The 144,179-nt window shown below is 40.8% G+C and overlaps 3 protein-coding genes across 5 annotated transcripts; 2 read left to right on the forward strand and 1 right to left on the reverse strand.

Moving 5' to 3' along the window:
- The first annotated feature begins 1,447 nt into the window (after positions 1–1,447).
- On the forward strand, positions 1,448–12,594 carry LOC127651375 (uncharacterized). The gene is made up of 5 exons (XM_052137155.1): positions 1,448–1,533; positions 3,764–4,071; positions 7,231–7,497; positions 8,080–8,232; positions 11,936–12,594. Exons 2-5 carry the CDS (start codon positions 3,783–3,785, stop codon positions 12,103–12,105), a joined length of 879 nt encoding a protein of 292 aa, XP_051993115.1. The 5' UTR covers positions 1,448–1,533; positions 3,764–3,782; the 3' UTR covers positions 12,106–12,594.
- An 842-nt stretch (positions 12,595–13,436) lies between these two features.
- Positions 13,437–54,465, forward strand: gart (phosphoribosylglycinamide formyltransferase). 2 transcript variants are annotated; one of them, XM_052137147.1, is made up of 22 exons: positions 13,437–13,545; positions 15,092–15,262; positions 19,064–19,159; positions 20,980–21,154; positions 22,651–22,762; positions 22,942–23,010; positions 27,474–27,599; positions 34,048–34,135; positions 36,618–36,703; positions 37,846–38,014; positions 41,342–41,576; positions 42,018–42,112; positions 44,046–44,155; positions 46,528–46,726; positions 47,351–47,602; positions 47,788–47,940; positions 49,037–49,240; positions 50,047–50,199; positions 50,301–50,431; positions 50,604–50,745; positions 52,805–52,920; positions 54,260–54,465. In XM_052137147.1, exons 2-22 carry the CDS (start codon positions 15,118–15,120, stop codon positions 54,455–54,457), a joined length of 3,054 nt encoding a protein of 1,017 aa, XP_051993107.1. In that variant the 5' UTR covers positions 13,437–13,545; positions 15,092–15,117; the 3' UTR covers positions 54,458–54,465. The 2 variants fall into 2 exon arrangements, with proteins under 2 accessions (XP_051993107.1, XP_051993108.1); XM_052137148.1 differs by lacking the exons at positions 13,437–13,545; positions 15,092–15,262; positions 19,064–19,159; positions 20,980–21,154 and adding an exon at positions 22,345–22,434.
- Positions 54,466–54,522: 57 nt separating this feature from the next.
- On the reverse strand, positions 54,523–68,603 carry n6amt1 (N-6 adenine-specific DNA methyltransferase 1). Of its 2 annotated transcripts, none has more exons than XM_052137161.1 (7): positions 68,552–68,603; positions 63,693–63,838; positions 63,530–63,598; positions 63,250–63,340; positions 63,019–63,102; positions 55,537–55,678; positions 54,523–55,357 (listed from the first exon to the last, which is right to left on the reverse strand). In XM_052137161.1, exons 2-7 carry the CDS (start codon positions 63,818–63,820, stop codon positions 55,251–55,253), a joined length of 621 nt encoding a protein of 206 aa, XP_051993121.1. In that variant the 5' UTR covers positions 63,821–63,838; positions 68,552–68,603; the 3' UTR covers positions 54,523–55,250. The 2 variants fall into 2 exon arrangements, with proteins under 2 accessions (XP_051993121.1, XP_051993120.1); XM_052137160.1 differs by having other exon boundaries at positions 54,529–55,357; positions 63,512–63,598.
- Between the last annotated feature and the right edge of the window lie 75,576 nt (positions 68,604–144,179).

Here is a 144,179-nt window from a genome sequence, read left to right on the forward strand (position 1 = left end):
ACCTGTTTGGGCAATAGCTGTGTGAAGTTGTGTCAGAGTACCATGGTGGAGCACTATGGGATTAACCTGTAGCTCGATAGAGGGCAGAGCCTGTACAAAACAGAGTCCCTGTTTTTGTTTAACTCACAACAGAGGCCCCTGATCATCTGAAACATACACAGGATGAGATTGTGAGTGGTATTTGTGCCAAAATACAGAGCGATTGTTTGGGTAGACAGTCAAGGGGTCCACAGACAGCTATTTACAATAGTTCATCAATGATATGATATGTGTTGATCTAAGAGTGCCTGAAGAATATTTCATTTGTAAAAACGTGATAGCAAAAGTTCAGCTCACCATTGTTGTGCCAATCAAAATAACCCTGAAACCATGCATATTTTTCTTCTATAGCAGATTATGACAAAGCCAGGCAGAAAGCGAAAAAGGCTGAGACTTCTTCTTTTCTCCTTTCCGAAAGTGACAGCATGCTGGGGAAGTATCATCGAAAAAGGCAGTGAGTTTCTTTGTTTTAGCATTGATTATTTAAACTATAATGGTAGAAGAAGTACATGTTAGAGGTAGAGGTAGAGTAAAATGAAATACTCAAGTAAAGTATCTCATTCTCTTTCTGTCTAAAACTAATTAACATTGTGTTTACATACTCTTTTACAATCACTAACATGCATAATTAAGATATTTCATTATTGTGAAATTTTGTTTGTAACATTTTATTTATTTTTATTTACACCAGACCAAACTGACAGTATTCAGAGTTCCAGTCTTCTGAAGAAGACATTATCATCCCTCGGAAGTGCTCAGTACCGATCCCACCATCTCCACCATTCCCATCATCTCCACCAGTTCCACAAACTCCACCAGCCTCTTCTACACTCGACTCATCAATCTTGTATTACTGTAAACATTTGTATATTTTTGCATTATTTCCACAAGTTAAAGTAAACAAATTCAGCATAGATGAAACATAAATTACATCCTAATATGAAAACGGGATGCCTACATTAGTGAATGCAACAGAACAACTTCTGGCGGAAGTTCAGCCCACATCCGTTTCCCCAGTAAGACCTCCAGGAATAAGGTGGACATATTCAAAATTTTCCATTTATTTTTTATAATTTCAGTTTATTCAGTAAAATTTGTTCTATTTTCTGAGGTTCCAAAATTATTTTATATGTATCCAAATTATATTATTTTTATTATTATTTTATCTATTATCACTATTATTATATTTTTGTCTTAAAAAAATTACATTCGTGTACATTTAAAACACCCCCAACAAATAATAATGAAATTTGTCATATCAAGATGGCAACTTAGCAGAACTTGTGCCCAATCAGATTAAATACGCAAACCCCCTGTCATATTTGATTGACCAATCACAGTACAGTAGCGACGTTCTGCAAGCCAATCAGAACATTATGGCAGAGTCATGTGAGCCAATCACGGAATAAAAACAAACCGGAGACGTCGCAAAGAAGAGCGAGAGGAACTGATGTGAGGGATTTTCTCTCCTGTCGAGTTTCCCTTAGAAAAGTGGTGTGTATCGAGTCGATATCTTCATTTTATTGATATTTTTCAATTGTGCCTGTAGGTTTAATCATCATCCAACAACCAGAAAGAGTGAATTTTTTATTCAACCAGTAATACCTGGTCAACAACTGAGGCATCGGGAAGCGACGCGACACAATTATTGTAGAGCGCTCCGGTGACTCGGTTTACGCGCTTTTACAGCTTCGTTGAGAACGCAGATGACAGTTTGCATGTTATATATATATATATATATATATATATATATATATATATATATATATATATATATATATATATATATATCATCGCTGTCAGTGCTTGCCATGGCTAGAAATGAACGAGGACTGAAATTGACATGTTTTCAAAATCCTGGAAATATCAGGGAATTCTAAAATTATGATTTCAGTGCCTGGAAAAAACATGGAAATCAATAAAATCAAATGATTACTGTATACCACATAATATTACCATCTGATACATCAAGCTGTACCGTGGTTCCACCAAAGTACCGTACTTTTTTCATAGGTCTGTGTCAGGATTCAAAGGAATTAAACTTTAATATTATATTGATAATTATCTATTTGTGCTGTACAAGTGTTTTGTTTGTTACAGTACAATATTTTGACACCTGGTTTCAGTTGAAGTATGTACATTTGTTTGCCATCATTAAATTCATATTCACATTTATTTATTTTACAGAATCTTCATTATCCAAAGCAACATAAAAAGGAATGCTTCTACAAGCATTTATTATAATAAAATTGAATTATATTTAATTATTCATTGCAACAATCATGTACAGAGCATCACGACTAGCCCAACACAGCAACATTGGCTTAATACAAGTTAAGCTCAATCTACAGCATTTATATATAAATTTTTTTCTTTGGATAGTGATTTATAAAAAAAAAAAAACAATTGGGTTACAGTTAGGCACTTACAATGAAAGTGAATGGGGCCAACCTTGAAGGGTAAGTTCACCCAAAAATTTTAATTCTCTCATCATTTACTCACCCTCATGCCATTCGAGATGTTTATGACTTTCTTTCATCTGCTGAACTCAAATTAAGATTTTTAGAAGAATATCTCAGCCCTGTTGGCCCATACAATGCAAGTGAATGGGTGCCAAAATTCTTATACTCCATAATCCACATAACGGCAACATAAAAGTAATTCAGACGACTCTGAAGCAAAATGATAAGTGTGGTTGCGAAACAGATCTTTAATATTTTACAATATTTATGTAATTTTTCCTTCACTTTCACATTCTCTTTCTGTTTTTGGGGATTCACATTATTCTTGCATATCGCCCCCTACTGAGCAGGGAGGAGAATTTATGACCAAATAATAATTAAATACTGACCTGTTTATCACCCACACCTATCATATCATATCGTGTCTGAACACGTGGTTTTAACCACTGGAGTCATATGGATTACTTTTATGCTTCAAATGCACCAATTCACTTGCTACAGAGCTGAAATATTCTTCTAAAAATCTTCATTTGTGTTCTGCAGAAGAAAAAGAGTTATACACATATGGGATGGAATGAGGGTTATATCCAATTTTACAACTTTGATGATGTAATCGCATAAACCCTAAAACGACCATAAAAATAATGATTTAAGCAACTTTACAGCTCAAATAATATGCCAGTTTTAACAGAATAAATAATTTAAGTGCTTTTACAAAATTATAAGCTTAAAAAAATGGCAAAATGAAGAGACGAGTCAGAATAAATGTTTGTGTTAATCGACATAATGCCACAAAAATATTCGATTTAGAGTTTACATTTGAAGTTGTAATGAACACAGAATAGTCCTTATACTGGGGTGTGAGTTTAAAGCGAAACCCTTTTGTTGACCAATGGAGGATGGGGTATATTTTTGGGAAAAATGTTTGAAAGCAGTTAAAATTTTCCAATTTTATCCTAATTTGATCATAAACATGCACAGGACAGCCCAGTGGCTATAGTAGAATTCTATGAAAATCTTTGGAGCTTTCTGCTAAGGTCCTCAGCTGCAAATTCCATGTGGCCTGGCCCCAACATAAAAACAATTATAGTAATCTGCTAAAAAAAACTCAATCAGTGCATTCCAATTCACAATATAACAGCCATAATGCTACACATCAAAACTTGCATACCCCTTAAGAACCTTCAAGACAAGCACAACAGTATATAATGTTTTTCATTTTCAATGAAAACTCTACATGTGAACATGTTTATCAAATTCAGATCAAAGCTTCCAAAACAAATGGACGCGGTCCAGCCTGAAGCAGAGAATGGACCTGTTTCCAGTAGTTCTACTAGGGAAGTTGATGAGGACGAGACCCACACCGCCATGCTGTGGTCCATCCAGGAAGCCGTTCAGAGGCAGACACTGCAGATCGGGGTCTCAGCCTGTGGGGCGACTGCCGTCGTTGATGTTCTGCAGGCGCTGGGCATCGAAGTAACAACAGAGATGGTAAACCTTTGTGTGCGGACAAGTCTTAGGAGGAATAAAGCGCTGCTGCCAGATTATCTCCACTCGCGCAGCAAAGCTGGTACATCACTATCTAAAAAACACTACATCCATTCACTCATGAATGTGTTATTTACATTTGAAGTTTATTAACATGGAGGCATCCAGTGTTGCCCTTTAAGACAACAAGAAACGGTACCACAACCCATTTTACCTTCATAATGTGACAAGTGAAACGCAGTAAAAAATTAGGGCTGGACTTAGTTTTATAAATCATAAATTAATTGGATAGTGAAAAGTGTCACTATATGACAGATTCTTTTTATTTGAAAAGATGGATTTCATGAGTATCTAGAGCTCATGCTGGACACTGCCTGAGTGATGCTCACAAAGACAGATGCAGTAAAAGAAAGTAAATGAATAAAAACTGCTGATAATAATATTAAATGGAAAAATGTAAGAAGCTTTTTGAACTCAAAACAAGATTTTGTGCTCTGTCTGTAATTATAATCGAGAAATATAACTTTGTCTTCATGTGGGCTTATAAGGAATAGTGCCTTCGAAAAGCTTGTTAACAGCTTAAAAGCAGAATCATTATTTTATTTGTTTAAAAACAATAACTAACATAGTCTACATTGTAAAATAAAGTGTTTTTTAATTCATGAAAAAAGGTATGTGTTTACCTTGACTCTACAGTACTTCAACTAATTTAAGTTTATTTTCCACTGATCCCTGTTGTTCCTAATAAGTCCACTGAGCAAATAACCCATTGAACCTCATATTAAACTGAATTAATTGTCAACTCTACATACTGAATCTGTTTTCATTACAGGGAGAAAATGAATAGGTAAAGAAACAATTCTAAGGAATTTCAGATTCAGCAATTACATATTTCGTTTACTGGTTATGATGCGTGAGGTCTAAATCTAAATATCTAAATCAAAATGGAGTTGTTTATTTAGGAAAATGTGAAACATTTACATTTTTAAAAGCATAGTGGGCTTATTAAGAACATATGTAGGCTTAAATGGTACACATGTTCCGTAAAAGCTTTAGTTAACTTAGTTATCATGTTGTATGCTTTGTATAATTGTTTCTTAACTGTTTAAATTGTTATTTTTCTACATGTAAAGCACTTTGTGATTTTTATCTGTGAAAGGTGCTATATAAATATAGTTTACTTACTTACTTATAAGTCCAGACTTTTCACGTTTGCAGTTAAATAAAATAACTTAATTTTGTCAGTTTATGAGAAAACATAACATGAGTGTTTAGATGATAGATTCATCTTTGATATAATACTCACTTCATTCAAAGTTTGTTAACATTTCTATAAGAAAACATGTAAATTTAGATTTGGGTGGGCTTAATTGGTCACTTCTCCTACACCAAATTTGCATTAAGAATGGAAGCGATGGCTCTATGGCTCCTATGTCTTTGCTCATGCTGCACACATTTCCAATAAAAAAAAAATTATTCCGAAATTTATGACTGACTCAATTTGAGAATGATGAAATCTCATTGTTCGGATAGTTAAACTTAAAATTACTTGTTAGGGAACTTCCTATGGAAATGCAAATAGACGTAAATACTGTATGAGCATAATTCATGTTTTGAATACATTCTGCAATATCTACAGTCAATATCTGCTAAAAATACACATTGCAGACCGAATAGTGTTCCACTTAAAATTTCCAATTACTTCTCTAAATTTGTAATCAGATTTTTTTTACCAATTACCTCATTGAAAAGTAATCAGAATAATAATTACTTTACATTTAAAGGGATGGTTCACCCAAAAATCTCTTTAAAAATTATTTTACTCATCTTCATCCCATCCCAGGTGTGTATGACTTTATTTCTTTGGCAGAACACAAATTAAGATTTTAAGAAAAATGTCTCAGATCTGTAAGTTCATACAATAGAAGTGAATGGGTGCCAAAGTTTTGAATCCCCAAAAATCACATAAATTATCTTAAAAGTAATCTATAAAACTCCAGTGGTTTAATCCATATTTTCAGAGGTGAAATGATAGGTGAGGGTAAGAAGCAGATCAATATTTAAATCCTTTTTTCCCACCTTTGACCAACCCCAACCAGCAGGTGGCTGAATGTGAAAGTGAAAGTCACTTCCTACCAGAATGTGAAAGTGTAGATTTACAGTACAAAAGTACTTAAATATTGATCGGTTTCTCACTCTCACCTATCATATAATTTCAGAAGACAAGTATTAAACACTGGAGTCTTGTGGATTACTTTTATACTGCCTTTATGTCCTTTTTGGACCTTCTGATTTCTGGTCACCATTCACTTGCATTGTATGGACCTACAGAGCTGCGATATTCTTCTAAAAAGTTTTGTTTGTGTTCTGCAGAAGAAAGAAAGTCAAACACGTCTGGAATGGCATACGGGTGAGTTTGGCCACTTCTATTAAAATAAATGGGAGAAATTGTAATGCCCAACGGCAGCCAATGGTCAACGATGTAGAAAGGAATTCCGCCTTACAGGTAAAAGAGCCAATCACCTTTTAGATAGAGATATCGCCTGTCAATCAACTCGTCAACGCACATGCTCATTGGCTATTCAAGCTGAGAAAATAGTGTTTTTAGCGTAATCTGAGGTAAAGAAGCACAATGTATGAGATAAGTGTTGTCAGATTTTACTGCTGATTTGAAATATGTCATTTGATTGTAATCTTGACCAACCGTTTAGGAGATTTCGGTCTTTTCCCATTCAAGTACATAGGAGCTGCACTGGCATGACTGGAAATAGTCTCCCAAGAGCACTCCAAAGATGGCAGACAGTGGATTGAATTGCTAGAAAGACTTTGGTAAAACATGAGAGAATTTAAATTTTGGGGGGAACTATGCCTTTAAGTTACTATCTATAAAATAATATCGTAAATGTCCTCCTTGTTCAATGTCGCGCTCAATCACACTCTACGCACCACACGTTTGTCACTTAAAATTACTTGTTAGGGAACTTCCTATGGAAATGCAAATAGACGTAAATACTGTATGAGCATAATTCATGTTTTGAATACATTCTGCATAATATTATTTAAAAATATGTGTAACCGAAGTAATGTAACTTAACTGAATGTCAGTAACTTTAATCTTATTACAAGAATTGAAACTACAAAAACGAAATGGATTTGAGCTGGAACAAATGGTATGCTATTAAATGTCCAAATACAGAGGAGCAAAGATATATTATGTTACTATATATATTACTTCCTTCAGGTGCAACACACCTGCAGCTGATAGATGGGGCAGATGAGGCCAGCGGGGGTCTTGTGGTTGGTCGATTCTTCAGTCTCTATCCACAGCGGCGGGTGAAGCTGGTGCCGTGGTTGGCACGCTGGATTCTACGCGGAGCTGTTCCTGTTGCCACCATGAACATGCAGCGTGCAGTTCCTGCAGGAGAGGAGATTCCTGATGCCTGGCATCACCAGCTGATCTTCGGTGTGGCACCCAGTGCTGTGTTCATGACCAATCCTCTGGATGTGGGTGCGTCCAAAATTACGCATATCACGTAACGTTTGTGTAACTGCATGTTTACTAAAGGAACAGTAAAGGTTTTCAAAGGCTGTACATTTATTTAGAAACCAGGGTTTTTTTCCTTTATCAAAAATGATCAAATTTCACAACATTGTTTCCATGACGACATAACACCAGAACAATTGTAATCTCGAAAATATGACAATTTAAAAAATGTACTGCTTAAATAATACACAGGTTAACAGAAGTGTTAATATTAGTGTTTTTTTTTTAAATAAGCTTCACATCTCTTCCAGAATATTCCTTTAATGTGTTCATCCGTCTGACAGGTGAAAAATGCTTGAGTTCAGAATGAGTCCTGGTTTAGAGTTCAGTTTTTATAAATGATTATTTTGGAGTAGGATTGTATTTTTTTGTTCTGAAAATTACAGCATGTTTGTAGTATTAACATCAAGCTCTTTGTTTTTCAGAATATTGTATCAAGGAATTTTTTATTTCTCATGATATGGCCCCTTTAAGATCTAATGTATTTTCTGCATGTGTTTCTGTCTAAACTATGTCCGAATATTGAAGAGTTGCTGTCTTTTACAGTGGTTGAAGAGGAAGTTCATGAGCGTTTGTGCAGTGAATCTGTGCTGCTCATTCGCCGTGAGGACGTTCTGAAGAGACTCACACCAGATGTTCAACTGTCACAGATCTCCGACCAGAATCCAGACCCGCGCTGGAAAGCATTGCATGTCGAGGGTACGACAGAGAGGGTCATTTTGCATTTCAAATCAAATCAAAATCAAATCACTTTATTGTCACACGACCATGTGCACAAGTGCAACAGTGGGTGAAAGTCTTGTGTGAAGTTCAGAGCAACATAGCAGTCATGACAGTGACAAGACATATACCAATTTACAATAAACAACATATTTACACAACACAATTTACATATCTAATGTACACATAATTACACAACACAATAATAATATACAATGTACAGTAAACAATACACACAGTATAGAATACATATATACATAATATAGAATACACATAAAAAAGAATATTAAAAGTATATAAAGTGTATAAAAAAATATATACAGTAGGTTGTATTGTAAAGAGAATATAATTTATGACAGTCCAGTGTGAGATAATAAGATTAATAAAGTGCAGTGCTGATGTATATTGATCGTGAGAGATCAAGTGTTCAAAAGTCTGATTGCTTGGGGGAAGAAGCTGTCATGTAGTTGGCTGGTGCGGGTCCTGATGCTGCGATACCGCCTGCCTGATGGTAGCAGTGAGAGGAGCCCGTGGCTTGGGTGGCTGGAGTCTCTGATGATCCTCTGAGCTTTTTTCATACACCATCTGGTGTATATAGGTCCTGGAGGGAGGGATGCTCATCTCCGATGATGTGTACCACCCTTTGCAGGGCTTTGCGGTTGTGGGTCGGTGCTATTGCATACCAGGCAGTGATGCAGCCAGTCAGGATGCTCTCTACAGTGCTGGTGTAGAACTGTATGAGGATGTGGTGGTTCATTCCAAACTTCCTCAGCCATCTCAGGAAGAAGAGACATTGGTGAGCCTTCTTCACAGCGGCCTCAGTGTGGACGGACCATTTGAGTTTCCCAGTGATGTGGACACCGAGGAACTTAAAGCTGCTGACTCACTCAACTGGTGCTCCATTGATGGTGATGGGGTTGTACTCTCTGTCTTTCCTCCTGAAGTCCACTACAAGGTCCTTGGTCTTAGTGATGTTGAGGGAGAGGTTGTGCTCCTGACACCAGCGTGTCAGAGTGTGCACCTCCTCTCTGTAGGCTGTTTCATCATTGTCAGTGATCAGACCTACCACCGTCGTATCGTCAGAAAACTTAATGATGGCATTGGAGCTATGTGTTGCCACACAGTCATGTGTGTACAGGGAATACAGGAGTGGGCTGAGAACACAGCCCTGCGGGGCTCCAGTGTAGAGGGTCAGTGATGAGGAGACGTTGCTGCCCATTCTAACCACCTGACGTCAAAACCCACTTTCCACAAGCTGAGTTTTCTGTGATGACGCGGTCCAGTCAGAGAGAGAAAGGTAAACAATGGAAAAAAGTATCGGTATAGGCGACATTGCATTTTAATTTAAGTGAAAAAGAGACGAGGAGAAAGAGGAATTTGGCGAGGGGGATTCGCAAGGTTCAAATAACGAAGTCTCTTCACAAGGTTTACTGGAGATGGCTAACGTTAGGGATGCTGAGAGCAAAGCTACCGTGACCACAGCTGTCACTTCAACGTCCACTGTAGCTGGTGAAGAGAGAACATAGATTAAATGCAAATTGGCTCAAAATGTTCCCATGGCTAGAGTTCGAAAACAACTTCATGTTCTGCAAATATTGTAGAGGGCATAAACAGGTGGGCAACTCGTCCTTCGTGTCAGGAAACCCACATCTGAAATAGTGATGGTCATTTGCGAACGAATCGGCTCTTGTAGGTGAACGTTGGGAGCCAGCTCGCATATCAGAATCTATTTATAAAAATATTTTAAAACAAATTAAGATACGAATGATCAAAAGATTTAGAAATAACGAAATAATAATAAATGAAATAATATAGGCCTAAATGCTCAAGCGCACACATTAGTTCTGACTGTCCGCTCAGACTAAAAGCCTCACCTGTTGTTCCTGTCGATCAGACACGCAGTGTCAACCAAAGATGCGTGAGGGAGGTCGGAGCCAACTTATGCTGTTCAGATTGTATTTGAATTGTTACATTTATATGCACTTTGTTACGTACATTGAAAAGTTATACTTTAAATGCACACGTGAAATAACATCCTTCTTTTTTACATTTATTTCAATTTGTGGGATGCTGCAGTTTTGCAAATTATTTATTTTTCTTTGATATGGTGCATTATTCTATTATCAGTACCGCCGCTAACTACATGCATACTACGCAGTTTCTTAGGGCATCAACTCCCTAGGGGGGCACCATCTTACCCTAGGATGGCACCAGAAAGTCCACCGGCTGCCCTTACTCGTTTGCTATACGTTATTCAAGGACCCGAAAGCAGTTGCGGAATACAGACGATCGCTTCACGCTCATATCACGTGTAGGGCATCAATTTGGCAAGCGGTGGCCCTGTCTATTATGCTGTTCAGATTGTATTTGTTTTGATTGGTTAGATTTATATGCACTTTGTTTATATACAATAAGTTATACTTTAAATGCAAATGTTTAATACTATTAATTTTCTTAACAAATCAATGCATTTTTAAATAAATTGTGGTTAAGGTAGAGTATAATTTCATTTAATAATTTAATTAGAATTGTTTTAACACCAATTATGAAAAGATCCGGAATACCCATCGCTAATCTGAAAAGAGATTTTAACGAAACATAACATCTCATGGCGGCATATCCAGTGCTCTGGATGAGACCGGAGAAACCATCAGGCTCTGTGTAAGCAGCCTTGAGGAGGCAAGTGCTGCAGTCTGAGGAGGAGAAGTGGAAGCAGCTGAAAATAAAGATTAACATTGCATACTTCATTGTGAAAGAAGAAGAAACTTTCATCAAATTTGGGCCGCTTATCAGACTCCACCACAAAAACTGAGTTTACATGAATCCCACATACGACAATGTGCGGAGACGATCGGTCAAATTGCTGACGTAATGAGAGATCGCTGGCTGACCTCTTAAGTATGCCAGACGGTCAACATACAAAAGCAGCTGGACAACTGATATCCTTTGATTTTAGTAGGCATGGGTTCAATGTGTGATTTGGGAGGTATGTTCTGTTCCACAGATGTGTGTCCCTTAGTACACGCACACACACTCATACACGCAGTATAAATATGTATGTAATAAATTGTTTGTTAATAAACTCTGTATTTAATTTTCACTGTACTCCTAAATTTCTTTGTGTGCTCCTAAATTTTTTCATTTAGGAGCACATGTACTCCTTGGGAAAAAAGTTAGCGTAGAGCCCTGAGCGATCTGTTTAAGCCCAGATCCCGGAGTTTCACATCAAGCTTGGAGGATACTATGGTGTTGAATGCTGGGCTGTAGTCTACAAACAGCATTCTCACATATATGTTCCTTTTTTCCAGGTGGGAGAGAGCAGTTTGTAGTGTAGATGCAATGGCATCATCAGTGGAGCGGTTGTTGCGGTAGGCAAACTGCAATGGGTCCAGTGAGGCGGTCAGCACAGAGCAGATGTAATCTCTGATTAGCCTCTCAAAGCATTTGCTGATGATGGGGGTCAGAGCAACTGGACACCAGTCACATTTGAATCTAATTTTGTGTAAAAATGTCTTAACTTCTGTCAGTCTGATCAAATAATGAGTCAAAATAGAGATGTTAAATTACAGCTAACATTATTTCGGTTCATTCAACACACTGTAAATGGAAGGTCAAGTCGAGCGCATTCATTGTGAATTGTTTATAATATATTTAGACTGTCAATTTTCTTTTTTATTTCTAGATAAGGTCAGACAGATAATCAGCGAAGAAGACCTCAATGATGATGACCACCCAAAGACAACGCATCTGATGATTCCGGCGGCGTACAGCTCCGGGGTTACATTCTTTGCTCTCAGAGACTCTAATGTCGGTCGAGAGCTCCTTAACACACCAGAACTTTCTCTTCAGTGATTGGACACTGGTTACTTTCTAACCCATCATTGATATTAGTTTAATATTTATGCCTGTTTTGGTTTTGGGATTTTAATTATGTGTTGTCACCCTGTGTGAATGATGTTCATAACTGTTGACAACAATATATGTTCTCTATTAAAAGGCAAGACATATACAGTAAAGTTACCTGTTTAAATGTTCCTATCAAAAAGTTACAACAAGGGAAAGTTTAGATCATGTGCTATCTGAACTGCCAACCAATTTAAATAATAATAGTTTGATGTGTTGCTCTATATGAATAAGCACATTCCTAGTCAAAACATCTCAAGGAATTTGTACTATAATATGCAGCCAGACCTAAAGCATCCAAAAGGGATTAAATAATCCTATTCTGTTAGATAAAATGAAATCTCTCTTATTTGATTGTAAAGAATCCCATTGGATTGTGTCACATCTATATCAGAACTGTATTGATATAATGTCTGACTACTAAACAGATCAAATAAATCCAGGACATTTTATTGAAAATGATTGGAAATTAGGTTTGCTTATTTTAGAAATTCCATCTGGAAATATTGTACACTTTGGTACATTTACTATAATTCTACATTATTTCTGAACAGAAGCGTTGGGAACAAAAAAAATTTATGAAAATGTTACTTGATCTATGACATGTTTTTGGCGTCATGCCATTACATTTGGCTCTTTTTAGGTCTATTGAACATGAATGTGATGAAATCTGCATGTGTCATTAATTATGTTAGCTGTCACAAACTAAAGATTCCTGCAGTGGGCGCCTGATGGCCCATTGAGCCGAATCCTTCATTAAGCCTCATTCAAATCTCAGGACGTTTTTTGTCTTATTAGGAATATTTGTAAACTAGAATGTATAACCATTTTACCTTTTTTATTCCTACTATTGTTTCCTGAAGTACAACTAGAAATCCGCCTCAGATATCTGTACAGTTCTGTAAAATTGATATTTAAAACCCTTATCAGGTTATCGTAAAAGGCTGTCATTGGTCCATTCTACCATCGCTGTGAAAAGTAACAAGTACCACATGTTAGTTGGTGGTTTGAGCCGATACCGTGGTGCTGAAAAATGAATGACAATGAAAATATACAGTTAAGACATCAAATGGAAAAATTATTTAACACACCATACAAAGTATTGACAACTTTTGGGCCGCCTTTTTATTTATTTATTTACGTCTATTTCGTGCAGTATTAATTTTCTTATATCCCCTGTACCAGTTCAGAATTCCTCCGCCCACTTCGGAATTTATTTCGTGCTAAATGGCCTTCTACCCAATTATTTTATTTGTATTTCCTGAATCAGACTCCACGTGGTTTAAGACGTGAAACACACACTGTTCTTCTGTCCATCACACACACACTCAAAACCCTTAACATCCATCCAGACTTGACCAAACACATCGGCACCACAATCAGAAACAGGTGATAAATTACATTTGTATTAACAACTAATTCACGGCGAAGTAACTTTAATGTGCCAGATACATTTGATACGTAATTCATTGTAAGTTCTCAACCCAACAGCTTTGAAACTTCCAAAAGAATCGGACTGCATTTTATCTTTTGTTTAGAATGTTTGCATGAAATGGTGTGCAGTGACGAATGTGTGCAATGTGATAAAACAGCAAAACTTTAGTGTTATCTTTATGCAAAGTCATGTTACTGTATGTTTCACCGCATGAAATAGTTTTTCAGTTCAACTTATCTCTCTCTCTCTCTATATATATATCTCTACATATAAATATATCAAAATGTAGTTTGCAAATGCTGTCCAAATAGAGTGCTTGCAGTGTATATAAATGCGCAGCTTGCCTTAAACTCGTGAGTCGCGTGGTTTGAGTAAATTAGTTGTCAGCAGCATGTGCATCGTGCTACTAATTAACATCCTCACTATCTGTTTGTTGTGTGTGTTTAATTGATTAGTGATCAGTTACCAAAAGCTTCTGTTTCACAATCTGAAGAATTGTGTCAGTGGGCTTTTGGAGCTAAAGTTCAATACAAATCCAACTGGTCATCTGACTTGCTTTCTAAGTTAATTTAAGTTTTTGTGTTTGAACTCCAACAACAAAGTACCTTTTATAAACAACATTTGGACATGGTTCCATGGTAATGCACTTTTTTACATGTACCATTAATTCACCATGTGTTTGAGAATGCCTTCTACCATGGCATGCTTTGATTTACCCTTTGATACCAAATTAATAAAATACATTAAATATAGTAATCATGCAGTTACATATATTGCTGTATGATGCCATCTGTATACTACAGCACAAAGAAAAGTGTATTTGCATTGATTTTTGTGTTAAAAGTCTATTATTCAATCACTTATTTCAACAATATATCGAAAATCACTGTCAGTCACTCTTTCATTGGTAAAGTTTGCATGTGTATACTTTTTGTGTGTCAGTGCTCACTTATCTGAAGAATCTCATATCTTTCTTGGACATTTACATCTTGTGAATTTAAGGTCTTACAGCGTTAATGAAAGGTCAGTGCAATTAGATTATATCATAATGCGTGAATGCATCCTATATGTCAAATGTTTCATGCAATTAAACTGCCTCTTTAGTAAAAATAATAACTAAAATTAATTAAGGATGCTTGGCAGTGTAAAAATGTTCTTTGCCAATTAAGGGGCAATATTTGCCCAAATGAATAACTTTTCAGGAGTATTTCTTTCCACATTAGGACCCATAACTTGATTTGCCTAGAATAGAATATCTTGAAATATCACAAATATTAGATATATAAGAGATTACATTTGGGCACAGTATTTGAAATATCTGGGGTATTTTTGTCTCTTTCTGTGGCATTTTTGCCCCGAGCTCTTCATGTAGATGTTGTTTTTTTTTTTATGGCAAGAGTGGAGCTTAAGATGCACCAAATGGCATTTCTTTATTCATTTTTAAGTCTTAGATGAGATGTCTGTCAGATATTTATTTACACATGTTTTGTACTGTTACAGACAATCGTTTGTGATTGCTAGGCATTATGGCAGAGCGGGTGTTGGTGATTGGCAGTGGTGGACGAGAGCATGCACTAGCATGGAAGTTGGCACAGTCACCTCATATTCAGCAGGTCTTTGTGGCACCAGGTAACGCGGGCACTGCCAACTGTGGAAAGATCTCAAATTCTGGTAAGAGTGCTAACATGCTTTGAATCTGGTCAAAAATACTGAATGTTCTATTATACGTCAGCCAGTTTGCAATTAGTGGTATCGGCTGATAATTGTACTTGGACAATCAACAGAAGAATACATTTTTATAGATTATCAATTGCAAAATAATATACATGAGCTGTTTTCAGTGGGCCTTATTCATGAAAAACAAGTATTTATGTATAAATCATTATAGAACCATTATCACTTAAATTGTTCCACTCTTGTGTAATTGTAACCATTCGTAACCCCATAATGCATTGTAACCACTTGTAATTGTAACTAGGGGTGCACTGATCAGGATATTTGAGGCCGATCTCAGTTTTCTTTTACCTAAAGTCCCCTTTGCCACACTTTTCCAAGTTATTTACTGCAGTTATGTTTATGCTCACTAGGGTTGCAACTAACGATTCATTTGATAATCAACTAATCTAATGATTATTAGACCGATTATTCAACTATTCGGTTGATTGCAATGATTAATCATTAGCTCTTAACCAACTATTCAGCTTGTGCCTAGACTTAAAAGGTTGTATTAAACATGCTTACTAACAATAAAGAAGACAAAATCATCTTTTAAAAATACCTCTAAATGATATTCACTGAATTCCAAGAAGAAAAAAAAAACTATTTTTATAAAGTTTAATTCAGTAAAAATTCAATGCAAAAAACCTATTGTAATCAAGAGTTTTTGGCTTGTTTTCCACATATTCTAAATATCTTATATGTTGTTTATCAGGTAAATGTATCATGCTTTAAGTAGGCTGTTTTTAGATATTTTAAAATATTTAAATATTGTATTCAATATTCTCCAAGAACAATTTTTTTCTTCTGCAGTATAGCTACTAATGTAAATTTATGTTGTTTTAAAGGAGTTTTAAGATATAATTATTTTGGAAAACAAGCCAAAAAAGACTGATCAAAGACTGATCAAAAACTTTGTTGCAGTGTATAATTGGCTAAGACTACACACTCTCACATTTTTCACTTCGATTAATCTTTAACTCACAAAAAAACAAACTCTATCTTCTTAACAAAGCTGTGTATCGGCAATGTACTTCACAATAAGATACACACGTGACACATAGGCTACATTATATTATGATTCAATACGTCGCAATGCATCACGTTATTAATCTAGCTACAGCAAACTCGCACGAGGGACGGGCGTCCCCGCGCCAGAGGGTGCCTCAGTCTGGTGCAGTTTCAATCTCTCCCCCTTCACGCGACTCATAGACGTGGCGCTAACCGCACAGAGAAATGCCATTTTTGTAGTATGTTTATGATGCACTTCCTTTTTATTTGAACTTTAATAAAGGATGCATTAAAGATATAATGCCAGGTTGTTTGCTTTTTAGATGCTCTGACATGCAGTCCACTTTTGCTTAAGTGGAATGCCAGATCCGGCTCTGCTTTATTTCATGATGACAGTGGTTCTGTATTTCCTTATTTAGCATTTTTCCATTATAATTCTGTTATATTTTGTGATCTATATCACCTGAAGCTGTTTGGAAATTTTAGAGTGCATCTGGACATGTGTTTTCTTCCTCTTCCTCTCAGGCGCGAGCTGCTGTGCTCCTCTCTCGCGTCATCATTATAGTTTCATATTATATCATGTTACGTTAAATGAGATCAAACGACTATTCAACAACGAAAATTTTTGTCGACAATGTTTTATTGTCGATAATGTCGACTAATCGTTTCAGACCTATGCTCCACACTGTAAAATTACGATAACACTTTACAAAAAGGTTCCATTTGTTAACATTATTTAACAACATTAGTTAACATGATGAACAACTAATGAACTGAATATTAGTTACAATATAAATTAAAAGTCTTTTAAATCAAAAGTGGTATTTAACATTAGTTAATGCACTATGAACTAACACAAACTAACAATGAACGATTGTTATTTTATTAACTAACATTACGAGTAATAAATTGTGGTATTTTGTTCATTGTTCATAATACATTTACATTTATGCATTTGGCAGACGCTTTTATACAAAGCGACTTACAGTGCACTTATTACAGGGACAATCCCCCCGGAGCAACCTGGAGTTAAGTGCCTTGCTCAAGGACACAATGGTTGTGGTTGTGGGGATCGAACCAGCGACCTCCTGATTACATAATATCTAATGCACTAATGTTAACAAATGGAACCTTTTTATAAATGTATCAAAATTACATTCAAATTAAATTAATTGTGGATTGCTAACATTGTTTTGAAACAACATTTGGTTATGAATAGTTTTGTTGTCAGTATCAAAATGTCATTGTGACCTACTGTCAATCAGTAAAAACTGCGAGAGCATCACACACAACAGAGGTACATTCAAAACCTCTCCAGTGAGAAATCATTAATATCTATGATTTGTTTTCTGTCTTTTGCATTTTATTGTAACACAAATCACTAATTATTAAGCAATTGCTTGAAGATGCAGTGAGGTTAAGGTTAAAATGTAGTTGCTCACTTTGCAGTGAGTGAGAATTGCTACCGTAATGCTCTAGAAAATGGGTAACTTAATATTCATACACGTTTAATTCTTAAGCCGCCTTTTCACTGCATCCGACAGATGATAGACTGGAAGTCATTCATTTCCAATGGAGAGTCACACGGGGGCTGCGTGAGGTTCAGAACATCTCCGGATGTGACATTTTCGGATCCAATTCGAGCCTCGCTGTGTTAAAATATTTCTTGTGCGACTAGATCGTATGCGACTGCCCGACCGGAAGTGATGTATTCATGCAAATCTATCAGCGCAAAGTGAGAAATATCAATAGATTTTGTTTTTTGTTTTTCTAAACACCTGCTGCTTGTGTATTTTGGACAATTAATAATGTAGAAGTCAGAAATTATTTGTTTACGTTGCAAATGTTGCAAAATGGTTTTGGAATTATGAATTTCATTCATAGTTGCTGAATTAGGGTTGCTGTTTCTGTTAATTATCATAATATTAACTATAAAAACAGTAATAATGATAAATAATATAGATATAAATAATAATATAATACAATGTCATTCTGAGGTAAATCTTTGGGAGCTTCTCCTTCAATGAACAAAATCCATTGTGAGCAAAATGACAATTCATCACGACTGCCAAATAGGGAGAGAAATACGACAGTCATATGCAAATTTCGGAGACGGTGAAAGTGGCTTTACACCTTTTTTAAAAACAAACCTGCATATTCATCTGAATTACAGCATGTTTCAAAGTTTACATTTGTGAATGCTTTAAATTGCCAGCAATTCACCCTGCAGAGGCCACACTGTCATGCATCAAGGTCTGAGAAAGCGCTCATTCATTAGAGTAGCATTTAATGTGTGAATCCCTGCATGCTGCCAAAAGGATAGGCCCTGAATCTAGGCATGATTTAAGACGAAGATTGGCTGATTTAGATTGGTGGCCGATTGATCGGTGCACCGCAATTGTAACCACTCTTACATATATTTTGGTTCGTAAAACCATTCTTATGTAAATCGTCACATTGAATCGAATGCAATACTTTACTCAACAAATATATTTACAAACAATTTACAAAGATGTTTTTATGAATGAGGCTCATGTTTTTAGTGAACTTCAAATAAATACTTTTTCAAATAATTGTTCGATTGATTTCATCAATTTTATGTGTTTTATTAGCCAATAAGTTGTGTTGTATATCGCCATTATGTTGGCATTTGGTCACTCTGATTTCTCTTAATCTGTTGAGCACTTATATTTTATCTTCTGTGTAGTCCTAATGTTTTTATTTTTTTTGTCTCTTGTCTCTTAGCTGTGTCTGTGAGCAATCACGCTATATTAGCTCAATACTGTAAAGACCACAATGTGGGGCTCGTTGTTGTTGGTCCAGAAGTGCCTTTAGCTGCAGGTAAGAAAAATCATCAGTTGATTATTATCGCACTGATTGAATAAAACACATGTAAGTGGGTTTCTGCCTGCATAGAATGTTTCAAATCACTTATGAGATTCCATTTCAGTTAAGATATTGATTGTTCAGACAATAGACAGTGAGGTAGCTCACTTAAGCCCCATTCATATTGTCAGCGATTTTGTCGCTAGATGTCGTTCTGTGTCACTAGTGGGCGTTCTTTATTCTAACGTTATTGGTTGGCTGCATAACTGGCCATAGCTTTAGGAAATCGGATCACAGCTGACCTAGATTACCTGTAAAACAGTCATATCATTCTTATTTGATAATGAATAATTGTTTTGCCTCTGATAATAAAAATTCTGCAGGGGAGAGTGCTTTTGTATAAACTAGAGCGGTGCTCATTGCATCCATTAATGTATGAATTAAACTCACTCACAATGTTGACATATTCTGGTACATTATCCAGTTTGATAAGAAATCAGTTTATTTTCAGATAAAAATTAGCATTCTGGAATGGGAAAGTGTTATTTAACGCTAAAATACTATGCATTATATCAACACAGAGCTCGATATTTCAGTATATCAATTAAACTCGCTCTGAATGCTGACAATTTCTGACACTGTTTTCCATGCATCATTGTTTTATTATATCCATGTAAGTGGTTACAGAAACATGTTACAAAACAGTGAAATCGATGACCACATCAACTCCGTCTTTCCTGTACTCGGCTTCATTATATCACAGGAGACATGACGTAAGCTCCAATGTTTTTTCTCATTGGCTGTTGCTGTGCATTATCGCTCTGCATTTGCATAAAGGTAAACGTTTCTCAACTTTCTAGTATCTCTTGACATGCTGTGGCGGAATTACCTGCCCCTCCATCTTGTCATTGTCACCCCGCCTCTGAGGGCCATTCTTCAGCCAGGCTCACGACAGGAGTGGGCTGGAGAGAGAAGGGTTGCATAGTTGGTAAACCTCGTTTGCACAGCTGGGTGGAACGAGGCACCTCTGATGTGTGTTTGCCATCATTACAGCTGCCAAATAAACGTAGAGTGCGCCTCTTCTCGGGGAGCCAGCTTCTATCTCCTTGTGGGCACACACTCGTGTCCTTGCAGAGCAGGGAGGGTCCAGCTTAGTTAGATGTGCACCGGACCCACACCCCTGAACCCCCAGCACGAAATAGATGCGTTGCTGGGGAGGATGGCACACATAGCAGCCAACGGGCATGGATGCCGGGCTGCCTTCACGCTCTCTGTGGCTCCAGGGAAGACAGGCTGCTAATGAAGCCACAGCCCTTTGCACCACGGATCATGGAGGGAGCGTGTGCGGACGCAGGATCCTGCCCACATCCTGGATACTCCTGGAGACACTCCATCCTACACAACGCTCCTTTCACCGTGATATTGAACACTTCCCCCTAGACACTATTTGTCCCTTTTTATGAACATTTTATTTTTATTATTATTTTCAATAAATGCCTTTCAGAAGCTTGACCTCACACCCACTGTGTTTGTTATTTATAGTATCAGATGTTGATTTAGATGTTCAATATTTGTTTCCCGTATAAGGTTTTTATCATATATTTACAAGATCAGATGTTTTGCTGATATTTATCAGATGCTTAGCAGACCTTTAACAGATGTTTGCGATATTTATAGTATCAGATGCTTTTTAGATGCTTATCAGGTCTTTTACATATTTTTGTACTTAATGTTGCTTAAAATAGAACATGATGTTTCCAGATATGCTGTTTCACTGACATTGCATGTGACAGATATGCTTATTGGTTATTAATAAACCAGAGAAAATCTTATAGGTATAGTAGATGACCTGACAGCAGCGGGTGTGGGATGCTTTGGCCCGTCGGCAAAGGCGGCACAACTGGAGGCCAGCAAGAGTTTCTCAAAGTCCTTCATGGATCGTCATGGTATTCCAACGGCTCGCTGGAGCTCCTTCACTGACCCACATGAAGCCTGCAGATACATTCGAGGGTAAATGTCTACTACATACACCAAGGGCCACAATACTCATGCTAATGTGTGCAATGCACACATTATCTACACAGTGTTAAAGTGTCGCATAATAGCAAATGTATTTCAGATGGATTTTAATATTCTGTTAAATCTGACTGTGAGAGAAATGAAAAAGCACTAATCATGTACATACTTTCATATAAGGTAAAACCTTATGTAAACTCTTTGTGCAGATGGTCATATTGAAGCACAAGATGCTCTTTGGAACATTCTCAGATCATGAGAACATAATGACAGCAGAAACAAACCTGGTGATCAAGACAATGGGGGGATGCATGAAATACATGTAAAAAAAAATTAGTTCAACTATTGACTGATCATTATGCTGATAATATGATTTGTAATTAAAAAAAATGGTATTACATTAGGAGAAGATGGCAAATGTGTATGGAGTCCAGACTTGAAAATCAAAGCTACACTGTTGATGTATTTCCTGCTGAAACTTGAAGTTGGGACGGGACTTGCTGAGCGACTCGTGCCATTATCTTAAATGGCCAATAAGCATAGTCATACATGCACACACACGCACACATTCATTCCTCTGTCCACTGTGCTGCTGTTAGAGAGTGAAACTGTGCAGAAACTGAGCAATCTCAACCTAGTTTGGTTGCTTTTCCACTGCCTTGAGATCCGAACAATGATCCAACTTACCTGTTACAAACAAAAATAGCGCATTGTGGATTTCACTAATGACGAGGCAGGAGCTGTTGTGCAAGACATGAAAATGAATCCGAAACAAGCGAATAAAACATTACAACATATTAACACGAAAACTTTCTCATGATGTACATCCTAAGAATCCTCTGAATTTTTTTTTTTATATAAACTCCAGACACTTTCAACTCCCAAAGCGCGTTCCAATCTAAAGTGATAGTACCCATGCCCTATTCCCTTAAAATACAGTTACCCTCCACTCTGAGGGCTTCAGGGGGCTGACAGGTACTAACGGTCAGTCACAACTCACTTTACATTGATTATTATTGGAAATTCTGTTTGGAAAGACCCCATAACATGGATTGTGCTCTTTGAAGTGCCCTGCGAAGGAACCATCAGCGCAGGTGAGAACATAGCCATGTGCGGTCAGCGGATGAATGGGGCGGGTGCTGCCTTGTTCTAGAACACATTTGATTAGACAAAGTTTCTCTAGTTTAGTTTGACATTTGACTGCGTCTTTCTAGCTGGAAGAGTGAGACTGCAGAATTAAAAATTCTGAAAATGAATTTTGTCATCCTTTAGAAGTATGTTGGCATATAGATGACCTTAAAGCTTATATATATGGACTGAAGCAGCAAAACTTTCATTTTGATTTCACAGGGTCTTTAAACACATTAAGATTGTTGCTTTGGATTAAAGTGTCTGCTAAATATGTTAATCAAACCGAAGGCATCTTCTGGACTTCAAATGTAACGTGTCTGTTTATTTGAGATGATATGTGTGTTATTGTGTTGGTTCAGGTCTGAGTTTCCCGCTCTGGTGGTAAAAGCAAGTGGTCTGGCTGCAGGTAAAGGTGTTGTCGTCGCCCAAGATAAAGACGAGGCTTGTCAGGCAGTTCTGGACATGATGAAGGTCAGGAGTTCTCTGTCATCAGTGCCAGTCACACTTTAGATGCAGTATGTTCTTTATTTGAATGAATTAAATATGTTCTTGGATGTGATAACACAGTGTGTTGTGATGTGATTACTCTGTTATCTGTAAATTGTTTATTTTTACCAGAATGTGTTTGAATGTGAGGGTTCATGTTTCAGGATAAGACGTTTGGCTCTGCTGGTGAGACTGTGGTGGTGGAGGAACTGCTTGAAGGAGAGGAAGTATCTGTGAGTATTTCCTGTTTATAATACACACATATTTAAAGTTTTAATTATCAGATATACAACATGGCAACAGCAGTACTTAACAATGAAATGTGTTTTTCTACATGTTTAACGTAAAAATTTAAATTAGAAATAATCTATATAAAGATGAAATAATGTAAGTAAATTAACAGTTCACAATAGTATATAAGCCAAAATTGGGTTGGTCTTTAAAAATGTATATAAATATAATATATTAATATTTTTATATATTTAACATTTTAATAGTTTTAATTGTCAAATGTACAACAACAGAAGTACTTATTCACAATGAAATGTGTTTTCTACACGCTCCAAACATTTTAGATTTAATATAAGATATAAAAAGTAGAAACTCAAATAAAAGAACAAGTTACAATAAAATGTATGCCAAAAATTGGTCCATTTTTAAATATGAATTATTAATATTAAAACAAAATTTTAAATATAAAACATTTAGTAAAACATTTTTAGTTTTTTAATATATATTTTAATTGTTTTTATCAAATGTGCAACCGAAGTACTTATTGACAAATGAAATGTTTTACCTACAAGTCAACATTTAAATGTAAAAATATACAGTACTGTGCAAAAATCTTGGCACATAAGATATTTCACAAAAGCATTTGTCTTAAGATGGTTATTTATACCTTCAGCTTTAGTGTGTCAGTAGGAAATATAATTGTTAGACTCCCAAACATTACTTTTTCAAATAGAAAAGATTAGAATAGAAGAACAGGGAGCCCTGCAACAGATGTCATGACCCCCACAAAGCCCCCCACTGAACATTGTGTCAGTCTGAGATTACGTAGAGCTTGGAACATTAAATCTGCCAACAACCAAGAAAAACTATCCAGGTGTATGAATATTGATTTAGCTTATTTATGTTTACTGGACTTTGTATGACAAAGTGATAAAATAAAAGTATTGGTCATTATTTTTGAAGACATCCGCACTATGCAACATTTTTCACAAGTGCCTAAAATTTTTGCACAGTACTGTATAATAAAATATAAGTTAGACATGTTTTCAGTTTATATTTATTCATCTTAAAATTAATTGAAACTTTTCTAAGATATGTAAACTCAGCAAAAAAGAAACGTCCTCTCACTTTTAACTGCTTTTAAGTCCTAAGGCACACGCAGATGAGTAGCGACACTGGGCATCTTTCAGTAGAAAGGTCTCTTTAGTGTCCTAAGTTTTTATAACTGTGACCATAATTGCCTACCATCTGTAAACTGTTAGTGTCTTAACGACCATTCCACATTCATTCATTGTTTATGTTTCATTGAACAAGCACTAGAAAAGATTGTTTAAATTCTTTACAATAAAGATCTGTAAAGTTATTTGGATTTTTACAAAATTATCTACAATACAGTGACCTGAAAAAGGGACATTTATTTTTTTTGCCGAGTTTAATTGTAACATTTTTGTGGGGCTTAGTTGTTTGTCAATATAGTTTCCAAAAATTGTTATTGTTATTTCAGAAAACATAAGCAGTAAAGCTTTTTATATATATATATATATATATATATATATATATATATATATATTAGTATGTTTTGAAAGACTTTTATCCACCTGATCAATGTCAGTGTCCCCTAGACCATCATGCAGGACGTAATTTTTGGCACTTTTCCACTGCATGTTACGGTTTTGACTCTACTCGCTTTACCTTTCTGAGCTTGCTTTTTCACTGCTGTTTAGTGCTGCCTCAACATGGGTGGGATTATAGGTTGATCGTCATAGTTGCGCCGTCTCTACTGCCGTGACATCATCTTAAGTGTGACACAAAACAATAACACGACCACTAGCTGTTAGCTACTAGCTCATTGTGCTGCATAAAGTAGTTGTTGCATGGTGATTTTACACAATTGTAACAGTTAATTGGCCTATTTGTTTTAGAAGCAAGCTTTCCAGTATCTGGTCAACTAAATGAAGTGAAGCGTTCAAGCAGAGTTATAGAGTTAATGTACCACCCTCCATCGTTAGTCCAGGGCACTTTCCCTCCCATTGCTCGCAGGTCTAGATAGCATCCATTTGATCGAACCAATTCCACTTTTCCTTGATGGTTCTGCAGTCACTTAAGGTTTAAATAAATAAATAAATTATATATATTCTTTTCCCTACAGCCGTGGCAAAGTATTGGTAGTGACAAAAGTTTGTGTTTCGCAAATGTTTAAGCTTCAGTTGTTGTGGTGTTGATTCACATTGTTCACATCTATATTATTGTGTAGAGTGATCAGATGCATTTTAAATAATTGCAAAAAGCTTAATTAGACAAGAAAATGAACTATCACAAAACCCAAATTTCACAGTTTTTTGATCCTGGCACAAAATGACCAGCCAACATAATTTCACTAATAATATTAGCAGCACCTGGGAAAGTGTTAACGAGTACTAGTCATGTGAAATCACTCTATCGTTCTGATTGGATTATAAGAGCAGACTGTTTGCTATAAAAGGAGGGAAGATGTGCTTCCAATCATTGTGTTCTTGTTAGCAATGGTTACCTCTAAAGAAAGATGTGCAGCCATCATCGCTTTGCATCAAAATGGCCTCACATGCAAGGAAATTGCTGCAATTAATATTGCACCGCAATGAACCATTTACCGGATCATCAAGAACTTAAATTAGAGAAGTTCAACTGCGAGTATCCAGCAAGCGCCAGGACCATCTCCTCCTGAGGAGTCAGCTAAGGAATCGTGTCACCACCATTGCGGATCTTGCTCAGTATTGGCAGAAGGTTGGTGTGAGTGCATCTGCACGCACAGTGAGGCGAAGAATTTTGGACAATGGCCTGGTTTCAAGAAGGGCAGCAAAGAAGCCACCATAAAGGACAGACTGAAATTCTGCAGGAAGTACAATGACTGGACAGCAGAAGACTGGTGCAAAGATATTTTCTCTTATGAAGCCCCCTACCGACTGTTTAGGACATCTGGAAAATCGATAGTTCAGAGAAGAAAAGGTGAACGCTACCATGAGTCCTGTGTCGTGCCAACAGTGAAGCATCCTGAGACCATCCATGTGTGGGGTTGCTTTTCATCCAAGGGAGTGGGCTCTCTCTCACATTTCTGCCCAAAAACACTGCCATGAATAAAGAATGGTATCAAAACGTCCTGCAAGAGCAACTTCTCCCAATGATCCAGGAGCAATTTGATGATGATCCGTGCATTTTCCTGCATGAATGAAGCACCATGTCACAAGACAAGAGTGATAATGAAGTGGCTCGGAGATCATTACATTGAAGTTTTGGATCCATGGCCAGGCAACTCCCCAGATATTAATCCCTTAGAGAACCTGTGGTCAATCCTCAAAAGGCGATTGGACAAACAGAAGCCCACATATTGTGATAAAATCCGTGCACTAAGTCAAGAATGGATCGCCATCATTCAGTATTTGGCCCAGAAGCTGATATCCAGCATGCCAGAGTGAATTGCAGAGGTTATGAAGAACAAGGGTCAACACTAAATATTGACTCATTGCATAAATTTGATTGTTTTTGCCAATAAAAGCCTTTAAAACTTACGAAATAAGTTTCCAATATAGAATAGAAACGTGGAAAACGAATCTACAAATACTGAAGCAGTAAACTTTGCAAAACAAAATTTATGTCACTGCCAATACTTTTGGCCACGGCTGTACACTGCTGGTAGGTCTGGTGGTAGCAGTGTACGGCAACAGCTCTGACACTTCCTGAAATAATTTTTCGTTTCACGTGATTTTGTTCGACGCTAACGAGAGGATTATCTGCACCTCGTTTATCATGGTTTGGTTGGCATGGTTTTACGCACAGCCATTTCTTTTTACAATTAGAATGTTGCGTGATCAAATGATACTGCTATCGCTGTAGCTAACTTTAAAAACTAGTGGGTTGATGTCCCGTGTCGCAAATTCGGTGATGCTGGTAGTGACTATTCTCTGTGACCAATCAGGGGTCTGCAGGGTTTTGACGATCAGTGATTTGTAGGGTTTTGACATAACATTTAGTATCCGCTCGGTTGGAACCTTGACTGAGGTGGCACTAAAAAAAGTACCAGGTACTATCTACAGTGGTAAAACCCCCAAAAAGCGAGCAGAGTCTAGTTGTACCGTGTAGTGGAAAAGCCCCTTTTGTTGTCATGTGATAACGAGTCATAAAACAGGAAATTACATCACAGAGAGGACCCCTAAACCCTCCATAACTAAATAATTTGACCATTTGTATACATGTCGAGGTTAGTCAGGCTGTCAATTCAATTGTCATCTTTTCATATTTATGATTCAAAAACTGTAGGACATTTTATTTTTATTTTATTTAAAAATATATATATTTTAATCTTAAACATTTCCTTGATGGTTATTCCACCATTTATGGAGTCATTAAATCAAAACATTTTTTGAAAATGTTTATCATCTCGGGTGTCCTTATTTATTCCTAAATGCTAACCATTTTCTCTCTGCTGCAGTGTTTGTGTTTCAGTGATGGCTTCACAGTCTCACCGATGCCTCCAGCACAAGATCACAAGCGTCTGATGGATGATGATCAGGGACCGAACACAGGTGGGATGGGAGCATACTGCCCAACTCCACAGGTGCTTTGACAACACACCTGCTTCACCCTGAAAATACACAGTAGAGAGAAGTCATAATTTTGTTGTTCCAAACTCGTATGACTTTCTTTCTTCAGTGGAACACAAATAGCAGAATGTTCATAATGTTCATTACCATACAATCAAAGTTAATTGGGACTGAGGTTATCAAGTGGCAAACATGAGAAAAAGCACTATTAAACAGGGTTCGTATAGTGAAGGAAATCCAGGAAAATGATGTCATATGCTTGGCATGCTCTCTTTGGCTGTGTCTCAATTTGAAGGCTGCAGTATACCGAGCGTCCTTCTTTAAATAAGGCCAAAGGAAACGTAACGTAACATGGTTGCTATGACAGCACGCCACTTTAAGAAGCACGAGCGCTTTGAGACTGTAACCCTTCTAAGTCCCTTTAGAAGGGAATGTATGAGGACATTTTAGAAGTTATAATGATGTAAAGAGAAAAGAAAATAGATTTTACAGCTGTACCTTTTAGTCTAATATTTATTTGAATTATATATTAATATAATAATACATATTATATACTCTGCACCCATCTACTGAGGTAGTTCAACTTGGGAATTAACATTACTTTACTTTGAACATCATATTTGTGGGCAAATTTCCATTGAAGCAAAGATTTGTGGGTTGTGAGTGCCCATGAAGGATGCACCACATGCATCTCCAAAATCCCAAGAAAGAATGTTGCATTCGAAGTGTCCTACTCGCTTTTCTGAAAAGAGACCGCCTCGAAAACGTATGCGGACGAGAAATGCGACCTCCGGAGGACGCAGCCTTCCAAATGAGACACAGGCTGTCAGTCAGCAGAAGTAGAAATGCACCAATGAATTATTATTTTTCAACAACAAGCTGAAAGAAGCCGATCCATTTCTTCTTGCAGCATGTGAATATGTAAGCGAGTATTTTTCTCTAATGTTCATTTCCCACGAGCACGGAGGTAAATAAGACAATGTCACATTTAGACCGCTACACAGCCCTTTTTATGTAGTACAAGAACTTAAATGTTTAGATGTGGGGGTTGTATTTAACATTTTTGGTTACAATGTTGTGAATTTTTGTGAAGTCATTTCATAATTACAAATGCAATATGACATCATATGGATTGGTTGAGCTACGTGGAATTTGTTCATTTAAAAAAATCTAAAATGTGGTTAAATCCTGAAAAAACTAAATGTAAAATAAAATATAAATTTTCACAAACTATATAGCCTGTTCCAGGGGTGCCCAATACGTCGATCGCGATCTACCAGTCGATCGCAAAGGCAATGCTGGTAGATCGCACAAAATTTAAATGTACTTTCGTTAAATTGTAATAAAAATAAATATAATGTCTTTCCTTCTTTTAGTTTCTGTCTGACTTGCACTTGACGAGTAAATATTGACCAGGCGAGAATTTTGTTTATTCAGTTGCCATGACAACTAGGTTTGCGCATACACGCCTTCCAAGGGCTTCTGAGAACAGAGCGTGAAATTGCGATGCAGTGTTTGAGACTAGCTACCAGCAGCTACTGCCTGGATTATGCTAAACTGTCTGATTCCATTCAGTGCAAGTCATCAGAATAAGGTAAATGCCGTGGCTATTGTAATATATTGTGCTGTAGGCGTTTTGGGTTTAGTTTTAAACTGAATGATATCAACATTGAACATTATTATATATTTTTTTTATTAAATAGAAGATGAATTCCATGTAGGGATACATGCAGTAGTCCCAACAAGCATTTTTTTAAATTAAACTGTGTTTTTTAGTTGGTAGATCTTATTGAGTTGGTCATTTAAAAGTAGATCATCATGCAAAAAAGTGTGGGCACCCCAGTTGTGCAGAAGTTTGCATAACCCTTTTTTTTATAAGTTTCCTTCCCTTTTCAGAATGTATACAAATAGCCTATAAGAGATTATATATATTTTTTATGTAGTACGGCCCTTCAAAAGCTTCATAATACAAAATGTGTTCTTATTTACACATACTGTTCAAACGTTTGCACCCCTTGGTGGTTCTTATGTTGCCTTCTTGAGCATCAATAATTGTTTGCAACAGTTGTAATATTAGTGAATTAGTCCCTCAATTGTCAAAATCTGTACCTCATATATAGCCACTGTTGGGAAGAACTCAAATGTGCAGAAGAAATCAGATGCAGAGAAACCAAATAATTTTACTGTAGTTAGGTTTTTTCCTTAAGAAAAGTGGACATCTTCACAAAGCAGGGATTCATGAACAATTATTGCACAATCAGTCATTGATCATCGAGAAAGCAACACATCATATTAGAAACCAACTTCTTAACAGGATCATGTGTGTAAATTCAGTTACCATTTTGTTCTGTGGAATATATGTGAGGATCTGTTATGTCAAATAGCTTCTTCGGGGCAGTACTAAATTAAAACAAAATGTAATTTTTATAATCCCTCATTTAAATCTGGGGTGAGATTGCCAGCACTACACAGCTATATGTATGATGTCAGAAGCATTCTCCAGACTGCTGCATGTACAAACAGATGCTTAAAAAGGCTGGACATTTTTTGACATGGGCCAGGAAGAAGATCAAGCCAGCAATATCATGTAGCCATTCTTTTTGTTATGGGATTAGAAGCATCCAGATATCGTTTGAAGTGGATGGTGAAATAAACACATGGAGGGGTTGATTCTGAAGCTGCTGAAAGAGGGCTTGAATAAGATATTAGTCAAAGACAATTGTCATCTCCATTAAAGATGTTTGAGATCACTACAGTGGCAAGGATGTACACCAAGGCCAACAGTTACATCAGGAAGTGGGTGGGATTGCCAATAAGGCTGATCACCCTGGGTTATAAGCAAGTGAAGACCAGGCTGTTCTTAGAACTTGGGGAATCGAAAGACCAGTCAGTGAGGGCTTGTTAAAACCAGGTCCAAACAGGCTGCTCCTTGAAGGCAGTGGAGGTTGTAAACAAGGCAGTTTCATGACTGAAGCAACAAGGGATTGTTGGAAGAACACAATCAGGAAGACCAGGCCTTGGATGGGGGATGGCTTCCAAACTGTGGTCAGCAGCCTCTTAAAAAAAAAACTTGATGGTAGTGACAGAAGTAACTAAGATGTAAGAGCAGTCAGCCTGTAGCAGCAGCAAGGGCACTGGATAGTATGGCAAAGTGCATCTAATAGAGTTTTAGGATGGGCTGATCTGTGGAAGATGCCCCAGGCCAGGCTAAAGCTGGATCTGGCCAGCTGTTGTAACCTGGGGATATGAATCACGAGGTTGAGACATGGAAACAAATAGAATAATATTAGCGTAGATGTCATAAAATTTTATCCAGAGTTAAAGATCATGATAGAAATTTCTGATTCCGGCAGACCTAACTAAAGGCGGGTGCACACTGTAAGATTTATAATGGGTCTTTACGATTGTTACTTGTCAGACTGTACAATATGAATGCATTGATATCGCCATGGCACACTGTGTGACATTATGTCAGACTGCACAACATACATACTGTCCCAATCATCCCAATCAGTGAACGTGACTCAAGTTACAGGAGTGTTGCGTAATAGAAGCGGAAAGGTGCAATTTGCCCACCATGGAGAAACTTTTTTTATTTATTTTTTTCTCCAGAAAGTCAGGACATCAGAATTTCCATTGCTCCAATACCACTCCATCACGAGCATAGGCTAACATTTACAAGGAAGATGGATTTTGTCAATTAGGCCTATAAGACAGCTCGATCACAAATACAGAAAATGACAGATGTTGAGAATGAACGTGAATGCTGGAGGTAGCCTACGGTAATAATGAGCTACCACAAGCAAATATTCATTGTGGAAATAAAAAGACTTGTGGCCCGAAAATGTCAAAGTTCACCATTCACATTGGAGAAAACAAAAAAGGTAGGTTATAGTACGTCTTTCTCCTCTTTTAGATTATTAACCACGCAAAATTTAGAAAATTCATAAAGGCTGATAATATATTACGCTTTCAAATTCCCTATGGATAATGCACAAACATGACATAGATTTCTATAATTGTATCCAACTGTATTTGTTGATTTGGATTAAAACGTCCCACAAATACTTACCAGTATAAATTGTTCAATCTTTCTATTTTATGTTCAATCTTTCTATTTTATGTATTTGAGTGGTGTGAATCTTAACTAAAGAAGCTTACAGACGTTTAAAGTAAATTTATTAAAAGTTAAATGGTATTTAAAATAACGTAAAGAAAATGCATGATAAAGAAAAAAACGAGTAAATGCAATCATTTATTTATTTTCGTTTTGTAAGCTCTGTATTCAGGGAATAATGCTTTCATATTGCTGACATGTTACACTTTTCTCGAAGTATTACCTGCTTGTTTATTACAACTTTTTATATAAAATGAAAAGAAGCAAAAACATTGAAAGTGCTTGAGTAGAGTGATAACGGGGCACAAATGTTGCTATGGTGGTACAGACACTGAGCAGGTTTCTTTCCAAGTGAATTAGAGTGCGACTATAGAGAGGAGCGGAATATTTCATCTGGCCATCGTAATAGAGATCACACTATACGGCTACGATTTCTGACACTGCCAAAATTTCGTCAGAGGCTGAAGATCATCGCAAAGGTTGTTAATTGTCCATCTGTGAACATGTCACACTGAACGTTGTAAGATTGCCGATTTTGCCCTGCAACGAGAGAAATCCTTTAGGATTCCTGTAATTGTCTCAGACGGCAGAGTGTGCTCCCACTTTAAAGCAGCCTAATTGGGATTTTGATGGATAAATTAGGTGTATGCCTGGCTAAATAGAAGAGTCTTAAGTCTAGACTTAAACCGAGTGAGTGTGTCTGCATCCCGAACAGTGTTAGGGAGACTAGTCCATAGTTTAGGAGCCAAATATGATAAGGATCTACCGCCTTTTGTGGATTTCACTTCTGAAGATATGGATTAAAACACTGGAGTCATATGGATTACTTTTATGATGCCTTTATGTGCTTTTTGGAGCACCACATTTTTGGCACCCATTCACTTGCATTGTAAGGACCTACAGAGCTGAAATATTCTTCTAAAAATCACAATTTGTTTTCTGCAGGAGAAATAATGTCATACACACGTGGGATGGCATGAGGGTGCGTAAATTATGAGAATTTTCTTTTTTTTTTTTTATGAACTATCCCTTTAAGGCTTTAAATTGTTTTATGTAATAACTCCCCATGTTAATTACCGTAAGCTTATGGTGAGCACTGCAAATAATCGGAGACCATTTTGCAAAGTGCTCGGTGTTGAATTAAGTAAACTATTTACTGTAAATGCATAGCTTTTATTTTCCTCTGTTTGAATGGGGGGAAAAAATGGGCATTAAAAAGCAGACAGTGAGACCTTCAAAAGATGAGAGGACAAAGCAAACACAGTGTGTTCAGAGCAACAAATGTTTTTATAAATAAATAAAACTTTTGTGAGTTATTACAAAGCAAATACTGTATCATTGCTTGAGTGGTATGGTATAAGGTGTATGTTTTGACTGTTATGCAGTGCTGCATTTTTTTTTTTTTAAGAATTAATTACATGATATGCAGAGTAATTAATCTAATTAACCACAATTGCATATATAAATATTTGCTGAGAAGCCCTACAGTTAACTATAATTCAATAATAGCAATAATCTTTAATGTTCAAATAATTATAAATGATTTTATGCTATTTAAATAATGATAAAAATAATCTATATTATAAAAATAATAATTCAAATCATTGAAATGCATTACATTAGTGTGGCAGACAAGTAAAGCTATGATAAGAGTGCAGAGTTCTATGATAACAAAAAGGTAAAATATATTTTTCCACATTATTGAACATAATCCTATTTTTGGCCTGCAGTCCACAGCAATCCATTCTGCAACTGAATTAGTCAATCTGTTAGAGAGATATTAATTATAAGGGATTTTCTAAGAATGCATCAATGTACATATGGGTCAGATGAACGCTTTAAGAGTGCTTTGGTTGTGTAGCATCATAAGCACAGCTTTAGAAATATACCTCATCATAGTCCGGAGACATGATTAATTGCGTTAATTTGTTAAACGCATTATTTTTATATCTAATGAATTGCACCGAGTTAACATGTTAAATCGACAGCCGTAGTAGAAATATTTGAAAACTCTTCAAAAGTGTTCTGGAAAAGTCATGGAAATTTAAAAAGTCAAAATCTGTACGAACCCTGATAAAAGTATCATAAAATTAGTCCATTCAATTTTTATGCTGTTATAAACATTTTCTGAAATCTCATGAAACTGCATGACATATTTTTTCATGGATTGAAGCAACTTGGATGTGACACGGGTGAGTTAATTATGACTGGATTTGAACTAATACTTATACAGAGCACTATTTTCAAAAGTAGTATACTGTATGCCATGATATCCTACAGTGATGACTGAGTGACAGAGTTGAAGTGTGAATTTAGTAAAGTGTGAATTATGTGTCCATTTAAAGGTTTGTAATGAAATTTTGGAAGAGATCAAGAAATCGGTTCTTCAGAAGACTGTGGATGGAATGAGAGAGGAGGGAACACCGTATGTGGGTGAGTTTTTCTGTATTAAGAAATGATTCCTGTATTTTAAATAAAGCTTCTCAGTTATTTTTATTTTTTTTACCTTCTCTTGCTGTTTTGCTTTATCATTAATTAACACAAATTGTTAAGAGCATAAAAAGAGAAATCAAAGATTATTTAAAACTTATTTTTAACTTTTTTTTCTAAAACTTTGACAACTTCAAGAACCTTAACTTTGACAACTTTACTTTTTTGTAACTTTATCAACTTTTTCTAACCAACCATTTTAATTTTTAACCAAAAAAAATGTTAATATAAAAAGTTAAAAAGTTTTGTTAAACATGTTTTTTTAAAGTTGTTAAAGTAAAAAATTGTTTTTTATTTTTAACAAACTTATTATTTAACTTTGAACCTTTTTTTACTTTACGTGACTATTATACAGTGCATCCAGAAAGTATTCACAGCGCTTCACTTTTTTTCACATTTTATGTTACAGCCGTATTCCAAAATGGATTAAATTCATTATTTTCCTCAATTCTACAAACGATACCCCGTAATGACAACGTGAAAGAAGTTGTTTGAAATCTTTGCAAATGTATTAAAAATAATAAAAAAAATAATTACATAAATGTACATAAGTATTCACAGCCTTTGCTCAATACTTTGTTGAAGCACCGTTGGCACCAATTACAGCCTCAAGTCTTTTTGTGTATGATGCTATAAGCTTGGCACACCTATTTTTGGGCAGTTCCTCACATTCTTCTTTGCAGGACCTCTCAAGCTGAATCAGAGTGGATGGGGAGTGTCAGTGCACAGCCATTTTCAGATCTCTCCAGAGATGTTCAATCAGGTTCAAGTCTGGGCTCTGGCTGGGCCACTCAAGGACAATCACGGAGTTGTCCCATAGCCACTCCTTTGTTATCTTGGCTGTGTGCTGAGGGTTGTTGTCCTGTTGGAAGATGAACCTTCACCCCAGTCTGAGGTCCCGAGCGCTCTGGAGCAGGTTTTCATCAAGGATGTCTCTGTACATTGCTGTATTCATCTTTCCCTCGATCCTGACTAGTCTCTCAATTCCTGCCGCTGAAAAACATCCCCACAGCATGATGCCGCCAACACCATGCTTCACTGTAGGGATGGTATTGGCCAGGTGATGAGGTTTCCTCCAGACATGATGCTTTCTATTCAGGCCAAAGAGATCAATCTTTGTTTCATCAGACCAGAGAATTTTGTTTCTCATGGTCTGAGAGTCCTTCAGGTGCCTTTTGGCTTACTCTAGGTGGGCTGTCATGTGCCTTTTACTGAGGAGTGGCTTCCATCTGGCCACTCTACCATACAGGCCTGATTGGTGGAGTGCTGCAGAGATGGTTGTTCTTCTGGAAGTTTCTCCTCTCTTCACAGAGAAAAGCTGGAGCTCTGTCAAGAGTGATCATCGGGTTCTTGGTCACCTCCCTGACTAAGGCCCTTCTCCCCCGATCGCTCAGTTTTGCCAGGCAGCCAGCTCTAGGAAGAGTCCTGGTGGTTCCAAACTTCCATTTACGGATGATGGAGGCCACTGTGGTCATTGGGACCTTCAATGCTGCAGAAATGTTTCTGTACCCTTCCCCAGATCTTTGCCTCGATACAATCCTGTCTACAGAAAATTCCTTGGACTTCATGGCTTGGTTTGTTCTCTGACATACACGGTTAACTGTGGGACCTTATATAGACAGGTGTGTTCCTTTCCAAATCATGTCCAATCAACTGAATTTACCACAGGTGGGCTCCAATTAAGTTGTAGAAACATCTCAAGGATGATCAGTGGAAACAGGATGCACCTAAGCTCAATTTTGAGTGTCATGGCAAAGGCTGTGAATACTTATGTACATGAGATTTTTTTTTAATTTTATTTTTTAATAAATTTGCAAAGATTTCAAACAAACTACTTTCATGTTGTCATTATGGGGTATTGTTTGTAGAATTTTGAGGAAAATAATGAATATAATCAATTTTGGAATAAGGCTGTAACATAACAAAATGTGGAAAAAGTGAAGTGCTGTGAATACTTTCCGTATGCACTGTACATAATGTGAAGGTGTCTTGCACTGATGTCAAACTTATAATTAATTGGTTATGAAGGTCTTTTCTTCTGGTTTGCATCTAAAAAGATTTGTTTCCCTAATTTTTTTTTTTTTACTGTTCATTTTTAAAGTATAATTGGAGAAAAGTACTATATGGTTTTGTAATAATCTTGTATGTTGTTTCTTTTGCAACATTAACTGTCATGATATTGCTAACATGATATAATAGTAATCATAGCGTAAGGATTTTGGTCACACCGCGACACTAACTGTACTTGCGTACCAACTAATACTGGTTATCATTTTTATCATATTTGACATTTAGGAGTATAAAGTGAAACCAAAGATGTTTTGAACCTAAAAACTAATTGGAAACATCCAGAACTCTTGTGTCCATTATGGTCCCTCACACCTCTGCAATGTGACATCACTTTCTCCCTGTCTTCCTCTCTCAGGTGTGTTGTATGCAGGGCTTATGTTGACTAAACAGGGACCGAAAGTCCTGGAGTTTAACTGTCGGTTTGGTGACCCTGAGTGTCAGGTAAGAGGGTTCGGGTTAAAATGATATTGCACACATCTAGAGCTTACAGCACACAAACAAATGTGTTTATTATTATTATTATTGATTATTAATATACTTTAGCTGTTGGCACAATTTTTAGCTCTGAGCAACATCAGTCAAACTCATGGGCTGAGTGAGTTTGATTTTTTTTTTTTAGCATGTTTAATCTCTAGGCAATATCACACACATAACAGGATTGTGAATTATATTGTTATCAGAAACCAGATGCAGGACCAGGTTGTTAGTTATTGATTTAATCTTTGTCACGATTATAATTTGACATGGTTAATATATTGTGGTACCATATGTGAAATTTAAGATTTACATAATTTGTAAAACTGTATCTGCCTGGCAACACTTTGTCGACACAATTGACAAATGATTCTCCAGGTCACATTTCACCCCAAAATCAAAGTGAATAAATGTAAAAAATATTTAGCATAAAGCCAAATGGAGCCTGTTTTGTGTTCATTGTGACATTATTGTCGTGACAATTTCCCTCCAGTTTCACATAACTGTAATGGGGGAAAAAGGGATATATTATTTAAATGGATTAATTTTTCATATTATTTAGATTTATCTTTTAAATTCTCATAAAATTTTGATTACTATAATACAATAATGAGACAAATACAACCCATGATATATTAAATATTATCATTATTTTTGCATTTTTGTGTTGAAAATGGGGGGGGGGAGAGAGAATGTGCTTTATTATAATAAAAATGTCACCATGCCAACAATCTTAATGGTCCTAAAAATAAGCTGCAATTTCCTTATGCAAAATTAAATTTTCTTATTTTTTCTTGTCATTTTTGTTTTGTAAGTTTCTTCTAATTTTAGGTTGAAATTGGACCTGTACATGTTCTTGAAAGGTTTTGTCAGATTCACCTAAACATAAGTAACAACAATTTCCAAAAATAAATAAATTATATATATATATATATATATATATATATATATATATATATATATATATATATATATATATTTCTTTTTTCTCCATACAGCCCTGATATGGCACATTAATGAATGCATTATTTTGTGTGACTTAAGCAGTGTTCATCTGTAGTTGATGGTTGTAGGTGGTTCAGTTTTTAATATGACTGTTTGCCTTTCAGGTTCTGATGCTGTTGTTGAAGTCGGATCTGTATGAGGTGTTGAAGAGCACTCTGCAGTGTACTCTATGCTCTAGTCCAGTGGAGTGGCTACAGGACGCTGCTGCCGTCACTGTTGTCATGGCCAGTGGAGGATATCCTGGATCATATAAGAAGGGCCTGGACATCACCGGTATGATAAAAAAAATTATGTCAAATAAAAAGAAAATCTTGTAATTTAAAGGGGTAGTTCACCCAAAAATGAAAATTCTCTTCATCATTTACTCACCTTCATGCCATCACAGATGTGTATGACTTTCTTCTGCAGAACACAAACAAATAATTTTTAAGCTCTGTAGGTCCATGCAATTCAAGTGAATGGGTACTAAAATGTGTATGCTCCAAAAAACACATAAATGCAGCAAAATAAATAATCCAGCAAAAAAGGACTTAAATATTGATCTGTTTCTCACCCACACCTATCATATCGCTTCTGAAGACATTGATTTAACCACTGGAGTCATGGATTATTTTTATGATGACTTCACTTGAATTGCAATTAATTTGTTTGTGTTCTGCTGAAGAAAGTAATTTAACAATATATTTGTCAAATAAATATTAGTGCTGTCAGTAGATTTAAAATGTGTAATCTCTGAATTAAAAAGTGCTGAAATTTGACACTATATACAACGATCAGCCACAACATTAAAATCACCTGCCTAATATTATGTACAGTTCAAGTCAGAAGCATACGCTTGGGCTGAAGTCATTAAAACTAATTTTTGTCATTTAGGACATATACTTTGTATATGACATATGTCAATTTTCCAACAATTGTTTACAGACATATTGTTTCACTTTTTAATTGAATATCACAATTCCAGTGGGTCAGAAGTTTACATAGACCAAGCTAACTGTGCCTTTTAGCAGCTTGGAAAATTCCAGAAAATTATGTCAAGCCTTTAGACAATTAGCTTCTTGTAGGAGGTGTACGTGTGGATGTATTATAAGCCTACCTTCAAACTCATTGCCTCTTTGCTTGTCATCATGGGAAAATTAAAAGAAATCAGCCAAGACCTCAGACAAAAAATTGTTGACCTGTGTGGTTCATACTTGAGAGCAATTTCCAAACACCTGAAGGTACCACATTCATCTGTACAAACAATGGAGTACGCAAGTATAAACACCATGGGACCCATAGCCATCATACAGCTCAGGAAGGAGGCGCATGAAGTTTGGTGCGAAAAGTGCAAATCAATCCCAGAACAACAGCAAAGTACCTTGTGAAGATGCTGGAGGAAACGGGTAGACAAATATCTATATCCACAGTAAAAAAAGCACTATATCGACATAACCTGAAAGGCTGCTCAGCAAGAAAGTAGCCACTGCTCAAAAACTGCCATACAATGCCAGACTACAGTTTGCAAGTGCACATGGGAAACAAAAATCTTATTTTGTGGCTTGCAAGCCAAAGAACACCATCCCAACCGTGAAGCATGTGGGTAGAAGCATCGTGTTTTGGGGGTGCTTTGCTGCTGGAGGGACTGGTGCACTTCACAAAATAGATGGCATCATGAGGAAGGAAAAGTATGTGGATATTTTTAAGCAACATCTCAAGACATCAGCCAGGAAGTTAAAGCTTGGTCACAAATGGGTCTTCCAAATGGACTGACCCCAAGAATATCTCCAAAGTTGTGGCAAAATGGCTTAAGGACAACAAAGTCAAGGTATTGGAGTGGCCATCTCAAAGCCCTGACCTCAATTTGTGGGCAGAACTGAAAATGTGTGTGCGAGCAAGGAGGCCTACAAATCTGACTCAGTTACATCAGTTCTGTCTGAAGGAATGGACCAAAATTCCAGTTTGTGGAAGGCTATCCATAAGGTTTGACCCATGTTAAACAATTTAAAGGCAATGCTACCAAACATGAACAATGTGTATGTAAACTTCTGACCCACTGGGAATGTGATGAAAGAAAGAAAAGCTGAAATAAATCATATTCTCTACTATTATTCTGACATTTCACATTCTTAACGTAGTGATCCTAACTGACTTAAGACAGGCAATGTTTTCTACGAATAAATGTCAGGAATTAAAACTAAGTTTAAATATATTTAAATATATAAGTTTGAACTAAGTTTAAATATATTTGGCTAAGGTGCATGTAAACTTCTGACTTCAACTGTAGGTCCCCCTCGTGCCACCACAATTGTACAGAGCGGTTATCTGAGCTACCATAGACTTTGTCAGTTTGAACAAGCATGCCACAGTCCAAATCATTGATCAAATTTATTTCCTCATTCTAATGGTTGATGTGAACATTAACTGATGCTCCTGACCCGTATCTGCATGATTTTATGCACTGCTGCCACACAATTAGCTGATTAGATAATCGCATGGATGATTGTTGGTGCCAGATGGGCTGTTTTGATTATTTGTGTAACTGCTGATATCCAGAGATTTTCACGCACAACAGTCTCTAGAATTTACTCCGAATGGTGCCAAAAATAAAACATCCAGTGAGTGGCAGTTCTGTGGATGGAAATGCCTTGTTGATGAGAGAGGTCAACAGAGAATGACCAGACTGATTAGAACTGACAAAGTCTACGGGGGCCTAAAGGGGTACCTACACAATATTTGGCAGGTGGTTTTAATGTTATGGCTGATCAGTGTATACTTATTTCATGTCAAAATGCATTTATTTGCTTGCAAAGAACAATACAATTGAACTAAACAAAACAATATGTAACAAAAATGCTTTATTAACATTTTCCAAACTCCACAGTACAAACACAGAAATTCGCAAAAACAGCAAAAAGTCAAGTAACATTTATATATATTTACCAAAGTCTAAGTGGGATGTTTACTGATTGAAAGAACTAGTATTCACTGCAATGCACATTAAATCACTTAAATCCTCATCCTCCACAATATTTGTCATCATCAGGCTATATTTTCACTTGAATGCACATTATTTGTTTCAGGGCAGCAAGCGCCACCTTGAACTCTATACTTTTAGTGCTGGCACTGCTGGTGGAAATGCTAATCATTAGCTGATGCTTCATAAGCTCGGCGGCAATGGGTACAAAGTAAAAATTATTTTAAAATTGAGCGGTGCGTCAACAGACCCTCCATGGGAGAACAAGCTGCGCAGCTGGCTAGTAAGAATTTACATGCTTATGTTGTCAAATACTGACTTACAAAAGATGCGAAGAACTTAACTTTTTTCAGAAGTCCCATCAGCGTTTGTTTTAGAAGAGGTCCTTACTCCAGCATGGACTCACTATTGTGTGTTTGTTTGTACTGTGTATATGAGTTTAATGTCCCCACTGGACACATTGAAAGGGTTCCGCCCTCTAACCAGTGATCAGAACTCTCACAGACCTGAAATAAAATGTCAGTTTAATGTCAAATCGTACATGCCTTAATTGCGATTATCAGAAAACATAATACATTTTAAATTAATCACATGCGTTAACACTGACAGCACTAATCAAAAACAGTTGTTTGTTGTATTATCAGGTTTGTCTCAGGTATCAGAGATTGGCATCCAGGTTTTTCATGCTGGCACTGCCCTGAAGGAAGGGGGCGGAGTTATTACTAATGGTGGGCGTGTTTTGACGGTCACTGCAGTTCGGCCCAGCCTTGAGAGCGCATTACACTGCGCTAATGAAGGTGTGGCCTCGATCAGCTTCCCTGATGCCGTTTACCGCAGCGACATCGGCCACCGCGCCATTACTCACCTCACTCGCACCAGGTGTGTTTAGAGACCGTTAATTTCACTACTAAAGAAATAAATACTACCACTAACGGCAGTAAAAATTTGATGTGTAAGCAAATGCATCTCTATTAAAATAAAATATAAAGATCTTATATATTTTTTATTCCAATGCTGTTGTAAGACCTGTTTTTATATATCTATATATCTTTTTTGCTTTAAACTACTTTGATCTCACCATGACAATTTTTGATTTGATATGTAATAAATAATACACTGAATTGTGAAGTAGAAACATCTGGTGTATCTTAAAATACAAGGGCTCTAAGATAAACAAAAACATCACAACTGTGGTAAGCACTGCATCCTCTCAAAACAGATTATGAAAAACGAGGACAGTTGTGTACTTCATAAAGTGCTGTTATCAGGGTGTCATTCTGATGGGTGTCTCTGTGTCTCATCATTGTGTTTGTCCATCAGAGGACTGACGTATAAAGACAGTGGTGTGGACATCGCCGCTGGAAACAGACTGGTGGACTTGATCAAACCGCTAGCGAAGGCCACATCACGAGCAGGTACACACGCACAACACACAATTATTTCTTAAATAATTATTTTATAATGAGACGAGCAGACTGTGTTGTATGCAATGTTGTATCTAATATCCTTTTAGAGGATATATTTTTTGTGAATATTTTGAATTAAATATCAAAAGGATAAACAATAAAGTCATTTTTCACAGCCTTCAATGCACATATTTACCATGGGTGCCAATATATTTTGGCCACCACTATAAATTACAAGTTTGACAACAGTGCAAAAACAGCTTCACATTTTGAAAGACGAGTTAAAAGACATACAGTCAGCAGCATGCATTTCACTTGCTGAAGACAAAACTGAAGGGAAAATGCCCCAAGAACAAGCAGGAACTGAAGATAGTTGTAGTAGAGGCCTGGCAGAGCATCACCAGGGATGAAACCCAGCGTCTGGTTATGTCTATGCATTCCAGACTTCAGGCTGTAATTGACTGAAAAGGATTTGCACCCAAGTATTAAAAAGTGAAAGTTTGATTTATGATTGTTAATCTGTCCCATTACTTTTGGTCCTTTACAAAGTGGGAGGCACATATACAAACTGTTGTAATTCCTACACCATTCACCTGATTTGGATGTAAATACCCTCAAATTAAAGCTGAAAGTCTGCAGTTAAAGCACATCTTGTTCGCTTCATTTCAAATCCATTGTGGTGGTGTATAGAGCCAAAAAGATTAGAATTGTGTCGATGTCTCAATATTTATGGACCTGACTGTATATTACATTGTAATTTCAAATTGTTCTAAAGATTAAATCGAGGCAAAATATCCCTGTCACTTGTGATTTTCAAATTTTTCTGTTTTCATGGTTTAAGGTAAGTGTTGAAAACATTTATTTTATATTTGCAGAAACAACACACAAATGAAGCCCGTTTTAAGACCATGTATTGTGATGCCATTTTTATGACAATTATCATTAATGTATTAATGTTTCTTTTTTTTACTTTTTGGTCCGTAAATGACTCTAAAGAACAGAAAGGATATTAAAAGACACATAATTTAATGAAAGTGGAGTTTGTATCTTTTGTGTGGTTTTAAAAGCACTTTTTAGCAAAACAAGTTTTTCCTGTTACTAGCTTAACTCAAGAAATCAAAGGACCTTGTGTGAACCTTGTAAAGATTGTAGAAAAAAAGCAACAGAGATTTTGATGATTGTTTGGTCATTTTATTTATGATCACATGGACAGACTTTTATTTTATTTTTATTTTTTTTTTCTAATTTTTTAAATATAAAATTTAGGCTCGATAGGGTCTCAGTTGGTAGAGCGGGTCGGCCACTAATCGCAGGGTTGGTGGATCAAATCCCGGCCCACATGCCGAAGTGTCCTTGGGCAAGACACGGAACCCCAAGTTGCTCCCAATGTCAGGCTAGCACCTTACATAGCAGCTCTGCTGCCATTGGAGTGTGTGAATGAGTCACAGTGTAAAGCGCTTTGAATACCGTTAAGGTTAAAAAGGTGCTATATAAGTGCAGACCATTTACCATATATATAAAACTAACTTCAACATAATGCAATATATATATATGTGTGTACATGTATTGCCTTTTAATTAGTGCTTATTTCCATTTATGATAAATAATTTAATGTAAATTACAAATTATTGTATTTCAGTCATTTTAGTGTAAAACTACAGTAAAAACAATACTGTATTACAGTAATTGGTCATCATTATCAATAAAAAAAACTAAATTCTAACAGTAAATTGTTCCACAATTAGGCTTCATTTTCCTATCATTCCAGTCTGTCATTGTTATACCATTTGAAGCTTCATACTCAGAACAACAGTATGCTATTATCAGCAATAGATATTATCAGATCATGAAACTGTCAACTGTCTGAGTTCTTGCAGGTGCCAGTGAGAAGATCTAGTGCTGTATTGGACTTCTTCATCTGTCATTTTCATCTCTTGTTCAGGGTGTAACGCAGAGCTCGGTGGGTTCGCGGGACTCTTTGACCTTAAAGCAGCTGGTTATATTGACCCCATCCTGGTGTCTGGAACTGATGGGGTGGGCACAAAACTCAAGGTAGAATTAAATGAATAGTTCACAATGCCAAAATAAATAATTAAAAATCTTTTGCACTTGTTTGTTTTTTCTTTTTTTTTGAGCTTGACAGTCATGATCACTATGAATTGCTGTTTTATTGAGACGTTCTCAGAATTTCTCCTTTTGAGTTGCACATGAAAACTAACAGCATATACGTTTCCAACAGTGGCTGGTTTTCCATACAAAATTTTTCACATTTAGGTGCATTTCTAAAAATTTGAAAAAGAAAATGCTGTTTCCATTCACTACGTTAATGCACATTATCATTAGGGAGCCGCCTTGTCATGATGGAGCAGCTGAATGACCTCTCCCTGCTTTGGGGACAGTTGTATTTGCAAGATTGGAGCAAGTATCTAATTTTATTAAATGCATCCACGAGACACTGCAGAATAAGTGTAATAATATAATGTGGGCTGCACACTGCCCACACACTGCCAGTCTCCACATACTTGGGAGCACCTGCTCTCAATACTGTTCTGGTGGATTGTATATCATATATATGGCATGAGTAAATAATTAAAAATTAGATTTTTGGTGAACTATTACTTACCTGTGCACTATGCCCTGTCTGTAATAAGTTAATGCTTATGATGTAAACATTCCTGTATACATAAATAGTCACATGTTACAATTTGCAAGCTTACAGTCTGAAATTTGCACCACTTTTGTATTTGTTAACTAAAATAACAAGACCTGAAAACCTCTGTATACTAAAGACATGATATGGCAGGCTGTCTGTGTGTTAGTTTAAATTGGAACTTTTTGACAGTTGGAGTTTGAATTAAGGAGCATTCTGTTGGCCTGTTTAAACATCCTGTGAATGCAAGTCTATAATAGACCATTAAATGTATACATACATTTTGGATACTGACACCCTGTCTACACCGGGCGTAACACCATGCAATGGCTTGAGGCTGTCTACACTGGATGCATCATTTCACACGTAACAGTTAACAGTTTTAGCAACTGGCCTGAATCTCTTTCACACTGGCCCTGGGCGATCGAGCAGTCCTTATTGTCGAGCCCTGAAAAGCAAAGAATCCATTACTGCATTCAAACATTGCTTTCAAATATTACACACTTAGTAAATAACCCAACTTCACTTGACCTTTTGGACTAGTTTGTTCATGATCAGAATTTCTGAGATCTACAGTGCTTCTAAAACGTATTCACACCCTTGGATGTTTATATATTTAAAAAATATTGAATCATAGTGAACTTCATTTGGCTTTTTTTGACACTGATCAACAGAACAAGACCTGTATCATATCAAAGTCAAAACACCATTCTACCAATGTCTAAATGTATGAATATCAAACTTACAGCAATTACAGCTTTTAGCCTATGTGGATCGGTCTATCAACTTGGCACATCTGGACAATGCAGTTTTTCCCTATTCTTTGCAAAACTGCTCGAGCTCTGTCAGGTTGCATGGGGATCGTGAGTGCACAGCCTTTTTCAAGTCCATCCACAGATTCTTATTTGGGATGAGGTCTGGTCTCTTAACGCTGTTGTTTTGGAACCATTCTTGTGTAGCTTTGGCTGTATGCTTGGGATCTCTGTCTTGCTGGAAAACAAATCTTCTCCCAAATCTCATTTCTTTTGCAGACATCATCAGATTTTCTTCCAGGATTTCCGAGTATTTTGTAGTGTTCATTTATTCTCTACCTTTACAAGCCTTCCAGGTTCTGCTGCAAAGTAGCATCCCCACAGCATGATGCTACCACCACCATGCTTCACAGTGGGGGTGGTGTATTTTTGATTATGTGCAGTGTTGGGTTCACGCCAAACATAGCATCTGGTTTGATAGCCAAAAAGCTCAATTTTGGTCTCATCAGACCATAGAATCTTCCTCCAGCTGACTTCAGAGTCTCCCACATGCCTTTATGCCTCTTTGCCACTCTCCCATAAAGCTGTGACTGAGAAAAAACCCAGGCAACATTTGTATGCACAGTCTCTCCCATCTCAGCCACTGAAGCTTGTAAGTCCTTCAGAGGAGTCATAGATCTCTTGGTGGCCTCCCTCACTAGTCTCCTCTTTGCACGGTCATTCTTTGTGGACGTCCGCTTTTTGAGGACGGCCTGCTTTAGGCAGACTTACGAAATGTCACATTAAATCACATGCTCTAAAAGACGTCATATGAAATCATATTCATCATAAGATTGTAAACATATATAATGTTTTAAATTTGTATTTGGTGGGGGGGCATCTGTAAAATAAGACCAATATTTTGCTATTAGTCCAATATATGTGTGAGGTGATCTTTTAAAATTTGGGTAAAATATGCAGCAGAGCATTTATTACTTTGGAATATCATGAATTAATAATTTCTTGTGTGTTTTTGGCTCCAGATTGCTCAAGCATGTAACATCCACAGTTCGTTGGGTCAGGATCTAGTGGCCATGTGTGTGAATGATGTTCTAGCTCAGGGTGCAGAACCGCTCTTCTTCCTCGACTACTACTCCTGTGGACGTCTGGACGTTGGGGTCGCGTCTGCTGTCATTGGTGGGATAGCAGAAGCTTGTCAAATGGCTGGATGTGCTTTATTAGGTAAGATATACTTAATAGTTTCATCTTGGCATGCTTGGTAACAATGATTTCTTCAGGTTAGAAATTTGTGGCGATATAATATTAAGCAACATCATGAATATCACCATTTTAATGCACTTCTAATTTGGTAATTAAGAAGTTTCTTAAAGAATGTCATTCACAAACCTTTGTTTTGCAACTTGAAAGATGAGAGCATTAAAAAAAGAGATAAAAATAAATAGTTTCTCTAAATGAAACTTGAGTAGCAAACACTGGAGTTTATTAGTCAAAATAAAAATGTTTTATTTAATCGATTCAACGCTGATTCAACGATTAATTTGTGTTCGCACTCAAGGTCTGTGTGGAATGTTTTGTAAAAATGCATGAATGACTAGACTGATTTTCAATTTGGTACATGAACATTTTGCTGACCAAAATGTGTGTGCATTTCATGTGAATAGTTTTGGGGTGAAATTGTTTGCATTGGTGCTTAACTTTCTCATTACTTGTAATTAAAGTTTCAGACTTACCGCAAGGATTCCATTCCTATAATTCAAATGAGGGTTGTAGTTGAAACTTTTTTTCTATGTAAATCTGTCACATTAATGAAGGTGTGTGTGTGTGTGTGTGTGTTTGTTTATTGAGGTGGTGAAACGGCAGAGATGCCGGGTGTGTATGGTGCTGGTGAGTATGATCTGGCTGGGTTCTGTGTGGGGGCCGTGGAGCGAGGAGCCATTCTGCCCCGACTAAAGGACATCATGGAAGGAGATCTGCTCATCGGTGTTGCCTCATCTGGAGTTCACAGTAACGGCTTCAGTCTGGTGAGAAAAGTTCTAGAACGGACCGGATTGCAGTACAGCTCACCTGCTTCGTTCGGACAACCAGGACAGAATATCGGTACGTCAGTGTGAGGAAAAAGTTTGAAATCTTGTTGCACTAGTTACTTATACATGCCCCTCTAAAATGTAAATTGAAATGTAAAAAAATTTAATAAATAAAATGACCATGTCCGTGTTGACATATTTCTTGATTCTGTTGAAGTTATTGTTCCCGCCCTCACTCTTGTTAAATGTTGTTTAAAGGTGCGGTTCTCCTCACACCAACAAAGATCTATAGTCGTCTGCTTCAGCCAATCCTACGCAGTGGAGCAGTCAAGGCCTATGCCCACATCACGGGCGGTGGACTACTGGAGAATATTCCTCGAGTTCTCCCAGCAGAACTGGCTGCGGATCTGGGTGAGCAACAAAAGCTGTAGATCTTCATCCCAGCTATGAATTTTTGATAAATCACTGTCTTGATGTTCTTGCCTTTTAATGACTGATACATTACAGTACATATATTTTCTTAAAATGTTCTACTTATGTTACGCATGTTAATGTTTTTTTTTTTTATTATTGGCATCTAGACAGCAGGGTGGCAGCAGGGTGGCAGATATAATAAGAAACTGAAAAACTGAGATACTCTTTTAAACTATAGAATCATTTATTTAATCTTGTGGATGTTCCATGTTTTGTTCACCACTCATGCTGAATGTAATAGGCCAGTTTATGTAATGTGACTCATTCTGATTTTTAAAAAACCTGTTAAATAAAAAGTTGAAAGGGAAAGAGTAAAAAATGTATTTTTGAAGAAACTGAAAAAGAAAGATATTGAAGGACAAGATGCATCGTGATGCATCAAGAATCGTTTTATAATCGAATCGTTACCATTTGAATCGTAATCGAATCATGAGGCCAATGAAGATTCACAGCTTTTTTGCATTCCCAATAAAAAACAATTTTATTAAACGAGACAGCCTCTGACCTATGCGGCTGACAAATGTGACCTCCGGAGGACACATCCTTCCAAACGAGACACAGACTTTGAAACTGACACAATCTACCACTTAATCGACCAGTCTGATACAGTTATTGGCCAATGCTTAATAATCTCAAAATTGCCAAATATCTGCCTACTAATCAGTCTGTACAATATGGTCTCTTTTTATTTTTTGTAATGCTTTTTCTATAATCACAAACATCTGGAAAGTCATGAAAATGTATTGGCCACACTGTTATAATGTGGTGTAAATGGCTTAGTTAAAAATGGAAATTGAAAATGGCCAAATATTGTCCAAAAACATTGGCATATTAATTTGCAATAACTAATTTTTATAAATTATTATCCCATAATCACAAACAACTGAAAAGGTTGTTTTCTCAAAAGGTGTTGTATTCCCCATTATAATGCAATGAAGAAGACAGTTAAGTAAAAAAAACAAAAAGCTGTATCATATCGCTGCTCGCACTGTTGGCACGTCTTATTGATAAGCATTGATGATTTGTGTTTCAGATGCGTCGCGTTGGCGTATTCCTCCTGTGTTCTCGTGGCTTCAGCGTGAGGGGTGTCTGACAGGGGAGGAAATGAGCCGCACGTTTAACTGCGGTCTGGGGGCCGTTCTGGTGGTCAGTAAGCAAGACGCTCAGAGGGTTTTGAGGCTGCTGCAGGCACATGAGGAAGCGTGGATCATCGGATCAATCGCTCACAAACAACCTGGTGAGTTCCCAACACACTTTTAATTCAATTATACTTTAGTAATATGAAAGAGTGAATCTGATGAAAACATGGCAATCTCATATTTAACTTAATGATTTTTTGCAAAAAGAAAATGAGAACAATTTCAGGACCCCAAATTCTCGTTACTGTAATGCGGAAAAAAAAAGAGAGATACAGATAAGTATTTGTTTCACCTGTGTGATTTATTCTGCTCTCTCAACTGATTTATTCTGCTCTCCGTCGTGAGGAAATTGTACCTTGACAAAGGCTTGTTGCCGCAACGTTGGTAACAAAATAAACTTGAGTGTGCAGTATATATTTTTCTTTTGAAAGTATTTGTTGTACTGCCTATATTCTGATTTGTGTAAAAATAATTGTATTATAGAACTAATACTGTAAAAATCACTCTGGCAGTAAAGAGAATCATCGAGAATGACAATTACAAACTGTAAAATGTCTTTATGCATTGCTGTAATGACGATTTATATTTCTGCACAGTATAATGTACGGTTCAGAAATGTGAATTGTCATTACAATAACAATCTGGGGAAATATTTATTTTTTGCATTATTATTTTCCTAAAATAGCTTTGTCTTTCTACAAAATATATAATTTTTTTTTATTTAAAATATAGCCGATTAATGTATAAAATATAATTTCTTATGTTTTCTTTTCACCTACCAGCTTTCATCAGCAGTACATTTACATTCTTGGCCAATTAATTTTGACTAAATACTTATAATGAATGAAAGATATACATTATTCTTTCAACATTAGTGTGCATACGTATTTGTATCTGTGTAAAGGAGCGGAGGCTGTAGTCATTAGAAACCTGGAGGCGAGTTTAAAGGAGAGTCCCGGATGTTCACCTGACACCAGCGTCCTGCAGAATGGAGCAGCTCATGGGAAAAACTCCACACGCAAGAGGACCAAAGTAGCTGTACTCATCTCTGGAAATGGTGTGTGTGTGTGCATTTATAAACTTAGTTCTATAGCTGTATATGAGACTTAATTGAAATAATTGCATCATCTTCAATACTGATTGTTTTGTGTTTCACAGGAACTAACCTACAAGCTCTGATGGATCAGGTAAAGAAACCATCAAGCTCTGCTGAGATTGTGGTCGTCATATCAAACAGACCGGGTGTACAGGGATTGAAAAGGGCTTCCATGGCTGGAATTCAGACACGGGTTTGTCTGCAAACTATTCACACAGTCAAACACTTTTGTTCAAAAAGTGTAAAGCATATTACAAGCATTAAATGATCAAATCAAAACATCTGTTAATTTGAGTTGTTCCGTGGCAAAAATGTATGAGTTTCAAAATCATGTGAGTGATGTGAATAGTTGTTTTGTGGATCAGGTCGTGGATCATAAGCTGTACGGCAGCAGAGCTGAGTTTGACGATAATATAGATAAGGTTCTGGAGGAGTTTGGGGTGGAACTCGTGTGTTTGGCTGGATTCATGAGAATCCTCACGGGACCCTTTGTCAGGAAATGGAACAGTGAGTATAAACGCTTACAACAGATTCCCACCAAACATAATGATACTTCCTGGGGGATGATATCATATTAGAAAAGACTGACAGGATGGAGTGTTATTCTGAGGCTACAGCAAAAACCCTATGGATTGATTACCAGTTAAAACAATATTCACAAGAAATATTGTTTGGTTTTAAATGTTTCAGATAGAGAAAGAAAAAACATATTAAAAAACAATATTTCCTTGTAAATTAAACACACATTTTAAGATTTTAGTATTTTTAGTAATTAATGCTAGAGGTAGATATATCAGATTACCAATTAATAGTTGCCCATGTCTTCTTTTTTCTTGTTGGAGGATTCTACAGTATAACAGCGGCATCTAGTGGTGACAAAAAAATCACTGCCACCTTGTGGGGATTTACTGTATCTAAATCTTTCATCATTGACGCTAGCCCCTTTCACACATACAGCCTTTTCCAGAAAATGTACTGCATTATTCAGGTTAGAGGTCATGTGTGAACTCCATCCTTTTGAAAATACTGGTATATTTTGCTCTGATAATTTCTCTGTTTGAAAAGTAGTATCATTACCTATACATTTCCATAATGATGGTATGTGTGAATAGTACATGTACATTTACCAGTAAAGGCAACCTAACAATTTTCCTGTAATTTAACTGGTTGTATGTGTGAAAAGGGCTAATATTTAATCCATATGTTTATCCTCTCTTCAATGTATATTTTGATTAGATAATCACTTATTTTAAATTAAAGTGAGAGTATGCAAAGTATGTCCTATCAGCACATACATGTTATCAGCCTTCTGCCTTTTCCACCACCTTAGTTATTGTATCAGTCGACACCTGGGGATATGGCAAAAATAACATCTGCTCAATAAGAGTAAAAGTTAAGTCACCTCTTTTTTCACTTAATTGTGATACCTAATCTCTATCTTAAAAACCTTTTAGTTTTACATGTTGTTTATTTTATCTCTGTACAGCACTTTGGCCTACTTTTGTGGTTTTGAAAGTGCTTTATAATGAAAGTTGAGTTGAGTAGTTGGCTTGTTATTAAAAGTTTCCCAAATTTTCCCAAAACAATTTGCTTTTATTGTCATTGTTCTAAAACCAAAACGAACACATTTATCCACCCCACACACAAATATATAAAGACCTTTTTTTTTTTTTCAAAAGCTTTTAAAATGTAAAATAGTCATAAAAAGCCTTGTAATTTACTCTTTGATGTCTGACTTGTCTTTAGAAAGCATAATGAAACCATTATAAATTAAGTAAATGTGTTATTTGTTAAACCTAGATAATACACTGCCTGGCCAAAAACAAAAAAGTTCCTTACTCTTAATATTTTGTATGCATTGTTTTGACAATCCTATGCAATGTCAAAACATTTATTTCCATCCAGAGTTGCATTCATTTTTGACCGAGATCTTGTATTGATAACGGAAGACTCAAATCACTCCATAAAGTCTTCTCCAGCACATCCAGAAACTTTCAATCGAGTTAAGGTCAGCACTCTGTGGTGGCCAATTCATGTGTGAAAATGATTCCTCATGCTCCCTGAACCACTCTTTCCATTTGAGCCTGATGAGTCATGGCATTGTCATCCTGAAATATGCTTGTGCTGTCAGGGAAGAAAAAAAACCCAGTGATGGGATAACCTAGTCATTCAGTACATTCAGGTAGTCAGCTGACTTCATTTTATTGCCACATAACATTGCTGAGCCTAGACCTGACCAATTGAAGCAACCCCAGATCATAACACTGACTTAAATCCAAATAGCAACTTTATTTTTTATTTTTTTGGCCATGCAGTGTATATTAACATGCTTGATAGTCCTAAAAATACATATTGTATGATCTTTTATTTTTTTTTCTCTCAAATATTCTATGCACCCTCTTAAGTCCCAATGGGTGTCCCTGGACCCCAGATTAAAAACCCCTGTATTAAGACATATATGTGTGGACATGAAAATATACTGCATTATAGAAATGACTCATGTAATGTGGTATGTAGCCTCAGATTTTATTGTTGTTTTTGTTTACGTTTGTCTTGTGTTTAACAGGAAAGATGTTGAATATACACCCATCACTGCTGCCATCATTTAAAGGTGTAAATGCTCAGAAGCAGGCGCTGCAGGCCGGGGTTCGAGTTACTGGCTGCACTGTGCACTTCGTGGCAGTAAGATAGAGAACATTATTTATGAAATCTTGAGTAGTTTGGAATAAAGTTTGGTCTAATTCTGGACAAAGTGTAGCAATGGCAAAATAGTCTCCATGGTAACACTTTACAAAAACTTTGTAATCGTAAACATAAGTTGACAACATTAGTTAATATGCACTAACAATGCAGTATGTTACAGCAACTGTTAATCTTGGTTCATGTCAATTTCAACATATACATGTTTTTAAATTAAATGTTGTGCATGCATTTGTTGATGTATTATGAACTAAAATGAACAGTAGTATTTTTATAGATTATCAATAACACGATTAATAAATGCTGTTAATTCATAATACCTAATGCATTTAGAAGAGTAGAAGCTTCTTCAAACTGTTCTACAGACACGGAAGAATGGTAAATTTGACGTGATATGATTATATTTCCCTGTTTTAGTACCGTTGTGATTTTCAAGACAATTAAGCATACATTTTTCATGTTACATTAATGAGAAATGTGCTTAAAGGAATATTCCAGGTATGATACAAGATCAATGAACTGAATTTGTGGCATGATATTGATTACCACAAAAATTATTTTTGACTTTCAATGGAAGAGAATAAGGCCAATCTGTAAATGTTAAAATACTCATTGCTTCAAGAGTATATCCAAAAGATGCATGTTAACATGATTTTTATGATAGTAAGTGATGTTAAAGCCAGTTTTATAACTTTGTTGCCATGACAATGTAATGTCTACAAACCCTAAAACAACTGTAAAAATTACAGCTCAAATAATACAAGTTTTAACAGAAGAATTAATGTAAGTGCTTTTTTAAAATTATAAACTTTAAATTTCTGCCTTTTTAAAACCTCCTAAAATTGGCCCCATTCACTTCTATCTACACCTCACTGTAACCTCGATTTTTGCTTCAAAGAAAAGGACTTTCAATCAATATAATGCCACAAATACTGTCCATTGAGCTTAACATCCATTGAACCTTGAATATTCCTTTTAATTGTCCTAAAAATAGCCTTAATTTCCTTAACATGACAAATATACTTACTTTTGATTCTGGGTGAAACATGTTCTTGAGTAGTACAGATTATTTGATAGACATAACTGTCTATAAAACTACTTGGCAGTATCTGTCTGAAGCCGAGACTTTCCTATAAGGTATTCATGATTGGAGGTAGGATTAATCGGTGCCGATAGTTGATTTTTGGAACTATTGTTATCAGCAATTCTTTAAATCAATTTTAAAAACTATTTGTTGACCTCCATTCATGATCCAAAGTTAGGAGTTCGTGTGCAAATACTGCTGTGGTCTGGTTTTCTAAAGCAAGCTCTGAATCAACAGGAGGAAGTGGATGCTGGAGCCATTGTTGTACAGGAGGCGGTTCCTATCCTGGTGAATGACACGGAAGACAGCCTATCGGAGCGCATTCGAGAGGCAGAGCACCGTGCCTTCCCTGCTGCATTAGAACTTGTTGCCAATGGCTCTGTGAAGCTGAGAGATGACGGTCAGATCATGTGGGATCAGTCCTTTCAGGGATAGTTACAAATAGACAAGATTTTGTCGGTACAATACTTATGACACTACTGAATGCACACATAGAGTAATTAGCAATTGGTATTATAGTCAGTTCTTTATTTCAGCGATCTGATGCATTGTACTCTTAAGTAAAAATGGTTACATAAAATTGTAAACATTCCAAATTGGATCTAAAGAACAATTTCCAAATGTTTTAGCTTATTAAAAGCTCTTGATAACAGTCCTTCTAAAATTGTTGGTTTTACTGTTACTTGGACTCTGTATTTCCTGGTACAAATGCTGCACAGTATTATATGTAACGGCATACAATATAAACATTTGCTTTTGGCATGAATATTTTGCATTTTTCTGGAAATTGCACACAGGTTATATTCTTGTTTAACAGCTGGATGAAGCATACTGGAATTGAGCATAAGGTAGTTTTTGGTAGATCCTGCCCACAGATTCATTTGATGGTTCTTTTTGTTTTTTAACTGACTGGGCATCTTGTCCATAAAACATTACAGCATGACATTTAAAAAGAAGCCTGTAAACTAGTAATCCTCCCCTTACAATACATTGAAAAATCTAGACTTAATTTGTGTTCCTGAATTACAAATAGGTCAGTAACAGACTGTATGTTTTCCTTAAGTCACATATTATAATGATTTGGGAACAGGTGCAATTGCTCTTATGTAATAACGGGAGTTAAACATTGCATTGGGTGTCAGACTCTGATCTCATGGTGTATCCAGACAAGCTTGCCGTGTGATTTACAGTGTTTATGTCCTGATGAGAGTCTGGTATTTAGGTACCATCATCGTTTACTGAATCGCAGTATGGATAGTCTCTCTCGCCCAGCCTGACGGGACAAACATGCATCTCCTTTTAGTCCAGATTCTCTTAAAAGAGACAAGATCTCCTCTAGACAGACAAGAACACACAATTACAGATGTGCAACAAAGATATTCAAGTACTGCAAGTTAGAAATCTAACAAAGCTGAAGTGAGTAATTTCTGCGCCACTAGCAGCACCAAATGGAAATGCTAATTTAATGACTGACCAAATTGGTTTCTGCTATTGAGTGAGTTAACATGTCTTACTCGGGTTGTTTTCGGAAACGGTAACCAAGTAGAACAGCCCGTGAACCGATAACAGCTGTGGAATGATGGGAAAGAATCTGTCCATCACCTCTCTACCTCCCTTTCCACCGGCCCACGACGCCTCGATGCCGTGACTGCCCACCTGTGTGCATAAAACTGATGTCATTACGTCATAGGGACTTAATTCGTTATGAATAAATCTTCAGTCACAAAAGACTACTGATGCTCAAGGAGGCAAGAACGAACCAAGATATGTAAACTTCCTTTTAACACACTAATATATATATATATATATATATATATATATATATATATATATTAATCTCTCAGCAAAAAAAAGAAACATCCTCTCACTTTCAACTGCTTTTATTTTCAGCAAAATTAACATGTGAATATTTGTATGAACAAAAAGATTCAACAACTATGACAAACTGAACAAGTTTCACAGACATGTGACTAACAGAATGGGGGGGGGGGGTCAAAATCAAAAGTCAGTCAGTATCTGGAGTGGTCACCCGATGCATTAAGTACTGCAGTGCATCTTCTCCACATGGTCTGCACCAGATTTGCCAGTTCTTGCTGCAAGATGTTCATGGCAGAACATAGATGTTACATGTCAGGAAGGGTACCACATGAGGAAGGAGGATGTCTTCCCTGTAAGGCACAGCATTGAGACTGCCTGCAATGACAAGCTTAGTCTGATGATGCTGTGACACACTGCCCCAGACCATGACGGACCCTCCACCTCCAAATCGATCCTGCTCCAGTGTATTGGCCTCGGTGTAACGCTCATTCCTTAGATGATAAAAGTGAGTCCAACCGTCACCCCTGGTGAGACAAAACCGTGACTCGTCAGTAAAGAGCACTTTTTGCCAGTCCTGTCTGGGCCAGCGAAGAAGGGTTTGTGCCCATAGGCGACATTGTTGCAGGTGACGTCTGGTCAGAACCTGCCTTACAACTGGCCTACAAGCCCTCAGTCCAGCCTCTCTCAGTCTGACCACTGATGGGGGATTGTGCATTCCAGCTGTAACTCGGGCAGTTGTTGTTGCCATCCTTTACCTGTCCCGCAGGTGTAATTTTCAGATGTACCGATCCTATGCATGTGTTGTTACACGTGGTCTGCCACTGCGAGGACGATCAGCTGTCCTTCCTGTGTCCCTGTAGCGCTGTCTTAGGTGTCTCACAGTAAGGACATTGCAATTTATCTGCAGTCCTCATGCCTCCATGCAGTATACCTAAGGCACATTCACGCAGATGAGCAGGGACCCTGAGCATCTTTCTTTTGGTGTTTTTCAGAGTCAGTAGAAAGGTCCCTTTAGTGTCCTAAGTTTTTATAACAGACCTTAATTGCCTACCATCTGTAAGCCATTATGGGGCTTTTCCACTGCATGGTACAACTTGACTCTGCTCGCTTTTTGGGGTTTTCCACTGTGGTTAGTACCTGGTACTTTTTTTAGTTGTACCAGGTGCAACTCTGTTGAGGTTCCAAGCGAGGCGAACCGATAAATGTGACAGCAAAACCCTGCAGATCACTGTTGGTCAGAGAGAATCGTCACTACCAGAGTCACTGGATTCGACACGGGACATCAACAGGCTAGTTTTAAAGTCATCTACAGCGATAGCAGTATTATTTGTTTACTCGACTTTCGAATTGTAAAAAGAAATGGCTGTGCGCAAAACCAAGACGTTGTCCATAATTGAGGTGCAGACGTTCCTCTCGATAGTGACAAACAAAACTAAAGTCTTTCAGGAAGTGTCTCCGCTGTTGCCCGCCCACGGCTACCACCAGACCAACCAACAGCGTAGGGAAAAGTAAAAAAAAACTTCAGACTACAGAACCATCAAGGAAAAGTGGAAGTGGTTTGACCAAATGGACGCTATCTAGACTGGCGAGCAATGGGAGGGAGAGTGCCCTAGACTCAGCCACAGCTGGAGTACAGGATGGAGGATGGTACGTTTTGTTACATTAACTCTATACTCTGCTTTAAAGCAGGTGCATGTTCATTGAACAAGCATGGAAAACGTTGTTTAAACACTTTACAATAAAGATCTTTACAAAATTATCTTTAAAATACAGTGTTCTGAAAAAGGACGTTCCTTTTTGCTGAGTTTTTATATATATATATATATATATATATATATATATATATATATATATATACACATACACACACACACACACACACACACACACACAGTGGGTAAGGAAAGTATTCAGACCCCCTTAAATTTCACTCTGTTATATTGCAGCCATTTGCTAAAATCATTTAAGTTCACTTTTTTTCCTCATTATTTTACACACAGCACCCCATATTGACAGAAAAACACAGAATTGTTGACATTTTTGCACATTTATTAAAAAAGAAAAACTGAAATATCACATGGTCCTAAGTATTCAGACCCTTTTCTGTGACACTCATATATTTAACTCAGGTGCTGTCCATTTCTTCTGATCATCCTTGAGATGGTTCTACACCTTCAATTGAGTCCAGCTGTGTTTGATTATACTGATTGGACTTGATTAGGAAAGCCACACACCTGTCTATATAAGACCTTACAGCTCACAGTGCATGTCAGAGCAAATGAGAATCAAGGTCAAAAGGAACTGCCTGAAGAGCTCAGAGACTGAGCTGAGATCTGGCCAAGGTTACAAAAAAATTTCTGCTGCCCTTAAGGTTCATAAGAGCACAGTGGCCTCCATAATCCTTAAATGGAAGACGTTTGGGATGACCAGAACCGTTCCTAGAGCTGGCCGTCCGGCCAAACTGAGCTATCGGGGGAGAAGAGCCTTGGTGAGAGAGGTAAAGAAGAACCCAAAGATCACTGTGGCTGAGCTCCAGAGATGCAGTCGGGAGATGGGAGAAAGTTGTAGTAAGTCAACCATCACTGCAGCCATCCACCAGTCGGGGCTTTATGGCAGAGTGGCCCGACGGAAGCCTCTCCTCAGTGCAAGACACATGAAAGCCTGCATGGAGTTTGCTAAAAACACCTGAAGGACTCCAAGATGGTGATAAATAAGATTCTCTGGTCTGATGAGACCAAGATAGAACTTTTGGCCTTAATTCTAAGCGGTATGTGTGGAGAAAACCAGGCACTGCTCATCACCTGTCCAATACAGTCTCAACAGTGAAGCATGGTGGTGGCAGCATCATGCTGTGGGGGTGTTTTTCAGCTGCAGGGACAGGACAACTGGTTGCAATCGAGGGAAAGATGAATGCGGCCAAGTACAGGGATATCCTGGACGAAAACCTTCTCCAGAGTGCTCTGGACCTCAGACTGGGCCGAAGGTTCACCTTCCAACAAGACAATGACCCTAAGCACACCGCTAAAATAATGGAGTGGATTCACAACAACTCCGTGACTGTTCTTGAATGGCCCAGCCAGAGCCCTGACTTAAACCCAATTGAGCATCTCTGGAGAGACCTGAAAATGGCTGTCCACCAACGTTTACCATCCAACCTGACAGAACTGGAGAGGATCTGCAAGGAGGAATGGCAGAGGATACCCAAATCCAGATGTGGAAAAACTTGTTGCATCTTTCCCAAAAAGACTCATGGCTGTATTAGATCAAAAGGGTGCTTCTACTAAATACTGAACAAAGGGACTGAATACTGAGGACCATGTGATATTTCAGTTTTTCTTTTTTCATAAATGTGCAAAAATGTCAACAATTCTGTGTTTTTCTGTCAATATGGGGTGCGGTGTGTACAATGAGGAAAAAAAATTAACAAATGATTTTAGCCAATGGCTGCAATATAACAGAGTGTCTGAAAAAAGGGGGTCTGAATACTTTCCGTATCCACTGTATATACACTCACCTAAAGGATTATTAGGAACACCTGTTCAATTTCTCATTAATGCAATTATCTAATCAACCAATCACATGGCTGTTGCTTCAATGCATTTAGGGGTGTGGTCCTGGTCAAGACAATCTCCTGAACTCCAAACTGAATGTCAGAATGGGAAAGAAAGGTGATTTAAGCAATTTTGAGTGTGGCATGGTTGTTGGTGCCAGACGTGCCGGTCTGAGTATTTCACAATCTGCTCAGTTACTGGGATTTTCACGCACAACCATTTCTAGGGTTTACAAAGAATGGTGTGAAAAGGGAAAAACATCCAGTATGCGGCAGTCCTGTGGGCGAAAATGCCTTGTTGATGCTAGAGGTCAGAGGAGAATGGGCCGACTGATTCAAGCTGATAGAAGAGCAACTTTGCCTGAAATAACCACTTGTTACATCCGAGGTATGCAGCAAAGCATTTGTGAAGCCACAACACGCACAACCTTGAGGTGGATGGGCTACAACAGCAGAAGACCCCACCGGGTACCACTCATCTCCACTACAAATAGGAAAAAGAGGCTACAATTTGCAAGAGCTCACCAAAATTGGACAGTTGAAGACTGGAAAAATGTTGCCTGGTCTGATGAGTCTCGATTTCTGTTGAGACATTCAGATGGTAGAGTCAGAATTTGGCGTAAACGGAATGAGAACATGGATCCATCATGCCTTGTTACCACTGTGCAGGCTGGTGGTGGTGGTGTTATGGTGTGGGGGATGTTTTCTTGGCACACTTTAGGCCCCTTAGTGCCAATTGGGCATCGTTTAAATGCCACGGCCCACCTGAGCATTGTTTCTGACCATGTCCATCCCTTTATGGCCACCATGTACCCATCCTCTGATGGCTACTTCCAGCAGGATAATGCACCATGTCACAAAGCTCGAATCATTTCAAATTGGTTTCTTGAACATGACAATGAGTTCACTGTACTAAAATGGCCCCCACAGTCACCAGATCTCAACCCAATAGAGCATCTTTGGGATGTGGTGGAACAGGAGCTGCGTGCCCTGGATGTGCATCCCACAAATCTCCATCAACTGCAAGATGCTATCCTATCAATATGGGCCAACATTTCTAAAGAATGCTTTCAGCACCTTGTTGAATCAATGCCACGTAGAATTAAGGCAGTTCTGAAGGCGAAAGGGGGTCAAACACAGTATTAGTATGGTGTTCCTAATAATCCTTTAGGTGAGTGTGTGTGTGTGTATGTATATATATATATATATATATATATATATATATTTTTTTAGGCCTGAGCGTTAGGACGATGTAATCGAATGTCACAAAATGTTTTTATATAAAACTCATTAACATATTTCTTGCATATATATTCACTGAACAGCCACAACATTAAAAACACCTGCCTAATATTGTATTCCATGTTTTCTGCATATATGTTGTAACTGCGGAATAAGCAGACACCGATCATTGAATTACTGAAAACGTATTAACATTCTGAGGTATTAAGGCCATATCATCATGCTACGAACCCAGTGTGAATTATTATTTTTAAATCAGTGGTCCGACTGCCAACATGTCAAAATTATCTGCACAATTGTTTGCTTGCTTCCGTTTCACAAATATGTTCAGATTCAATAAGACCGTATAACACTTTTTTTTTTTTTTTTTGGGTTTCCTGGGTTGTAAGCGTTATTTCCTAATTGCTTATGCCTCAAAAGTATAGAAAATGGCTACTATTCACCACAAACTTTGCTTTTGTTACCAAGACAGTGATATTTTGAAATTTGCCTATTCTCCAGAGCATTCCAGATAGATTCAGTGCCGAGTAACTTCTAGAACTTTCCAGTAACAAAAATAGTATAAATACAGATTCGTGAAAGTGATTTAAAGTATAATCATAAATCTTGAAAAACTACTCCCTTCTAAATCATTTTTGTATTACTATAAATACATGTTAATTTGGATTCAGTTGTTGTTTTTTCTTTATGTGAATGAAGACACACATTCGACCTTTTTGTCAATGGAAATGGGTACATTTCAAAATATCACTGTCCTGGTCACAAAAGTTTGTGGGGAATAAGAGATTTTCTATACTTTTGAGGCATAAGCAATTAGGAAATAACACCTACTACTCAGGAACAAAAATTGTGTTACATATTGTAATTAGTTTAGTGACCCCTTCTGGAGATGCAACAAATGAAAGTCTAACGTTCTATGAGCGAGTCATTGAATAATTTGAAATGTTCACCACCAAAATCTGCCAAGAGGCTTTATAGTCTTTAAGCATTATAAGAACAAAGCAGATGTACTGAATAATTTTCCTACAGTATTTAAACTGCAGAACATGACTTATCAGAAAAGACAACAATAATTTTCAGTTTCAATGAAGTCCCTTCATTGTTAAAGTACATTTCACATTAGTTGAGTCGCGGCGTCAAAGCTCCGCTAAACACCAGCATCAAGCGGCGCTTTGTCCTCCACATTAGGGTGCCTACACACTGACTAGAGTTTATGCTGCATCAGAGAATGCTGCGGATGCATTGATTTCAAAGGGGAAGGTACGTCGGAAGGACGAAGAGGGAAAAATTGTGAGATGTTCCTTGGTTGCACCACGATTGCCAAACTCACGATTGGCTGCTGCTGTAATCAATCATGAGGGTGTAAGAGCCCTGAACCACTGATGTTGTTTCACAATGCGCAGCCGCCAGCAGTGAAAAAATTATACAAATATGTGTATTTGACTCCTATTCCGAGTCAGATCGTTACCATGTTTTGAGCTTTATAACAGAAACATTGCTAGCAACACAGTCAAATGGTTATATCAATATTTTCCAGGAAAAATCATTTTTCTAAATTTTCAATGACTGGGAAAACTGCATTGCAAAATTCCAGGTTTTCCAGGATGCGTGGGAACCCTGAATCTGACCGGTCTGCGGCTACGCAGCCCCACACGCAGCAAGCTGTGATGCACTGTGTGTTCTGACACCTTTCCATCACAGCCAGCATTAATGGTGGTTTATCAGTGTATATACATATATGCATACATACACAAATTAAACCAAATGAATTGCAATTAATTGCATATCAATATTTACTGAGAAAGGCCACAATTTTTTTTAAAATTAAAATAACTAAAAATAAAGCTGATGATTTTAAACATTATTTCAGTGTAAATCATAATATAAAAAATTTATAGTTAAAAATTGTATCATGCCGTCCATAAATTCCTTCTGTAGTGGGCAATCAGCGCAGCTTCAGCGAGCAGCAGTTGGACAGAGCGCAACTGAATGTGGTGGATCCAAACTGCATTTAACTTGAGAATATCATAATGGCCAAATTTGTCTTTTTGTATGTCGCTTTGGATAAAAACATTTACCAAATTAAAATGTAATTTTCTTTTTTTGCATTGTAGTAATGACAACTAAAAATCTTGGTGAGTCTATATATAAAATTTCTTATTGTTTTTTTTTTTTTTTAATTTTGGAGTAAGAGGACCCAGGTATATTCTTGAAATTTTTTTGAGAAACACCCATATGAATATATGTAAATGTCTGTTATGTGGCTTCTTCAGCACATAACTACATAAAAAAGTGATGAACAAAACATGAGAAGTAAAAGGTGTATATGTAAACTTTTTTTTGTGCTCAACTGGCAGTATGTTCATATGCTGTAACACTTGTTTACCTCCTCTGATGGGGTGACGACATATGGTGGATTAAATACAAGCACATCCACTTTTCCATTCAACCTCGGCAAAAGACACTCAACCTATAAAACGCAAAAAATCATGTCACGTTATAAATCGCTTAATACATTTGACTAAAGACTGGTCTAAACCAAGACACTCTTGAGGAAGAAAACAGCACAAAGAACACAGTGAAAAATGTATTGAAAATTGTAAGATGTTTCTCTCACCAGGTCAGTGACGAGTGGCTGTAGCTGAAGGCTGTTACAGTGAGATGTTTCCTGTGTGCACCGAGATGCTGCTGGATTCACATCAGTGCAGCTTTGAGACACACATGACAATGTTTAGTACAGGGTTCCTGTACTGATACCAAGACATGAGAACTTTGAACCATTACACCCCTAAAATTAAGTTGTTCACTGAAAAGACTGCAATCTTGTTCAACACAATTCTCATTGAAACAAAAGCCATAAATATGTCTTGTATACTAACAGATATAATGCTCCTGACCCAACAACAGATGCCAGAAAAGCAGACACAACACCAGATCCGCTGCCCACCTCCAGACACACCGATGGCCTGAAAACATCAATATATCATGATCAGAATGCCACAATGACAGATCTAATATTAAGGCAGGCAACATGACAAGTGTATAACATTTACATCTCACCTGCTGTGTTTCAGTCTTTCGGCATCTTTCTCCAGAGCATCTAGAAGCAGAAATGAGTCTTCAGCGGGCTCGTACACATCTGAAAAACAGCCGCGGCCCGCATGAGAGTACAGAGGCGTCGGGAACATCAGAGCGTCACACGAGCACTGATAAGAAAAAAATGAATGAAATTATACTTGCTGCAAAATAGGCAAACGATAAATCATCAACAACTGTAAACAGCTAATAAAATCATTGCAAAGATTGCTGGTGCCAGATACACTGGTTTGAGAATTTCTGTAACTGCTGATCTCCTGGGATTTTCACATACAACCGTCTCTAGAATTTACTCCGAATTGTGCCAAGAACAAAAAACATCCAGTGAGGGGCAGTTCTGAGGACAGAAATGCCTTGTTGAAGAGAGAATGGCCAGACTGATTTGAACTGACAAAGTCTGCTGTAACTCGGATAACTTGGCAAAAAAGAAACATCCTCTCACTTTCAACTGCTTTTATTTTCAGCAAACTTAATGTGTAAACATTTTTATGAACATAAAAAGATTCACAGAAATGGAATGTGTCCCTGAACAAAGAGGGGAGGGGGTTGGGAGGTCAAAATCCAGTCAGTATCTGGAGTGGTCACCAGATGCACTATGTACTGCAGTGCATCTCCTCCTCATGAACTGCACCATATTTGCCAGTTCTTGCTGTGAGATGTTACCCCACTCTTCCACCAAGGCACTTACAAGTTCCCGGACATTTCTGGAGGGAATGGCCCTAGCCCTCACCCTCCGATCCAACAGGTCCCAGACGTTGAGATCTGGGCTCTTCGCTGGCCATGGCAGAACACTGACAATCCTGTCCTGCAGGAAATCATGCACAGAACAAGCAGTATGGCTGGTGGCATTGTCATGCTGGAAGGTCATGACAGGATGAGCCTGCAGGAAGGGTACCACATGAGGGAGGAGGATGTCTTCCCTGTAATGCACAGCATTGAGATTGCCTGCAATGACAACAAACTCTGTTCGATGATGCTGTGACACACCGCCCCAGACCATGACCGACCCTCCACACCGATCCAGAGTACATGCCTCGGTATATCGCTCATTCCTTCGATGATAAACGTGAGTCCTACCATCACCCCTGGTGAGATAACTACAACTCGGTGAGGAGCACTTTTTGCCAGTCCTGTCTGGTCCAGCGAAGGTGGGTTTGGTAAGGACCTGCCTTACAACAGGCCTATAACCTCTCAGTCCAGCCTCGCTCAGCCTATTGCGGACAGTTGGAGCACTGATTGAGGGATTGTGCATTCCTGGTGTAACTCGGACAGTCCCGCAGGTGTGGTATTCGGATGTACTGATCCTGTTCAGGTGTTGTTACACGTGGTCTGCCACTGCGAGGATGATGAGCTGTCTAACTGGAGCAATGTCTTAGGCGTCTCACAGTACGGACATTGCAATATATTGTCCAGGCCACATCTGCAGTCCAAATGCCTCCATGCAGCATGCCTCCATGCAGCATGCCTAAGGCACGTTCACGCAGACTAGCAGAGACCCTGGGCATCTTTCTTTTGGTGTTTTCAGTAGAAAGGTCTCTTTAATGTCCTAAGTTTTTATAACGGTGACCTTAATTGCCTACTGTCTATAAGCTGTTTGTGTCTTAACCGTTTCACAGGTGCATGTTCATTAATTGTTCACATTTAACAATAATTGTTAAACATTGTTTAAACCCTTAACAATAAAGATCTGTAAAGTTATTTGGATTTTTACAAAATTATCTTTAAAATACAGTGTCCTGAAGTTATATATATATATATATATATATATATATATGTGTGTGTAGTGTGTGTATAATATATATATTATACACACACAGGCAGCCAAAATTTTGGAATAAATGTACAGATTTTGCTGTTTCAGAGGGAATTTAGTACTTTAATTCAAAGTGGCATTCAACTAATCAAAAAGAATAGTCAATACATTACTGATGTAAAAAACAGCATCACCTAAAATTGTTAGTCACTCAACCATCTACACAAGTGCAACAGTGGGTGAAAGCCTTGGGTGTGGCTCCAAGCAAAAAAGCAGTATGACAATTACAATAAACAGCTTATTCACACACAATAAAATTTATACATCTTGTTACACAACACAATATACACAAAATAATTCTGTATACAAAATAATAATAATAATCCGTATACACAAAATAAGATTGTATACAATAAAGATAGACTGCACCGCACCGCAACCCCCCCCCACCCCCAAATTGTAATCAGTGGAAATAGATATGAAGTGTTGTGTTGACTTTCAGCTGTCAGTTGATAATCAGTTGCCAGTGTTATTAAGAAGTATAAAATGTGAGTCCAGTCTGAGGCTAATAAAGTGCGGTGCTGATATATGTATCGTGAGAGATCAAGGGAGTTACAAACTCTGATTGCTTGGGGGAAGAAGCTCTCATGAAGTCAGTTGGTGCAGGTCCTGATGCTGCGATACCACCTGCCTGATGGTAGTAATGAGAGCAGCCCATGGGTCGGGTGGCTGGAGTCACTGATGATCTTCCGAGCTTTTTACATACACCACTTGGTTAAGATGTCCTGGAGGGAGGGAAGCTTAGCTCCGATGATGTGTCTGGCAGTCGCATCACCCTTTGCTGGGCTTTGCGGTTGAGGGCGGTGCTGTTTCCGTACCAGGCAGCGATGCAGCCAGTCAGGATGTTCTCTACAGTGCTGGTGTAGAACTATGTGAAGATGTGGCAGTTCTTTCCAAACTTCCTCAGGCGGCGCTGGTGAGCCTTCTTCACAATTTCCTCAGTGTGAACGAACAATGAGAGTTTGTGAATGCTTAAGTCTACAAACAGCACTCTCAAATACGTGTTCCTTTTTTCCAGGTGGGAGAGAGCAGTGTGTAGTGTAGATGCAATGGCATCATCAGTGGAGCGGTTGTTGCGGTATGCAAACTGCAGTGAGTCCAGTGAGGTGGGCAGCACAGAGCAGATGTAATCTCTGATTAGTCTCTTAAAAATTTGCTGATGATGGGGGTCAGAGCAACAGGACGCCAGTCATTTAAGAAAGTGACTTTGGATTGCTTTGGTACAGGCAAAATGGTGGATGTTTTAAATCATGTGGGGACTACAGACAAGGAGAGGGAAAGGTTGAAAATGTCAGTAAAAACACCAGCCAGTAGGTTCACACACACACTGATGATGCGTCCCGGAATGCCATCTGGACCCGCGGCTTTGCAGATATTCACCTGTCGGAAGGTTCGGGTTACATCCGCTAGAGACGGAGAGTGAACTAACCTCTGTAAGAGCGGTGTTATTTCCCTCGAAATGAGCATAAAATGTATTTAGCTCATCCGGGAGAGAGGCAGCGGTATTCACGGCAGAGTTTTTATTCCCTTGAAGACTGTGATGATATTAATTCCCTGCCACATGCTTCTACAGTCGGTGGCTTGTGGGGGGGATGTAAACAGCTGTGATAATGACCGCTGTAAATTCCCTCTGTAGCCAGAATGGTCGACACAGAAGCATGAGCAATTCCAGATCAGGAGAGCACAAAGACTTGATAGAATGTACGTTTCTCTGATTATACCAGGATTTGTCAATCATAAAACATACAACACCTCCTCTGCTTTAACCTGAGAGGTCTTTCGCTCTATCCGCTCGGTGCACAGATAAACCAGCGGGTTTGATGGCTGATTCTGGTAACTCCACAGACGTCCAAGTATCTGTAAGGCAGATAATGCAGCAGTCCCTCATCTCTCATTGGAAAGAGATCTGCATTCTCAGTTCGCAGAGCTTGTTGTCCAGATATATATATATATATATATATATATATATATATATACACACACACACACACACATTTTCCTGGGGCTAAAAGTAAAACAACAATTTGTGTGGTGTATCCGTCAGGTGATGGGATATAATGTGTCTCATTTCAATCTGAAATTCTTTAAAAAATTATGTTGGCATGACTAGTGCAGAATAATCATTTAATAATAAGTGATAGTTCACCCAAAAATTAAAGTTCTCATAATTTACTCACACTCATGCCAAACCAGATGTGTATGACTGTCTTCCTATCTGATACGATCACCGTGCCATGGTATTTTTGTGGGAGGCCCGCTTATAAAGCCGCTGAACATTTTACTTTTACCTTAATAGTGAGGGGTAAAAGGCAGCTGTCAGAAAACTATGGTATATTGTACTCTTTGATTTCCTTGGATTATCAGGTAATTGTACATGAAAATTATAGTTATTTAGTAACATGGCATACGTAAAACAAATACCATCGTATACCATCACTGTACTTTGAAAGGCTTGTTATTGAATTCTGTCCAGCTCATCCGTCACATCTTTCGTAATATATTTTATTAGAGCGGCCTCGCGCCTCACACCGAACCGGCTTTCACAAGAACCGGGCAACATCTAATTTTAATGGTCTTCTCACACGCAAACGGGCATGATTCTGTGTTTTTATGGCTTTATTTTCTGCTTTTGGCACATAATAACTCTTGCTGATGTGAAAGTTATAAAAGCACAACGCGTTGTAAAGCCACTCTGAAAACAATTAGATTAAGAGAAGAGAAATTTACAATGGCTTAATTAACTCTATAAAGCTCAAACAACACAGCTCAAACACGAGGTTTATTTGAATACATAAATAAAGTAAACATGCTTCCAAACATCTTTTTGACATGTATCTACAACAAGGAGCTCGTGTGTTTTTAGGCATGAACTACATGTAAAGCGTTTAAGTCCCAGTCACATTCTGTGAGCAAACTGGAGCTTTCAGCACTCTCAAAAATGTACCATGGTAATCATACCGATTTTTATTTAATTATTTTAAACTATATGAAAAATAAAGATGTTTCTCACCCTTTCCGATCCAAGCACGTGACCATCAAAACAGTTCAGCGTGGACGCTGTGTATTTCACTTCCGGTTGTGGATGTAGGTGCATCGTGGGAATTGTTGTTTTTATACAATAATACATTTATTAGGATTCGCATATTCAACTTTGTATGTGAATTCCAGATCTTATATAAACAAAGATTAAATCGGGATCTTAGTGCACTTCTTTCCACATATGTGAATGTGTTTAGGTATAAATATGTTGGCATGTGTTTTCTGTGTAGGGAACAAAGGTACGATGTAATTATATATATACATATATATATATATATATATATATATATATATATATATATATATATATATATATATAATTTAATATTATATTATAGTTTATATTTTAATAGTTTATTATTATTATTATTATTATTATTATTATTATTATTATTATTATAGCAAATATATAGGACCATAACTCAAAAAGGAAAAATAACATTTTAATATAATAGAATATAAAAAAAAAAAAAAATGCATAGCATGGGGGAGTCATATTTATCCTTAGTCTAAAGTCCCTGATAAACAAAAAAGTTATTTCCTTTATTGTGTCCAGATGGCATTGGTTAGAGCGTCCATGTGCTGTTCTATTTTTCACACCCTATTTACAGCACACTCTAAATTAAAGATTCAAGAGAGACTAAAATATACAAGCAATATAAATATGTAATTTCTGCGTGCAACGAGCAATAAGGCGAACGGCTTGCTTTTAATTTAGACATTCCTGTATCCCTAGAACAGCCAGAGTTTTACAGGGGCCAGGACAAAGAATGAGGGCTGGGGCTTGGAGTTACGGATGAGGGCGGGGCTTGGAGCTGTCACACTTTAAATGCAGAATTTGTCTAAGAGGGTCAGTGGCTGGTGTCTCCTGTGGTTGCAGGATGGGATAGGACAAAATTCTTAAATGCATAAAACAATAACAAACAAAAAACACACAAAAATTATTTGTCTTGCATGCACTGAGCATTATACACGAAATTGTGAAAAATATTGAAATTAATTAATGGATGGGTATAGTTATGAATAAATTAATCAACATTTACATTTATGCATAACTGAATTCACAGATACGCGCTAACAATTACATTTGAACACTTGATCGTGGTACTGTTATACAAGTTAGAGTTTACTTAAGAACGAATTAAATATTACAAAAAATGTCTAATAATTGAAAATTAATTAGCAATTTAAAAAAATACATTTTTGAGGAGCGCTCAATAACCAAATAAGAGACTGAACTGATATTTCCAAATAACGCTTTGGGGGGTCATCAAAGGCTCAATAGAGGGCAGCATTGTTCTATGTCTTTTATGGTCTCCGTTTTTTGGTCTCCCGGAAGTTCAGGTTTTGAAAGTGCTGTAAGAGAGATGCCAATATTTTTGCCTTCATTCACAAGTTCTGAAAGTTTCTGAGAGTCCTGCATCTTAACTCAGATTGGCCACATTTAAAAATGTAAAGTGAATGTTTTGGTTTTTTAATTTACAGGTGCTGGTCATATAATTAGAATATCATCAAAAAGTTGATTTCAGTAATTCCATTCAAAAAGTGAAACTTGGATATTATATTCATTCATTACACACAGACTGATATATTTCAAATGTTTATTTCATTTAATTGTGATGATTAAAACTGACAATTAATGAAAATGCCAAATTCAGTATCTCCGAAAATTCAAATATCACTTAAGACCAATACAAAAAAAGGATTTTTAGAAATGTTGGCCAACTGAAAAGTATGAACATGAAAAGTATGAGCATGTACAGCACTCAATACTTAGTTGGGGCTCCTTTTGCCTGAATTACTGCAGCAATGCGGCGTGGCATGGAGTCGATCAGTCTGTGGCACTGCTCGGGTGTTATGAGAGCCCAGGTTGCTCTGATAGTGGCCTTCAGCTCTTCTGCATTGTTGGGTCTGGCGTATCGCGTCTTCCTCTTCACAATACCCCATAGATTTTCTATAGGGTTAAGGTCAGGCGAGTTTGCTGGCCAATTAAGAACAGGGATACCATGGTCCTTAAACCAGGTACTGGTAGCTTTGGCACTGTGTGCAGGTGCCAAGTCCTGTTGGAAAATGAAATCTGCATCTCCATAAAGTTGGTCAGCAGCAGGAAGCATGAAGTGCTCTAAAACTTCCTGGTAGATGGCTGCTTGACCTTGGACCTCAGAAAACACAGTGGACCAACACCAGCAGATGACATGGAACCCCAAACCATCACTGACTGTGGAAACTTTACACTGGACTTCAAGCAACCTGGATTCTGTGCCTCTCTTCATCCTCCAGACTCTGGGACCTTGATTTCCAAAGGAAATGCAAATTTACTTTCATCAGTGAACATAACTTTGGACCACTCCAGTCCTTTTTGTCTTAAGACCAGGCGAGACGCTTCTGACACTGTGTCTTGTTCAAGAGTGGCTTGACACAAGGAATGCGACAGCTGAAGCCCATGTCTTGCATACATCTGTGCGTGGTGGTTCTTGAAGCACTGACACCAGCTGCAGTCCACTCTTTGTGAATCATTTTTGAATGGGTTTTGTTTCACTATCCTCTCCAGGGTGCGGTTATCCCTATTGCTTGTACACTTTTTTCTACCACATCTTTTCCTTCCCTTCCCCTCTCTATTAATGTGCTTGGACACAGAGCTCTGTGAACAGCCAGCCTCTTTAGCAATTACCTTATGTGTCTTGCCCTCCTTGTGCAAGGTGTCAATGGTTGTCTTTTGGACAGCTGTCAAGTCAGCAGTCTTCCCCTGTGTAGCCTACAGAACTAGACTGAGAGACCATTTAAAGGCCTTTGCAGGTGTTTTGAGTTAATTAGCTGATTAGAGTGTGGCACCCGTTGTCTTCAATATTGAACCTTTTCACAATATTCTAATTTTCTGAGATACTGATTTTGGGGTTTTTCATTGGTTGACAGTTATAATCATCAAAATGAAAAGGAATGAACACTTGAAATATATCAGTCTGTGTGGAATGAATGTATACATTATCCAAGTTTCACTTTTTGAATGGAATTACTGAAATAAATCTACTTTTTGAAGATATTCTAATTATATGACCAGCACCTTTATTTCCTAAATAGAAAAACTTTAAACTCTTTGTAATTACAATGTATCTAGTTCATGAAAGCAGGGCTGCATTCTAAAAAATGTACCCATGGGTGCAATATGCAGGTATAGCTACAGGTGCAGTTTCATATAAATACAGCTGTAAGAAAAAGTGCACACTGCAAACTATAAATCAGGGCCACACAAAACACCTACAGATGGCTCTTATTTCATTTTACCCCTAGAGTTCCCTGGTGTTGAGCAAATACAGCTAAGAGAGGGCTGTTCATGGGAAGCTATAGAAATTGTAAGAATAGAAATTGACACTTGTCTTGCATTATACTTGAACGCAGTGGAAATGGGTCACAGGTCTGTTCTGATAGAGTCACTTATCAAGGCCAATAATAAAATGCAACTAAGAGAGGGGAAGTAAAACCAAAAATTAGTGATGCTATAACTTAACTGTAAATATTTCAGTAGCATGATAGCTCGGCTATGTAACATTCGGGTAAGGCAGGACAGATTAAACACAGGAATGGACGAGGATGTGAGAACCCAAGTGCAGTTTATTTACAAAGCGCAGTTTATCCAAACGTGAATTCAAAACAGACTTGACTTTGAAAACATTACACTGACACAATACTCGTCAAAGGACTAGAGAACATGAGGGCTATAAATACACACACTAGGTAAACAAGTTAACAAGACAATGAAACATGAATCAATAACAAGACTAAACTAATAACAAGATAACCAGGTAATAACCATATGAACCAATGACATAACTGAAATGATAACAAGACTCAGGAACACAAACCAATGAGGTGACAGGACTAATAATCATAGTGGAACAAGAGGGTCATATGACAGTAACATGACAAGGAACCAATAAGAACTAAACACATGAAAACATGGCAGGAACAAGAAATCATTTGACAGGAACAAGGAACTTAGTTTTCAAAATAGAAGACATGAACAAAAACGTGACAGTAATATTTCAAAATAGTGTAGCTTAACAAGTAAAGAGCTACATTTTCCAGCAAATAGCTTTCACCTAATCCAAATCATTTAAGTGATTTGGTTATGTCGGATATTTAATGTAGTAGCATAAACAGAGTAGATCATAGAAATGATTCAATCATTCACTTGAGCCCCTGCAAAGCCTTGACAAGCATTTTAAATGTTAATATGTTTATAGGTTCACTTATAATATTAATATATAATATATAATACTAGTAAAAAAAATTTGCCAAAAAAAATAATAATAATAATAATAATATTTGTAAAACATGATAATTTTCCACATCATTTTGACCCTCTGTCAGAAACACTCTGTTTTGGTGCTGCTACTACTTCAAGACTTGACACTAAATGCCCACTGTTATGACTGTCTCTCTGCTCTTGACTGGGGATGGGCTATGGAAGTGATTCAAAGTAAAGTAGTCATTGATATGTTGTTTTGGAGGCAGATAGTTGCAAATGTTTACCACGGTGTGACATCACAATGTGTAGGAAGTAGAGAACGAGTTGTTTTGGGAGCTTTGTTTCAACAATTGCTCTTTTTGCAGTGAGGGGAAGTTTTGAGTTCTGAAACTTACAGTATGCTTTTATAATTCAATGACCTTTTATGTTAAAAAAGCATGTCATAACCCCTTTAAGGCTCCTGCACACTTCTTATGAAATCAAAAAACGAACGAGTGTGACTCCACTGAAAACAAAATCTGGCCATTCAGTCAGTCATGATCAGTCAACTTGAACACACCAGCATGCAGATTTATTAGCGAGCTGGTGTAAATTTACCTACATCTGTATGATCGTTAACATAGAGACATTTTACAAGAACATGTCATGTGATTTTTTTTGTTTAATTAGTCTACAAAAGGAATTTTTCTCAAATACTCTGAAATGCTCATTCACTCATGTGCCCAAAATAAGATATGCTTCTAATCATTCTTTTGTCAGAATTCTACCCATTAACACTCTTTTATACACCCATCTGCAGTAGTATCAGTGTCATCATAAATTACAATAACAGTGTAATTGACGCGTTAGAGTATTAGCACCATGAAAGCAGAATGTAATCATGACAAATTACTCATTATCTTCTGTATATATATATATATATATTACTTTAAATCTTTATTATGTCGTTAAAACAGCTTCTTTTACTGATTTTGTGTAAATTGCAAATTCTTTTTAGCTCTAAGTGAAGAACGAACAAGCCCTGAGACCTTTAGAGGTACTTTGCCTCTAAATATACAGTATAATTTGTATTTAATTGCTGATGTTTATCACTATACGTATTTCAAAATTGTATATTGAACATAGGTTTTTTTTCTAGTTATATATACAGTTATATATATATATATACCTGTTATATATTTAAGAATATTATTCATATAATATTTAAACATTTCCATGTTTGATTTAAATGTCATTTTTGTTGTGCAATAAACAATTTTAGTACTGTGCTAGGTCATCACTTAATGTTTAATGTAAAATCTGAGTGCTGACGCAAAACCAGTTTAGATCCACTTCTTTAAAGACAATAAAGGGTTAATGCATGACACAAATTAGGTAATTACACTTGTCTTTTCTCAATGTTTCACAAGCCATATGGGCTGACTGTGACCCGGTCGTGATCCACAAAGAGAACATTTGAACACTTCCCCCTGAAGGCCTCTAAAGACCATCTGTACAGCTGACTACACAGAATTCGGCTCCCCTTTTAAATAAAAAATAATAATATAGAGACCAGGGGCTGTCAAGCTCCAAAAAGCACATTAAAAGTAGAATTGTGCACTATTCATTTCAAGTCTTTGGGTGAATATTATGCTAAACATCTCCTTTTGTGTTCCACAGAAGAAGAAAAGTAATATAGGATTGGAATGACATGAGGGTTAATGATGACCGAATTCTAATTTTTAGGTGAACTATTGCTTTAATAATTCAACAAGATTCCTTTAGTTCAGTCTTTCAGAAAGGTTTACAGGAAGATCTTGTAAGGAACTGTAAAATATGCTGTGCCAAACATTCAGATCCTAGTTCCCTTTTTGTGGTGTCGTGATGCTTTTATGAGGCAGGAGTTATAATGTGGATTAACTGAATGAGGAATCAGACTGGACTAATGTTCCGCTATAGAAAAAGCGGGTTCATTGAAGCCAGCTGCGAGCATCTTAAAGTCTGTTTTGTTCGGCATGTTCTGCTCTCTCTGAAGACACTGGCTCTCATTGCGGTCAGTGTGGAGATCTTTATGAGAGAGCGGCTGGCACAGATCCATCAGCAACTCAAAAACACACATTTTCTAAGGACTTCAATGGAACATACGTGTCTTTAATGGAGATGTGAGGCATATACTGGAAGTTTAGTCTCTGCCATTAGTGTCCAAGTTGTGATGATGGAAGTGGATTATATGTGTATAATATTTAATATTATACATAGTCTGAGACTGATACAAATAACTTGGTTCCAAAATCTTGCATGATGCCTTGTTATCTACTCCCTAAAATGCTTCTAAATCCCAATACTTCAGTTTTGACACAAACGTTTAGCATTTGCGTACAGTCGAACGCTAGCCTTTCAAAGTATACTTAATTTGACTGTGCGCACATTCAAAGGTGCTTGGCGAATGCACGCTATGATTGTTATGAAATACCGGACTATTTCTCTTCAGGAGTTTAGACAATAAATACATCTTTATATTACTTCAGACTCAAGTTATACAAACGCAGGTAGTTGTTTACATTTCATAGCTTTTGTCTTGATGTATGGAGCTGGTTTGTAGAAATGACAATGATACAGCAGTTACCCTCAGGGTATGTCATGCATAAAGACAGGTATAAAAAATAAGTTCCCGAAAACATCCTTTACCACTGCTCTGCGTTCATAAATGTCAGTGCTGTAGAAATATTTTCCAATAAAATTCCAAAAATGTTACACATAATCTTACAAGAATTCCAAAGAATACCATTAATGTCATTTTTAAACTGTCAGTGCACAGATATCTTGAAAATACAACACCCAAACCTCACTGGTGTGTTTGTAGGAAAGAAACCCTATCTAGTCATTTATGAAATTATTACAGCGACCCGTTGAGGAAACCATTAGATAGATGAATTACTTATGCTAAGAATTTACTGGAATGCACTCTCTCTCTCTCTCTCTCTCTCTCTCTCTCTCTCTCTCTGGTGACAGGGAATGGGACTTGCTCAGATGGATGTTTGTGTATAAATGATAGCTCAATAGGGCCAATGGAGTCGTAAGTTATTCCACCACTAAAGCACGTGCTGGATTCTGCGAGATGCAGGAGTAATGTATACTGTGAATACGTATACAAAGAGGCTCTCTAAGTGACTTGAATTATCAATAACATAATTTTTTTGCACTGAAGACAAAGTAAAATAATGTAAGAAACAAACAAATGCTTTGTTTACATTTCACTTGCAAGAATCGTCTTGGATAGGATTAGGAACCAAGAAACAGCCTTTACAAAAAATCACAAGTTCTCGCAAACTTCAAAACTGATTATTTTCGCATGAAAATGAGCTTTGCAGCAAACTTGCAGAAAATTGTCCATTGTCGCCAAAGAGGTTGACCTCTCTTCGGGGAAGAGCTGCAAACTTCTGACAAAATGTAATGCTAAAGTTGTTTGTTTAAAGCCATTTAAAGCTATTTCCTAGCTTTAGTAGTGTAGTAGGCTAGTAATATAAGCGATCATGTAGTGCCGTTGTATGTAAACACTGACTGATGCGGATTTACTTCACTTCATCAACTGGATCCTATTACACTCAAAAATGATCATTTTCCAAAACCTGCTGGCTAATACATGTAAAGAGACAGATATATAGTAGCTCTTAACACATCTGCACTGCTCTTACACTTTAGTTTAGAACTACATGAACACAAACAGGGAAGTGTCCAAGTGCTGATGGTGTAAGACCATCAGTACTCATAGAACGTCTCTCGTCCAATCAGATTCGAGGACCGGAACTAACTGTTGTGTGTATATATATATATATATATATGTGTGTGTGTGTGTGTGTGTGTGTTAAACAATGGTCTTTAATGCTACTCTCTATAAACACCACTTTTACATATTTTAACTAAAACACCAAAATTATGTCAATAACTGTCTAAATTTTAGAAGTGATCCTGTTTTTTTCTGCATTAATCTTTTTCATAGCAAATGTTTGACAGAATGCATTAAAACTGCCTCTTAAATGCTCAAGGGATGCCTGACTAGCTGAATTAATATGTGACAGAAAAGGGGGAAGTAGAGCACAGCAGATTGGATCAAAGGTGAGTACATTTATCCACGAGCAGTGCACACTTCAGGTCAGATGCTCACGTGAGGTTGTGCGTTTTCAGTGCACAGCTGTTGTGTATTAAACTCACGCTTGCGTTAAATTACCACTGAGGCTGCGTCTGGAGAAACTCGTGCTGAGGGCTGATGAGGGGTAAAACTCGACTTTACTGCCTCTATAAAGAGGCCGTTTGGCCTACATTCACCACAGGACCAATAAATGGCAGAGCAGCTTGTTTTCGTTGTTAATGATGGCACGTGAGGGCAGAGGGTTATATCAGCAGACTCTCTACAAACTAGTGTTCAGAATGAGAGAAAGAAAGAAAATAACTGAGGCAAAATTATGCTGCTTTATGAAACACCTAGTTTTGGTCAAATCTAAGGAGCATCATTCACAAATGATTACAGAATACATTACTGTTGCCTGCATTTTTGTAAAATAGTTTTATGTGTTGTACACATCAGTTTCCAGGTGAAATGAACACTAGAGGCGCTACAACAACTGTGAATTTTATTCACTTTCACACAAATCACAAGTGAAACAGCAGATTGTCTGTTCATAAACACTTTACTTTTACTATAGCACATGCACTGCAAAAGATCGGGACATGAGTCCTGAAGAGCATGCAAGTCGACACGTGAGATATTGTTACAGAAGCACCACAAAATGTTGTGTTGCGTTTTTCTTCTCAGAACTGAAAACAAGTTGCCACAGTCATGTAAAAATTAGATTTTTCATTACTTTACTAAATCTGTGGAAATCTATGGAATTCTACAGGCACAGCTTTTATGCCTCTCCGGGAACCAACACCTTATCGTGGTGGAGAGGTTTGTGTGCCCTTATGATCCTGAGAGCTGTGTTGTCTGGAGCCATGTGCTCCTGGTAGGGTCTCCCAAGGCAAAGTGGTCTCAGGTGAGGGGCCAGACTAAGAATGGTTCACAAAGACTCTATGAAAAAAATGGAAAGAGGAGTTGTTACCCTGCCCGGAGGAAGCCTGGGGCCCCCGTCTGGAGCCAGGCCCAGATGGAGGGCTTGTCGGCAAGCGCCTGGTGGCCGGGCTTGTCACAGAGCCCGAAGAAGCGACGTGAAACCCCCTCTACATCCCTTGGGCCCACCACCCATTGGAGAAACCGCAGGAGTCGGGTGCGCTGCCATATGGGTGGCAGTGAAGGCCGTGGGCCTCGACGGACCAGACCCAAGCAGCAAAAGCTAGCTCTGGGGATGTGTAATGTCACGTCACTGGGGGGGGAAGGAGCCGGAACTGGTGAGGGAGGTGGAGCTTTACCAGTTGGATCTGGTGGGGCTTACATCGACATACAGTTTTGGCTCTGGATCCGTACTCCTGGATAGGGGATGGACTCTATTCTTCTCTGGAGTTTCCCAGGGTGTGAGGCGACGGGCGGGTGTGGGGATACTCACGAGCCCCCGGCTGAGCGCCACTACGTTGGAGTTTAGCCCGGTGGATGAGAGGGTCGCCTCCCTACGCCTACGGGTTGTGGGGGGGAAAACTCTGACTGTTGTCTGTGCATATGCACCGAACAGCAGTTCAGAGTATTTGGCCTTCTTGGAGACCAGTTCCAAGGTACTGACAGGCCCAAAGGGCTGCGGCCTCGGCCGTGAGGGAGGCAAAGCAGTGGGTGTGGGAAAAGTTCGGAGAAGCCATGGAGATGGACTTTCGGTCCACACCAAAGTGCTTCTGGAAAACCGTCCGCCACCTTAGGAGGGGGAAACGGGGAACCATCCAAGCTGTATACAGCAAAGATGGGATGCTGTTGACCTCAACCGAGGAGGTTATTGGGCGGTGGAAGGAACACTTTGAAGAACTCCTAAATCCCAACACGCCCTCTATGCTAGAGGCAGAGCCGGAGGCTGATGGGGGATCAGATTCTATTTCCCTGGGGGAGGTCACTGAGGTAGTCAAACAACTCCGCAGTGGCAAAGCCCTGGGAATTGATGAGATCCGACCAGAAATGCTGAAAGCTTTGGATGTGGAGGGGGTGTCATGGATGACATGCCTCTTCAACATTGCGTGGAAATCTGGGACAGTGCCTAAGGAGTGGCAGAACTGGGTGGTGGTTCCCCTCTTCAAAAAGGAGGATCAGAGAGTGTGTGCCAACTACAGGGGTATCACACTTCTCAGCCTCCCTGGTAAAGTTTACTCCAAGGTGCTGGAGAGGAGGGTTCGGCTGATTGTCGAACCTCGGATTGAAGAGGAACAATGCTTCGTCCTGGCCGTGGAACGACGGACCAGATCTTTACTCTCACAAGGATCCTGGAGGGGGCCTGGGAGTATGCCAATCTGGTCTACATGTGTTTTGTGGATCTGGAGAAGGCGTATGACCGGGTCCCCTGGGAGAGACTCTGGGAGGTGCTGCGGGAGTACGGTGGGGGGGTCCCTGCTTCCAATCCCTGTACATCCAAAGCGAAAGCTGTGTCCGGGTCCTCGGCACAAATTCGAGTTCATTCCATGTGGGGGTTGGTCTCCGCCAAGGCTGCGCTTTGTCACCAATCCTGTTTGTGATATTCATGGACAGGATATCAAGGCGTAGTCGGGGTGGGGAAGGTGTGCAGTTCGGTGGGCTGGGGATCTCATCGCTGCTTTTTGCAGATGATGTTGTCTTCATGTCATCATCGGTCCATGACCTTCACCTCTCACTGGATCGCTTGGCAGTCGAGTGTGAAGCAGCTGGGATGAGGATTAGCACCTCTAAATCTGAGGCCATGGTTCTCAGCAGGAAACCGATGGAGTGCGTACTCCAGGTAGGGAAGGAGGTATTGCCCCAAGTGAAGGAGTTCAAGTACCTTGGGGTCTTGTTCACGAGTGAGGGGACAATCGAGCGGGAGGTTGGCAGGAGAATCGGGGCAGCGGGGGTGGTATTGCACTCGCTCTATCGCACCATTGTCACGAAAAGAGAGCTGAGCTGAAAGGCAAAGCTCTCGATCTACCGGTCAATTTTTGTTCCTACCCTCACCTATGGTCATGAAGGCTGGGTCATGACCGAAAGAACTAGGTCACGAGTACAAGCGGCCGAAATGGGCTTCCTCAGAAGGGTGGCGGGCTTCTCCCTTAGAGATAGGGTGAGGAGCTCAGTCATCCGTGAGGAGCTCGGAGTAGAGCCACTGCTCTTTTGCGTCGAAAGGAGTCAGTTGAGGTGGTTTGGGCATCTGTTAATGATGCCCCTTGGCCGCCTCCCTAGGGAGGTGTTTCAGGCACGTCCAGCTGGGAGAAGGCCTCGGGGAAGACCCAGGATCAGGTGGAGAGATTGCATCTCCACACTGGCCTGGGAACGCCTCGGGGTCCTCCAGTCAGAGCTGGTTAATGTGGCTCAGGATAGGGAAGTTTGGGGCCCCCTGCTGGAACAGCTGCCCCCGCCACCCGACTTCGGATAAGCGGTTGAAGATGGATGGATGGATGGATGGACAGCTTTTATGCAGATCTACTTGCTTTAAAACAGTAGAAACTTCACATGTTCTGCCCATGGTGTAAAATCCAGCTCTGGAGGTATGGATGAGTTTAAGTGCAGGTATGAAGGTTGAGATTATAGAGGTCAAGCAGAGGATCACTGACATTGACGGGTCAGTCAATGGAAATGAGAGGAAATCTAGTGGGATTCACCAAATATGTGAGAAAATCTTCACTTGTGGCTCTGACACTTTACAGCTACCACCGTTTAACTGCACACGACCCAAACTGAAGCTTTACTGCTGATCAGAACCAACCAATAGGGTCTGTGAGACCAGGTCATAAGGTCAATTTGTGTTTGAGTGTGTGTGGAAACAGCCCATAAATGGTCGTGTCAATGGTTTCCTGGAGATTAGAGTGTGATTTCTTAGTCTTAAGCTTTAAAATACAGTGTATAACTCCTGGTGTACATAAAATGAGCAAAAAATTAAATAAAAGAATCCCATAAACTTACATCGAAGGAGGGACTCAAGACATATAGAGACCCAGAGTAAATCACAGTGTTTGAAATACATATAGCTATAGCAACTGCCTAATAACCTAGAACCCACTCCTAAAACCTTAGCAACCACCATACAACATCTTAGCGAACACTTAGAACACCCAAGCAATGCATAGTAAAATGAAAGAAAACACTTTGAACACCTTAGAAACCACATAGCAACACCCTGGCAACCACCCACAATACAAATAGCATCATAGTAACTAGTTTTGCAAGGGAAAACACCACTCTCATTTTCTGCAGCAAATATAAAAATGCCGATTTACACACCTAAAAAACAAAACAAAATAAAAAAAAGACAAAATATTTAAGTTTTAGTAATTTAATCTTTTCACCACGTTTTTCACTGTACATCTTTTAAATGGGCTAAAGTACTTTTTTATGCATGTAATGTACTATGTACTTTTAAACTTTTTTTAATAATCTTGTATTTTTGGCAGTGGAGACGTCTTAAGATTTGTTTCTTATCAATTTGGACACACAGTATTGAACTGAGCATGAAGGGTCTGGACAGTCTGTTCAATTTCACAGACAAAGTTTAATGTTGAATGACTAGTTCAGCATGTTCTCTTGAGCAAATCTCACGTTTCTTTCCATCAAAACACTGTTAGCCATACAGATGAGGTCTGGAAAACAGCACGCCACATTTCAGTCTGAATTAATTAGCTAAAAAAGCACAGAATCAGTCATATTATTATTAAAGATCTCTTTACTTTGGTTTTGTGTTTTGGACGAGATAAAAAATTTTTTTTAATGTATAGGCCAAAATACAGCTCTAATGTCCTGTATTTTAGACATTATTTAGATTTTGTTATGAATATGTCACTGAGGAAAGCTGTGCTTTATTAAACTATTTTCCAATGTCTTCATGTTTATCTTCACTGTTTGAGGCAGATAGAGCAGACAGAGAACACTTCAGATCCAGCGCTTAGAGGCACAAGCTGATCATGCCATTGGGAAAATATACAAATTGAGAACAATTATTCCCGTTACGTCAAATTTATCATGGTGAGAAATGATGTAGAAATAGTTTTAACATGACCTTCCTCTTTAATATCTGCTGGTGATGTTCTGTTCTGAAAATGCCTGGGACATCACTTTTTCGTACACATTCCATTGAAAGGATTACTGTGATTACTGCAGAACTTTCAAGAAATAATATTTTTTCACCTCATACCCAAAGTACCAGGACTTAAGGTCACAGACATTGAGAGATAATCAAGGCTATGTGGGTTTTTCAATGGCCGATTCTTACCCCAATCCTGAAGCACTGCAGCAGGGGTGCCCACACTTTTTTGTGTGATGATCTACTTTTAAATGACCAACTCAATAAGATCTACCAACTAAAAAAAAAACAGTTTCATTTAAAATAAGAAAATGCTTGTTGGGACTACTGCATGTATCCCTACATGGAATTCATCTTCTAATTAATAAAAAAAAATATAATAATGTTCAATGTTGATATCATTCAGTTTTAAAACTAAACCCAAAACATCTACAGCACAATAGATTACAATAGCCAGGGCATTTACCTTATTCTGATGACGAGTAAATATTGACCAGGCGAGGTTTTGTTTATTCAGTTGCCATGACAACTAGGTTTGCGCATACGTGCCTTCCAAGGACTTCTGAGAACAGAGCACGAAATTGCGATGCTACTGCCCGGATTAGGCAAAACTGAATGGAATCAGACAGTTTCCATCGCCTGGTCAATATTTACTCGTCAAGTGCAAGTCAGACAGAAACTAAAAGAAGGAAAGACATTATATTTATGATTATTCAAATTTAACGAAAGTACATTTAAATTTTGTGCGATCTACCAGCATTGCCTTTGCGATCGACGTATTGGGCACCCCTGCACTACAGTTTTTCGACCCTGTCACAGTTGTTTTTGAATGTAAATCCTCTTCATTTGAATAGATTAATGTGTAAATTTTGGTGTGCATTGTAATAAATTACACATTACAATAATATATGAGGAGCTGAACAGAAAGTGCTGGGACAAACAAATTCAGCATTTTCTCTAATATTGTAACGAGGACTCAGGTAAGTTGGGATCCATCTGCGGTTCTTGAAAAGGCAGAACACTAGTCGTACATGCAAGGTCGTGGGCAGGCAAACAGGGAATATAACAGGCAGGCAATAGCGTAACTAGAACAGGCAGGGGTCTGGGCAGGCAGCAAACAATCGAGGTACGAGACAGGCAAGAGGTAAACAAGGCAGGCAGCAAACAGACAAGATTTAAGTAACAGGCTAGGTTGGCACACAGGATAACTAGGGTATGAGTGCAGAATATAACTTGCTTGGAAATGTCGCCGGGGCAAACAAGACTGGAATACACAGTCACGATTAAATAGGGCAGTGGAAACAAGGGACAGCTGTGGAGTAATCAGACCTAGGTATGCGGGCTAAAGGGAAATGTAGTCCTAAGGGTCAATACTCCGGTGAATCCGATCTCCGATGACTGAAGGAGGAGGCGCCTTCACCGGTGTTCGTGACAAATATGTTCTAGTAAAAACTAAAGTGAAGAGATAATATTTTAATTTCCATAAGAGCAAAATTGAGGTAGAATTAAATTGTTATTCTATATAACCCATTAAAAATAACTGATGAATTCAGACTTGAAGATTGGCTGATATTCAGATGCAAAAACAAATAGCTTTAAAAAAAAATGACAAAAATAAAGTTTTCTTTAATAACATTTTGCTAGTCACATATGAATCAATATATGACTCTGGGAAGTCATTAAGATGTTCTAATTAAGAAATTTACACATAAGCGCAAATTAAAAGTGCGTTAATGTAGGGGCTTCAAGGAGGAATGTGGCAAGTATGTGGTTACATTGATAGCATTCATATAACTAGAATAAAAATACATATATAATCTTTACCAAAAAAGGTCCATTAAACTGAATTAACACAGATCTTCAGTAACATAATAAAGTCTCTATATTTCTTCTAAAAGACTGAATATACACCTTTTGCCGTACAGTAATGAATCCCATATTGTAGAGTTTATAGTAGAGTTCAAACAGACTGCTTTCTGCTTCAATTTATGAGCAGTATATGTTTTTAATTCAAATGTAAGAAGCCTGTGTTTAGCGAGGAAGTCTGTGGGAATTTCTCTGTGATTACTGGTGTGTTAGTGGCAGGCTCCTCGCTTAACTGATGACCAGATAAAGCTTTAAGTGAATTTTGCCTTCCGTGATGCTCACCAAACAATGAGAACTACTGTGCGCACGTATTTACAAATGCACTCTTTATCCACAGCACAAAAAAGTCTGCTAGAAAATAAGAAATAAAAAAATACATTTAGTGACAATTTAAATAGGTCTGCCAATGTAACAAGATAAAATACACAAATATTCTAGACACATTCCCTGTAAATGTAACCCGAACACACACACACAAGATGAGACAGTCACAATGTAAGTCAAAAACTGCTTTTATTGTTAACAATAAAAGCAGGCAAAAGTACAAATGGGCAAATCCAGTGAAGATTTGTCGAGGGAAGCGTAGGGTCAAAAGCCGGGGAATCAAAGAGAGTAAAGGGGGCAAATCCGGGAGAGTAGTCGAGGGAGCGAGGGTCAAAGCCGGGGTAAACAGGATCGAGAGACGGGTAAACTAACAAAGGGAGTAGACAGGGGTACTAGGGGAACGAGGAGCTGGCAAGCTAAGGGGGTAATCAAGAGGAGTTCAAGAGGAGATCAAAACTAGACGAGACTAGCGGAGGCAAAGACACGGGAAACTAAATACAATAACCAACAACCGTGAGACGAAAGGGTAGTGATATATATAGGGGCGAGTGCAGGTGTAAACCATGACAGGTGATGAGACGAGTGCAGGTGAAACTAATGTGCAGGAGTGCAGATGACGTGAGTGCAGGTGGTCATAATGTTCTGGGGGATTGGAAACGCGTGAGAAACTCGAGGAAGGGAGATTGCCTACGAGCATGTGAGCAAGTAGGAGCAAAGTGGGCGTGAGGGCTCGAGCGAGCAAAAAGAGCAAGCGAGCTCAGGGGGGCGGAACGAGCGTGGGAGCTCGAGGGGGCGTAACGAGCGTGGAAGCTCGAGGGGGCGGAGCGAGGGAGCGGGGTTCGTGACAGTACTCCCCCCTCTAAAACGGACGGCTCCTGACGGCCGCGCTCGGTAGCGAGGAAGTGGTGCTGGACGAACCCAACAAACAAAAAACCCTGAACAGACAACCAACAAAACACACAAACAAAATTGAGGGCAGTTCAAGGGGCACAGAGGGAAATGAGACAGTCCATGGGGTCAATGGGCAGTATCAAGGCAAGGTCTGGGGGAACATAGCGGACAGGCGGGTGGTCGGGAGATCTAGGGGGCAGCCGTAGGGCAGAGACAGGGTCAGGGGGTCTGGAAGGCGACTGGAGGACAGGGACTGGGTCCGGGGGTCTGGAAGGTGACCACCGGACAGGAATAGGGTCCGGAGGCCAGGGAAGAGGCCACAGGACAGGGAGAGGGTCAGGAAGTCCGGGCTGAGCCGCGAAAGGCGGTGCCGTCAGAGGCGGCACTGTAGGCGGCTCTGGAGGTGGGGTTCTGGAAGGCTCTGGAGGTGGAGCCGAAGGAGGCTTTAGGGGCGAAGGCCTGAAAGGCTCCGGAGGTGGAGCCAATGACGGTGGCACCGTGGGAGGCTCTAGAGGCGGAGGCCTGGAAGGCTCTGGAGGTGGAGCCGAAGGAGGCTTTAGGGGGGAAGGCCTGGAAGGCTCAGGAGGTGGAGCCAATGGAGGTGGCGCCGTGGGAGGTCCCCGAGGCGACGACCTGGCAGGCTCTGTAGTCTCGGGGGTAGAGCCGTAGGAGGCCCAAGAGGTGGAGCCATAGAAAGCTCTGGAGTCTCTGGGAGTAGAGCTGTGAGAGGCTCGGGGAAAAAGGTTGTGGAAGACTCGAGAGGCTCTAGAGGTGGGGCCCTGGAAGGCTCGAGAGGCTTGAGGGAGGGAGCCATGAAAGACTCAAGAGACGAAGCCCCGAGAGGCCGGAGGGGAGGAGGAGCCCTGAGAGACTCGAGGGACGGAGCCCTGAGAGGCTCGAGGGGAGGAGGAGCCCTGAAAGACTCGAGAGGAGAAGCCCTGAGAGACGAGGGGGTGGAGCAGAGCCGTGGACATGGCGCCGCAGATGGCCGCCTCGGTGTGGAGCTCTTCAATTCTTTTGTTGTTTTTGTTAGTTTGTCCTGTGTTTAGCAATCTTTTACCAATCAGTTTTACCAGGGACGAACTGCTGAACATTCAGCAGCACATACCAGATAATCTTTTCCCGGTTTTTCAATATTCGGACGTTTTGCTGGACATTTTAGTTGGAGGCTGCTGTGTTGTTTAGATGCTTACTGAGGCGCGAGGCGAGGAGGCGAGCTGGCGGCTGGTTAAACTCCGTCAGCGGCGTTCGAACAGCACTGCCGAGCATTCATCTCGCGAATCTCCGCTCTCTTCCCAACAAAGCGGACGAACTACATCTCCTCACACATACTAATAAGGACTTTTCAAACTCTGCTGCACTGTGCTTCACTGAAACCTGGTTGAGTGAAGCCATTCCGAACAGCGCATTACATCTGCCGGGCTTCCAGCTGTTCAGAGCGGATCGCATCGCATGAGTTAGCAGGGAAAGCGAGAGGTGGTGGAACATGCTTTTACATCAGCGAAAGTTGGTGTACAGATGTAACAACACTAAAGAGGATGTGCTGTCCTAATCTGGAGCGCTCTTTATTAACTGTAAGCCGTTCTACTCGCTTGCGGGAGTTTTCTTCGTTTATTCTGGTGAGTGTTTACATTCCTCCAAACGGCGTCTGGGAACTTAGGCTGCAACAGCTGGCTGATCAAATCTCAGACACAGAACAACAATACCGGACTCAGTCATTATTATTCTTGGGGACTTTAACAAAACAAATCTCACCGCTGAACTGCCCAAATACAGACAGCACATTACATGCCCCACCAGAGACAGGAATATACTGGACCACTGCTATACTACATTAAAGGATGCATATCGCTCTGTCCCACGTGCAGCTTTGGGTCTCTCTGATCACTGTCTGGTTCATCTTCTCCCGACCTACAGGCAGAAATTAAAATCAACCAAGCCAGTTGTAAGGACTATAAGGAGATGGACTATTGAAGCAGAGCTGGAACTACAAGCCTGCTTTGACTGCACTGATTGGAGTGTTTTTGAAGCTGCAGCTACAGACCTGGACGAGCTCACAGATACTGTTACATCATACATCAGTTTCTGTGAGGATATGTGCATCCCTACTAGGACATTTTGTCATTCAACAATGATAAACCATGGTTCACAGGAAAACTCAGACAGCCGTCATGCCAAGAGGAGGCTTACAGGGGTGGGGATAGAGTCTTGTATAATCAGGCCAGGAACACACTGAATAGGAAATCAGAGTGGCTAAAGAAGCTACTCTGAGAAGCTGAAAAACAAGTTTTCAGCTAACGACCCAGCATCAGTGTGGAGTGGCCTGAAACAACTTACTAATTACAGGACTCCTACCCCCAACCCTGTGGCGGACCAACGACTGGCTGGCGACCTGAATGTGTTTTACTGCAGATTTGAAAGGCCCGATTTCACACCCACATGCACTCGGACCTTCATTTCACACAACCATTAACACCTCCTGCAACCCCCTCCTCCCCCTCCTGCTACACTACCTGCACTAAAGATCTGTGAGGGCGATGTGTGCGTGTCTTTCGGAAGCAAAGGACAAGGAAGGCTCCAGGACCAGATGGCATCTCACCAGCTTGCCTTCGTTCCTGTGCTAACCAACTGGCCCCCATCTTCACTCAGATCTTCAATAGATCACTGGAGCAATGTGAAGTCCCATGCTGCTTCAAGCGCTCAGTCATTATCCCGTCCCTAAGAAACCAAAAATCACAGGACTTAATGACTACAGACCTGTAAGCCCTGACATCTGTGGTCATGAAGTCATTTGAAGACTGGTGTTGGCCCACCTGAAGGACATCACTGGACCCTTTCTGGACCCCCTTCAATTTGCTTATCGAGCAAACAGGTCTGTGGATGATGCAGTCAACATGGGTTTGCATCATATCCTGCAACATCTGGACAGACCGGGGACATACGCTAAGGATCCTTTTGTGGACTTCAGCTCGGCTTTCAACACAATCATACCAGATATACTCGGGACTAAGTTAAACCAACTCCCTGTTCCCACCTCTACCTGTCAGTGGATTACCAGCTTTCTGGCCGGACAGGCAGCAGCTTGTGAGGCAGGGAAAATTCACTTCCACCACCTGTACCATCAGCACTGGTGCCCCCAGGGATGTGTGCTCTCCCCACTACTCTTCTCCTGTACACCAATGACTGCACCACCAAGGACCACTCTGTCAAGCTCCTGAAGTTTGCAGGCGACACCACTGTCATCGGCCTCATCCGAGATGATGATGAGTCTCGCGTATAGAAAGGAGGTTGAGCGGCTAGCTGTCTGGTGCAGTCAAAACTAACCTGGAGCTGAACACGCTCAAAACAGTGGAGATGATTGTGGACTTTAGGAGGAACACCCCAACATTGTCCCCCCTCACCATTCTAAACAGCACTGTGTCAGCAGTGGAGTCATTCAGGTTCCTGGGCACTACCATCTCACAGGACCTGAAGTGGGAGATACACATCGACTCCATTGTGAAAAAGGCCCAGCAGAGGTTGTACTTCCTTAGCCAGCTGAGGAAGTTCAACCTGCCACCAGTGCTGCTGAAACAGTTCTACTCAGCGGTCATTGAGTCTGTCCTCTGCACTTCAGTAACTGTCTGGTTTGGTGCAGCCACGAAATTAGACATCAGAAGACTACAAAGGACAGTTAGGTCTGCTGAGAGGATTGTTGGTTGCCCCTGCCCTCCCTTCAAGAACTATACACTTCCAGAGTGAGGAAAAAGGCTGGTAAAATCACTCTGGACCCCACTCACCCTGCCCACTACCTTTTTGAACTGTTGCCTTCTGGCCGGGCTTCAGAGCACTGAGCACCAGAACCGGTCAGACACAGGAACAGTTTTTTCCCTCAGGCCATCCATCTAATGAACAGTTAAATTACCCCCATTGAGCAATAATTATGTGCAATACACAGTTTAATTTTAATTTAAATTATATTATCCAACTTATCCACTTCTGCCATTACTTACATTGCTCTGTACATAATATACTGTTTTTTGTTCTTTATATACAGATTGTATTAGATTTGCACTACGTGTGTGTATGTGGGTATGTATGAAGGTGAGTTTATGTACGTATATGTATAATTATTTATTTTGTGTTCTTTTTTGTTTTTAATTACCTATGCCTTGCTGCTGTTTTTTTTGGTATTGTTTGTATTGTTGTTGACTGGAAGCTCCTGTCACCTAGACAAATTCCTTGTATGTGTAAGCATACTTGGCAATAAAGCTGATTCTGATTCTGATTCTGATTCTGGACGACTCTGGGGGCGGAGCAGAGCCCGGCAGAGCCGTGGACGACTCTGGGGGCGGAGCAGAGCCCGGCAGAGCCGTGGACGACTCTGGGGGTGGAGCAGAGCCCGGCAGAGCCATGGACGACTCTGGGGGCGGAGCAGAGCCCGGCAGAGCCGTGGAAGACTCTGGGGGCGGAGCAGAGCCCGGCAGAGCCGTGGAAGACTCTGGGGGCGGAGCAGAACCCGGCAGAGCCGTGGAAGACTCTGAGGGCGGAGCAGAGGTCGGTAGAGCTGTGGAAGACTTCCTTCCCTCTTCCTTCTCTTACGTCTTCGGCCAACAGGGGACGTGGCCATGGGGACGGTCGAGGCTACAGGCGCTGGCTCTGGGGCGGTCGAGGCTACAGGCGCTGGCTCGCCGACCGTGGCAGACATGGGCGCTGGCTCGTTGGCCGTGGCGGGCATGGGCGCTGGCTCGTTGGCCGTGGCGGGCATGGGCGCTGGCTCGTTGGCCGTGGCGGGCATGGGCGCTGGCTCGCTGGCCGTGGCAGGCATGGGCTTTGACTCGCTGGCCGTGCCAGGCTTCGAGACTGGGGCCGTGACAGGCTTCGGGACTGGGGCCGTGACAGGCTTCGGGACTGGGGCAGTGACAGGCTTCGGGACTGGGGCCGTGTCAGGCTTCGGGGCTAGGGCCGTGGTAGGCTTCGAGACGGGGGCCGTGGTAGGCTTCGAGATGGGGGCCGTGGTAGGCTTCAAGACGGGGGCCGTGGTATGGAACGCTGGTTCAGTTTCTGCCTCCCCCACAGTAAACGAGGAACCAGCGTACAGTAGGGCGGGGTCAATAAACTGAGCCAGGTTGAGAGAGCAGCGACCACCTGGCATGAATGATGAGGTTGGCTCATTCAATCCACATTGAAAAATGTCTTTCAGAGCCACCTCATCAAAATTCACCTGGTACGCCAGGGCACAAAAATCCATAACAAAAACCTCCAAGGGTTGACTCCCCTGACGCAACCCCAAGAGTCGGGCCGCTGGCTCCTTAATGTCGAGGGCGGGGTTATGAGTTACACAACTGCTGCTTCGCATAAAAACCCCTTGGTCAGCGTCCGAAGAGCCAAAAAACCTCTCCGGGGGTGGAGAGTTCACGGCGCTCAAATATGCATGGGAAGCATAAACGGGCTCAGGGGCAGACACAGGTGAAGCAGGGTGACAAAAATCAAAAATCGCACGTACCTGCTGGCCCTGGGCTGTGAGCGCGCGATCATGACTCCCACCGGTAGATCCTGGGGCAGAGTGCGCTGAAAACATCCGCTCTAGTGAGCTGCGCGAATTCTCCGCGTGATGCATTGTGACTGTCTTCGGTGAGGTTGGTTACTCTGTAACCCGAACACTTTTATTGTTAACAATAAAAGCAGGCAAAAGTACAAACGGGCAAATCCAGTGAAGAGTTGTCGAGGGAAGCGTAGGGTCAAAAGCCGGGGAATCAAAGCGAGTAAAGGGGGCAAATCCGGGAGAGTAGTCGAGGAGAGCGAGGGTCAAAGCCGGGGTAAACAGGATCGAGAGGCGGGTAAACTAACAAAGGGAGTAGACAGGGGTACTAGGGGAACGAGGAGCTGGCAAGCTAAGGGGGTAATCAAGAGGAGTTCAAGAGGAGATCAAAACGAGACGTGACTAGCGGGGGCAAAGACACGGGAAACTAAATACAATAACCAACAACCGTGAGACGAAAGGGTAGTGATATATATAGGGGCGAGTGCAGGTGTAAACCATGACAGGTGATGAGACGAGTGCAGGTGAAACTAATGTGCAGGAGTGCAGATGACGCGAGTGCAGGTGGTCATAATGTTCTGGGGGATTGGAAACGCGTGAGAAACTCGAGGAAGGGAGATTGCCTACGAGCATGTGAGCGAGTAGGAGCAAAGTGGGCGTGAGGGCTCGAGCGAGCAAAAAGAGCAAGCGAGCTCGGGGGCGGAACGAGCGTGGGAGCTCGAGGGGGCGGAACGAGCGTGGAAGATCGAGGGGGCGGAGCGAGGGAGCGGGGTTCATGACAGTAAACAAGTCTTTAATCTTACAGTTTGTCTAAAGGTTAGCTAAACATTTATGTATTTATTCAGGAAAAAATATATTATTTTCAGGATGTTTAAAACTCCCATTTGATGACATATTTCTTATTGAAAAAGGAAGTTTGGGGGAAGAAATATAGCTTGTTTATTAGCCTTAAGTTCCACACACCCCCGTGACAAAAGCAATTTTAATGTAATTTAGAAATATTAATAGAAGGAAGTACTATGATCATCAATATTTTTGGTATTTTATGTTAGAAGAAAATTTATGTGCAGATTAAATGTGTATATTTGCAGTATGCTATAATATCTACATTTTTAGAGGACTTTATTTGCAGTTCGTCATGAAAAAAAAATATCTGTTTTAGAAGTGAAGTCAGGAATTTTTATATAATCTAAAATATTGCCCAATATTTATGGAAAATCAGATAATGTGAACATTGGCTGGAAAAGACTCCAGAATGTTGCAGACCATATCTGTCAATTTACTTTCAAGAAAATGTAGCAACTGGGGAAACTTCAGTGAAGACAGCTCCTTACAAATGGGAGTTGAATGCTTTACAATCACCCCAAGCTGTGTGCATATGTACATTATCTGAGATACAAGTGTTGAACTGATGTTGGCTAATGTGCTAAAGCTAGCATCAACACATTATGTGCATTTGAAATGTCACTTCCGTCAGCTGTTAAACAGTGAATGCTGTGTAGTAAAAAAAAAAACTACACTTGAAAATGCATACACATGGCTGAGGGCACAGTGTATATTGTAAGTGCATAGTGTAGGCTAGTGTATCATTTGGGACAAAGCTACAGTGTATTCTAAGCAGTAGCCTAACCTATTAAGCTAGCACTGTAAGCTAGCAGCTTATGAGTATAGTTTCATATATGAAATCTTTCTCTCTTTCTTTCTTTTTTTTTTTTGGTCAGCACATGAGGTAGAAGATGCATTAAATCTCTTGAGCAAGGCCTTTCTTCAGCACTCAATGTTGTTGCGGTTTGTTTCTGTTGATTTTGGTTGTTCTGACTTAGGTCCAGTGGAACCCTCAGGGAGAACATGTGTGAGCCAAATGTGTCCTGAGTTAATGTAGAGCACATTGCAACCACCTCATCTCAGACACGGCTCATAAAATGATGTGAGGAGACAAAACAGAGATGGTGAACTAAAATGAAATATAACCACAAGAGACCTGCATGTTGAGTGGTGTGGTAATTTAAACAATTTCAGGGCTGGTAATCATATGATGTACATGTCACGGTCCTGTCAGTCTGTCAGTCTGGGTTTTTGTCTGACAGGACTGTGGGATCATCGTCCCATGTCTGTCTTGTGTTTCGTTGTCTGTCTTTGTGTGAGCGCACGGTTTCGGTTGTATTCCCTGCCGTGCACTCTTCGGTCTGTCTTGTTTCATGTCGGGAGCATGGTGTCTGGATCCTGACTTCCTGTCTGGTTTGGTTTCGGCTAGAGATGCATCGATCAACCGGCCAGGGACCCCGGAATTAGCCGGTCAGCCTCACGTCTTTCCGATCCCAAGCCGGTCCGTTTTGTTGCCAGCGGCGCAGGCAATAACGTCACAGCCGCACGTAAACATGTCATTGCCGTGGAAGATCTTCACTGTGAGTGAAGAATACATAAAGTTCGCAATTTGTAATAATTGTAAGGCCAAAGTAAACCGTGGGGGAACCACCACAATAAATTTCGGATCAACAAACCTAATTGGACATTTAAAACACCATCACCCAGCTGAAAATGCCCATTTTAAAAAAGAAGCTAAAAAGGGAAAGCAGCTAAAGCTAGCCAGAGCTCAGAGCCAGTCACAAGTCAGCAGCCTCTCCTATCATTCCTTGGAATGAGCAGCGAAAAGACCAAAGCAATTACGAGGAAAATTATGGAATTCATGGTCCTGGATGACCAGCCGTTCTCCATAGTTGAGGACAGAGGGTTCCGAAATCTTATAAATTTCCTCGATACAGAGTAGGTGATACTTTTCTGACGTCGGGTTGCCCGAGTTGTTTAATCTCGTGTCATGTCACACACGCAGCCTGTTTTCTGTCAACATTTCGGTACATAAATCCGGGAGAGGGGAAGGGGGGGGGGGGTGCTGGATGGCAGAGGCAGGCTAAATACATACAAATTGTGCCGTTGTGATTTAATGTGCCGAGTAATGTAATTTTTCCCACCGTGTCCGATATTAAAATCAGTGCGACACACTTTGCAAAAGGCGTGGGCATTGTTGATATGGCTTCGGGATATGAAATTAAATTTGTCCATCCAGCTGTTGTTAAATTTACATGTATATTTAGTTTTTTTCACCGGAGCACCAGCTGAGTCTTCTACTCCCATCTACCAGTGATGCTTGATTTAACATCCCGCGTCTACTGCCTGCGCAGATACCAACAGCACAAATGGGGTTGGCTGCCAGGTTGAGGTCATAAATGATTTGTAATGTGTATGATGTGTCGATTGTGTAGGTAGGATGCGTTTCATTCAAGATCTGGCAACTGGACCACCTTGGAATAATATATTGATGTGATTATTCATATAACGTGGTTTGGGCCGTACAAATTACAGGAGTTTTTTTGGGGAGAAATAACAAAATGGGAGACTCCCGGGAAAAACGGGAGTGTTGACCGGTATGGTTTTCAGATATTTCTAATGGTTTTGTTAGACGAGTAATAAAGAGAAAAAGGTCCATTTATAAAAATAGTGGAAAATGACATCTGTTATATAAAGCAACTCATTTGCAGTTAATTGTTATTTCTACCTCTTTCCAGTCACAGAGCACTTTATTTTGAGAGTTGTTTAAGTGAGAGAAGATCCTGTAACTTAGTGCAGTTTGGGGGAAATTGTAATGTTTAATAATTAATTTTATTATGAAAATACAATATTGCATTGACGTAAGGTAGATTTTGTTTGTATATGCCGTCAATAATAGTTCTTAGAAAGAAAATCGGAAAAAATCGGTATCGGCAGGTCACACTCGTAAAAAATCTGAAATCGGAATCGGCCAAGAAAATTGCAATCGGTGCATCTCTAGTTTCGGCCTGTGTTGGGATCCGCACACTCATGCTCCATGTCTGTCTGTTACTGACGTAGGTGCATCATGCTTATGTCATCTAGGCAGGATGCACTCGCATCAATAGTTTGTCTGTCTCTCGCAAAAGCTGGTGCACCTCGCGTCACGCTCACGTTGCACGCCCGGGTGTCAAGCTGTTTTCATGTTGTGCTGTGGTTTGGTCACTTCAGTCTAAACTGTCAGGTATGTGTGTGGCCAAATTCTCGCACAGGTGTCCTGTCTTGTTTTTGTCGCCTGTTGTGTGCAATTGGTGGCGTTTGCATCGCGATGTATGCTCAGGTTTCGTTTAGTATGAGAATGCATGGCATCGCTTTGTTTGGCGTTGCTACGCATTCTCTTGTTTTGTTTGTTGGTTGGCATGGGCGTATATTGCCTTATTGTCTTGGCGATGTGTGCTCATGCGATGTGTTTTGTTGTCTTGTGAGAGCACGTGGCTTTTATTTTGTTTCTGTATCGCTGTGTATCTCTCTGTCTTACATCATACCCTGCCACCTTGTTTGCCCATTATTAGTCACACCAGCCCTGTCTTGTTAACCTGTTGATTACTCTCCCTATTTTAGTCTCCTCATGTTTGCTGTCCAGCGCTAGTTCGTCTTGTTTCCAGTCTTGTGTGTTTGTTTTTCAGTCAGTCAAGTTGGTTGGTCCAGTTTATTATTCCTATCCCTACCTCGGTCGGTCCTGATTCTTGTTTCTCCTGCCCCAGTCTGGATTATATTTTCTTAGTTTTTTCCTCTTTGGGGTAGTTTATTTTTATTGTTTTTTCCCCCTTGTGGAAGTTTGCATTTTTTCTCTTTATTTTTTGTATTTAATCATTTACGTTTTTTTAACTCTGCTATTGGTTCCTGCCTCTGCATTCTGTGACAGTACATTGTTGTCAATAGCTGTATTGCATTAGTTTTGCCACTAATTACATAATTTGTCAAAGAATAAAAAAAGTTACATTTGAATGTCCAGCCCCTGGAATGTATGCAAGGGACAGTGAACAGTCAATGGACTGACAATGGATATAATCATACAAAATACAGAGTTGATACTTAAATGAAACATAGTAGGAAATAACTTTAGAGACAGTTGTGTCAGCCAGAAGAAAACAAATATCAGTTATGAAGCTATTGAAAACTAATTGTAAAAGTAATTTTTTTATGCACATCTATTTGCTTTCCAGTTGAAGCAAGCGGGATGGTGTTTTGGTTTGGGAGAAATAGGGTGCAGCTCGGACATTTCATATCATCTGCATCACTTAATTTTTAGTACCGTTTTATCTTTTCTGGACAATTTTGCATGCAGACAGACTTTAGTGTGAGTCAACTTACCACTGAAGAAAACTAAACAAGGTGTTTATCTGAAAGTCATTCAAAGGTAGTCATTCAAATTCACGTTTCTTGTTAATTTCTTGTTAGGTTCAGGAAATCAATCCACAATTACCTCTCGCACTTTAAAATAAATTTTCCTTAATGGTTCTTGATTTAGTAAAGTATCCTCATCTTATGTTTTTGAGTTGCTATAAGATTCTTTGGAGATTACAAATTTTCTTTTTTTTTCTTTTCTCCCCAACTTGGAATTCCCAAAGTCCTAGTGGTGGGGTAGTGACTTGCCTCAATCCGTGTGGTGGAGGACGATTCTTAGTTGCCTCCATGTCTGAGACCATCAATCTGCACATCTTATCATTTGGCTTGTTGAGCGCATAACCGCGTAGACCTAGCGCATGTGGAGACCCACGCTATTCTCCATGACATCCACACACAACTCACCATGCACCCCACCGAGAGCGAGAACCACACATTATAGCAACCACAAGAAGGTTATCCCATGTGACTCTACCCTCCCTAGCAACCAGGCCAATTTGGTTGCTTGGGAGACCTGGCTGGAGTCACTTAGCACACTCTGAATTCGAACTCACGACTCCAGGGGTGGTAGTCAGCATCAATACTCGCTGAACTACCCAGGCCCCAATTAAAAATGTTCTTGATGTTTCATTGCTTCTTTCATTGGTTCTTCAGATCCAACATGATCACACTGGAAATTGACATGTTTCCAAATGTCCATGAACCCTAAAATCAACCTCAATCATCTGAATTACTGACAAGAATCATACTCCATCAGACATTTTTGCATTAATTCCAATGTTATCACATTTTCCTCTGACGCTACTGATAGCATGCTGAATGAGAAGCCTCAAAGAATTTGGTTCTAGTTCTGTGGGAACTATGAGGAAATAGCTTCACACAATCAATTTTGATCGTGATTTTGAGGCTGCATTTTCCCTTTAAAATTATTACATCATTACTCTACTAACTGTTAGGATTGGGGTTGGAGTTTGGGTTAGGGGGCTGAGTTAATAAAATATGCACTCCTGTGACTGAATTACATCTTCTACCCCCCTATCTCTAATCTAACTTTTCACTATAAATTATTGGAAAATGTTGTTGCATCTGTGCTTCACTCTTATTTGGCCGCACACAACCTCTATGAGTGTTTTCAATCTGGCTTCCGCCCACTCCATTGCACAGAAATGGCTCTCATTTAGGATAGCTAACAATCTTCTCATGGCTGCAGACTCTGGTACCCAAACTATCTTGATTCTTCTTGATCTTAGTTCTGCATTTGATACTATGTCACATCACATTCTCATCTCTCACCTTGCTGCTATTGTCATTTCCGGTACAGCTCTCTTTTGGATTATTTCTTACCTTTCAACACTATATATCTATCTGAAAGTCTAAATCCAATATTGCATCCGTTTCTAAAGGTGTCCCACAGGATTCTGTTCTTGATCTAATGCATTTCATTATATATCTATATGCTCCCCCTTGGTCATACTATTTGCAAACATGGACTCATTTTCTGCTGTTATGCTGATGACACAAGTCTATATCAACTTCAAACCCACTGCCCTTTTTCCAGTTAGTGCTCTATCTGCTTGCATTACTGACATCAAGTCCTGGATGTCTAGAAACGTTCTATTCAACATAATATTGAAAAAAATATGTATTATTAGTTGGATCCAAAAGTCTCACAACTAGCCACTCTGAATTGGCTGTTGATGTTGTTGGTGTTCTGGTCTATCCCTCTACAGTTCCTAACCTTGGCATTATCTTTGATACCACTCTATCTTTCATCCCTCACATCACTTCTCTCACCAAATCAGCCTTCTTTCACCTCCAAAACATTTGGACTCCACCAAATCCTTACTATCAATGATGCTGAGACTCTTGTCAATGCGTTTATCACTTCACGACTCGTTTACTGCAATCCCCTTTTTTCTGGTCTCCACTCAAAACACTAAATCGACTGCAATAAATTCAAAATTCTGCAGCCAGGGCACTTACCTATTCTAATAAATCATTGGATATCACTCCCATTCTTAATTAACTGCACTGGCTATCAGTTTCCTTCTGCATTCAATATAAAATAACTTTCATATTCAAAGCTCTGAATGGTCTCGCACCTCTGTACATAACGGATCTCCTTAAACTTTATCTTCCTTCACGTACACTCAGGTCTTCTGACTCTCGCTTACTGATAACCCCACACTACAAGTTGGCATCCCTGGGTGGTAGGGCTTTCAGCATTAATGCTCCGAACTCCCTTCCATAATCCCTTTGTGATCTCACACCATACAATAACTCAAAACAAACCCCAAAACATATCTCTTCACTATGTTTTACCCTCATCTGTAATGTATTTCTTTATTGTATCCCCTTTTGTATGTTTCTTGAATTTGTGTGTTGGTTTCTATTCATTGTAAAGTGTCCTTGAGTTTTTTGAAAGGCGCTATATAAAATAAATGTATTATTATTATTATTATTATTATTATTATCTTTTACAAGTAAAAATTCGACTCTTACTTTTAGCGCCACCCTATGGACATTTCACAAGAACACTTCCAGCTTTAGCCACTGGGAGCAGTGATTCAAATTTCTTTAAACACAGACTGATTTCAGCAGCAGATATTTCAACCTAATGTCGGCAAATTCACAGTGAGGACATTTTGTCTGATCAGTTTTTAGTTTTTTTGAGTTCTTTTAAGCACCAGAACATAGATTATCAATCAAAGATAGGACATTTGACAATTAAAAATAAAAAACTTGACCAATCACAATCGCTTCTTTTTATACCAATCCTCTTAACGAGATTTTAAATCTCCTGTGCAGTCAGCCACAATCCTGTAACTTAATTCGTAAAATGGTCATGAACTGAACATGTGACCACTGGACACCAACACCTATTCAACATTAAACTCTGACCACCCAACATAAAGCCTCATATGATACACATGCATTAAAAAAGAAAAACAGCAAAAATTAGGAGGCGCAGGGATTTCATTTGCATGTAAATAAACTGCTGATGCATTTGTATAACTTTTTCAAAATGTTTTGAGTGGTGTTTGCCTGGTTTAAGTCACTACCGCATTGCTAATGTGTTCAGGGTGGTTGCTATGGCACTGTAATGCCGTTAGGTTGTTGAAGGTGGTCATGTATAATGTAGTCAGCTGATATAATGTAGTCAGTTACAGATTACTGATTACATATCAATAAATTTAATCAGTAACGGAATCCAATTACAGAAATATGTATCGATTACTTTTCATTACTTTTAGATTACACATATTGGCACATATGTAAATACAGTCAAGATAAAATCAACGTGATCTCTAAAACTTAAAATTATGTCTTGAATGCAAACAGAACACGTTTGGGTACTGTTGTAGATATTATTATATCTAAGGGAAATAAACATGTACACTGCACCCTACCAAGAAAACAGAAAATGATTTGTTAATGTACAAATCAGTAAATTTTTTAAGAAATCAGGTGAGTTGTCTGTCTGCTGCAGACATTTTTTTTATCATGAAGCAAATTTAATCAGAACACATGCACTGAATTATGTCTTGTTAACATTAAACTAAATCTGATATACCTCAGATTCAAAAACACTGCAAAGTGTAATTCTACCTTGTATTGCTGTTAGTGTGTATAGGTAATTGTAATTTGCACTATTCATTAACTTCAGACAGTTTTCAATAGGTAGATCACACATTAACATCATCCTCATCGTTTTTATTGTCATAATTAGATGCTGGAGAGTGTCTTTCCTCTGCTTGCTCATAATCCAAAGTCAAACATCACCAGCTAAAAGTTTATGGCTGATTTATATGTTTATTTTTAAGGAGGATTTTAAAGGGGGAAAAGTTTTGATTCCAAAAATAAAACAAAATCTAGTTTAAAGAATAGATCGAAACAGATTTAAACTTTTAGTGTCTTTTCAATGACTTATTCCTAATTACTATAAGAGTTGAACATGTAACATTTGTCAGAATGTCTCCCTCACCCAGACATTTGAACTGTTCTCAACAATAATTGATCAAAATCAGATTCATTCTTCATTGAACTATCAAACACATTTTCAAGTTAATTTGGTATTAATGTATACAATTTGGATTTGTTAATAATGATCAGGGATGCAAAATCATGAGAGGTGAAAAAGGAGAGAAAGTCATAGCAAGTTTTCCTGGGGTATTTTTTCAGTTGATTTCTGTATTGTTGTTGTATTCAAAAAGGTTTAAGTTCCGTTCACCTGGGGGAAGGGTCATTTTTTCAGCTTCAATAATGGAATGGAACAACATACAAGACGTGCTGGCTAATATAGTAGAGTTTGGAGTTCCCCCGTTTGCAACCATGCAAACCAGGGGATTTCTATGCTGTACCAGCAATGATACACAATCGTGTATTGGGAGCTATTCCAGCTCCTGTCAAATTATGAGAACCACAGATTTCTTTAAGCACTAAGGCTAACTCGTTTTAGCACATTTTAATATTAACAAATTTTAGCTAACCTGGCTAACCTAGATTCTCCGTCTTTCACGCACTTCGACATTGTGTCGAAAAAGCGACACTAGGGGTCTCTCTTGAGAGCCTAGTGCATCTCTGAACTTGAGAAAAGGCCAATGAGAAACTGGCAGACAGAATTTGCATGTCCCACCCCCGGACATATGGATATAAAGGGAGGGAAATGCGTCTGTCCATTCAGAATTTTTCTTTGGAGCCGACTGGTTGTGTGATCAGCGAGCAGCACTCACGAGACTGTTCACTTCATCTCTGCAAGTGCATATGCAGTTGGATCTACGGCACATATCAGCGGCTTTCTCCTTCTCTGCACAGCAGTGCAGCTTTGCCCCTGGGCCCTTCGACAGCACTTTTAAAAGAGAATATTTTCCTAAAAGAGTTTATTTCTCTAAAAGAGCAATACACAACTGGCGTTGAACGTCCTTTTCAGGACGCGTCTTTTTAAAGGTGTCTTTCCGCCCCTGTGTAGTTTCTGTGTAGTTTCTGACGGTCATAAGAGCTGCCTCGTGTGCCTGGGCTGCGATCACAAGCAGGCAGAATTTTGTGAATGGTTCATGTTCTCAGTGCGAGAACATAGCCATGGCAACTTTGCAGTCGCGGCTTTCTTTCCTCATGAGAGAAAGCCACTTCAGCCGCCCCCCGTGCCTCACCTCCTTCCAAAGGGATTGGGGCCGGCGCGGCTGGCGATGAAGGCGATTTGGGGTGTACAGCGGGCTCGGTTTCGCCGGGTAAATCCCCACGAACCACCCGCTCCCCAGCGTGCTCGTTTGCTTCCGTCCAGGCTCGAGGTGAGAGCAGCTCTCCTCACAGCCAGTCTGTTTACTCCCTCAAACCTTGTAAGCTGGATGATGATTTCACCTCTGCATCGGAGAGCGTCTCAGTGGCGCCTGATGCTAATGACTCAACTGGGCTGCCACCTCCAGGTCTGCTAGTCCAGTGTGAGCCTGACACGAGATGTCCGCAATACTTGCCCGGACCGATGTGAGTGCGGGGCTGGAATGGAAACCTCCGTCCCCCACTCACCCCTCACGGCTAGACGATTTGTTCCCGGGTCTGGGCGCCGCTCACATTCACCCCCCCCTCCCCCACCCCCCGTACTTCCACATCTCTATCTTGCCTCGACACTGACCCTTTATACAGTTCACGTTTGACGGCCAGGTGTATAAATGGTAGCACGCCTCACCAACGAGCGTGTGCAGTCAGTGCTGAAATGCCCCACCTTGTTCAAGCTAGGCACGGCGGTTCCTTTAAAAACATTTCCAGAGACTCCTGGGGCATATGGCATCCTCCGTGGCGGTTGCATCGCTGGGGTTGATGCATATGAGACCGCTTCAACACTGGCCCCAGACACGAGTCCTGAGATGGTCATGGCACCGCGGCACGCACCACGTGTTTATCAAACCTTGGACAGACCTCTGTTTTCGACGGACAGGAGTCCCCTTACAGCAGGTGTCCCGACCCGTCCTGTCACCACAGATGCCTCCAAACAGGGTTGGGGCGCCATGTGCAATGATCACATGGTGCCCCAATGACTCAGATCGCTGTGCGGCACTCACATCCTGGGCAGCCTCATCACGGCAGCGGATGCGCTGTCACGACATGGTATGCTTAGCGGAGAGTGGGGGCTTCACCCCCAGTCGGGGGAACGGTTCGGCAAAGCACAGGTAGTTCTGTTCGCTTCCCAAGAGACCTCCCACTGCCCGCTCTGGTACTTCCTAATGGAAGCTTCCCTCGGGAAAGATGTGCTGGCACACAGCTGGCCCTGGGGGCTGTGCAAGTACGCATTTTCCCCAGTGATCCTTCTTGCACGGGTGCTGTGCAAGGTCAGGGAGTATGAGGAACAAGTCATTCTGGTGGCCCCCTACTGGCCCACTCGGACTTGGTTTTCGGATCTCGTGCTCCTCGCGACAGCCACTCCCTGGCAAATTCCCCTGAGGAAGGACCTCTTTCTCAGGAATGGGGCACACTCTGGCATCCATGCCCAGACCTCTGGAAACTCCATGTCTGGCCCCGACGGGATGCGGAAGATCTAATTGGCCTACCACCTGCCGTCATAGACACGATGAACTAAGCCAGAGCTCCCTCTACCAGGCAACTTTATGCCCCAAAGTGGCGCTTGTTCGCAAATTGGTGTTCTTCCCACAGAGATGCGCAGTTTGGTCAGTGCTTTCATCCCTGCAAGAGAGGTTGGAGGAGAGGCTGTCCCCCTCCACCTTGAAGGTGTATGTAGCCTCTATTGTGACTCACCACGATGCAGTGGACGGCAAGTTCTTGGGTAAGCATGACTTGATTATCAGGTTCCTTTGAGGCACCGAAGAATCCTCCCCGGCCAAGCCTGTTCCCCTCCTGGGTTCTCTCAGTGATCCTCTCGGGCCTTCAGAGACCCCCCTTTCGAGCCGCTTGACTCAGCTGAGCTTGAGGCCCTCTCCTTGAAGACGGCCCACCTGATCGTGCTCGCCTCCATCAAGAGGGTTGGGAACCTTTAAGCGTTCTCTGTCAGCGACACCTGCCTGGAGTTCGGTCCAGCAGACACCCATATCGTCCTAAGACCGTGACAGGGCTACATGCCCAAGGTACCTACGACCCCTTCAGGGACCAAGTAGTGAACCTGCAAGCGAAGCGGAGGAGGCAGTCCCAGCCTTTTTCGTCACTGTGTCCGGTGTGCGCTTTGCATAATTATGTGGACTGCATGCAGAGCTTTAAATGTTCTGAGCAGCTCTTTTGTCTGCTTTGGTGGACAGTGGAAAGGGAACGCTGTCTCCAAACAGAGGCTTTCCCACTGGGTTGTTGATGCCATAGCATTGGCCTATCACACCCAGGCCATGCCCGCCCTCTTATGGGTTCGAGCACACTCGACAAGAAGTGTGACATCCTCGTGGGCACTGGCCAATACCTTTACGAGACTGGCACGTGCTTGGCACGTCGCCTTGTTCCCCCCATATCGGGGTGTAGGGAACCAGAAGGTTATGCCGATTTTATGGGGCGTTGGGGAAGGGTACGTGCAGTCTGACACAGTCTGTCGCTTTGGCAAGCAACTGGCTGCCCGCACCTTTGTCAGCAGCACACATACACGGCCCAGCGCATGGCGTGATTAAATATGGACACCAAGTGTCGCTTCTTTGACACAGCGTTGAAATGAGCGACAGACAGGGAACATCTAGGTTACTGTTGTCACCTCCGTTCCCTGATGGAGGGAACGAGACGTTGTGTCCTCCCGGCCACGATGCTGAACGACACTGTTACGGCTGAACCTCATTCTCGGCTCCACAGGGCAAAATCCTGAATAGACAGATGCATTTCCCTCCCTTTATACCCGTATGTCCGGGGGCGGGACATGCAAATTCTTTTCTCAAGTTCAGAGATGTGCAAGGCTCTCAAGAGAGACCTCTAGTGTCGCTTCTTCGACACAACATCTCGTTCCATCCATCAGGGAACGGAGGTTACAACAGTAACCTAGACGTTTATGTGTGGCTCTTATTACCTTCAATTTCACAGGTCATTGGATAATGAGAGCATCTTCACAGCTGGAAGGCATAAATTCCACTGAACTTTAATATTGTTCACTTTTCTCTTTTAAAGAGCAAATAATGGCCATCACGATGAAGCAACTGTTTGCCACGAGAGCAGAGTGCTGATGTGAGACAGATATTATTTGCGCATGCGACAGTAGGATGCGCTCTGGACTCAAGTGAGTCATGAGAGAGAACCTGAAGAGAACATGCATCTAAACCATCTCTCACCCTAAACCAGGGGTCAGGAACCTATGGCTCCTGAACTACAAATGGCTATTTGTTAAAAATCAAGTGGCTCGCCGGGTGTCATACCATTCACCAACACATGATTGTTTAATATTTTCTAGTGATATTTTCCAGCAGAAAGTGTGGGTGCGATTGCAAAGCTTGAAGTCAATGACACTGTTTTGATTTCCTTTCTTCTGAATTTGTTGTACAGCCTATACCTGGTGAACAAGGTTTGAAATGAACACCCGCAAAATGCTGATTTTTCATGCAGAGAATTTTGCCTGTGGAAGGTGACCTGTAAGACTTCTCGCAGTGATATATTACAAGAAATTAGACACAAAGATATGCGTTTGACGTAACATGATTATATTTTGAAGAACATACAAAAGAAAAGCTGCCAATGTGCATCTGATTTGATACGTTTATATGTTTTATATGAGTTCTGCGCCTCATTTGCCAATAACTATTGATCTTAGCTGTTAAGAGCATTTTCTACATTTTATAATTGTTTATATTTTCACCCATGGTGTGATATAGCACCCGCCACCCGCAAAATGTGACGAGGATCAATCCAGTTCGCAAGCTCCTTGTCTAAATGTATATCATACAAAACGTCTCGGGTTATGACTATAACCCTTGTTCCCTGAGAAGGGAACAAGACACTGCGTTGTTGAAAACGACTCTTTGGGGAACGCTCCTTAGCGTGCGCCTCTGAAGTATGAATGAAACTATTCCAATCTTGATTGGTGTTGCGTCATGACGCAACATGTGACGGCATAAACGGATGCATAAAAGTGACGCCGGCACACACACACATTAGCCTAGCGATGAAGCAAGCCGCTCTCAGGCCTTGAGGGGCATGGCAGGACGACGCAGTGTCTCGTTCCCTTCTCAGGGAACAAGGGTTATAGTCATAACCCGAGACGTTCCTTCCGAGGGAACTCGCACTGCGTCGTTGAAAACGACTCTTTGGGGAACGAATGCCCACTAGGCCACGCGACCGAAAAAAGGCCTGCCCTAGGGTGAAACTGAACTCAGGCACTCAGCTAGGACGAGAGCACACGTCGCCAGGCGTACTAGGGAGGTGCAGACTATAAAACCTGATGAAAGTGTGCGGGGTAGCCCAACCGGCTGCCTCACAGATCTCCTGGAGGGGTACTCCCGATAAGAGAGCCCTAGAGGACGCCATGCCTCTAGTTGAATGAGCCCTTACGGCCAAAGGTGAAGGCAAATTAGCACCTTGTAGGCCGAGATAATAGCCTGAACAATCCAATTACTAATGGTTTGTTTCGAGGCAGGGAGCCCCTTCCTAGGTGACCCAAAACACACTAACAGTTGGTCCGACCTCCTCCAGGAAGAGGACCTCTCGAGGTAACGCTCAAAGCTCTGACAGGGCAGAGCAAATGGAGCCTCTCTTCTTCTGCCGACACATGTGGTGGAGGATGAAATGCCTGCAGGACCGTAGACCGTGCCGTGTTAGACGGCACCTTAGGCACATAGCCAGGTCTCGGGTGCAAAATGGCTTTAACTCTGCCAGGGGCAAACTCCAAGCAAGCTGGCGTCACTGCCAGGGCTTGAAGATCACCCACCCTCTTTAGAGAGGTAATAGCTAAGAGAAAAGCCATCTTGAACGTCAGGTCCTTGGGCGAAGCCGACTGAAGGGGTTCGAAGGGGGCCAGGGATAACCCTTCGAGAACCACCGCCAGGTCCCAGGCAGGAACCCTGCCGGTCTCATCCTCCATGTACCACGGAGAAAACGAATGACCAGCTGGTGCCTCCCCAGAGGCCCATCACTCAGTGATGCATGGAACGCCGAAATGGCAGCCACGTACACCTTAAGTGTGGAAGGGAGAGACCACGCAGAGAAATGATCTTGAAGAAACTCCAGAACTGAAGCCACCAGGCAGTTAACTGGATCTAATTCATGTTCTCTACACCAAGTGGAGAACACATTCCACTTGAGGCCATATAATCTCCTAGTAGACGGAGCCCTAGAGCTAAGTATGGTTTCAACCACCCCGCTGATAGACCAGCATTTAGGTACTGAACCCCTCAGGGGCCAGACCCACAGTTTCCACAGCTCTGGACGAGGGTGGAAGACTGTGCCCCCTGCCTGAGACAACAGATCCCTCCTCAGAGGAATCTGCCATGGCGGAGCTATCAGGAGTGAAATTATGTCTGAGAACCATACTGGGCCGGCCACATCGGGGCAACCAGAAGAAGACTGATGCCCTCTTGGTGGACCCTTTCCAGGACTCCCGGGAGCAGAGCGATCGGGGGAAATGCGTACAGGCGAAGCCTCGGCCAAGCCTGTACCATGGCGTCCAACCCCAGTGGGGCTGGATGTGAGAGGGAGAACCAAAGTGGACAGTGGGACGTCTCTCGAGACGCGAATAGATCCACTTCCGATGGTCCAAATTTGTCCCACATCAACTTCACCACCTCTGGATGAAGTCTCCATTCCCCGGGCCTCAGCCCCTGCCTCGACAGGATGTCTGCTCCCTGATTCTGAACCCCGGAATATATATTGCTCTGATAGACAGTATTTTCCCTTGGGACCAAAGAATTATCTGATGCGCCAGTCTGCACAGTGGGCTGATCTGAGTCCTCCTTGTCGGTTCAGATAAGCTACCACTGATGTATTGTCCGAACGTACTAGGACATGGTAACCTTTGATGTCTGGAAGGAAGCTCCTCGGAGCCCTGAACACAGCCAACATCTCTAGATAGTTTATGTGCCAAGAATGATGATGGTCCTGCCACAGACCCCTGGCAAAGCAGCCGTCCATGACCGCGCCCCAGCCAGTGAGGGAGGCGTCTGTCGAAACGTTTTTCCGGCGACATGACGCTCCCAACACTGGCCCTTGGGACAGGAACCAAGGTTTCTTCCATATTAGCAGAGAACGAAGGCACCTGCGCATTACTCTGATTATACGAAATGGATTCCCCTTGGGGGAAAACCCCTTGGTTTTCAGCCACCACTGGAGGGGCCTCATGTGTAGAAGGCCCAAAGGTACAATGTTGGATGCTGCTGCCATGAGGCCCAGCAGTCTTTGAAATTGCTTTACAGTGATGGCCTGGCCTAGCTTTAACCTGGCCACCATCGCCATAAGGGACTCGATACGTGCAGGAGACATGCGTGCCTGCATCGTAACCGAGTTCCACACAACGCCCAGAAACGTTGTGCACTGGGATGGTTGTAACACACTCTTTTTGTGTTGAGTCTCAACCCCAAACTTCGAATGTGGCCAAGAACGACATCTCGATGCCGAATCGCCATTTCTCGAGACTGGGCCAGAATGAGCCAGTCGTCGATATAATTCAGTATCACGGATGCCCTGAAGTCTCAGTGGAGCAAGAGCTGCATCCATACATTTGGTGAATGTGTGGGGAGATAGTGCTAGGCCGAACGGAAGAACCCGATATTGGTAAGCTTAGCCCCGAAGCGAACCTCAGGAACCTCCTGTGACATGGAAGGATGGATACATGAAAATAGGCGTCCTTTAGATCTATCGTGACAAACCAGTCCTCGGATCTGATCTGACTCACGATGACAGGAATAGTAAGCATTTTGAACCTGAACCTCCTCAGAGACCGGTTCAAAACTCTGAGATCTAAAATCGGCCTCAACCCCCATCCTTTTTGGAACTATAAAGTACCGGCTGTAAAAACCGGACTCCCTGTCTGAATGAGGAACACGTTCTATGGCCTCCTTCAGCAGCAGAGATTGCACTTCTTGTTCCATCACCTGAGCCTGCCCCAGAACCACTGTAGTCTGCACCACCCCAGAGAATTTGGGGGGGCGGTGCCCGAACTGCAGTCTGTACCCTGATTTTATTATATGCAGGACCCATGCAGATATGTTGGGAAGATGATTCCATGCCTCTACAAAATCTACTAAGGGAACCAGCCTCTCGGGTGTTTTTCGCGCACTGTTCTCGACCTCCTGAAGCGGGATACCGGCAGGATTTGGTCGATGCAGTTCTTGTGACCACAATTGATGTGTGTTTTTTATCTTTTATCTGGAAATTGGTGTGGCCCGAAGCGTCAGAGACGGCGGGAAACCGACACCGATTTCCTGAGGGCTCCGCTGCGAGAACAACCTCGGTTGCTCTGCAGCGGTGGGGGGGGAGCCCTCCGAGGTTCTACCACCCCGGTTAGGACCTCTTCCCCGAAGCCCTCCTAGCCTTAAGGACGTCCCTCAGGTCGGCCCCCTGGCTGGGGGGCTTCCACTGGGAGCGTTTCCTCTGTTGCCAAGCTCCTGGAGGAGGGGCTCTAGAGGAAATGCTCTCCTTTTGCTCTGCGCGGTGCGAGGAGCTGACTGAAGGCTGGGGCTGATCTGTTTGCCCCACCCTACTTGATTTAGACTTGGATTTACGGGGAGAAACTGCTTGAACGCCGCAGATTGTTTCCTCGCCTCCTGAAACCTGTCGACGACCGATGTAACGGCGTCGCCGAACAGGCCAGAGGGCGAGAGCGGGGCATCAAGCAAAAAAGCTCTGTCTTTTTCTTTTATTCCCGACAAATTTAGCCACAGATGCCTCTCCGTGGTCACCATAGCTGCCATAGAGCAGCCAATAGCGCGGGCCGTCTCTTTAGTGGCCTGGAGAGACAGATCTGCGGCTCTGCGCAACTCCACGATATCTTCGGGAGTTGGCCCCTCCCCCTCATCTAAATCTTTCAGGAGATCGGCCTGGTATGCCTGCAAAATCGCCATTGAGTGCAGGCATGAACCAGCCCGACCTGCCGCCATGTAAGCCCTGCTTATTAATGCAGATGTATCTCTGCAGGGCTTACTAGGCAGTGCCAGGGTTTTAAGGGAAGATGCCGACTCAGGAGAGAGGTACCGGCTAAAGCCTCCTCCACACCAGGCATCTTCCCATAGCCCATATCCCGTGCCCCTAAAACATAGCTGTAATCGACCACACTGGGGGTGGAGACACGGGACGAATGTGGTTTATCCCACGATCTCGAGATCTCTTTGTGGAGATCGGGAAAAAACGGCAAACCCCGGCGCTGGGGTTGTGACGTGTGCTGCAGGAAACGCTCGTCTAATTTGCTTCCGACGTGCGTTCCCTGCTTATTTTGTGGCCACCTAATGTTAAGTCTGGCCACAGTACGCGTCACAACCTGAACCAGCTCCTCATAAGCCTGGCCGAAACCCGGCGTGCTTGGCTCACGGTCGTCCACATCAATGCTGAGCATTTCCACTTCCTCAGAAGCAGAGAGCTCGAGCATTGGGACCTGATCGTGGGCAGAAGAAGCCGCGACGCAGGCTTCTGCACCACTCACAGTAGGCTCGGGATCCTCAAACGAAGAATGAGAAAGTGCCGGAGCAGTCTCATTCTCATCTGCAAGATCCCGCTGCGAACCCCACGATCTCAATCGCCGCGCTGCCTCAACAGACGCGGGACCAGAACCGTGGGGAACGCGAGCCTGACCGTGCTCATCAAAGCACGCCAACCGGGAGCGCAGCACTCTCAGGGGTAGTGCTTCACAGCTTTCACAGGAAGATCCCTCGAGAGCTGCCTGTGCGTGCTGCGCTCCCAAACAGTTCACACACAAATCGTGCATGTCCCTACCCGTAATAAAACGAGGGCAGGGGTGCACGCACTTCTTGAACTGTTCTGTGGCCATAATTCTTTTAAATAGGACAAACAACACCAAATAAGACAAACAATATACATAGAGCTCTTGCTGAAGAGTGAAAGCTAATGTGTGTGTGTGCCGGCGTCACTTTTATGCATCCGGTTATGCCGTCACATGTTACGTCATGACGCAACACCAATCAAGATTGGAATAGTTTCATTCATACTTCAGAGGCGCACGCTAAGGAGCGTTCCCCAAAGAGTCGTTTTCAACGACGCAGTGCGAGTTCCCTCGGAAGGGAACTAATTTTGCTCATCTACCCACAACAGGTGGGTGACCTGTAAGATGTCTCAGAATGACAAGAAATGCAGTTAGTCAAAATATATAAAGGTACTTTGTATTAAAGAAACAAAGACGAAAGTGATTAAATCATAAAGTAATATGTGTCACGAACGCTTTCGAGAGCGCCTCCGCGATCGGCCACCGGAGATCCACCTGAGATCACCCATGCACCCACATACCGGGCTTGATTAAATTCACAGCTGATTCCTATCCCAGCTCCCTCTATTTAAGCTTCACGCAGTGACACACTCACTGCGAAGTCTTGTTTGTTCCGGCTACACTACTGAGCGTTCTAACTACCATTCCTGTCTGATTATCTGCTTACCGACCTTGCTGTTCCCGCTGACTACGATTGATTACTGCCTGCCTACCTGAACCTTGCCTGTCCCTTCGTGATTGCCCATTGCTGCCTGCCCTGACATCCTGCCTTCCTCACAACGCCCTGGCACTGCCTACGATAGCCCTGATTCCCCATTGCCTGCATTGATCTGTGAGTTCAATAAATAAACACTGCTTATGGATCCCAACCTACCTGAGTCTTTGTTACAATATGACATGTTCATGTTGAACCTAACGTTTTGTTCTATTTTCTTTTCTTTAGGCAGTATAAACTGTATTACCAAAACGCAATACAAACACTAATTCGATAAGAACACACATTTGGCAGCATTATTTTGGAACACAACCCAGCAAGCAATTAAGCGTCTAATAGACGTCTAATAGCCGTCAAAACACAGCCCAGACGTCTAGGCTAAAACAAGGCTAATTTTGGGCTGTCAGTGAAAATCTAATAGACGTCTAACCATAGCCCAAGAATAGACGTCTAACCATAGTCATCAATTAGACAGCTATTGAACGACTACATATATACGTCTAATAGACAGTGAATATGGGTCTAGGCTAAAACAAGGCTGAAATTGGGCTGTCAGTGAAAATCTAATAGACGTCTAACCAGAGCCCAAGAATAGACTAATCACCAATTACACAGCTATTGAAGAACCAAATGTAATAGACAACAAAATGAGGCTAAAGGATTCTTTTCACTCAATTATAACATTCTCATAAATGACAATCCATCCAAACAAATTAAATATAAAATGTTTTATTTATAAAAATAGCATTAACAACTTAAACAATTTACAAAAAGATCGAAACATAAAAATTAGCAAATAAAATATTAAAAATACAATATAAAGATGATACAAAATATGGAAAAAACTTAAGATAATAAAAATATAAAGAATTACCAAATTAAAAGTAAAATAAAATAACCGGTTATAAAACAACAATTAATTGTTAACTTTATTCCCATAACCACCCCCACCCCACCCCTGCTCTCCCTGGTGCTTGTTTAAAATGCCCAGAAATTGCATTTCTTATTTCAAATTCAGTTGTTGCTGGAAAGTTGGTCATCACAGCATCTGCCAAACGAGAAAGAGATAATTGCACAAGAAAAGCATTGTTGACATAATTTTTAAATAATTACAGTAATTTTGACATTCATTATATTTTGCTTGGATGCAAACTAGAGATGGGCAATATAGAGATAAGATACATGCATATCGTTTCCAAAGGTATATAGATTGAGACTATATAATTAATATCAATAGACAATAATTGATATAAATATTATTAATAGCTGACAGATTTTGCCTGCATAATGGTGATGCACTAATATATATATATATATATATATATATATATATATATATATATATATATATTAGCTCAAAAACTGAGATAAGCTCTCTGGTCAATGTGTACGCTCGTGAGCAGACGCTGACACACAAACCTCTAATGACTGAGAACAATGCAGTGTTTTCAAAAGCCACCTTCTGCAGTGGACCACCACCCTTCATATTGAACTTTGACATGAGGGAATTTTTGAAAACACTAAAATATAATACAAATTAAGGTGGTTAACAATTGTGGTTAAAGACTGACATTTCAAAATGTCAGTCTGACATTTGCACTTACATTTCAATATTAACGTTAAAGGATGTGTTAAATCTCTTATTTACGTTGTGACCACATGAAAGACTTGATCAGTATTGACTCCAGAATATTTGATTAATGTTGCACATTTGGTAGGCTTTACCTGTCCAGCATTCTTCTGGCACTGTCTTTGAGGTTTTTTCCTCCTATTTTGCACAACTTTGCCACCTGAACAACACATGCCAATTTCAGTATTTGGAAGGTAGTATTACAGTATATGCTTCAGTTTACAAGTTTTTACCAACCATAAAGGTTGATGCCCATTGACCTGAAAGTTTTCCATCACTATGCCTAAAAAAAACCTATTTCAGCAGATTAAATGAATTATTTTAATACTGATGAATTAATAATTATAATAATAATAATAATTATTATTAATAAATAATAATTAGTTTTAATTATTGCCATTTAAAATCATGTTTTTTTTTACGCTTTACAAAATTTTATTTTTTTAATTGTTTCAAACTCAATCTTAATGTACTTAAATGTACAATGACAAAGATATTGTATTTTTTGGCTCATAGTCTCCTCTTAGTATGCAATAAGTCACAGTTCAATCCTAGATTTAAAATTAAAGATAAAATTTATTATAAACTTTGTCAAAGATGATCATTTTAGTGAGGAAAAGTTGCTCTGGAGTGTTTTTTGATTTGTTTTTTTTACCATTGCTGCCCGGTATTCTCACTTTCCAACTGCCTTTCTAGGTATTTGAAATCCTCCTCAGTAGCCAAGGTAGACAGGTGGAACACAGTGTCTGGTTCCACATTTTACCAATTCTTCTCAGTTCTTCTTTTATTTCTATAAGCTGTGTCAACACTTTTCTTTGGAATCCTAAATGCAACAAAGGCCATGTTAATATCAAATACCATACAAAATAGCATCACAATACAGAGATATGACAACTACAATACATCCATAACAAAGAAGTTGCATGAAAATTTGAACACAAATTTCTGCCTCATCTATAGGGGATATCAAGGAGAAGAACTGTGGCCAGCTATCAAACAGAAGTTAAAAGATAAAGTAGAAAATCTTTATTTACTCCCACGGTAGTGATTCAGGAAAATCGAGAAAAATATTGTAGTAACAATCCATTGATACTTACTTTTGTCTGTCATTGGGAACTTGTCTTGCTTTTCTGTAAAAAAAAGAAAGAAAAAACATGTAATCGATATGCAATTAAAAAAAACATGATTCTCCTAATAAATTGTTAGAAAGTAGTTACGCGGGCCCCTAAATTTTCAAACATCGACACATTAAAAGTAATATGTTAATTAGATCATTTTAACTGATGATTCTTGACTAAACTTAAAGTGGAAAAAGTTCAGCTCATAAGTATGTCCATACTAACCTTGGGGAGTCCTGGGTGTCCTGGCTGATTGCCGTTCAGTCCTGGTAACTAATGAAGTATCACTATATTATTATTTGGAATCTTCACATCAGAATCTAAAAACTCTGGCAAAACATGTCCATACTAACCTTGGGAACTTCTGTCTTGAGGAGTCCTGGTTGTTCTGGCTGATTGGCGCTCAGTCCTGGTAACTAATGAAGTATCCCTATATTATTATTTTGAATATTCACATCAGAATCTATAAACTCTGGCAAAACATCTCCATACTAACCTTGGGAATTTCTGTCTTGAGGAGTCCTGGGTGTCCTGGCTGATTGGCTCAGTTCTGGTAACTAATGAAGTATCACAATATAATATTGTCTGATTGTCGGATAATTTGCAATAAACTAGTTTTTAACTATTTTAATAAACTAGTTGATTTCAAAATAATACTGCTGGTTTTTAAACATTGAATGATTTAAGGCCAAAGTACATTTCTAATCTTCTGATGCATTATGAACCACCCAGAGCAGACCTCTCAGGTCATCTGGAACAGTAGTCAGCTACTTTTCTGTCCCCAGAATCAAAACTAAACATGGAGAAGCAGCATTTAGTTTTTATGCACAATATATATGGAACAAGCTCACAGAAAACTGCAGGCCTGCTGCATCTGTTAATTCTTTTAGATCAAGTTTAAAGACTTTACTGTTTGCCGCTGTGTTTTATTAATTGGAAATAAATAATGTTTATTTATATTGTCTTTTTTTATATTTTCCTATGTTGCTGTTAAGTTCTATTAAAGCACTTTGAAAACTTGCCCTAATTCAAAAACTTATATATCATATCTTAAAATAAAAACTAAAATGTATTTGTATCTTTTATAATAAATAATAATGTTTCATAGTTTCATGCTTAAAACCTTTGAACACAGTTGCAGTTCGCGTGCTGTTAACTTTTTGGAGGGAAAAAAAACTGCAATGTCAACACTGTATTTCACGGTTCCTAAACATTATAACAAATAATGTATTTAACTAATGAACATGTCAAAACGAATACTTACAAAATCAAAGTAGAAATGTTATGGTTTTATAAATGTGTCGCTCGCCCGTTGCTCTCCTCTCCAACAGGTGCTTTCTCGTGAAAAATATAATTGAAAATGGCGGAATTGTTAATCGCGTGATCTGGCAACAGTGATCTCGTCGCACGTCATGTCTCAGTAGGGCTTCGCTTGTGCCTTCTAGCGGTTGAGAATTGAAATAGAAGTTGTATTTAATTTAAAATGAAAGACAGTCCTATACTATCGTAGAATGTGTATGACTATGAATGTTACAGTAAAGATAATGCTATTTCAAATGTTTATAAAATTGAGGGCTAAAAGCAGCCTACACATATTGCCCGTCCAATTCAGAGCTGTTGCTTAAAAAAAAAAAGACCATGAAATGGCATCTTGTAGAGATTGACATTGTGAACATGATGGGATAACAAATCTACCTGGCCTAAAACTAAAATGAATCATTCTTTACTTTTGACTCAAAGTGGGCTACAAAGTCGGTCTGAATAGGAGCTAAATCGTGAGCCTATAGAACGTGAAAGAAATGAAAACACCTTGTAATCACTGTTGACTTTGCTTAAATGATGGAATACATCTCATACATCTTTATTTTTACCAAAACGACATGTATCCAAATTCAAGGTTATTTTGGCAAGTGGGTTACGGACTATATCGGGCAAAACCGAGAAGGTGAAATTACGGCTAATGCTTGCGGTGAAATAGCCTGTTTTACGAGCTAAATCGTGTCTACGCACAGCCTACACATAAACATAGCAAATAAATGTAACCAAACACTTTTTAATTACAGTTGACTTTGCTAACATGATGGAATATCTTACATCTCGCAAGTTATTTTTGAAAAAATTACATTTAACCAGATTCAATTTAATTTAGGCTAGAAGTGGGTTACACATAGCCGGACTATATCGGGTCTAGATTTAACCGAGACGTTGAAATGAAGGCTATTGCTTGCTGGTAAGGGAATTTATTAGGCTTATTTATTATGATGATTATTATAATTATCTTTACATTTATAATTATCTTCTAATTATTATCTATCTAATCTGTAGGCTATTAGTAATTTTCCATCTGTTGTCATTGACGGATGATTGCGTGATGGCAAATGGGGCAGTTGGCGATGGTAAATGTTTGGATTTAGGGAGCGGGTTATATATAATATTTTTAAATCACTTTGTTATTTTAATTGCTTTTTTCGTTTAGTTTAAAGTGCACTTAGAATTTAGAAATGGTTTTGCATGTTTCAATAAATTTAAAGCAAAATCAATAAAGCAAAAATATTCATCAAACTTTTACCGGGTTCACTGGGTTTACCATATAATCGGATATCGTGATATTTTAAATGCGATTATCATTAAAAATATTTTTTAAATATTGCCCAGCCCAAAAGGGAAGTCACATTTTTCATGAACAATTGTAGTAATTTTATGGAGACCCACACTAACACATGTACTCAATTCCATATTACAACATGTTACCTATTAATTTTTGCATATTTGTTTGTTTTTGAGTAGTCTATGGGCAATATAAACCATTTATTTTATTGAAAAACTTTTTGTTTTTGTAAATAGTAAATTTTCGTTTGTGGAATGTCTCTTTCAAAAAATGCATCAACCAAAATTAAAAAAATTGTCTCCTTAGAGAAAAAAGGTTCCCGACACCTGCTCTAAACAAACAGTTGTTTGTATCACTTTTATGTCAGGAAAATTCACAATTTATTTAGTCAGAAATTAATCCTGACATTAATCCCAAATTTTTTACAATGTAACTAATCTGATTACGATGGTTTTTATGTAACTGTGATGGATTACAGGTACCTATTTTTGTATTGTGATTTCCTAACACGATTACAAGTAATCCATTACTCCCGAAGACTGAGCATTGGTTTTGTGCAAAATTATATTAGGATTTTGTGGCTGGTTGCTAGTTAGTAAAACTAAAACTAAAAATTAAAAATATATCAAAACAAAATCTTTGCTAGAGTGTTGTGGGTGGCTGTAAAGACTAAGGTGTTTTGAGGGGTTTAGTATATTGCTATGCAGCTGCTTGGTTATTAGGACATCTTAGCGTTTACTACTAGGGCGTCACTTGCTATGGTGTTCTAGATATTTTTTTCCCTGCTTCTGTGCGGTTGCTAATGTTCTGAGTGGTTTTCACCCTGTTGCTGGGGTATTCTAAGTGGTTTTTACCCTGTTACTATGTAGCTGCTAAGGTGTTCTCAGTGGTTTCACCCAGTTGCTAACTTGCTATGCAATTGCTGGGTTATTCTCGATGGTTTTCAGCCTGTTGCTATGCATTTGAAGGGGTAGTCTGAGTGGTTTTTACCCTGTTACTATGTAGCTGCTAAGGTGTTCTGAGTGGTTTCACCCAGTTGCTAACTTGCTATGCAATTGCTGGGTTATTCTCGATGGTTTTCAGCCTGTTGCTATGCATTTGCAGGGGTAGTCTGAGTGGTTTTTAACCTGTTACTATGTAGCTGCTAAGGTGTTCTGAGTGTTTTTTACCCTGTTGCTATGCGGTTGCTAAGGTGTTCTCAGTGGTGCTTACCCTCTTACTATTAGGTTGCAAAGGTGTTATTATTGGCTTTTACCCTGTTGCTATGCGGTTGCTGGGGTGTACTCATGGTTTTTACCCTGTTGTAATGCAGTTGTTAAGGTATTCATTGTGGTTTTTACCCTGTTTCTATGCAGTTGCTGGGGTGTTCTGAGTGGTTGCTTACTCTGTCTTAAGTCAAAAAGAATCCACCCTCAAGTCTCAATGATATTCTGATCTAAATATTAGCAATATTAATAGTTTTGCTAGCTTTAGCTAACATAACTAATAAAGTATAATATGCTCTCTATGTTTATGTAATGAAGGAATAATGCAAAATTAATTCCTGCAAACTCTTTTTAATGTGTATGGCTGTGTATGTGTGCACACTAAAGACTGCATGACATTAATCTGACTTTATATAATGTTTATGTATGCATGCAAACAACTTTTCCAGATGTGCACAATTCAGGGCCGACCCATTAAGCCAATTCAGGTAAACAAAGACCCTCACACATTCATGCTGGGCTTCTGTTTCACTCATTTCTCAAACGTCTGCACCGAGACCGGAGGCAATTCAGCCCTGCTGAGAGACGGCACTTAAGCTATCTGTGTTTTTGTTTTGTTTTAAAACTTTTGACCCACTTAGGGTTTGAGTTCCTCCAAAGTAACCTATAGAGATCTGAAAACCTGTGAATTAGACTTTGTCACATATAAAAGTTAATATACAAATCAACTTTTACTATACTGAGGAATATTTAACAGTGATCATGAGACTAAGAAATGGCATTATGTGATTCAGGAAAGTGTTGCTTTAAACGTATTCTTCCATTTCCCATGCCGTTTAACGGGTCAACTATCAGCATGTCAGTGAAGATATTGTGGAGTTACTAAATAAACAGTGGAATATTTTCCTTCAAATAAATTAATGCTGGCACAGTCATTTCTATTTTTTTTTTTTTTTTATCTTCTCCAGAGGACTATTTCTTAGGTACCTTTGTACTGGGGGCCAAATATTTTTCCAAGTGCGATACTTGTGCCAAGATACCCTCTTGAAAGTAGGTTAGTATATGGATTGGCATACTGAGTGATTTAATATAAAGCCTTTAAATTGTCAGTACTTTTGCAAATATATGTGGATGGTAAATATTTTATAAAATAAACCATGTATTAAAGTTAACATAAAACCAAAATTGAACTAATTAAACATTTCAGAATACAATGACATATGGTATAAAGTAGGGATGCACCGATACCACTTTTTCACTTCTGATCTGTTTCCGATACTGGAAATCTCAGTATCGGCCGATACTGATCCGATACCAGTATTGTTTTTTTTTTTTGCATAATCAGTTTAGAATATCTTTACATTATTGTGCTGAACTAAGTGGGAGTACTCTTTAATATGTAAAGAAACACAAAACTCTAACTACACATTATTTCAATATAAATGTATAGCTTATTAAGAAGCACTTTATTATTAACTAGTATATTGGATAATGTAGCAGCAAAATTAACAGTAATTCCAATTATCAATTCATCGTGTCTATACCCTGTCTGGCTATTACTCACCTGTTGTTTGCCACTCTGCTCAACTGGATTTTCTCACAAAGTTTACATCACAGTTTCAATAATCTGTTCAATAAACCCTACTACTGAGTTCATAGATCTGCCTACGTTAACCATGACACCGTTACATTTTAAACCCTCACGCTTTTATTTTGACCAGGAAGTCCTCTATGTGTCTGTTTGCAGGCAAGTTCACAGTAGTTTAATTAGCTTCTTCAAATTCTGGTAAAAAAGCACCTCGAGTGCCATTCTAAATGCATATTATAAGTGAAACAAACTATTGAGCATCTACATCTGAGATGTTGTTTTTGAGTAGCACTCAAATATTGTGCATCTGATTTGGATCGGGCTCGTCGGACCGATACCCGATCCGTTTAAAAACGTCAGTATCGGAGCCGATACCGATCCAGGTATCGGAACGCGGTATCCCTAGTATACAGCTTGAGTAGCTTAACATGTTTGTGTTTTAGTTTTGTTAGTGAAGTTTAAACAATTATTATTATTCTATAAGAATAATATATAATTCTTTATGTATTACTATATCTTATAATATTTATAAAAACAAAATAATTATAAGTTATTATTATAGCACAGAATAATGTTTCATATAATACAATAGCAACCTTGTGAACCAAAATAACTCTTAATCTATAGTTATTAAAAACATGTGGTGTTAGCTCATTAACACAACCACAACAGCTAAAATTCTCTGAAAACTCTAATAATCCACTGGAACATAGGCCAAAAAATGGTCACCAACACTGTAAAATATTAAGAAACTGTAGCCGATAACAATTACACTTAAGTTGTAAACCCTTATGGATCCATTACACACACTCTGAAGTTTGTCCAAAAAAATAGCGATATTAAAGGAGGTTTTTGGCACAACCAAGAGCATTATGAAACAGACTTTGTTTTTAAACCAGGTCCCGTTTTTCCCGGAGGTGCATCACACCGCCACCTGCTCATCCGCGCTCGACAGCGGAGCGCGCCACAGGTACACGGTGATTTCCCCAGGAGGATAGGGCAGTTGTGCTCCATCTATGCCCCGGAAGCCCTACCACCTGGCAGGGCCACCCTGTAATCCCTTCCCGGACCTGTAGAGCAACATCCTTGCTGACCGCGAAGGCCTACAGTGCCACCGGACGTGCCGCTTCCGTCCTGCATGCCATGGCTCTCCTGCAGGCTCTCCACCAAGCCAAGGTACTGCGAAACGTGCACGGGGGTGGCCCTGACCCCGACACGCTGCAGGACCTGCGCTCAGCGACTGACCTCGCCCTGAGAGCGACGAAGGTCACAACGCAGGCACTCGGGCAGGCAACGGCCACGCTTGTAGTCCATGTGCGTCAGCAATGGCTGAACATGGTCGAGATGCGTGAAGCTGACAAGACTCGCTTCCTCAACGCCCCTGTCTCCCAGTTTGGCCTCTTCGGCGACACCTCCACGGCAGTTCTCCACGGTGAAGAAACAGATGGAGGCCATTTCTCACATCATGCCTCGCCGCAAGCCTGCCGCCATGGCCCCTGCCCCGTCTGCTCGCCGAGGGCATTCTCGAATGGATGAAATCCTCCTCTCAGCCCCAGCGTCGAGCGAACCGCGGGAAGCGCACGCCCCCTGTCTCACGGACCCCATCGAGGAACCGGAAGGCTCCCAGGCACTCCTGATACAATGCACCCAAGAGTCCAAGACGTTAGCGCCGGAGGTGGTAAGACCGCTCCGTCCCACTCCGTGTTTTTTCATTTGCAGCACCCCCCAACAGGGGCTGCGGTACCCAAATTTTCAATAGAGCTATTTCCTTTGTTTCTGGGTCATGTGGCCCGCAAATGCCGTTCTAACGGCACTCTGCTTTCAGGCCTCAACAGTCCCGGCTTCCTGGACGCGGTGTCCCTGCCCTCAGCCCCACGACTGTTCCCCGGCTGGCCGGTTCAGACGAGTCCAGAGGACGCCAGCATCAGACCATCTCCTCAGTCATGAACCCGCCCCCTGCCAGGTGTGCGGAGCAAGGTAAGTGCTTTGAGTCTATTCTCAGCAACGGAGCCTCGGGCCGCTTCACTGCTTCCCGACACCGCATTACCTGTTCCACACCGCTGCGAAGCCCCGCCGGGTACGTTCAAAACACTCGTCCCCTTGGTGCCCCTAGCACGGAGTTTAGAGGCGTGGCTTTCACTACCCAGCCAATCACGCTGGCTGCACCGGACCATTCGACTTGGTTACGCAATTCAGTTTGCCAGGCCTCCGGCCCCTTCGTGGGCTTTCATTTTTCCGCAGTACATGGCGAACATGACCAGTCCCTACACAAAGAAATCGGCTCCCTTCTAATCAAGGACGCGATAGAGCCTGTCCCTCCAACCGAAACAAAGAAGGGTTTCTACAGCCCTTACTTCATTGTACCCAAGAAAGGCGGTGGCTTACGACCGATCTTGGACCTGCGAGTTTTCAATCGGACCCTGTCCAAACTCCCGTTCAAAATGCTCACCCAGAAACAAATTCTATCTGGCATCTAGATTGGTTCGCAGCGGTAGACCTGAAGGACGCATACTTCCACGTCTCGATTCACCCACGACATCGACCCTTTCTACGGTTCACGTTGGACAGCCAGGCGTATCAGTACAAAGTCCTCCACTTCGGCCTGTCTCTGTCCCCTCGTGTCTTCACGAAAGTCGCAGAGGCAGCTCTTGCCCCGCTCCGAGAAGCCGGCATACGCATACTCAATTACCTCGACAACTGGCTCATCCTGGCCCCCCACGAGAGTTACTATGCGTGCACAGAGACCAGGTGCTCAGGCACCTCAGCCGTTTGGGGCTTCAGGTCAACTGGGAATAGAGCAAGCTCACCCCAGTTCAGAGCATCTCTTTTCTCGATTTGGAGTTAGACTCAGTCTCAATGACAGCACGTCTCTACAATGAGCCTGCTCAGTCAGTGCTGAAATGCCTCGCTTCCTTCAAGCCAGGTGCCGTGGTCCCTCTAAAACGATTCCAACAGCTCCTGGGGCATATGGCATCCTCCGCGGTGGCCACGCCACTGGGGTTGATGCATATGAGTCCCGAGACGAGCATGGCGCCACAGCACTCACAACGTGAAAGTTACCACTGCCTGCCGCCAAACCTTCAAACCCTGGACAGACCTCTGCTTTCTACGGGCAGGAGTACGCGTTTGGTTACAACCGACACCACCAAATTGGGTTGGGGCGCCGTGTGCAACAGGCACGCAGCCACAGGCTGGTGGAACCGAGGCCCGCTGCGTTGGCAACTGCCTAGAGCTGCTGGCTGTTTTCCTTGCCCTGAGGAAGTTTCTCCCGTTAATTCGGGGCAAGCACGTCCTAGTCAGGACAGACATCACCACGGTGGTAGCCTATATAAATTGCCAAGGTGGAGTACGCTCCCTCCACGTCACAGCTCGCCCGTCGTCTCCTCCTTTGGAGTCAGCAGCAACTCAAGTCACTGCGCGCCACTCACATCCCCGGCAACCTCAATGTGATAGCGGATGCGCTGTCAAGATAAAGCTTGCCCGGCGGAGAGTGGAGGCTCCACCCCCAGTCGGTCCAACTGATTTGGGACCGTTCGGCAAGGCACAGGTAGACCTGTTTGCCTCCTAAGAAACCTCCCACTGCCCGCTGTGGTATTGCCGGACAGAGGCTCCCCTCGGGGCAGATGCTTTGGCACACAGCTGGCCCGCGGGGCTGCGCAAGTACGCATTTCCCCCAGTGAGCCTTCTTGCACAGGTGCTATGCAAGTTCAGGGAGGACGAAGAGCAGGTCTTCTCTTGTGAATTCCCCTAAGGAAGGACCTTCTTTCTCAGGGACTGAGCACGCTCTGGCACCCGCACCCAGACCTCTGGAACCTCCACGTCTGGCCCCTGGAAGGGATGCAGAAGATCTAGCCGGCCTACCATCGACCGTCATAGATACTATCAACCAAGCCAGAGCCCCCTCTACCAAGCATCTTTACGCACTAAAGTGGCGTTTGTTCACAGACTGGTGTTCTTCCCGGGCTGAAGACCCACAGAAGTGTGCGCTTAGGTCAGTGGTCATGTTTCTACAGGAGAGGCTGGAGAGGAGGCTGTCCCCCTCCACACTCAAGGTGTATGTCGCCACCATCGTGGCTCACCACGACACGGCACAACTTATTTGTCAGGTTCCTAAAAGGTGCCGGAGGCTGACTCCCTCCCGGCCTAACCTGTTTCCCTCCTGGGATCTCTCGATCATCCTCACAGGCCTCCAGAGACCCCCATTCGAGCCGCTAGATTCAGCTGGACTCAGGGCCCTCTCTCTCTCAAGACCGCCCTGCTGATCGCACTCGCCTCCAAGAGGGTCGGGGACCTGCAAGCATTCTCTGTTAGCGACACTTGCCTGGTGTTCGGTCCGGCAGACACATACGTGATCCTAAAACCGCGACCGGGCTACGTGCTCAAGGTTCCTACCACACCCTTCAGGGATCAGGTAGTGGACCTGCAAGCGCTGCCCCGGGAGGAGGCAGACCCAGCCCTTTCATTGCTGTGTCCGGTACGTGCTTTGCGTATCTATCTGGACCGCACACAGAGCACCAGACTGCTCTGAGCAGCTCTGTCTGCTTCGGGGGACAGCGGAAAGGGAATGCTGTCTCCAAACAGAGGCTTGCCCACTGGGTTGTCGACGCCATTTCATTGGCTTATCACACTCAGGCCATGCCCCCCCCTTGCGGGTCCGAGCTCACTCCACCATGGGTGTTGCGTCCTCGTGGGCACTGGCCAGGGGCACCTCCCTAGCATACATCTGCAGAGCAGCAGGGTGGGCAACACAACACTTTTTCGAGATTCTACAATCTCCGAGTTGAGTCGGTATCGTCCCGTGTTTTCTCAGGTCCGAGCACGTAGAACCCGGTAACACGCTGACGATCTGACCGGGTGAATCGCTTGCACCCTGGCGCCCTTTCCTTCAACCGAGGTAAAATAGTGCGCCTCCGTTCCCAGGAGATCCCAACTTCGGGTCGCTGGTTGACTCCTCCCTAGCCCTTTTGGGTCCGCAGTTCAGCGGAGGAACTCGGCGATCCAAGCCACTACGGGTACCCAATCTATCCTGTACTGGAATAGGTGCTCCACAGGTAAGGCCTCCTGTTCGGACTCCCCCTGTGTGTAATTTTGCGGTACTGTCCCCTCACGAGTGGACTCTCAGTGTCCCCATGCTGTATGCTATCCCACCTCTGAGGTTGGATCTACCACTGCACCAACTTTTCCACATAGGTCCTAACAGGCCATGTGAGGTACCTGCCACTCTTTGCCTCCCCTGTTGGGTTGGTGTGGCCTCCGCAGGGTCTTCTAAGACCCCCTTCCCTCAACGCGTGTAAGGGCCTCGGCCATAGTTGCTCTATGCGAGAAACATAGAGAAAAGAGGCTCAGCCAGGCTGGCCCGTTCCCAGGTCGGCGGCCATCACCTTGTTCCCCCCCTCCAGGGTAACGAGAAGGACTCTGATGGCCTTAATGGGGCATTGGGGAAGGGTACGTGCAGTTTGATACAGTTGGTCGTCTTTGCACGTAAGAATACATGCTCGCTCCTGTATCAGCAGTTCACGTACACGGCTCAGCGCATGGCACGTTTATAAGTGGACCCCTAGTGTCGCTTCTCTTACACAACGTGGAGAGAGCGACAGAAGGGGAACATCTAGGTTACGTATGTAACCTCTGTTCCCCAGATGGAGGGAACGAGGCGTTGTGTCTTCCCCGCCACGTCGCTGAGCCGAGCCACTGTTGTGGCCGGACCATTTCCGGCTCCTCAGAAAAATCCTGAATGATCTCCCGTATTTGCCCCGCTTAACTCTTTCCCCGCCAAACACGGAATTTTCTGTGTTTTATGAAAAAACGCTTCCCCGCCAAACACAGAATTTTCTGGGTTTCCGTGTTTTAGGTGTTATACGGTAAGGAAGTCCCCCCCTCATGTTTTGAAAGAGTACGCAACTCTTTGATCAAAGAAACAGACTGCGATCGTCTCAAACATGAAGAAGTGGAGTATTGAGAAGCTCAAAATATCAGACATAAACATGCCTTTTTATCAGCTTTTTGTCTGAAATGTTGTTTTTTGACAAAACCAACCTCTGTTCAAGTCGCAATAAAAAAAGAACAAATGAAGATAAAATAAAATCGTTTTTTTTGCCTAAAAGCAGAGGCTCAGATCTTTATTGTGATATATAGCATCTTCATATATTCATGGAAGAAAATATTCTGCGGGCCATTAAATTTTAGCGAAAATCGTCAAAAACCCTGGCGGTGGCTGGCAACTTTTTTTTAAAAATGCTGGCGGGGAAAGAGTTAAATACCCGTATGTCTGGGGGCGGGATATGCAAATACTGGCTGCCAACTTCTCATTGGCATTTTTTCATAGATCAGAGGTGAATATCGGCGCTCGAGAGACCCCTAGTGTCCCTTCTCAGATACAACGTCTCGTTCCCTCCATCAGGGAACGGAGGTTACATACGTAACCTAGACGTTTGATTATGAGCCCTCTGATGAGGGTGGCCATTGTTTGTGCAATATCCTTTGAATTTGCCAATTGTGCATGAATTATGCAATATTCCTGGCATGGTTTTTGCATACCTTTGCAATGGGTTAAGCTGTGTTTGCGTTTACTGATGACCCTTATGATAAAGGGGCATGGTTCATGATATCCTTGCTGGATGATAGCCATGCTGCGTATGAACATTTATTGTGCAATATCTTAGTCAGAGGATGAAAAATGTAATGTTGATTATGGAGGTGTACTGAGTAAGAAGGTGTACTGAGTCAATAGCAAAAAATGTTTTTAGTTAAAACATAAAACTGCATGCATCTTGCAGAAGAATTTTTTTTTTGTTTGTGCTTCAGCTTGGCAAGCCTAAGATTAAAGGATTTGTGTTCTCTGTGTATGGATATAAGGTGAACACGCACGGGCGAATGACGTATGCAATTATCGTGGTGGTGCTGTCTGAATGGAGCAAGACATGCTTGGCCCGAAGTAGCTGGAGAAACCTCTGCAGGGCAAGAATTACAGCCAGTAACTCTAGGCAGTTGATGTGCCAACCCAGCCGGGGCCCTGTCCAGGAGCCGGCATCTGCGTGTCAGTTGCCCACGGTGCCCCAACCCCGTTTGGAGGCATCTGTGGTGACCAGGACGCATCGGGACACCTGCTGTAGGGGGACTCCTGTCCGCAAAAAACAGATGTCTGTCCAGGAGTTGAAAGTCTGGCAGCAGGAGGGGGTGATGAACACATGGTACATCTCAAGTCTGAAGCACGTGCTGAAGCGGTCTCATATGCATCAACCCCAGCGGTGTGACTGCCACGGAGGATGCCATATGCCCCAGGAGTCTCTGGAATTGTTTGAGGAACCGCTGTGCCTAGTTTGAACAAGGTGAGGAATTTCAGAACAAGCCGACTGCACGTGCTCGTTGGTGAAGCGCGCTTTCATTAAGACTGAGCCTAACTCCAAAGAGAGATAGAGAGTTGAGATAAGAGAATCTCTGAACAGGGGCGAGCTTGCTCTTTTCCCAGGTGACCTGAAGCCCTAGACAGCTGAGGTGCCTGAGCACCTGGTCCCGGTGGGTGCACAGTAACTCTCGAGAGTGGGCTAAGATGAGCCAGTCATGAGCCTAGAGGGAGGTAACGTGCAAATACACCACGAGGGTCAACAATGAGGGGGAAGATCTACAAGCACGGCAACCAGGGCAGCGGGCTTGCCATTGGAAATGTGGGTCTGCCGACCGTACCGTGGGAAATACATCACGGGGAGTTTGCCTGAGAAGGGAACTAAGCCCGTGGAGCCCGACCCCAGTACAGAGCACCTGTGACTCATAGTGGGTCTGGACGCAAATTGCTCTGTTTAGAACATCCAGGGAGTGAACCTTAGTGGCTAACCTGGGATAGAAGGTGTACTGGATCAACTTGGTGAAGGGCACTGTGTGCAAGCGGAACACCCGGTTGGTTGTACCGCGTTAACGAGTTCTACCGGCTCGGACCTGACAAAAGCGTCCCGAGGCTTGGGTGCGGAGAAAAGACTCAAAGCATTTATCTTGCTCCACGCACCCGGCAGGGGGCGGGTTAGAGACTGAGGAAGAGGTCCGAGAGAGGCGTCTTCAGAACTCGTCAGCGCTGGCCTGCCGGAGCTGCGTCTGCCAATTTGGTTCATTAAATGAAGCTTAACATTGCCTTTTGTGTTTGTTTTTGAGTTGCCACAGTATGCTATAGACTGGCAGGTCTTAAGGTCAATATTAGGTTAAAACATTGCAAAAAAGAAACAACTTTCTATAGAAACTCGTCAGTTTATCATTGTTTTGAGGAATGAAGGCTATACAATGCTTGAAATTGCCCAAAAAAAAACCCATAAGATTTCGTACAAAGGTGTACACTACAGCCTTCAGAGGCAAAGGACAACTGGCTCTAACAAGGAAAGAAAGCGATGTGGAAGGCCAGATGTACAACTAAACAAGAGGATAAGTTGACAGCTTCATTGAATTCTACCCGCTTAACACCAGTTTCATGTACAAAAGTAAAGAGGAGACTCAGGGGTCCAGGCCTTATGGGAAGAATTGCAAAGAAAAAGCCACTTCTGAAACAGAAAAACAAAAAGAAAAGGTTGGAGTAGGCAAAGAAACACAGATATTGGACAACAGATAATTGGAAAAGAGTGTTATGGATCTTAACCCCATTGAGATTTTGTGGGATCAGCTAGACTATAAGATGTGTGAGAAGTGCCTGAAAAGACAACCACATCTATGGCAAGTGCTACAGGAAGTGTGGGGTCAAATGTCACCTGAGTATCTGGACAAACTGACAGTTAGAATGCCAAAGATCTGCAAAGCTGTCATTGCTGCATGTGGAAGATGTTTTGATGAGAACTCTTTGAAGTGGTTTAAGAAGTTCTGATTTTTTTTGCAAATAGTAATAGTAATTTTTCACATTATGAATGTCCTGACTATTCATTGTGATCAGTTGAATGCAATTTTGGTGAATAAAAGTAACAATTTATTTCCATAAGAGCAAAATCTTTACATTTTTCCAAACTTTTGGCTGCCAGTGTACATTCCCTACAATTGTACAAATCCGTACAGAGTGTACATCCAAATCCTGACAAGAATAACATTTTCCAAGCATATAAAAGGAGTCATATTCTTTTACTTCATTGCATACATTCCATTTACACTACCAAATTCTTATGAATGTGCTGAATTTGTATATATCGCTGGTGCTATACAGTGAATGGAGATGCTGCAATAACTGCAACAACTGTTAAAATAGTGCCAATTATTTAAAATCCAAAGTTTTTATACATCAGTGTTATACTCTTTTCGTTCTGGCTTTCATTTTTGCTGACATCAATGATTGTTCAACAGCATCTTTATTTTTGCTGAAATGCATTACAAAAATTATAGTGATAGAGTAATGAAAATCAACAATAAGAATAGTAAAAGGAAGATGTCCGAAGGCCTTACAGTAATGATAATTGGGTGTTCAAATATGCTCAATTGTCCTGAAAATAATGTAACAATGCAAAAATGTTTCCTAAATGTAGGCTTCATTTTCATTATGCTAAATATAATTTCATATATCACATTTTTTTTCTTCAAAGATTTGTGGTTAATTATGATCCCACCATTCAAGAATCATGCCACCAAACTAATGGCTTCTTGCTCCAATTGTTTGTACACATTCAGACAAGATAGAAATAGATTTTAAGTCTATCGAGTGGCCCATTCACATCGACTGCACATTGCAATAATTCAGAGCACATGGACTTTGTAATTCAACTCCTTTCACATTCACAAAATGTAATTAAACATAATAAAACTCTGACCTAGTTTTGAGAGCACATGGGCTGCTGGAGGAGGAGGGCTTTTTCCAGACACAGCTTCTTTGAGGATTAAACTGGGCCACCCCAAAACTCACTGGACAACCAACGATCCTGTGAACCCAAAAGAGAATTGTTGACAGCTGCCCAGAGTGACCCAAAACCTCTCTGACATCATAAGCACACCCCTCCCAGCACATCCCAAATCCCCTCAGGAGTCACATGGAATAGGGCTGTGGATCACAGCTTGCTTTCTTGAGTTATTTTCAATCTAAGCACACTGATGGGGCCAGGAACCCAAAAATGTCCCACAGTTCCTGCAGCACTACAAAGGTTGAAATCCATGGAAAACACAGAAAACTGTGAATAACTGTAAAAATCTACAGATACTAGAGGACTCATCATCTTACACTTTTTTAATTCTTTCATCCAATAACGAGACCTGCTCAGTTTGACACGGGATGGTGCTGAAAGTATCACTTCTAAGAAGTGTTGGGCTGAGGTTTGGATGAGTTCAGTTCCTCTGCTGTGCACAGACCAGAATTCAAAGCGAAATCCTTAATTTTACCTTTGGGATGTGGAAGAGACCCACTCACAGCCTCACCAAAACCCCATTTAAAACATTTGATAAATGATTGACTAAGATGTTTACTAATGCAATGTAATTTTAATTATGTTTGTTTCAAAATCTGGAACCTTGATATTTACTACAAAACCTGCACTATGGAACTTTGTGCTCTCTAGTGAAATCTGTGTTTTTTTTTTGTGTGTTTTCTAACGCATTCAAGGTGGTTGCTGATGTGTTTTCAAGGTTCCAAGCATGTTGCGATTGTGGTGATGCGATTGTAACCGTGGCCTAGTACTTCTTATATCACTTAAGTCCAATAGCACTGATTATGCCACCTTGGGAATTACACCCAAGGAAATATTATAGGAACACAGGTTCGGTGGTGCAGTGAAAAGACAGAGTCGCTTCATATAATAAACAAATGAATAATTTTATTTATATGGAGAACATGGCTCTGGCATCAATTAATCATGATATAAATCACTGCCACGTTTATTATAACAATAATAAGAATATCACAATATTAAAAGAACATTCCTCCAGACACACCTGATGCAAACACGAAATCACATCAAACAAAATATCACAAAAAGAAAATAATAATAATAATAATAATACATTTTATTTATTTGGCGCCTTTCTGGACACTCAAGGTCGCCTTACAACAACAAAAAGGGTACATTAAAACAAACTAAAACTAATTATGTTAAAAACTAGCATAAAAACATGTTAAAAACAATACAGGAGGATAATACAATAGTAGTCACAATGAGTAGGCTTGTCTAAACAGATGAGTTTTGAGTCTGGATTGGAAGTGTTTGAGAGAATCAGAGTTGCGGAGGTCAGGGGGGAGAGTATTCCAGAGCTGGGGAGCAGAGCTGCTGAAGGCCCTACTCCCCATAGTGATAAGGCGGGCGGGCGTGCGTGACAGTGAGATGGAGAGAAGAGGAGGAACGGAGAGAAAGGACTGGTGTGGCAATATGAATGAGGTCAGCCAGATATGAAGGGGCGAGGTTATGGATGGCTTTGAAAGTGAGGAGCAGGATTTTGTAATGGATACGATATGAGATGGGTAGCCAGTGGAGCTGTTGAAGAACTGGGGTGATGTGCTTTATGGAGGGTGTGTTAGTGATGATACGTGCAGCAGCATTCTGAACAAGTTGGAGTTTATGGAGGGTTTTTTGAGGGAGACCAAACAAAAGAGAATTACAGTAATCGATTCGGGAAGTGACAAGGTGAACAAGAACGGCAGTGGAGAGAGGAGTGAGAGCAGGGCGAAGACGGTGGATGTTTCTGAGGTAGAAATAGGCTGAACGAGTAATGTTATTAATGTGTGCATTGAAGCTGAGGGTGCTGTCTAGGATGACACCCAGACTCTTTACCTGAGGTAAGGGGGAAAAGGAGGAGCCATCGATGAAAATTGTGAAATTGTTTATTTTACCTAAGGTGGATTTGGTACCAGTGAGTAGAAGTTCAGTTTTATTGCTATTAAGTTTTAGAAAGTTTGATGTGAACCAGGACTTTATTTCATGAAGGCAGTTGGTTAGGGAGGAGGGAGGAAGTATACTGTTGGGTTTACTGGAGATGTAGAGCTGGGTGTCATCCGCATAGCAGTGAAAATGAATGTTGTGTTTCCTAAAGATGTGACCAAGGGGGAGAAGATAGATCAGAAAAAGCATAGGGCCAAGAACAGAACCCTGCGGAACACCAGAATACAAAATACTATACCGTTCCCATCAAACGAAATAACAAAAAGAGTAAAAACTACAAGACTAAGCTTACCTTAAGGGTGGCAAACTAGCTGTAAGAAATTGTGCTCTCAACCACTTGTGTACACGGCAAACAAAATAGGAAGAGGTGCTCCAACCCTGGTGTTCCAAAATCACAGCAAATGTGTTTCACCCAAGTGACTAGCCTCCCCCTCGGCGCACTCAGCCTTGACTCGAACAAAAAAGAAAAGAGAAATTAGTGGGTACAGGACAAATACAAAATAAATCACAACAATCACATCAGACACACACATGATGATTGACCCAAATCAGTTGGTGCACGGATGACCCGTCCTACCTTGTTGGCATTGAGGACCCCAACACACCAAAAGGGTGACCGTTAGATTCACTACGAGATAATTACCCCCCCCCCCCCACAGCCACTATGGGCCAAATCACACTGGTCAAACCAACTCCAACCAAGAATACCAAAATAACCCAAACCATCAAAAAAAACAAACAAAAAAAAAAACACAAACTAATAAAGTTATGAAAAAATAAGAACAACTAATTATCTATATATATATTATCTATATATATATATATATATATATTCACGAAAGACAAAGTAACCTAATCACGAAAAACAGCAGCGCGACCTGAGTTAACCATCACATGGTACGTGAGAGACTGCAAAACAAAACAATCAGACAAGGATTTACTCCAGTTGAGAGATATAAAACCTTCACTAAATCATACATACCACACAAGAATCACATGTCGCGATGTCAGGATGCACTCGCGAATGTTCTGCTAAAACACACAATAACCTCCATTAAACTCGACTTACGCCATAGAAACCACACCACACCACATTACGATAGCTGACATACCTTAAAGCTTTCAATGAGCACGAGCGTTTAACGCAACTCCCAGGGCACGCTGCCAAGATGGCTACAGCAATCACTTCAAAGATAAAAACAGATACTCTAAACACTTTAAAACCACATAAAGCCATGCATAACTTCAGTCACTTACCTCGACTATAGTGACACCGGTAACCGGAAGAGGGGCGGGTATGACAAAGCCTACATGCTAGGGCTTACTGACTACACACTTAAATACACCGGCCCTAATTACCTCATCCACCCCTTCCCATATAAGGGTAACGAATGCAAAAAAAGGAAAAACAAATCCCCTACTACTACTCGATCAATCATTATAGTGATTAGGGGCGGATACGGCACGTTCAAAGGATATAAAAGGAGATGAGGTTGACATCTCACTAAGCGCGTCTTTCTGGGTCCTGGGAGTGACGTCATTTCTGGTGCACCGTCATTTCTGGTGCACCGTGTTTATGTCCAGGAGGTAAGAGCTACTGGTGGCAGTCTTATTATGAACGTTTAGTGAGGGAGGGTAATTTAAGATTAATTTGATTTACAGTGTGTGGCTGGGGAGTACTTTAGACACGTCGAACAAATAGTTGTCAATGTGAGGCCATAATTAGCACGCCATCAAGTGCACTGGGTGGTGCGAGTTACCATACGCAGGTATGTTACACTTATTTTAATGTTAGGTTCACGAGACAGTGATTTTTTAAGTTGAAATGTTGTGTATTATATTTTAACAGTGACACGGGGGCCAGGAAGTGTTGCAGCAGGCTTTGTGGGCCCTGTTAGGCTTTATGCAACCCATTGCTGGTCCTGTGAATTAGGATTACCTGCATCCGGTAGTCATTATTCGAACTGGAGCGCTTCTGAACGGAGTTGTATTCTCCTCTGCAAGCGGTCTTCGACCATTCCTCTGCCTTTTATTGGAACGATGCATCCACTGTCGATCTGTACCTTTACTTTAATTGCTTGACGATCTCATTTCAGCGAACAAGGGTCTCCTTGACGACTGGAACGATAGCAAGTTCACAGCCTGTAGTGATGCATCTAAATTTTGTCTTTGGCTACTGGTTTTGTCACTACTATTGTGTTTCATTGCGAATATTATGTCTCTTTGGATTTTGTTTGTAAATGTGTTTTGAGTATTCTGTTGTATTGTAGTCTGAGATTACATTTTTATAGGACAGCGCTGGGCTGACAGAGTTAACCAGTATCAGCCAGTGAACGATTGTATCATTCCTTCTGGCAGCATGTGATGTGTTTAATTGACAGACCATTACGTGGAATGTGTATTTGTGTGTTTGTTTGTATCTCATACTGCTTTTCTCTTCCATTCAGAATTGGGGTTCCAGTATTAGCCAGAGTCCTCTGTGTGTGGTGGTGGTTCGGCTATCGGTCTGCAGTGTTCACAGCGGGTGATTTGGTGTTGTGTGGTGAGAGCACGAGTAGTTGCTGTGTTTATTGGATAGGCAAGATGAATCCCCCAATTCTGAAGTGGTAAAGTGTGTGTGCGTGCGTGTGTGTGTGTGTCTGTGTAACATGCTCCATGATTGATGCGTTCCTTTTAATGTTTGTATATTAAAAGATACCAGTTTTGCATTTTATTGTATGTATTGAGGAATAAAATCTGTGAAGCACTTATCCTTGTCTGATACCTGTGTGTTTTTGATGTATTGATGTATCTGTGGGTCCCCGGCCAATTTCCAGAGTGGCGTAGTCGGTTTAGTGCCATAATTGGCATTGTAGTAAACACTTGGTCGCATACTGCCACACTATGTAGATGCTATAATATTCTTGGTGGTTGCTAAAGTGTTTTGAAGGTTTTTTAGGTTGTTGCTATGCAGTTGCTAACATATTCTAGCTGGTTGCTAAACCGTTTAGAAGGTTTTAAGCAGGCTGCTATGCAGTTGCTAGCATGTTCTGGGTGGTTGCTAAAGTGTTTTGTATGTTTTTAGTGTGTGGGTTTACTGGTCCAAATCAGAAGAGTCCACCCTCAAGTCTTGTTTCATTTTTGGTTCATCTCCCTAACAAAAATTGAGAGTTCATGGCAAATTCGCCACTGATAATTTCCACATGCAAATGAGCTTTCCGGCAAACTTGTGGCAAATTGTCTATTGTTGCCAAAGGTTTGCCAGAGGTTCACCACTACTGGTGGACTCATTTGCATGTGAACATAACAAGCTGCAATTTTGCGGCAAGGTTGCAGCTAGATTAGATAATTTTTTCTCTCAGTTTACAAGAAGAAAGTAATACATATGTTTATATCAGCACTTTGACAATTCTCAAATTAAGATTAAATGCTGCAACTCACTGTTCTAATTTGTAGGGGTGTTTGATTTGAAGGTTTTTGGAGTCTACTCTTATTCCTGACTCCAGGCGTTGGTGCTCCCCTCCAGGGCCTGTAGGACTATGTCGTCTCTGGTGACCAAAGCCTACATTGCTGCTGGACAAGCCACCTCCACCCTGCATGCTATGGCCCTCCTGCGAGTACACCAGGCCAAGGCACTGAAAGATCTGCACGGGGGTAGTCTTGATCCCTGATCCCAGGAGCGGCATTTGGCAACTGCCCTCACCCTCAATTGGACCATTGTTTTTAAATAGAACGTACCGTATGGTACGTGAAATCGCTTTTTTATGGAACTTTTGGAAAATTTGGAAATGCCAGCTTTTTAAACTCAACATTCTTGATCACAACATTAAATAGCAGTGGGTATAATTAAGATATATTGGTGACAATAAGAGACATTGCATAAATTGACCTTAAAATAACTGGTAACAATGTAATTTCCTAGTTGCTGCTCATATCCATTTTTAAGACGGAAAATAACAAGAAACAGGCTGGGTCGGAAATAATTTAATTGTCATATAGAAACTAGACAAATTGGCAGAATACACTTCTCCAGCCACTGTCCCTTGCATTGATGAAATAATACACAAACTTCAGAAACTCTCTCTTTTGCACACACACACATTATCTTTCACCCATACACACATGATGAATGAGGTGGTGTCCCACCATCCAACAGGTGTTTGTAGAGGACGTGATTGGTCATTAAGAATGCAATTCATTATTTTGAGCCAATCACAACATCCTGTTCTTAAAGTTACGTTGCCGAACAAAATAATCGATTCCTGTATCAGCGTCTACTTCGATTCTAGGATGATTCAGAGTTGAGGAATCAACTCTTTTGGAGTTGACTCCCCATCACTACTAGATTGTTTTTGGTCTTAAACAGTTGAACTTCATTGTAATCACACAAAATTTTCACCATTAGCAATCTGAGAGTAAGTGTTCTTAATTTTGTCGTTAACAAATCCTCTTTTCCATGGCCCATTCTCCCAGGTGAAAACACACAATGCTCTGTGATTTAACACTGTCCAATGCCAACCAAACCCTTGCACACCATGCCAACATCCAAGAGAGAATATTGTCTGTCCAACTTTATCAATGTTTGAATTAAAGCTGTTTGCTCTCTCTTAGGATACCTTCATTCAAGTTCCCATTCTCCTGTTGCAATATTTGCACACGCATGTGGCAAAATTGCTGCCTCTATGACTTTGCCCCTCCAGGAAATCAAAAGCAGATGATTGTTCACAGCGATCTCGTGCTTCAGCCCACAGGACTGTAACAGTAGCCGTAAACAATCTCATTGCACTGTGTAAATAAGATTTAGTACTGAAATATCACATTTCTATTATTGTGCCATTGCATGCACACACATTGAGTGTCTCCTCACCACCTGATGATTCTGGACATCATTCAAGAGAGCCCCGAGGCTTGTGCAACATCTCAGGCAGATCTGTGTAAGATATTTACCCCGCACAGATGAAAGGAGCCTTAGGTAAGTGGGCAATGAAACCACAGGAAAGAAAAGCTGCTGGCTCCATATCCAAGACTAACCCACTTCCCACCCATCTCTGTTCCTCAAGTGCTAAACCTGCCCTCGGATGAATGGAATATGAAGATAATGTAAGGCAAATCCCGAACCAGCAGGTGGGCATGATGTGGAATGACAGAACGTGTAATTACGATAATTTCGACATGATGTGAATGCACCATAAGACACTTTCTATTAGTCAAATTCAGAAGCAGTCTCACATATATTCAGATATGTATACAAGAGCAATATTGGTTATCTATATATTGTTCACTTAATATTGAAAAGAGCATAAACAGCATTTGCAGCCCATTTTGTAGGTTGGCCGCTGAAAAGGAAAGTAATTTTAAAGGCAGAGCATGTTATTACATTTTGATAAAAGATAATGAATACAATTATCATTCTTTGGAATTACGTGTACTGATGAATCAATAACACAAACACCAGAAATGTGTATTAAGAAAGAAAACAGATTCAGTTTTGATTTAATGTTGACGATTTCTGCAGATTGTCAAGTTTGAGTTTATTAATATCACTACACACCTGCTGATTTTATGAAAAGTTTAAAATGACTTTTCATAACAGGAATCTGCGCTAACGATCACTGTGGCTGAGACTAGTACAGTTGTGTAAAGTCGAAGCAGTGATACTCAATCAAACAGACATGTTGTAGGCAGACCATTTTCTTTTTTCTTATATTTTTTCAACATTTATCTAACAAAAGGCTTTTATTTATAGCAGATGTTCATCCAGGGAGCACAAAACACATTTAAAGACTGCAAAAAAGTTCTGCCTCAGCAGAAAGCAGTATTTGAACTGCGATTAATGACATTTTAGGATGCGCCATACGTGCTCTGTTTCCATGGAAGACGGCCAGAGCTGAAGTCTGCAGCCAATGCTAGCTGTACATCTCAGGTTGATATTAGGACATGGTCAGCAAGCCATGGACAGATGAAATCATATACTTGTAGAAGAGTGATATTTTGGATGGTCAATCTTTTTACACAATGCTAAAAATGATGCAGTTTTGTTACAAAGGTGAATACATTCTGAACAAAATTGTGCATTTGGCTGAACTTTCCCTTTAAAATGCAGTGATAAGAAAGCCATTCATAGGTTGATTTGCACTTTCAAAACATTAGCAACATTAGCTCAACAGTAACATTAGCTCAACCAATAGTGTGAGTTTGGGGAAAGGGGTTATCTTTGTGTCCAACCAATAGATGACGGGGGAGTGTTCATCAACAATTTCATTTGGTGCCTCTGTGGTGCATAAATTACACACTTCACCTTTAAACCAGGCCACTGGGTTAATGGAGCAAGTTTAGACACATATTTCTCTGGCAGGGTATTAAATAGGTTCAGGGCAAAATTGAGTTAAGGCAAACCAAGATGAAGCCCAAAGCCTAAAAAATCATGCTAGTGCTGTTTACAGAAAAAGGCGCACAATCTGTGTGGTAAAACTGAATGGAAAAAGCAAACTTGTACTTTATGGCCAGAAGTAGGTCACAAATGCATGCAACACTTTTCTTAATGAACCAGTTCTGTTTTACAACAGCATGGGAAATATAATAAAACTGTGCTCTTGCTACAGTCAGATAAGACCTTTTCTTTTGAAATGCATTCAAATGGCCCATGATGAGTTCTGACTCATATCTTAAAGTCACAATAATCACAGCGTTAATTAGTTTTGTTAGGAAAATTAAGCTTTTCCATAATCTCTACTAGCTGGAAACTTAAAAGCTCTTTTCTGCAATATTTTTCAACAGGACTCAGTTGTCGTTGTTTTTGCAGCAGACTACTGTTCTAGGCAGATGAACTTCTAGTTATTTGTCACTGACGTTACGTCATTATGGCAAGGCGTGAGACCGACAAAGTGCGCTTCTTCAATGCCACAGTCTCCCAGTTCGGGCTTTTCAGCGACACCATCGAGGACTTTACCCAGCAGTTCTCCGTGGTGAAGAAATAGACGGAGGCCATTTCACATATCTAGCCCCGCCGCAAGCCTGCCGCCATAGGCCATGCCCCGTCTGCTCACCGAGGGTGTCCTCCTGCGGTGAAGAAACGCCCTGCTCTGCCTCAACCCGGGCCCAGCTCTCAGCCCACACGTCGAGCACCCCGCAGGAAGTCTATGACCCCCCCCCCCCGTCGTCTCACGGACCCCCTCAAGGACCCGCAAGGCTCCCAGGTGCTCCTGAGATGATCGACCCAGGGACCAAGACGTTAGCTCTGGAGCAGACGGCTCCATCCCCCGGTGGAGGGTCGGGAGGAGAATCTTTTGTTGCATTTACTTCATTTGCCACCACATTCTCAATAAAAGAGCTATTTCCTTTGTCTCTGGGTCACGTGGCCCGCAAATGCTGTTCTTATGGCACTCTGCCACCACACCTCAACAGTCCAGGCACGCTGGATGCAGACCCTCCACCCTCAGCCCCACAACTGTTCCCCGGCCGGCCGGTTCTGACGAGTTCAGAGGATGCCGCTACAGGACCTCCTTCTCAGTCACTAACCTGCCCCCTGCCGGGTGTGCGGAGCAAGGTAAGTGCTTCAAGTCTTTTCTCAGCACCAGAGCCTTGGGACGCGTCCACGCCTCCCGACACCATACTACCTGCTCCGCCCCGCTGCGAGTACGTCAAAAATAATCGTCCCCTTGGTGCCCCTAGCTCAGAGCTTGGATGCATGGCTTCCACTTCCCAACCCATCACGCTGGCTGGCGCAGACCATTCGACTCGGTTACGCAATTCAGTTTGCCAGGCCCCCGCTCGCCACTCTCAACCCCGGTGACCTCAATGTGATAGCGGATGCGCTGTCACGACAACACTGGCCCGGTGGAGAGTGGAGGCTTCACCCCCAGACGGTCCAGCAGATTTGGGAACGATTTGGCAAGGCCCAGGTAGACCTGTTTGCCTCCCGAGAGACCTCCCACTTCCCGCTTTGGTATGCCCAAACAGAGGCTTGCCTCGGGGCAGACGCGCTGGCACACAGCTGGCCCTTGCAAGTACGCATTTCCCCCAGTGAGCCTTCTTGCACAGGTGCTCTGGCATCCGCACCCAGACCTCTGGAACCTCCATGACTGGCCCCTGGACAGGACACGGAAGATCTAGCTGGTCTACCACCTGCTGTCGTAGACACGATCAGCCAAGCCAGAGCCCCCTCTACCAGGCAACCTTATGCCCTGAAGTGGCACTTGTTCGCAAATTGGTGTTCGTCACGGGCTGAAGACCCACAGAGGTGAGCAGTTAGGTCAGTGCTCCTATTCCTGCAGGAGATGTTGGAGGGGAGGCTGTCCCCTTCCACCTTGAAGGTGTATGTTGCTGCTATCACGGCCCACCATGACTCAGTAGACGGCAAGTCTTTGGGTAAGCACGACTTAATCATCAGGTTCCTAAGAGGCGCCCGGAGGTTAAATCTTTCCCGGCCAAGCCTGTTGCCCTCCTGGGATCTCTCGGTGGTCCTCACAGGACCATGGGACCCATCAAGAGGGTCGGGGACCTGCAAGCGTTCTCTGTTAGCAACACTTGCCTGGAGTTCGGTCCGGCAGACATGTATGTGATCCTAAGACCGCGACCGGGCTACGTGCCCAAGGTTCCTACCATGCCCTTCAGAGACCAGGTAGTGAACCTGCAAGCACTGCCCCAGGAGGAGGCAGACCCAGACCCTTCATTGCTGTGTCCGGTATGTGCTTTGCATACCTTCTTGGACCGCACGCAGAGCTTTAGATGTTCTGAGCAGCTCTTTGTCTGCTTTGGTAGACAGCGGAATGGGAATGCTGTCTCCAAACAGAACCTTTCCCACTGGGTAGTGGACGCCATTTCATTGGCCTGTCACCCAGGTGTGGCCCCACTTGCGGGTCTGAGCACACTCCTTGTGGGCACTGGCCAGGGGTACTTCCCTGGCAGACATATGTAGAGCAGCGGGCTGGGCAACACCCAATACCTTTACGAGATTGTACAGTCTCAGGGTTGAGTCAGTATCATCCCGTGTTTTCTCAGGTCCAAGCCAGTAGAACTCGGTAACACACTGATGGACTGGCCGGGTGAATCGATTGCACCAAGCGCTCTTTCCCTCGGTTGAGGTAAAACTGTGCGCTTTCTCTCCCAGAAGATTCCGTACATTCGGATCCCTGGACGATTCCTCCCTAGCCCTGTGGGTCTGCAATTCAGTGGAGGAATTCGCTGACCCAATCCACTGCGGGTACTCAATCTACCCTGTACTGGAATAGGTGCTCCGCATGTCGGGACTCCTGCTTGGACACCTCCTGTGTGTATTTTCTGCGGTACGGTCCCCTTGCGAGTGGACCCGTGTCTCCCTTGGGCAGTTCCAGCTGTCCCCCCAGTCGCCGTGCTGTAGACTCCCCCCCTCCCTGAGGCTGGATCTACAACTGTGCCATGTTTCCACATGTGACCTGAATAGCGATGTGATGTATTTGCCACTTACCTCCCCCTCTCTGGGCAGGTGTGGTCTCCGCAGGGTCTTTTTCCCCCTGAAAGAATAGGAAATTGGGTAAGACCCCCACAATGCGTGTAAGGGCCCCAGCCGCTTTGACTCTATGTGAGAAACATAGAGAGAAAAGAGGCCCGGCTCGGCCCGTTCCCAGATTGGCCAGCGTCACCTTGTTCCCTTGCTTAGGGCAACCAAAAGGATTCCGGCGACTTTTTATGGGGCATTGGGGAAGGGTACGTGCTGTCTAACACAACTGGTTGCCTTTGCACGTGAAAAACCTGCCCGCTCTTGTGTCAGCAGTACACGTACACTCAGCACAAAGCGTGATTTGAATTGGACGCCTAGTGTCACTTCTTCGACACAACGTCGAGAGAGCGACAGACGGGGAATGTCTATGTTATGTATGTAACCACCATTCCCTGATGGAGGGAACGAGACGTTGTGTCCTCCCGGCCACATCGCTGAGCCGAGTCGCTGTATTGGCCGGACCATTTCCGGCTCCTCAGAAAAATCCTGAATGAACTCTGCCTATTTGCCTGCTTTTATACCCGTATGTCCGGGGCGCGGTTTGCAAATACTGTCTGCCTAATTCCCATTGGCCTTTTTTCATAGATCAGAGGCATATTCGGCGACAGTCGGGTTGTGTGCGTTCATATGCGGTTCTGTCAGATATCATCTTCTGAGTTATTGAATACATCTTTAGAGCATGCACCATCAATGTGTCTTGAGACACTTTTCTCCCATTCTGTTATGATTAGCTCAATGCACCAATGCAACAACAAACCCAGCGTGAGAGAGTCGTGACCAATTGACTTTTTTGTAACGGGTCTTTTTCATGAATCACCCCAAAAGAACTGAGGATGTGAACTTAGGAGCTCAGGATAGCATTTTGAATCAGAGTCACTTTCTCAGCGAGTTATCCGTCAGTGTGTTCACAACTGTGAGTGCACACATTTGAAAATAGAAGTCCCATGTGTATTTTGGGCTTCTTTATAATTAAAAGTCCCGCACCAGTTATATATCTTTTATATATATGAGATCCAGATTTTGACACTTAGGACAATTGAGGGACTCAATTACTATTACACAAAGTGCAAAAATTAATCGATACTCAAGAAGGCAACACACTACTATATGCATGCTATCTGCTTGTGTAGATTCTGAAGGTCAGTACTAAATAATTTTTTTTATCTCTTATATTTGTATAAATTATGAAAGGGTTGTGAACTGATAAGACGAAAGGGGAATGCAAACTTACTGTGACAGGTACGTGGTCAAGCATTCATCCGGAGAGAGAGAAAGGGGTAAGTGTGCAAACACCTGAGCTCTATCATTTCTAAAACCTTTTTCTGATTGTAGTGAGAACTGGGGAAAGCGATATAAAGGGACCACACCAGAGATGAGGGGAGAGAGCTACCAGTCAAAGAGAGACTACAAAAAACCTGAAGCTAATGAGTGTAATGCTGAAAAGAGATTTTGAGTTTGTTTATTAAAAGTTATAACTTTGAATTGAAGCCTAATTTTCTGTGTCCTCCATTCCCTCCCATCACTGAAACCTACACATACATATCTTCTCAACTATATACTGTATACTGTTTATTAAATCTCTGATTAATGGGTTACCAGCTGTCTTCCTTTTCTTCTGCTTTCTTTCTTGTTTCTGAACAACAATCTAAATCAAGCAATTATATGATTTGGTGAATAAAACAGCCATTTGGCTCCTTAATGTTTCAATAATGTTTCAGTAAAAAAGTAATTTTTTTTAGTCTGTAGCCCTGAACTGTCTAGCTACGCACTAGAAACAATCCAGAGCATCCTAGAAAACTAATAGCAATATGACCCAGCCATTTCTTGTCACCAGAACATTGTAGAGACATGGAGGAGGGCTTGTTTGACTTGGGGCACTGTACTGAGCTATAACTCAACACCAGAACATAATATGTGAGTATGAAAGACTGTGTTATCACCAACTTCCCTGGAGCTCCATCCATGAAAGTCTGGCAAGCTGCCTTGATAACACATTCGCATACCAAAGTTAGGTGACAGGAAGGAAATCTGATGTGCTTCACTGTAACTAAGAGGAAACTTTGTAAATGAACTGTACTATTTATGACCCTGGAGGTTGATCTCATCTCACACCCTTTTTCACACCCCAGCGTTCCCATGTCTCCTCCAAACTATGACTTAAGTCATCTACCATTCCTGATCATTTCTACCTAATGACAGGAAACCCCCTATTGTTTTGCAACACCTAGGCTGGCCTGCAATGTGCATGAAATAGATTAATATGTTCTTGTGTAGGTGGAGACCTCACTGTATCATTCATGGTGTGACAAACCCCAACATAGCAGCCAAGTTAAGGGCCAACCAGGAAATGCAACCTTGGCATGAAGGAACACTTTGCTCTGAGGAAGAACATCATGGACACTCGGGAAACCACACCACCCTAGTGAGTAAGCATTATTATACAAGCTGAACTTTAGGGAGTGACATTCAAAAAAGTTCCTTGTGTAAGACTTTAACTAAAAGACAAATTACCTTACTGCTTAGAATCTCAGGCCTACCAACAGTCTCATGACAAATGTATGAGATTCCAAAACTTGGCTCATAAAAAAGGCACAACTTTTATTTATATACAGACAAACCAATCAGCAACTGAATTTCAAACTGATAAAATAGAGACATCAAATCGAGGAAGTATATCCATGAACCAATTTGTTACTCATTCCATAATTATTTATGCATTACAAATGACTGACGTATGTCAATGTAACAGGGTTAAAATGGGAAAGGATGAGGTGGGAACTGGATGAACCATTAAAGTAAAGTTTAATGTAAAATGAAAACATAAAGACTCAAAACACAAATGCACGCATAAATGCTCCATGTTCTGGTGGCTGGTAGCGAGTCTCTCCGCTCCTGGCAGCGGCTCCACAACTCCAGGCAGCTGGCATCGAGCCCCTACTCCCCTTGCGGATGGTGGCCGTTCCTCCATGTCTTTGATTTGGCAATATCATACTAACTATTAAAACACCAATTGTGAGTGGGGTGGCCAATGGGGTGGCCAGACTTTGGTCCATGGTGGCCACGGCCACCCCTGGCCACCGCCTAGCTCCGCCACTGTCCAGAAGCACGATGTTCTTCTTTCCTTGGGACTGACGAGAGGTTGAAAGGTTTTGGACAGAGCACTTGGGAAGTTGTGTTAGGGCACATAACTTTTAAAAGGTTCAAAGCCCTCAATGAGGGTTTGAGGTCTGGTGCTGCTTAAAGTGTTTAACCTCTGGACATGAATGACCTTTGCCCTTTGTAAGGTCTAGATGGTGAGAAAATTGACGTAAAGGGGGTCCTTTTCATCTTATCTTCAGGAACCAAATGGTGGGCCTTGAAAAAGCTGACAAGGCATCACAAAACAAGGCCAGGGTCAACTTTTGGACACCATTGTAAGCTTTCAAGATGAGTTGAATGTGTCATACTTTACTCCTATAAGACTCAAATCTAAATAAGACAAAGATGATAAGGGACACAAACAACAACAGGGTCAATTTGTCCTGACCGTAGCTCTGTTTGTGAGTTGCCACATGTCTCTCTTATCCTTGGATCAGAGCCCACAGCTGAGGTTCTATAAGTGCTACAACTGAACCTGGTCAATTTTTAAAGGAGCACATTTGAGGTTTGAGGATATCCATAACTCACATAAAGCCTGGATGCTCTTGTCAGCATCTTCTCAAGAGTCTCTGATCATAATACACTGGAACTTAATAAGACAAATCCAATTACACTTGGAGCTCGATATTATATCTCTGAACTTGAGAACTTCATTAAAAGCACATTTAGGAAATACTCCATTCTGAGTCTCCCGCAAATAAAATGTAATTCCCCCTTCAGGCACTTATATTTGGTAGATTAAGGGGGTTCGGCAGCAGACCGCATCTTGGCTCACATACTCCAATACACAATCTGTTGTGTGGCTGATGGCTGAGAAACCTCATTTCATCCTATATTGCCATAAGAGCATTTGTGGCATCAGACCAACAGATTAATCAGACTTGTATGAAATACGGGGGATAACCCTGTGGTGACTAACCAGAACAGAAATTTGTGTATTTCGGAGATAATCCTGTGTGGCCTTCTATGAGTCTTGGAAGAGCTTATACATTTTCCAAGAAAAGCAATATGGGACTTTTTTGTTTGGGTAATACTGTGTGATTATCATAAATTTAACTTGAAGTTTCTAAAGGTCAGGTCTGAAAAAGTCAGCCCACACATTGTCCATGCTGCTTTAACATAAAAAAAAATATTTTAGACTATTTTTTAAGATTTACACATTACACATTCCCCTAACGGTCGGCTGTGGCTCCTGCTCTGGCTGATGGCAGCAGTGAGGACTCCACAACAGCGCATCCCTCCTCCTTCCGTGGTTTTAGTAGCAGTGTAATGGGTAAGGATGGCCAAGGAGCAGGCAGTAACC

The sequence above is a fragment of the Xyrauchen texanus genome, chromosome 11 (assembly GCF_025860055.1).
Source record: "Xyrauchen texanus isolate HMW12.3.18 chromosome 11, RBS_HiC_50CHRs, whole genome shotgun sequence".
NCBI lineage: Eukaryota > Metazoa > Chordata > Actinopteri > Cypriniformes > Catostomidae > Xyrauchen > Xyrauchen texanus.

Coding starts and splice junctions, on each gene's coding strand:
- LOC127651375 (XM_052137155.1), top strand. CDS start 3,783: ATGGACGCGGTCCAGCCTGAAGCAGAGAATGGACCTGTTTCCAGTAGT. Junction 4,072..7,230: donor CCACTCGCGCAGCAAAGCTG/GTACATCACTAT, acceptor TACTTCCTTCAG/GTGCAACACACCTGCAGCTG. Junction 8,233..11,935: donor GAAAGCATTGCATGTCGAGG/GTACGACAGAGA, acceptor TTTTATTTCTAG/ATAAGGTCAGACAGATAATC.
- n6amt1 (XM_052137160.1), bottom strand. CDS start 63,820: ATGTTCCCGACGCCTCTGTACTCTCATGCGGGCCGCGGCTGTTTTTCA. Junction 63,341..63,511: donor GGGTCAGGAGCATTATATCT/GTTAGTATACAA, acceptor TGTGTCTCAAAG/CTGCACTGATGTGAATCCAG. Junction 55,358..55,536: donor CGTTTCCGAAAACAACCCGA/GTAAGACATGTT, acceptor TTGTCTGTCTAG/AGGAGATCTTGTCTCTTTTA.
- gart (XM_052137147.1), top strand. CDS start 15,118: ATGGCAGAGCGGGTGTTGGTGATTGGCAGTGGTGGACGAGAGCATGCA. Junction 22,763..22,941: donor CAGTTCTGGACATGATGAAG/GTCAGGAGTTCT, acceptor TTCATGTTTCAG/GATAAGACGTTTGGCTCTGC. Junction 49,241..50,046: donor AATCGCTCACAAACAACCTG/GTGAGTTCCCAA, acceptor ATCTGTGTAAAG/GAGCGGAGGCTGTAGTCATT.